The 144,179-nt window shown below is 42.1% G+C and overlaps 3 protein-coding genes across 7 annotated transcripts in view; all 3 read right to left on the bottom strand.

Annotated features, from left to right (window-relative positions):
- The window catches only part of LOC140550301 (copine-8), a 168,308-nt gene extending 117,947 nt beyond the window's left edge, over nt 1-50,361 (bottom strand). The window contains exons 1-2 of one of the 2 annotated variants that reach the window (XM_072674217.1): nt 50,065-50,361; nt 3,454-3,494 (exon numbers count right to left, since the gene is read on the bottom strand). In XM_072674217.1, coding sequence (XP_072530318.1) covers nt 3,454-3,494; nt 50,065-50,165 — 142 coding nt within the window. In that variant the 5' untranslated portion in view covers nt 50,166-50,361. The remainder of the gene's footprint in view (nt 1-3,453; nt 3,495-50,064) is intronic. The other variant, XM_072674218.1, reaches the window with a different exon arrangement.
- Nucleotides 50,362-59,142: 8,781 nt separating this feature from the next.
- On the bottom strand, nt 59,143-111,767 carry LOC140550299 (kinesin-like protein KIF21A). Of its 4 annotated transcripts, XM_072674213.1 has the most exons (36): nt 111,409-111,767; nt 89,813-90,035; nt 87,880-88,062; nt 86,676-86,825; nt 85,881-86,012; nt 85,091-85,258; nt 84,692-84,807; nt 83,605-83,800; nt 82,781-82,970; nt 81,290-81,353; nt 80,929-81,132; nt 79,330-79,377; nt 77,803-77,869; nt 77,521-77,629; nt 77,226-77,417; nt 75,717-75,916; nt 75,266-75,373; nt 75,104-75,172; nt 74,106-74,260; nt 73,758-73,899; nt 73,364-73,558; nt 72,826-72,927; nt 72,238-72,403; nt 71,234-71,254; nt 70,407-70,464; nt 69,013-69,067; nt 68,640-68,800; nt 66,617-66,742; nt 65,863-65,895; nt 65,262-65,398; nt 64,379-64,553; nt 64,072-64,236; nt 63,017-63,134; nt 62,510-62,680; nt 61,874-62,073; nt 59,143-60,286 (listed from the first exon to the last, which is right to left on the bottom strand). In XM_072674213.1, the coding sequence occupies exons 1-36, from the start codon at nt 111,450-111,452 to the stop codon at nt 60,229-60,231; spliced, it is 4,701 nt and encodes a 1,566-aa protein (XP_072530314.1). In that variant the 5' UTR covers nt 111,453-111,767; the 3' UTR covers nt 59,143-60,228. The 4 variants fall into 4 exon arrangements, with proteins under 4 accessions (XP_072530314.1, XP_072530316.1, XP_072530315.1 ...); XM_072674215.1 differs by lacking the exon at nt 65,863-65,895; XM_072674214.1 differs by lacking the exon at nt 71,234-71,254.
- Nucleotides 111,768-114,855: 3,088 nt separating this feature from the next.
- Nucleotides 114,856-142,965, bottom strand: abcd2 (ATP-binding cassette, sub-family D (ALD), member 2). The gene is made up of 10 exons (XM_072674212.1): nt 141,926-142,965; nt 139,485-139,665; nt 137,384-137,505; nt 131,551-131,722; nt 128,780-128,874; nt 127,717-127,862; nt 124,318-124,463; nt 122,792-122,876; nt 122,588-122,713; nt 114,856-122,319 (listed from the first exon to the last, which is right to left on the bottom strand). The coding sequence occupies exons 1-10, from the start codon at nt 142,820-142,822 to the stop codon at nt 122,091-122,093; spliced, it is 2,199 nt and encodes a 732-aa protein (XP_072530313.1). The 5' UTR covers nt 142,823-142,965; the 3' UTR covers nt 114,856-122,090.
- Nucleotides 142,966-144,179: the final 1,214 nt, after the last annotated feature.

The following is a 144,179-nucleotide window of genomic DNA, read 5'->3' as shown; positions in this document are numbered from 1 at the left end:
GAAGACTTGGAAGACTAAACAACCTTCACGAAATGTAATGGTCCCAGATCCAGTTAAGGGTTCTGTCTAAGGAACTTTCATATTGTCTGCAGGTTATTTAATAGTTCTCTGAGTGATGCCATAGAAAACCTTTTTACCCCAAAGTTTGAGAAAGAGATCTGTGATTAAAGAAAAAGATTAGATTTACAGAACCTTTCCATAAAGTTCTACATCGATTTAAGGGTTCTTTAATTCATATATTTGGGCTCACTTAAATGTAAAATGGTTCTCAGAAGCACACCATAGAATAATCATCTTTTGTTGTAAAAAAAAATGTCTGGAAAACAGATCTGTCTAGAAGTCTAGAACCTTGAAGTCTAGAACCTTGAGATAATGTAACTTTTACATTAATTTAATTTTTTTAGTTTAAGAGGTATTTAGGTTCTCTGAATGATGCCATAGGACCCCCCCGAGAACCAAGTTTGAGAACCAGACAGAGATCTGTAAATAAAAAGTCCTTTTTAAAGATGTAAAGAACCTTCACATAATGGTTCTACATACAGTTTAAGGGTTCTTTAATTAATATTTGCAGGTTATATAACATTTTTAAATGTTCTCTAAAGCACACTATAAAAGAACCACTTTTGTTCCAAAAGAACCAAGCTTGGAAAAGAAGAACCCTGACATCATGTAAATGTTTTACCTAGAACCTTCACATTATTTTAAGGTTTTTTAGTTTAAGAGGTCTTTAGGTTCTCTGAATGATGCCATAGAAAACCTCCCCCCAGAGAACCAAGGGTTCTACCAAAGTTTGAGAATGAGATCTGTGAGTGAAGAACATTATTAGAATATTGAAAGTACCTTCACATAATGCAATGATTCTACATCAATTTAAGGGTTCTTCACTTAATATACTGAGGTTCTTTAAAATGTAAAACGTTCTCTGAAGCACACCTTCAACCATTTTTTGCTCCAAAAGAACCATGTTTGGAAAAGAGCTTTGTAAGTGAAGAACCTTGACCTAAGGTAACAATTTTACATTGAATTTTATTTCCTAGAACGTTCACACTATTTATTACTGAGTAATAAAAGAGATCTGTGAGTGAAGAACATTTTAAGAAGATTTAAAGAACCTTTACATAATGTAATGGTTCCACATCAATTCAAGGGTTCTTCTTAGAACCTTCACATTATGTGGAGGATATTTAAAAGTCAAAAAAGATTTTGCGAGTGATGCCATAGAAGAACCACTATAGTTCCTAATGTACTATGCTTGAAAACGAGATTTGTGAGTGAAGAACCTTGTAATAGAACGTCCACAATTTAGGTAGAACTTAGAGGTTCTTTAAAAGTTAAAAGGCATAGAAGAACTATTTTTGCTTCCATAGAACCATGCTTGGAAAAGAGGTTGGTGCGTGTAAAGAGCCTTTTTAAAGCAGTTTAAGGTTTCTATCAAGGGTTCTATAACAATTTAAGGGTTCCTCCTCCTAGAACGGTCATATAATTTGGAGGGTTTTTTTTAACAGTACCAAAAGTTCTCTGAAAAAGAGATTTGTAAATGTGAAGAACCTTTCTTACGTAACTTATTGTAAAAAAAAGTTTCTTCCAGTATATTGAGGTTCTTTAAACATCAGCATTAAAAACTTCCTCTGGGAAGGGAACCAGTGTAGGGAACCCTGGAAGTGGTTCTTCTTTCATGGCACTGAATAAAGACACCTTTCAGGCTTAGTTTTTCTATACACACGAGTGCACAGTACAGCTGTAGGAACCTCTGGGACAAGACCCTCGAGCGTTAACAGAGCAGAGCTTGGTAAAGCGAAGGCTGTGAATGTGAGCAGAAAGAGCCGTGTGAGCTGCATGCCCACAGTGTGGAGTGACAAGGAGAATAAAGGAAGAATTATCAACTAATAATACCCAATATTATGGTTCTGTGACAGCCATTCTTTCTATGAACACTCCGATATGGACCAATTCTCCTGTTAGAGGCTACACGCTTGTCTCCGAGCGCGGCAAATATTGCAATAAACCGGCCGCCCACCGTGTTTCTATATCTGAAGCTGCACCACATGCAGATCAAGATTAGTCACTGTAGCCCGAAGCACTCTTCACACGATCAGTGTAAGAATGCACAAAGGAGCTCGTGACTCACGGAGCGATTGTGTAAGGTTTGTTTATAATGAAATTCTACCTTAATAAGGGCAAAGTCAGGTGATCTGCAGCCAACATCAGATAATGCCGGGATCATAGCTGTCAGCTAACACCGGGATCCGAAAATAAGGGACATTTTCCAGCGTCCCCAGCTGCGAGGGTACGCACAGTGCTACCTAATGTCACCCCCAGGAGACCATCCCAAGTAGGGACGTCCTGATCAGGTTACTGTGCCCCTCTGATCTGATCCGAGTCTCTTAATGCTGAGTATCAGACAGCACTGACAGGTGACGTGACGGTATTCTGGTATTCTGAGGTCAAGGCTGGTCTGTAGTCGCCTCTGAAGACCTGCTTCCTTCTACAGGTGAAATGTGGTGAGGTGTGATGAGTGATGTGCTGGTTTCCTGTCTGCTACAGTAGCTAATGCTAATGCTAAATACATCGAAAGAGTCCTCAAAGTCAATTTTTAGGTAATTTTGATCCAATCCAATCCAATCCGAGTCTCTTAATGCTGAGTATCAGCCGATACTGATCCGATCGGGTATCGATTTTCAGTATCAGTTTCTATAATCAGACAATCCCTCTATCCCATACCTGGCATTAGTCAGCTGCATTAGTGCCAACAGGCTTATGTTTGTTTATCTGCTCCAGAAGGTCCTATTCTATTGGCAGTACATCTCTACAGGGACTAGACAAGCTTTGTGTGTGCACTTGCACATCTATGTCAGCAATGGGTGCAGCTTAAAGTAGCTGACTGCGTTCATTAGAAGGGGTGTCCACAAACATTTGGCGTATAACACTTACTGCAAATACTGAAACAGGCTTTCGCCTTCTACTGGCGAAATTCCCAATCACAGCTAATGTACTACGTACTGCCACCTGCTGTCCTGGAGGAGGATGCAGTAAACAAACGGCAACTTTTTTTCCCCCCGAAAATTATACGTGAGGACAGCAGGAGAAAAGGGTCAAATACGAGAGAATCCTGAGGGGAAACTGGGAAGGTTGGCATGTCTGGCTGGGATACTGGAGCCAGCATCATCTCTACCCTGAACCCAGAACCAGCAGAGCGAGGCTGACTTTGTTCCCCATGCCTCACTTTTTAAAGCGGAATTCCTCTCTGGTTGTGATGGGAGAGACGAGCAGCGCACAGCGGGGAGGTATATTAAACGTGATAGATGAAGTCCCATTTAGCAGAGAGCTCTTTCATGGCTTCTTGGTTCAGCAGATATCAAATCAGCTCAGTGTGCAATCTGAAATGATACAGCGATCAGAGCAGCCGCCGCGGCGCAAGCAGAGAAGAGAGGAAGGCAGTAAATATGATCTTACTTGGATCTGATTTGGAGAACGTGTCCCTGTCGAGGAGATTCCTGCAAAAGAAAGAAAACAGATCAGTGATATTTTAAAATGTCCATCAATGAAGACATTAGTTTAATACGTGCAGCTGTGTGAGAAACAGAGGGCATGCGCTGGCGTCCCCGTCCTGCTGGAACGCTCCTACTTCAGTACTAAAACATTCAGCAGCACGGCTGCAGCAGCGTTTATTAGGGAAAACGGCCAAACCGGGAATGAAACAGCGATTATCTGCTCAAGTTAAAGACAGCTGGACTCGACAGCGATCCGTCCCCATTACTAATGAACCAACGGTGAGACAGCGATGTGTAGCCAGGAACCTCCAGCTAACTGAGGCTCAAATCCCACCTGTTTAGAGGATAAAGCCTCAAATCTGAGAGCACAATGTTTCCCAGTGTTATGGTGCATTTCCTCAGGACAGTTGCACAGCTTAAGTGGTCTCCACCTGCTACCTGATCAGTAGGGTGTTTATGCAAGGTGGTTGCTATGGTATATCAGGTGGTTGCTTTGTGGTTAGTAGGTAGTTGCTGGATTATTGCTATAATGTTGCTAGATGATTGCTATTTTCAAACTTTCATGTTTATGTATAGGCATCTGCAGTTGCTATGGTATCCTGGGTGGTTGCTATGGGGTTGATAGGTAGATGCTAGATGGTTGCTATGGTATCCCAGGTGATTGATAGGGGTTTGCTAGGTTGTTGCTATTATGTTGCTAGGTTGTTGCTATGATGTTGCTAGGTGGTTGCTATGGTATCCCAGAAGATTGCTATGCTGTTGCTAAATAGTTGCTAGATGGGTGCTATAGTGTTGTAAAGTGGTTTCTTTGGCATGGATTAGTTGTTTTTAGGTGTTTGTTAGGCAGTTGCTATGATGTTGTTAGGTGTTTGCTATGGTGACACTCAATTGTTGCTATGTGGCTGCTCAGTGGTTACTATGGTGTTACTTATTAGTTGGCAGGATGTTGCTAGAAGGTTGCTAGGCAAATCCTCATTCCAGGAGAGCATTCTCCATTCTGTAAAGCACATCCAGGAAAATCTAGACCCAATTTCCAAACTTTCATGTTTATGTATAGGCATCTGTAGTTGCTATGGTATCCCGGGTGGTTGCTATGGGGTTGGTAAGTACATGCTAGATGGTTGCAATTGTATCCCAGGTGATTGATAGGGGTTTGCTAGGTTGTTGCTATGATGTTGCTAGGTAGTTGCTATAGTATCCCAGAAGATTGCTATGCTGTTGCTAGATAGTTGCTAGATGGGTGCTATAGTGTTGTAAGGTGGTTGCTTTGGCATGGCTTAGTTGTTTCTAAATGTTTGCTAGGCAGTTGCTACAGTGTTGTTAGGTGTTTGCTATGGTGCCCCTCAGATGTTGCTATGATGTTACTTAGTGGTTGCTGGGCTGTTGCTAAGTGGTTGCTAGGGAAATCTTCATTCCAGGAGAGCATTCTGTAATGCTGATCCAGTGATTTCTAAACTATATATATGTATATGTATAGAAATCTGCTGTTGCTATGGTCTACTGGGTGGTTGCTATGGGATTGTTAGGTAGATGCTAGATGGTTGATATGGTCTTGCTAAGTGAAAAAAAAAGATAAATGCTTATGTATCGGCATCAGCAGTTGCTATAGTATCCCAGGTGGTTGATAGGGGGGTTGTTAGGTGTAAAGGTTTATTTATTTGTGTCTTTATTTGACATCACTGTCGTAAAGATCAATATCACAATAGTGATTAACTAAAACAATCAATCGCGCAGCCCTGTAACGTGTGTGTGGACAGTGGGACGGTCATCTGACTGATGAAGACAGGCACTGAGAGAGAGTCCGACTGTAATCATCATTAAACCCCGTCTCCTGGCCTTCACAATCTAATTACCAGAGCCAGGGAGAGAGAGAGGGCAGCCATGAAACACGACATGACAGACTCAGGGGCAAACACACACACACACACACACACACACACACACACACCTCAGCAGTGTTATCAACACCAACTCGTCCCTGATAACATCTCCCCCTTTACATCTCCCCGCACATTTACTCCATAACACACTCGACTTCAACTGATCCCTGCACTATTTCTCTCCCTCTCTCTCTCTCTCTCTCTCTCTCTCTCTCTCTCTCACACACACACACACACACACACACACACACACACACATTATCTGAAAAGAAGAAACTGCACATTTGGCACACAGCACCGGGGAACAGCACCCGAGCCTGATGAGTGCACACACCTCCATGGTGAGTGACATGCATAAACTCACTGTACGGCAAAAGTGTGAGGATCACCTCGTCTTCTTGCCTTTTACTATATGTCCAAATATTTCTGGACACCTCTTCTAATGGATGCATTCAGCAACTTCAAGTTGCACCCATTACTCACACAGATAGTGTTTTGGTTACAGTGTTAAAACTATGTTACACAATATTGACAAAAGTATTGGGACACCTGCTTATTCGTTGCTTCTTCTGAGGGTATCAAGGGTATTAAAAAGAGTTTATCCTGCTTTTGTTGGAGTAACTACTGGAGTCTCTACTGTCCAGAGATGAAGGCTTTCTACTAGATTTTGAAGCAGCATTGCTGTGAGGATTTGATTGCATTCAGTGACGAGTGAGGCATTAGTGAGACCAGGAATGTTGGATTATCACCACCCCACCTCATCACCTCACCAACTCTCCAACTCATCCAAACATCCAAAAGTACTGGATGAAGCACCAACCATCATTCCAGAGAACACAGTTCTTCCACTGCTCCACAGCTCAATGCTGGGGGGCTTTAGACCCCTCTAGCCCATGCATGACATTAGGCAGCATGGTGCCAATAGCTTCATCTAGGTCTGTCTGCTCCAGGGAGTCCTAATTCTTCGGCCGTTATTCTCTACTAGACAAGCTGTGTGTGTGTGTGTGTGTGTGTGTGTGTCCATTTGTACTTCTGTGTCAGCAATGGGTGCAACTTAAAGTAGCTAAATGCATTCATTAGTAGGTGTGTCCACAAACATTTGGACATATATTGTCTGTAATAATGGTAGTTTAGATGATCAGTCTGGTGTGTTAGCGTACGAGGCGTTTACGCTCACAGACATGGGGATGTTTGTGGGGAAAGTGCTGCAGGAGCAGAGGATGACTAATGGAACAGAGAAGAAAGAGAGAGAGAGAGAGAGAGAGAGAGAGAGATACTGAGAGAGAGAGAGAGAGAAAGAGAGATCTCCATCATGAGTCAGCTCCAGCCAGAGAGCAGCGCCATTACGAGAATCAACATTTACTCCACTCGTCAATACGCCGCCAATTCACTGAGGATGAGAATGTAAACGTCTGAGAACAGCAATCGTTTTAAATTCCTGTTCAGAGCTGATTCTTCATTTGATATTTGAGAAGAAGAGCAGTTTCCCATTTCATCAACCCCACTTACATGAATCTCCACTGTCAAAACAGGCCACGACTGCACTGTGCCGTGCCTGCTTTCTGTTTAGCCCTCTTTTAGAGCTATTGGAGGACTTGCAGAACTAGAAAGGAGACCTTCGTACCCTTCAATGGGAGTCAATGTAGAAAGATTTTATCCCAAATCAGTGTGGAGCATTTCTATTGGTCCATTCATCATATCATTTTGACACACTGGCCGCTTTTCCACTGCAGGGTCGAACAGTTCTGAGCACAGAGGGTATCCGTTCTGGTGGCTTTTCCACACGGACACGGTTCAGCACTGTTAGCTAATGGTATTTGGAGCCACAGACTGTTCGGAGGAAGGGCTTAATGTCATAGGGATCTGCTGATTGGCTCCATAGTTGCATCTCGCTATTGTGACGTTAGCACGGCCCGTCTGCTGGACTCAACCAACATCGCTACTGAAGCATTAGCACAAACTGCCTGCCAGACTTGCCCTACATCGTTACTGCAGCATTAGCATGGCCCGCCTGCTGGGCTCGTCCAACATCACTACTGCAGCGTTAGCATGGCCCTGCAGCCAGGCTCGTCCTACATCGTTACTGCAGCATTAGCATGGCCCGCCTGCTGGGCTCGTCCAACATCACTACTGCAGTGTTAGTATGGCCTGCCTGCCGGACCCACCCAACATCGCTACTGCAGCATTAGCATGTCCCGCCTGCCGGGCTCGTCCTACATCGCTACTGCAGCATTACCATGGCCCGGCAGCCAGGCTCGTTCTACTTTGCTACTGCAGCGTTAGAATGGCCCACCTGCTGGGCTCGTCCAACATCACTACTGCAGTGTTAGTATGGCCTGCCTGCCGGACCCACCCAACATCACTACTGCAGCTTTAGCATGGCCTGCCTGCCGGACCCACCCAACATCGCTACTGCAGCTTTAGCATGGCCCGCCTGCCTGACTCATCCAACATCGCTACTGCAGCTTTAGCATGGCCCGCCTACCGGGCGCATCCAACATCACTACTAAAGTGTTAGCATGGCCTGCCTGCTTCATTAGAAAGGGGTGTCCACGAATATTTGGACATGTAGTGTGTACCGCAGCTGTAATCCATGGTGGGTTACATAACACTGTATACCATTGAAGCAGGTCACTGTGACTGTGCTGATGGCCCTGGCCCTTGGTGGTCCATGTCTCTTGAGGCCCTTTTTTGTGCCTCTCCATATGGAATCCAAGAAAACTTGATGTCCCAATTCTCACAAGCAGTCTTAATGCACACTTCAGCAAAGGCTCAATCTATGACTACTCCACCAACATGGCAAAGAGGATCATTAATTAAAGCATTTCTTTATTAATTTAGCCTGTAATTCAGCCTGTAATTTATATTAAGATGCAGTAGATAAACAAATTAGCCCTTTTCTCTCGCTCACTAAGTAAATAATCACATAGCAGTTTCACTGCTGTTACTGAACAACAAGTCTCACAATGAATTAGTGTAAAAAAAAGACCTGCAGGTCAAGAGCTTGACTTTTTCAACATCTAATATCAGTGTAAAAAATGAGAATATCTTTATTTACTCGATTTCTTGATGTTTTGATAATTTCCGTGCATCATAAGGCAGTTGGCTCATTTATCAGCTCAAGGACTACAGCTTGAGCTAGGAGACATCACCATCAAGTGCTGACTTGAAGGAGAACTGTAAGGCCTAGGGCTCCAATTGGGAGAGACCCCCTGATGATAGCAGCTGCCATTCCTGGGCTAAGGATCTACTGAACTGCTGGTGAGAAGCTACCCATCGGGTCTGTGGGAGCCTTAATGCGTCCTTTGGGCAAACTGAATAGCGATGAATCCCACCGAACTACAGCTCAGCTCACGCAGAGCCATGGGCCATTAGCACAAGATGCTTCCACATCCCCTGATATCCCAGACAAATCCCTGGGACTGCTGAAAGCTTCTAGCTTGGTTGTGTGCGTAATGTGTGTGTGTGTGTTTATCTTCCTTCATAGCAAAACAGTGGTCGCTTTTTTATATCATATAAACTATATGGACATAAGTATTGGGACACCTGCTCATTCTTTGCTTCTTCTGAAATAAATGGTATTAAAACGAGTGTATCTAGCCTTTGTTGGAGTAACTGTCTCTACTGTCCAGAGACAAAGACTTTCTACTAGATTTTGGAGGAGCATTGCTGTGAGGATTTCACTGCATCCGTCAGTTTAGCTAAAAAAAAAAAGTCCATAAGTCGACCTTGTTAGCTACAGAAAACCCTAAAGCTGGCCTACAAAGCCAAGAATGGACCAGCCCCTCCATACTTGATGGCAATGGTCAAAAGCTGATCAGTACCAAGAGCCCTTCCAGCTTCAAGTACAGCTCGGCTTGACCCACCATCCTTTAAGATCCACTGAAGACAAGCGTCCAGGCTTTTTTCTGTCCTGGCACCGAAGTGGTCTGCTAAATGCCGTAAATGTACAGAAGCCATCACTGATAGTTAAAACATCTCAAATTAGCCTATGTATCGCTATCTGATGATTTTCAGCCAAAATATTGGATTGGCCACAGTCAATATTTCTCTAACGTTTTCGATTCTGAGAGCTGATCATAGATCATATTCACAAGTTAAGGATTACAGCAGCTCTGCACTAGGCTCCTCAGTCACAGGAAGCTGCAGCTCCTTGTTTAACCCATTAAAGCCAGTGCTGTACTCTGAATCTAGATTTTATTGGGTTTTTTACTGTATCTGACTCAAACTCACATAGTTGTGGAATGTGTAAATCTACAGACCTCATGGGGGAAGCAAAGTAAAGGCCTTTAACACCACTACATGAATCCCATTCTCGAGAGCCCATAACTCAACCCAGTACAATGAGTATCAGGAAACAGCAGCGTTCAAAGTGAAGGAGCTTTTAGTCCCAGAAAAGCAACCCTGTCCTGTCCAATAGCTGATCGGCTATATTCTGAGGAGAAAGGGGGGAAGATTTGATATACACTTGACTCTGCACCAAACTATCGCTGTAATTTGCCTGACTGATTACAACCCAGGCTACTGTAAACACCACTTAACCGCTTTAGTCATGGTCAGCGGCCTCACGCATTGTGCCTTAATCACTGAGGAATCGAGTGGTCAGATAGGATCAGAGCAAAGGAGGAATATTCAAAGATGGCTGTTAGAGGGTTTGACCAATCTATTAGGTGGGGGATAATATTGGCCGATATTGACGCCCTACAGTAATAAAGACTGAACAGGTCATATCTATCACACTGTTTAACCCTTAATAAGTAGAATAAAATATAGATTACAAGATATCTGCTATTAAATGTCGCTATAAGAGCATATTATCAGTTATCAGGAGAATTTAGCCTTTTATTTGTCATCAATAACGGTCAAAAATCACATCAGTCACATCAGACAGAGAAAGATGGGGAGGGTTAGGATCTTACTGGCTGAACCCAAACAGCTGTTCAGTTTCTAGACTGTCCTGCTCATCGTCTTCACTTCTGCACTATTCCAAAGCATCTGCTAACCTCTTATATACTGTCTGTTCTCCCTCCCTCACTATTTCTGAGAGAGAGAGAGAGAGAGAGTGGGAGAGAGCGGCAGGATCACCCGTATGAACAGAATCAGGGTGTTTAATTAAATCCCTCTCAGACAGCGGCCGACGACCAGCTCCTGATGGGGAAGAAAAGCCGAGCAAAGAAATGTGACTAATAATAATATAATAAACAAACCTGGAGAATTCTGCTGAGACCTGCCCACAGTCAAACAGCTACATTCAGAGGGGTGTGTGTGTGTGTGTGTGTGTGTGTGTGCTGTATAAAGAGGTACAGACGATACTCAGTGTGTTGTCAACATGTTTCCACAAAAACACACAGGAGAACGAATGCAGCGCTTGTTTAAAGCACTTGGACCGACTGGACCAGCGCTGGCTTCACAGAGGAGCTTTAGATTCAGCCAATGACTGAAGCCGATTCACTTCACAGTTCTTACTGTCAGACTGTAAAAAAACTTCACACTGCAGATTCATACTGGAGTAAAATCACTCCCCAGTTCTTACTGTCAGACTGTAAAAACTGCAGATTCATACAGGAGTAAAATCACTCCCCAGTTCTTACTGTCAGACTGTAAAAAAAACTTCACACTGCAGATTCATACCGGAGTAAAATCACTCCACAGTTCTTACTGTCAGACTGTAAAAACCTTTACACTGCAGATTCATACCGGAGTAAAATCACTCCACAGTTCTTACTGTCAGACTGTAAAAAAAACTTCACACTGCAGATTCATACTGGAGTAAAATCACTCCCCAGTTCTTACTGTCAGACTGTAAAAACTGCAGATTCATACAGGAGTAAAATCACTCCCCAGTTCTTACTGTCAGACTGTAAAAAAAACTTCACACTGCAGATTCATACCGGAGTAAAATCACTCCCCAGTTCTTACTGTCAGACTGTAAAAAAAACTTCACACTGCAGATTCATACCGGAGTAAAATCACTCCCCAGTTCTTACTGTCAGACTGTAAAAAAAACTTCACACTGCAGATTCATACCGGAGTAAAATCACTCCCCAGTTCTTACTGTCAGACTGTAAAAAAAACTTCACACTGCAGATTCATACCGGAGTAAAATCACTCCCCAGTTCTTACTGTCAGACTGTAAAAAAAACTTCACACTGCAGATTCATACCGGAGTAAAATCACTCCACAGTTCTTACTGTCAGACTGTAAAAAACTTCACACTGCAGATTCATACCGGAGTAAAATCACTCCCCAGTTCTTACTGTCAGACTGTAAAAAACTTCACACTGCAGATTCATACCGGAGTAAAATCACTCCACAGTTCTTACTGTCAGACTGTAAAAAACTTCACACTGCAGATTCATACCGGAGTAAAATCACTCCACACGCTACGCTTTTATTACAACGATGCTTCCGTTTAAATTTACAGTACATGTGACTGCAGCTCGTTTGCCCGTGGGAAGCCAATGCCATAATCGACCTGACATGTTTATCTGCTGATCATACAAATCATTTAATAATTCAACCAAGCGTGACAAGCTCCAAAAATGGGGAATGCAGAGACGGTAACAAGAATGCTTTATGCCAATGCTGTTATTAACGCCAGTAACATCCCTGCCAGTGAGGAAGAGACACAGAGTGAAGAAGAGCATGTCCAAATGTTTGTGGACACCCCTTCTAATGAATGCGTTCAGCTACTTTAATTTGCACCCATTGCTGACACAGATGTGCAACTGCACACACACGCACATACAGACCCTGTAGAGAAGTACTGCCAATAGAATAGAACTATTGGCACCATGCTGCCTAATGCCAGGCGTGGACTACAGAGGGGTATAGAGCCCCCCAGCATTGAGCTGTGGAGCAGTGGAACTGAAATGATGGTTGGTGTTACATCCAATACTTGCTAATACGGCCTTGTTCCCTGGACAGTAGAGACAGTCGCTCCAACAAAAGCAGGATTTTTTTTTAATACCCTTGATTTAAGAAAAAAACAATGAATGAGCAGGTGTCCCAATACTTTTGTCCACATAGTGTATAGTCCAGTTGTTATTTAGTCTATCATGCCAGAAAGAGGGACATAGTGAAATAGTGAGAGAGAGAGAGAGAGAGAGAGAGAGAGAGAGGGAGAGTGTCAGGAAACACAGTGAGTGAACGTATGTGTGGGTGTAAGAGCCTCTAGGCAGGTGTGTGTCTCTCTTCGTGCCACAGAGTGGACGTTCCCAGTGGGACCACATCCAGTCCGCCTCAGTGGGCTGGCAATCGTTACCCTGACAACCAGCAGCCAATTGAGATCCCTTCCTCCCTGATTGACACTTGCTCTTTCTCTTCTCTGAGCGATAAGAAAACCACTGGAGGATGAAGAGGGTGATCCAGCTTCCTGACACAAGTCTTTGTGTGTGTGTGTGTGTGTGTGTGTGTGCGCATGTGGAGGGGTTGGGGGGTGGGGGGTGGAAGAATGCCATGGTGGAAGAATTAAAACATGCATAAAGAGATGAGTGATGAAAGGGTGGAGGGATGGAGTGATTAAGGAGTGGAAAGATAAAGATATGATGTGATAAGATGGAAAGTTGGAGATATGAAAGGGTGGAGGGAGAGTGACAGAGGAACGAAAGGATGGAGATATGGTGTGATAAGATGGAAAGTTGGAGGTATGAAAGGGTGGAGGGAGAGTGACAGAGGAATGGAAAGATGGAGATATGGTGTGTAAGATGGAAAGTTGGAGGTATGAAAGGGTGGAGGGAGAGTGACAAAGGAACGAAAGGATGGAGAAATGGTGTGTAAGATGGAAAGTTGGAGGTATGAAAGGGTGGAGGGAGAGTGACAGAGGAATGGAAAGATGGAGATATGGTGTGTAAGATGGAAAGTTGGAGGTATGAAAGGGTGGAGGGATAGAGTGATAGAGGAGTGTAAAGATGGAGGGATGATGTGATAAGATGGAAAGTTGGAGGTATGAAAGGGTGGAGGGATAGAGTAATAGAGGAGTGGAAGGATGGAGATGTGATGTGATAAGATGAAAAGGTGGAGGTATGAAAGGGTGGAGGGATGGAGTAATAGAGCAGTGGAAGGATGGAGATATGATGTGTTTCTGCAGCCGTCCTGCGTTGGGTGATCAGACCTGTTCTTGGCCAGATGTGACTTTAATAAGCATGCAAAGCTGCCACTCTGATTGGTCAGCCGGCGGCAATGACGGATCATGACTGGCTACTTATGACAGCGTTACCGTGGCGACACTCAGAGTCTGTGACGGCCCCTGGGGACCTCACCTCCTCACAGAGAGACCAACACTGAGAAATAAATTGAGAGAGGAGATTTCTCCAATTACACAAGAGCGGAAACTACAGATTTACAGTGTTTCTGAACGTCAGGAAGAGAAAAGAAGAGGAGAGGAGATAAGATAAAAGAAGAGAAGAGTGGAGAAGAGTGAAAAGAGATTAGACGCGTGAAGAAGAGAGGAGAAGAGAAGAGATGAGAAGAGAAAAGAGAAAGGGAAAGAGTAGAAAATTGTGGAGAAGAGAAGAGAAAGGAAAGAACTGAAGATGAGAAGAAGAGAGAAGAGAAGAGAAGAGAAGAGAGAAGAGAAGAGAAGAGAAGAGAGAAAGGGGAGGAATAGAAAAAAGTGGAGGAGAAGAGATAAGTGAAGATGAGAAGAGGAGAGAAGAAATGAGTGGAGACAAGAAGAGAAGAGAAGAGAAGAGAAGAGAGGAGAAGAGATAAGTGGAGATGAGAAGAGGAGAGAAGAGATGAGAAAGAAATATAGATGAGAAGAGAGAAGAGAAGAGAAGAGAAGAGAAGAGAAGAGCAGAGAAGAGAAGAAGAGAGGAAAAGGAGGGAAGAGAACAGATGAGTGGAGAGACAAAGAAAGAGGAGATGAGAGAAAGAAAGAGAAGAGGGGAGACGAGTTGAGAAGAGAAAGAAAGAGTGAAGGAGAGAAAAGAAGAGATACGATGAGTGGAGAAAAGAAGAGAAGAGAGTAGAAGAGAAGAGTGGATAAGAGAAGAGGAGAGAAGAGAGGAGAAGAGAAGAGAAGAGTGGAGAAGAGAAGTGAAGAGAATAGAGGAGAAGAGAGGAGAAGAGAAGAGAAGAGAAGAAGACAAGAGAAGAGAAGAGAAGAGAAGAGAAGAGAAGAGAAGAGAAGAGAGGAAAGGAGAAGAGAAGAGAAGAGAAGAGAGAAGAGGAGAAAAGAGAACAGGAGAAGAGAAGAGAAGAGAAGAGAGAAGAAGAAAAGAGAAGAGAGAACAAGAGAAGAGAAGAGAAGAAAAGAGAAGAGAAGAGAAGAGAAGAGAAGAGAAGAAGAGAAGAGAAGAGAAGAGAAGAGAAGAGAAGAGAGGAAAGGAGAAGAGAAGAGAAGAGAAGAGAAGAGAAGAGAGGAAAGGAGAAGAGAAGAGAAGAGAAGAGAGAAGAGGAGAAAAGAGAACAGGAGAAGAGAAGAGAAGAGAAGAGAGAAGAAGAGAAGAGAAGAGAAGAAAAGAGAAGAGAGAAGAAGAGAAGAGAAGAGAAGAAAAGAGAAGAGAAGAGAAGAGAAGAGAAGAGAAGAGAGGAGAAGAGAAGAGAAGAGAAGAGAAGAGAAGAGAAGAGAGAAGAGGAGAAAAGAGAACAGGAGAAGAGAAAAGAAGAGAAGAGAGAAGAAGAGAAGAGAAGAGAAGAAAAGAGAAGAGAAGAGGAGAAGAAAGAAGGACAGAAGAGAAGCACTGGTCTGGTAGAGAAGTGCTGAGAGAGAGCAGAGAGTATATATGGTTTAGCAGAAGCTTTGGAAGAGTAAAGACATGATGATACAAACAGATCCAGGAGAGACAGAAGATCTGTGTGTGTCCTGTCTGTGATCAGCCAGTAATGGGGCTGGGCTGAGTGGGTGAGATCCCAACCCCTTTCCCGCTCCCTTTCTCTCTCTCTCTCTCTCTCTTCCTGCAGCCTGACCTGAATAATGCCTCCTCGGAGAATACGGCATCTCACTGAACTAGATTCAGCCCACTTCACGCTCGCAGCCCGGCCAGAGCAACACTACTGTGTATGTGATACATTGCAGGGCAGGTCACTATTGCAATATGCAGCAATATTGTCACCATGTCCTACCATGCAGTAGGACTGTCTCATTAGAGCTGGCACGATACCACCTTAACTATTCCGGTCCTGAGTTTGTATCAGACTTCAGTCTGAAAAGCTTTCACTGATACACTGAGGCGAATTATACGCATCATACAAGTCAGAGTCTGAGACGTGTAAGCTTCAGCACGACCACATTTACAATTAGAGTAAATCCAAATCTGGAGAAAAACAAGCCATAGTGTAGATTCCCAACCTGGCTGTAAATGATGGGCTCTGATGCCTCACGTGCTCCATGCTGGTAGTAACTGTAAAACCAGTTGTTTTTTTAAGGGCAGACTCAAAACCAAGACACTTGATTGGATAGCTTCCAACTGTTCCCCTTGTGAGAGGTTAACCAATCAATCAATCAATTACGCAATCAATCAACGTTTGTTGGGCACATACATAACCATACACGGTACAACTAGCAGCGATCACTGATCGCTGTATGTTTACATTAACAACAGCTACAATAATAATAATAATAATAATAATAATAACAAAGTAATAAATATATAATGTATAAGACAAGTAAAAACTAAAACATATAGAGAAGTGAAAATAGGATAATGTAGATCATCAATGTCCAATAAAAAACATGTGAAAAACATTTATTCCAAGAAATTTGGAGCATTTCTATTGGTCCATTTATCCAGAATTATTCACACAGTGTGCAGAAGCAGCTACAGGGTTCAACCCATGGAGAAAATTAAGAAGAGGGCTCTTTAAAAATCCACATTAGACTATATGAGGGTTGAGGGAGGGGCCGTTTTCATTCCTTAAGAGGCCCAATTTCTTTTTAATCTTTTAATGTCAGTTCTTTTTAAAGAAGCATTACGTTAGAATTGATATTGTCTGCTCCTGGGCTCCCCCTACTGCTGGGGAGTGTAAAATACAAATGACGCTTAGTGCTCCCCCCTCATGGACACATGTGCACATGCATTTGTTGACAAGCTGAGAGATACAGAAGCGGCATCTGAAGGTAAAGAAGCATGTGGACTGAGGCGGTGGAGTAATACTACAGGAGTTTACACTAATATGACTCGGGTTACGCAGCGCTACACTGGTAATTATCAATTACTATCATTCAGGGCAAAGCGGTTTTGGACTTTCTTTCAAAACCTGCCAAAATCACAGACCTTCAATACTGACACTCACTGATACCGATATGTCATCTCTGCGCGAACGCTGTATCTCAGAATTGGCCACTGCAGTGTGTAACAGAGCTTACTAACCCTTCTGATCTATCACAGGTGATCAGGATGACACAGACGAGCTCCTGGTCATCCTGATGTAACAGCACTTGGATATGTAATGGGATGATTCAGCATTATTATTATTACTGTTGCTTAGAATATCAATGACCATGTCAGTACACCCGTGCATGACAGTGGACGTCTGTGGTGTCAAAGTGACTTTATACCCTGAATTAGTCAATTACAGGTAGTTCTGAGCAGAGGAGGCTGGGTCATTCCACTGTGAATCTCCCGAGGTTCATCGGTTGTTCTTTGTCGGACCACTTTTGGTAGATACTGACCACTGCATACCAGAAAAAACCCACAAGACCTGCCTGATGTTTTGGAGATGTTCCGGCACAGTCGTCTAGCCGTCCTGGTTTCATTCTTGTCAAAGTGTCTCAGATCCTTAAGCTTGAGCTTTTTCTGCTTTTAACACCTTCATCACCTTCAAGAAGTGACTGATCACTCGCTGCCTAATATGTAGGACCCACCCCTGACAGATGCCGCCATAGATGAAGATAATCAATGTTTTTTTCCAATTTGCATGTCAGTGGTACTAATGTTATGGCTGATTGCTGTATATATATATATATATACACACACACACACACACACTGTAGTGCTACAGATACCCATTCTTCAGTAAAGCCAGTGTAACGAACAAAAGAACCAGTCCTCAGTCTGGTGAATATAGACCCAAACACATTTAGCAACAGGTCAGTGGAGGCAGACGTACAGGTTACATGAACATACACATACAAACAGACACAGAAGCACACACACACACACACACACACACTCACGCAGAAGAGCATCAACAGCAGGGCGGTTTGAATATTCTCAGTGCCTCTCTCAAAGAGACCTGCCCTAATTTTTCCTGACAAGAGAATGTGAGCAGAGCAGAGAGGCTGCACACACACACACACACACACACACACACACACACACTCACACACACACACTCATACTCACATCCACACACTCACGTTTCCACCCACCCCTTGCTCTGGCCGGAACCGAGCAATATCATCCATCCAGCCTCACTAGGACTGTCATTATTGATCATATTGATCTGTGTGTATCTACTGATCATTGGGAAGTAATTGGGAGTTTTACTGCTTTAGCCTTTCTAAGACTTCTAAGGCCCATACTTCGAGTCTTTGCCCTCAAGTAATGTGTTAGACATTGGTTTCATAGCAGTTACTGAATACCGTATAGCAGCTACTAAATATAATGAAAAAGCAGTTACTGATTAATGGGTGCTAAGCCTACACTCTGGAGCTGGAACAGGAGGTGGTTGGGTTTTACCAGCCGGTAGTATTGCCAACCAGGGGAAGGGGTCTTCTGCGTTCACGTGGCTTCACTGCAATTTCATCCTGCCTTAATTTAAACCAAAATGATCAAATACAACGTTCAGTAAAACAAAGTGAACACTGCACAGGTTTCAATCAGTAATTGAATAAATGTAAAACCATCGATCTGACAGTTACACATGTTAAACAGCTCCGAATCAGGAGAGAATTAGCTTAGTTAGCAGGGCAGCAGTCTGATCTCCACAGAACAGATTCAAGTCATAAACGTTTAGACAAGAAAGACACCAGTGAACCTCAGAAAGTTGAATTTCACATTTTTCCTCCATGTTTTTTTGTATCTGTAGCCACTTGCTTATCTAGCCTTTGCTTAGGTAGCTCAGCTACATCACCACTGACTATCAGACAGGCCAGCTCAGGCAACTGCTGAGCACCGAGACAAGTGCTGACCATAAAAACTCGTATCTGAGGGAGTAAAGTCCAGCGACTGGTGTTGGGAGGAACAGTAAGGAGAAATGAGAGACCGGTTCTGCTGTGTTTGGACTTGTAGCCGGCTATCTAGGCCTAGATAAGGCTAAAAACACCACAGGATGGATCGTGTTCCAGCTAACTGAGGCCCAAATCACACAGGTTTAGAGGATAAGGCCTCGTATCTGAGAGCACAGAGTCGAGGGAATGGTCTCAGGAGTGTTTTCCACGGTTTTCAGGCTCATTTAGTGGACTGGCTCGTCCAGGTTTCCTTGCTCCGGCTTTCTGTCGAGGCACCGGGGGGAATGAGCTTATTTGGCCGTGTACTAGGCAGACACAGAACAGAAATCGGACACATCAGACACGTCATAATTTTGAGATAGCGTCCTCAATTTAAAGGACGTCAACATTTTCAAATACCGTGGTATACGCTATTACGGCCCGACTTCAGAACATAGTAATTAAAAAGGCCGTCCGTCTGTTTATCTGCAGACTCTGTTTTCCTCCTTCATGTTCAGCTTTGATCTGATGAGCTTTGAAAAGGGGTATGGGTATCGCAGTAGAATCATATCGCGGCTCAAATACTGTGCTGATATTGTATCCTGGGGTCTGTAAGAGTTCCCCACCCCCGTACGACTCTCTCTGTGTGTGGACATGTTCAGCCAGGGTTCACCTCGTATGGATTTTTGTGGACTTTAATTTAACGCAGTAATGGAGAGATGCCGACTGGCGCGCGGTGGCACTTAAATAAAGCGAACAGTGCTGGAGGTGCCTGAATGTCAGTGGTGTGTGCACGTCTTAATTAAAAACAACAGTTTGGAGGTTTTGGATGCTGCGCGAGATGTGTGTAGTGTGGTGCTGTGGTTTTAGCCCCTGCAAAAGGTTAACAGCAGACAGTAATCAGCATTAGAATATAATTATGTGTAAAATAAAGATGTATTGATTTCAGGTAGTTTAATAATAATTATTATTATTATTACTCTTTAGTTAGTTTACCATAATTTTTTGTTTCCTTATTTTATATATTTTGTATTAATTTGATAATTTTGTTTGTTTTTTTATAACACTTTTCTAATGTATTTAAAAGTCCATTATCATTTTTAAAGCTGACCTGTATTTACATATTTCCAGCCTTTCATATCCTAATCATGTTTTTTTTTTTATTGTGATTTATTAATTTATTAAATAATCTACCTCTGTTTATTTTACTTCAAGTTGATTAATTTATTTATATCAATCCCTTTTGATTGAAAAGCTGCACTGAGAAATAAGGCTTAGTGTACACAGTCATGTCAGAATACTGACCACGTATCTGATGGTGGAAATACCTGTATTGTAGTGGCATGTACTGTATTTGGTGAGGGAAGGTGTTCATTATAGAGGTTAGCTGGTCTACTGTGGCGGGCCGATTGCTCTGTACCACGCTCTGTAATACAGTCCATACCACGACGTCTCACTAGTGTCATTCAATCCAAGGGTGGGTACTCCCACTATTAGATAGGTGGTCGTAATATTCTGATATGACTGCTCGACGTATTTCACCTCGATGCATTTCAGCGTGACAATGAAGGCTGACTGAAGTTAGCAGCCAAGTCCCTGCTGTAAACAGTGCTGTTCTGTAAATGAGTGTTCTAACCGTTCTGGGAAATTTCCATGCTGGTCAGCCTGACGTGGCGCCGGAGTGTCCTGCGAGCGGTCTGGTGACTCAAAAAGAGAGAGGTGTGAGCCTATTTATCGAAATATGAACACTCCCCATTAATAAGAGTGAATTATTAGTGCGGGAGCAGTTCCAGTCACAGCAGCAGCCAAAATAACAACCCCAATCATTTCTGACATATTGTGTGTGCAGTTCTTAAAAAAAAAAACACACATACGCACACACGCCAATACAAACACACACGCATGACCGTACACACAAGCACAAACAGGATCACAGCATGTGGTCCAAATCATTGCCGCAGTCCAGCAACCTGCTGGAGTGAGGTTGTCAATAGTAACCCACATGACGGATCTGACACGCAGGCCAGAAATGCCAGTTCCTCCAGTTCCGGCATTCGGATCAGATCTGACTTTCTGAAGTCCGAGCTAAGCCAGAAAACACCTATTGATTTTCTCTGAGATTAAAGAATAACAGCTTTTCTTTGAGGCAGAAAAGGATGAGACATCTCTGTTTGCCTGGTGTTTCCATTCGAAAAGCAGGAAGAGGTCATCAGAATCATCGGTTAGACATTACCCCTCTCTCTGACCTACTCCTGGTGTAATCTGTTGGCGTCTAGGGGAATGCACAGATGCCTTTTTGCCTATAAGTGTTTTCTCTTAAATGTCACTGGATTCTCTGATACTAGGATCTAATATCGGTCCCCTTACTGACTGATATCCGAAAATTAGCTGAATTGAGGATCAGATAATGTGGCGATGCTTCGACAAACACTGTGAGGTTGTGACTGAAGGGACAGGTGGGCTGTAGTTGCAGGCTGAAGACGGGACGACTCTGAACAATCTTTGTAAACGATTTATTTTCCATACTGAAAAGACAAAAGAAAAACTGTACCGGGGTTAAAATGCTGACCTGATTTGACAGTTAAGTGCAGGTAAGTATAAGTAGTCTTAGGCCGCAAGGCCATAGCACTATACTTATTAGCTTGGCTCTACTCCCTTCTTCCGCATTCTTCTCACAGTCTGAGGTGCGTATCCTTGAGCTAGCCCCCCCAAGACCTTTCCCCTACCTCTTATCGGGTTAGCCCCACCCCTGCATGACCAGGATGTTTTCAACAGACCTAGGTTAAAAGACATCACCCCACTCAAGAGCTGAGCCTTCCTGGCACGCTCATGAGTGAACTCTGTCTGCTCTGCTTTCCTTTTGCTGAGTAGCAGACAACAGGTGAGTATTACAGGTAGGTGTCTAGGTATGTATTACAAACACACACACACACACACACACATCCACACACACCTAGACCTCTGGTGATGGGCAATACACTTCATCACAGATAACTAGCTATCCAATCCATTCACTAAACCCGATTCCAGAGATCAGAGTAACTGCTCCTCTTAATACTACAGGCTTTTACTTATTGGCACATTAACATTCACCATCTTCACAATAGGTGATGGTTTAATGCTGCAATAGCGCATGAGTGGACACTGGCATGCAGAATGCAGGGAAAGGGGTAACTTGCTCTGGACTTGCTCTTACAACCATCAACACTGAGGCCAAGCAGATACACTAAAATACAGAGTACATATGAGCACCCATGAGGAGGTAGATGGTAGATAGTGTTTGGTATTGGAGCTTTAGCTAAATCTTCGGTTTTGGTTTTGGCCGGAAATGTTCATTTTGGTGCATCCCTAGCATTAAAATGGTACACGTGGTTAGAGCTGGGCAATATGACGATATTCTATTATATAGTGATGAATGTTTTATCAATATGCTTTAATAAGTGTATCGTGAATATCGCCAGTGCTTAAAGAGCACTGATTAACGGCATGTTTCATTACAAAGAGTGTAATCAGCCAATTTAATTGCATGGAGTGCAGCATATCTTGAGTGAAAATCAAGGTACTCAGTATGGGAGAGTATTTGGATAGCAGTTTCTTTTTTATTTTATGCATTTTTTTGTCTATATGACGTAATGTTGTGATAAATGTTGTATCTCGTAAAAAATGTCTTTAAATATTGTGATATAAAATGATTCCATATCGCCCAGCTCTACACGTAGTGCACTCAATTTTGCCTAGAATTTAGTACTGAGCACTTTAGTTTCATACTGTCTAATCATTTGACCAGGGAAAGAGGTGTAGTTTGATGCCGCTCCGAGATCATAAGGATGCCTGGCCTAAATTTACAAAACAACCAGCAATAATTTATTTTACAGAATTTACTTAAATTAACGATAACAATATTTTTAAGGCTTTTGCTGATGAAAAGTACAATTTGTTGTGGCTTAAGCTTCTGAAAACTAAAGAGTGAATTGAATACCAAACTACTAGAGTACTGAAATTATTCAAATTATTTGGTCCAGCCTTAGTTACTATTCCAAGCTCTTCTATTGGTGCATGTGTGCCTTCTCCCAATTGCAATGCACTAAACAGAAAGAACCCCTAATACATCCAAGGCAACTTGGTGCATAAATCTCACATACTGGTGCCACATGAATCCAAAGGGGATTGAAAAGGGGAGGCCGATTAAGCTCTGCTTTAACCCTGCAGTATAAAAAAAACCTAGAAGGACCGTAACTGCAGGCCATGTGAGGCACATGTGAACATACAATGCTGCTAAACCGTAGGAAGTACAGCAAACAGAGCCTGATGAAGCAGCCCAGCCTGCATTAGCCATAAACAGCAGAAAAAAAGCTCTGCTAAAAGGGAAATGCCTGTAGTGCTCAGCGCCACTCTTTATTCCAGAGTGGCAGGCTGGCAGATCCACAGGCATTCAATATTCATGAGAGGAAGCAATAACTCAAATGGATTTGAAACGACGCGTCCAATCGCTCCTCACGGCTGTCAGCAATTTAGAAAGCCAGCGAGTCCGCTGACAAACGTGGAAGAAAAAAAAAATAAAAGCCCTGTATGCTTCATTGTGTCAGTCACGGATGCTTGATCCTCCTTCTATGGCCATAAAACCTCTCAGCCTCAGCCCAGATTTCCACACACAAGGCAGAAAAAAAGCAAGGGACATCAGTCGGAATCAGCCTCAACCCGTGCTTGACCTTATCTGGCATGGTGGCTATTTTTAGCCCCGAATTACCTTTATTTTGAAGGCAGTGTCACTGGCGGTAATGAGAAAGGCACAAGCCATTCATAACCACTATATTTCAGGGGTTATTATGGATTAATACACTTACATGGACTTTACAGTCTGACTAATGCAGCTCAACGAGTGATTTGTCATGCAGTAACACTATTTTACATGCGCTCCCGATGGGATCAGAGAGGGCTGTACAGCGGCTTCTGAAGGATCTTAACATAGCATGACAAATGAGGAGTTATACCCAGCACACACACACACACACACACACACACACAGTAGGGCAAGCCAATAATATATAGTACTGTTTGTGGACACCCTTTCTAACGAACGGTTTTGGCTTATCTAGTTCCTGACCAGAGGTACTGTCTGGAGCTTATACATGAACATGAATCTATTGGCACCATGCTGCCTAATGCCAGGCGTGGGCTAGAGGGGTCTAAAGCCCCCCAGCATTGAGCTGTGGAGCAGTGGAAGAACTGTGTTCTCTGGAATGATGGCCGGTGCTCCATCCAGTCCAATCTTTGGGATGGGTTGGGGAGTTGGGGATGAGGTGCTCTTGTCGTCGAATGCAATCAAATCCTCACAGCAATGCTGCTCCAAAATCTAGTGGAAAGCCTTCTTCTCTTACTCCAACAAAAGCAGGATCAACTCTTTTTTAATACCCTTGACTTTAGAAGAAGCAATGCACGAGCAGGTGTCCCAGTACTTTTGTCAATATAGTGTTTTTAACTAAATCTAATCTGGTTTAGAATTTAGTGACCCCCCCCCCCCCCCATTACCTTTATTACTACCTCCACTCTTAGAAAAGGAAGAAATAGGAATCGTAAGAAGGCGGAGTTACACTTAGGAAGTGATTGACAGCCTTGGCTGGAAGAGGGCATTCGTCTGCATGACCTGCATCACACCCTTTCTGTTCATTTCATGGAGTAGCTGATTTGTAGTGGAACTTACATGAGCTGCACTTTTACTGCTGGAGCGTCCACTTTCCGGACAAACTGGGAATTCAGGGGGGAATCCCCTCAGTGAAGGCGGTCTGAGACACGCTTGGTCTGGGAGAAGGGGGCGGGTCTACCCAATAAGCAGGCGAGTGTGGCTCTGCGTCTGGTCTCTACTGTGCAGACCCTGGTTGCAAACTGGACAACATGGCAGCCATTGTCTCTGTTTGTCTCTCATGGAACCATGATCCATGTTTTCTACAGTCAGTGATATTATTGGTATTTCTGAATCAGGGTTTTCATCCAGTCCAACAAAAGTAGCCTGTTTCGGTCATGATAATGCAGTCCGATCTTTAACTACATCACATAAAGGCTTTCCTGATGCACTGAAACACAGTGCAAGGCGTACCGCATTCACAGTGCTGCACTCGAAACACTACACTGGTATTTAGCCTGTATTGATCAGCCATAATACAGACATATACACACCGCCAGCTTACCACTCCACCCCCGCCCTCCTAAACCCCCTCTCTCCTGCTTGCCTCTGAGTTTTTTGTCAATGCCGGTGGTGGAGCGTTTGAGGGGAAGACCCAGGGGAGCATAGCAGACAGAAAGCAGGAGATCCCTAAGCTCAGGGCCATAGGCATGCCCACCAGAATACTGACGAGGCCAGGGATGTGACCCGCATGGGGATGACTTCATCAGCAGACACTCGCCCTCTCAATTTCTCGATGACTCAACTGTGAAGTGTACTAGAGAGCACATTAGACGATGTGGACATCTGATTACTGCTCTGCAAGCCTCGTCTTCCTGAACACAAGGGAAAGCACAGCGTCCCAGAGCTAGAGAGAGAGAGAGGGGTTACACACACAAGGGCTGCGGATGATGATTAATAATAATAATGGTCAAATACATCGGCTGGAATTGAGCACCTATATTTAATATGTTTATGTATATGACGATACGGATGCAGATGAATGAGGTTTATATTGTGAAATGAGAAAAAACAATGTGGACATTCTGACTAAATCCATGTAAGCTTTATTGGTAGAGATGTTGAGTAAATCACAGGTACTGTAGTGCAGTAGCTGTGCCCAGATTTACAGGTGGGCTGTATGAACGTTTTTTGGTCAAAAGGACCAAGGATGGGAAGCAGCTATTGAGCCCTTGAGCAAGGCCCTTCACCCTCTCTGCTGACGGGTGCTGTAGCAATGGCTGCACACTGCTCTAGGAAGGTGGGCTCAGTGTCACTGGGTGTGTTTGATGACTAGTAAGTGTGTGTGTGTGTGGAAGAGTCCAAATTCCATCTGTGTCCAACACTAATGGTTGTCTGGTCTTGTTTACACTGCTTCCTGCCATCTCACCTGGTTCAAGACCAGAAATCGATCAGTTCAGTGTGTTTCCAGGGTCACAAACTAAGTTCATCACTCATGATTTATTAATTGTTAAACCATCAATCTGACGACAAAGCTAAATGCTAAAACCGTGAATCAGAGAAGCTAGATAGCAGAACACACTCACGCTCAAGAAACCCCAATAATAAACCCTTAAGATAATCATGACATGAATGCTGAGTGACAGAAAGTTCGTAGCCGGACTCATAGGCCGGCTAGCTCGGCTTAGACAGCTTAGCTAGCAGACTAAAGACCACTGCACAGACCCTCAGCACAAACCGAGGGTATTAAAAAGAGCTTCTCCTGCTTTTGTTGGAGTAACTGTCTCTACTGTCCAGGCAAGAAGACTTTCTACTAGATTTTGAAGCAGCATTGCTGTGAGGATTTGATTGCATTCAGAGATAAGAGCGTTAGTGAGGTCAGGATGTCTCATCCTCAACTCCCAACCATCACAGCAGACAACACAGTTCTTCCACTGCTCCACAGCTCAATGCTGGGGGGCTTTATACCCCTCTAGTCCAAGCCCTGGGATTGGGCATGGTGCCAATTGGTTCATGTCTATCTGCTGAGGAGAGTTTGTTCATTTTCTCTGTCAGCAGCAACAGGTGCAACTTAAAGTAGCTGAATGCATTCATAAGAAGGGGTGTCCACAAATATTTGGACATCTAAATGATAATAATGCAGACGGACCCGCTTCTGTAAAGATGGTCAGTCCTGGTTTATGCAGTGTTAGTACAGTACAGTAGAATCTCTGAAAGGCTCGACATGCTTGGTTATTAATAATTATCCTGGACGGAATGAGCATGCAGTGGAAGTGTGTTTACGTCGCTACAAGTACACACACACGCAATAGGGGGAGTCAATAGGGGGGCGATAAACAGATGTGGACGTGGCCGTTTACCTCCCAAGCAGCCTGTCACAAAGCATGACAGTGACGGACGCTGACGGACACGCGTCCCTCCTCCTCCTCACTTCCTGTTCAAAGTCTTCCATGCTAATTCACAGAACACACACTGATAACACCAAACCCCTCCCTGACAGCAGTAGTGACCCCCACAATGAACAGTTCACCCACAGTTCAGTCAGTCAGTTCAATCTGCTACGTTAGCTGCGCATGTACCTACAGTATGCGGCTGTGCAGTACATGGTTTCAGCATCATCACCCATTGAGATTGTGGGCAATAGTCACACCGCAGGATGCGCAACGACACGCAAGCCGATTTAAATTAACTTAAAGCTGCTTGTTCCAAAAGTTACATCTGCCCAATATCAGTTATTTTACTCCAGTATCGGATTCAAGGAATTTATTCATTTTAATTAGTTTTAGATCAGATTTTTAACCATTTTCTCCTCAATTTGAATCACCATTTACCCACCCCCTACATATTGTCCCCCATCACATGCAATGCTCCTGACACTGGGAGGGTGAAGACCCACACACAACATCAATCTAGTGCCATCTACCCACCCTGGATAGAGCAAGGCCAGTGCCTTAGTAAAAGTGCTCCAAGGAAGGACAACCAGTAAACCAGCAGCAGGGTTATGGGCACCTAAGGCTCATTGATGTAATCCACAGGACACCTTCAGAGTTCGTCTTGTGCCTCGTATGTGTTGGGGGGACAAGGGGGACCTACTCAATATTAGGCAGGTGGTTTTAATGTCTATATCCCATTTGCTTGTTGTGATGTTGGTTCACTCTTCCCGTGTCAGACTGTGGTTAGTGTGTGGTTAGTGTGTGGTTAGTGTGTTAGGTGACTGTTACTGCTGAGTGTTTCTTTGCTGCTGGGAAAGCAGTCTGACTGGTTCAGGCAGAAGCTCACACTGCTGCTGACCGCTCTGATAAACCGAAAGCAAGAGTAAACATAATAACACCAGATCTACAGCAGAACTACAGGAGTCCTATCTGTCTATCCACCTGTCTATCTATCTATCTATCTACCTGTCAGTCTGTCTATCTATCTAGCTGTCTATCTATCTATCTATCTATCTATCTATCTATCTAGCTGTCTGTCTGTCTGTCTATCTATCTATCTATCTATCTATCTATCTATCTACCTGTCTGTCTGTCTGTCTGTCTATCTACCTGTCTGTCTGTCTATCTATCTATCTACCTATCTACCTGTCTCTCTGTCTGTCTGTCTGTCTGTCTATCTACCTGTCTGTCTGTCTATCTATCTATCTACCTATCTACCTGTCTCTCTGTCCGTCTGTCTGTCTATCTATCTATCTGTCTGTCTGTCTATCTATCTATCTACCTATCTACCGGTCTCTCTGTCCATCTGTCTGTCTATCTATCTATCTGTCTGTCTGTCTATCTTTCTGTCCGTCTGTCTATCTATCTATCTATTCATCTATCTATCTACCTGTCTCTCTGTCTGTCTGTCTATCTATCTATCTATCTATCTATCTATCTATCTATCTATCTATCTACCTGTCTCTCTGTCTGTCTGTCTATCTATCTATCTATCTATCTACCTGTCTGTCTGTCTGTCTGTCTAATCAATGTAATTAGGAGTGGTGTGTATGTGTCTAGGAGATATATATATATATATATCAGAATCAGAATCAGAATCTCTTTATTTCACCAAGTATGTTACACATACAAGGAATTTGTCTTGGTGAGAGCAACACGTATGACAAGTAACAAAAAAACACAGAACACAATCTTAAACTAAAGGAAAATGACACTAAACAATAAATAGGGTAGGGGATATATTAAAAAAGTAAAAAGTACTAAAGGTAATAAAGAGCTGAAAATATATTTACAGAAGAGAACATCTGTACAGGTGTGCAAATAGTCATAGTGCATATATATATAGAACTATATCAACCCCTTCAACATAAGTGATCTACCCTGACTACACTGATCTACCCTGACTACACTGATCTACCCTGACTACACTGATCTACCCTGACTAACGCCGTATGTTATTTAACAGATTTTGTGCGTTCACTTCATCTTAAATGCAGACAACAGTAAACACAGACTCGACCCTTCTGTAAGCAGCTTCAAATGCTCGACTGTTGCTGCACCTGCACTCAAATGGCCACATTTTTAGGTTAGTTATAACAGAGAGAAAAAAGCTCATATCTGCGTTCACCATATCCTATTCATAGAGACATCTGACTTCCACCCACGTCCGAATGGCGCTTTACCAGCTTAAAAAAACAACAGTAAAGCAGACAGTGTGAAAGATGAGTGGGTGTTAATTTGAGGGGGACCCTGTCTCTGAAGGAGAGAAAGAGCGTGCGAGTGCGAGCGAGAGAGCGCGCGCGCGAGAGAGAGAGAGAGAGAGAGAGAGATAGAGGAGGAAATCAGCAGTGGAGTTGCTGAGGGAGAGGGGCCAGGCTGGCAGGAGTGTGTGGAGCGCTGTTTGGAGTGTGCGCTGCTGACAAGGCTGGCCGTGAGGAATGTAATTATCGTCAGGGGCGCATTGAGGAGTGGCGCACACTTCAGCTGCCACATGCTCGGAGAGGCTCTTTGTATGGATGTCAGTGAAGTTTAGAGCTGAGGATGAGCTTTACGTTAGGAGCGCTTTGGCACGTATCCAGAGAGCTCTTAAAGGTCATAGAGATGACAGTACCTGGTGTGTATCTTATCTAAGGGAACGTACACAGGAGAGATTCAGAGTACACAAAGATCACTCACACACACACACACACACACACACACACACACACAGCACTGTAATGCACTGTAGTACACTTAGCATGACATGTTCAATAGCATCTAAGCTAATTACTCAATTCAGCTGCATTTAACTGAACACACTGCTGACACTGATGTTCAGGTGTGCACACACCCCTAGTATAATCACTAGGAGTGGGAGAAAATATCGATATATTGACTAAATCAGCGACCAAATTAGCTGCAACTAATTCAACAGTCGATTAGTCGATGACGTCACCACTCGTGGTTCAGGACGAACGTGAACCGCTAATTAATCGCCAAAGTTTATTCACAGTTTTACAGTGTGGGATACAGTTTACAGTCAGCTTGCTGATTACAGATAAAAGCCTAGTCTATAACAAAAAGAGCCAGTCAGCTTGCTGATTACAGATAAAAGCCTAGTCTATAACAAAAAGAGCCAGTCAGCTTGCTTGTTATAGTTAAAGCCCCGCCCTCCTACCAAAAGAGCAAATCAGCTTGCTGATTACAGACAAAGGGCCAGCCTTTAACAAAAAGAGCCAGTCAGCTTGCTGGTTACAGTTAAAACCCCTTAAGACTCCAAGGCTCCTTACGCACTAAGGTCTATTACTTATTAACTACAGTGACTTCTGGACAAACTGGTGGGGCTCTTCTTTGGTAACAGAAGTATGGCGGGCCACAGCGTTTTAAGGGCCTTCTGCAAATCTTTTAGGTAAAATTGAGTAAAAGAAGATTTTCTTTCTGTTAATCTGCTTCTAAAGAGTGGAACTTAATTCCAGCTTAAAGTTCCAGCAGTCAAGCTCGAACTTGTCTTTGAAAGGTGTCTGTTTACCTTAGCTTTTAATTAACCCCCCCCCCCTTTTTTCTCTTAAATTGATCTTTTTCATTTTTAATATTCCATAATCACCCTCCTTTACCTTTATTACTGTTCCTTCACCTTAAAGCCTGTCTGTAAAGCACACTGAGATGCTCCCTCAATGAAAAGTGCTCCAAAAATACAGTTCACCTACTAAGTAAGTAATAAGTGCACTCAGAATCTCACATAATAAACACTGAGCTTTCATATGGTACGATACAAAATTCCCATTCCCACATGTTATCCTCGCTTTATTGGAGGGATTTTTGCTGATGCCATTCGCTCTTCGCTCTTTAAATCTGATGTGTGATGCGAACTTCGGATGGTGAGAAGCTGCAGTTAAGCAGGCCCTCACTTTACACACGTCTTATTTCCCAGATGACAACCGATTGGACGTTAACAACAACATGGAAACTGGATTTCTGCCCATGTCGTTTAACCAGGCAACCTTAACAGCCACCGCTTTTTAGGCCGTAGTCCACCTGGTCCATTTTTCTCTTGACAAATACTACAAAACCTCAGTGTCTACCACAGCAGCTCTGTCTGGCTTCAGCTCAGTCCTGGTGCTGGTACTTGTGATCTGGCACAGTTCCACCAAACTCCAGATCTACCTAGCTTACACAAGAGACTGAAAGAGAAAGCAAGTGAATCACACCTTTCCAGTCGAACCTAATCTTCTAATCTGGTATGTGAAGAGTTTCCAGTCAGCTTGCTCGTTAAAGTTAAAGCCCCGCCCTCCTACCAAAAGAGCCAATCAGCTTGCTGGTTACAGTTAAAGTCCCACCCTCCAACAAAAAGAGCAAATGACATTGCTGGTTACAGTTAATGTCCCGCCCTCCTACAAAAAGAGCCAGTCAGCTTGCTGGTTACAGTTAAAACCCCACCCTCCTACAAAAAGAGCCAGTCAGCTTGCTGGTTACAGTTAAAGCCCCACCCTCCTACAAAAAGAGCCAGTCAGCTTGCTGGTTACAGATAAAGTCCTGCCCTCCTACAAAAAGAGCCAGTCAGCTTGCTGGTTACAGTTAAAGCCCCACCCTCCTACAAAAAGAGCCAGTCAGCTTGCTGGTTACAGATAAAGTCCCGCCCTCCTACAAAAAGAGTCAGTCAGCTTGCTGGTTACAGATAAAGTCCCGCCCTCCTACAAAAAGAGCCAGTCAGCTTGCTGGTTACAGATAAAGTCCCGCCCTCCTACAAAAAGAGTCAGTCAGCTTGCTGGTTACAGTTAAAGCCCCACCCTCCTACAAAAAGAGCCAGTCAGCTTGCTGGTTACAGATAAAGTCCCGCCCTCCTACAAAAAGAGCCAGTCAGCTTGCTGGTTACAGATAAAGTCCCGCCCTCCTACAAAAAGAGCCAGTCAGCTTGCTGGTTACAGATAAAGTCCCGCCCTCCTACAAAAAGAGTCAGTCAGCTTGCTGGTTACAGTTAAAGCCCCACCCTCCTACAAAAAGAGCCAGTCAGCTTGCTGGTTACAGTTAAGGCCTCGCCCTCCTACAAAAAGAGCAAATCAGCTTGCTGATTACAGATAAAGGCCCGGCCTTTAACAAAAAGAGCCAATCAGCTTGCTGGTTACAGTTAAAGTCCCGCCCTCCTACAAAAACAGCCATAATAATAAGTTTATCCAGTTTTTCCACCCATTTCCCAAGCCCTGTTCATGTGAACTCCTCCTATCACTAGCAATGCCCCAAAACCAATAAAGACCAGCACCTGTAAAACTAACAGGGTGGTAAATAGGCTTGTAAAGTCAAATCTGAGCATTATTCACCTCAACCAAAGGCACGTACTTACTAATTATACATCAAACAGCTGCTTAAATGCTCAGTAAATACATCATTTGGGACCTTTAACAACTGCAAATGTGTAGAAACCAGATTTCTGACGACGGCCTTCATCCATGGACCCGTAACATCAACCTCCTCTATCCTATATACAGTAAATCAGCCATGCCTTGGTTCACATGGTCTGTTCTTTTTCTACTGGGAAATGTTACAGCAGGTGTGTGTGTGTGTGTGTGTGTCTGTGCACACACATCTAGGTATATTTCCTTCTGTGTCGTTTGGCACTCCATCAAGAAGTCTGTCAGTTTCCTTCAGGCATGAGTGTATAATGACAAACGACCACATTTTGGAAATAGTTGTGGCAAGAGTTACGGTAAGTATCGAGAGGGAACTGCGGCAATGAGAGTGTGCCATACCGCAGTGTCTCCTTTAGCAACTCTATCTAGCTTCATTTCTGCCCTGGCGCTGGTATTTAATCTCTGGTACATTTCCGCCAAACTGCAGATCTATCTACAATAAATGGACAAAAGTATTGGGACACCTGTTTCTGTCACTGTTTCTTCTTGAATCAAAGGTATTAAAGATAGTGTATCCTGTATTTGTTGGAGTAACTGTCTCTACTGTCCAGGGAAGAAGGCTTTCTACTAGATTCTGGAGGAGTATTGCTGTGAGGATGTGATTGTATTCAGGGACAAGAGTATTAGTGAGAGCAAGCTGTTGGATGACCACCAACCCACCTCATCATCCCCAACTCCCCGAAGTATCTCCATCCCCAAAGTATTGGATGGAGCTCCACCATCATTCCAGAGAACACAGTTCAATGCTGGGGGGCTTTATACTCCTTTAGACCACGCCTGGCATTAGGCAGCATGGTGCCAATAGGTTCATGTTTATCTGCTCCACTAAGTCCTATTTTACAGGCAATATGTGCAACTAAATGGAGCTGAATGCATTCATTAGAAGGGGTGTCCACAAACATTCGGACATATAGCGTAGCCTTGTTGGCCCCGTCAAGCCTGTTCTTTAAATCTGGCATCAGATGAGTACTTCAGATGGTAGAAAGCTGGAGTTAAGGAGGCTCTAACTTAATTAGCAGCTGATGGCTGTTTTGGCGGTAAGGACAGCAACAGCCCAGAAACCCATCATTTGAAATTCCAGCAGTTGCCAGTCCCTTCTGCCTTATTTGTGCCAACATACCACGATGGCACTGTGTTTATTCTATATGACTGTGCAAAAGTACTACTTGCGGGGCCACGGTGCCCCATGGTGGCAATCAAAGCTTTTTAAAAGCACCCCCCCCCCTTCACCTCCAGCCCTGTAGTCTAGTTGCACTTCCGAGACAGTCTCTCAGCTGCTTCTCAATGAGGCAAATGTACATTGATTGAGTATTGTCACTCTTCGCATGGCAGCGTTTCTGCTCTCTGCATAGCCAGGCCTGCTTTTGTCTTCCTCATGGAGCCATTGAGCATGGGCCCAGCAGGCGGCTTGTCATTGCTCAATACACTCAGACGCACTTGTCATTTTTTCTCAACACCAGCCATTATGTTATCTTTATGGGCCTAAAGGTCAATACAGAGGCTTTCTCTTGTCATGACGGATCACGGTGCCAAAAATATCACTCCAGGACCAGCTCAGAGCAGCTTTGCTTCACCGCACGTCTGCAAAGTAGAGTGGCACTGAGGCTTAACTGGCTACGTCCCTCTGAGGTGAGCCTAAAATCGGGAGAATCCAGCCTAATCCAGTGTTTCATGCAATTGAGTCATGTTCAGTCTCACCTAATAGCTAGGCACCAATTAGCATGTGATCCGTAGGCGTCCTATTAAGGTAATTGTCCTATTAAGGTAAAGGACAAAAGTATTGGGACACATTTGGGACGCTCTGAACACTGTGGGTAAATCAAAGACTTGGAACTGGATCCTGATTAAAATAGCCAATACCCAATCTATGCCTGGATTGGCCCCAACCCTGATCCACTGGATCGGATTGGGATCGGATTGGGACATGCCTAATTCCCAAATAATAGTTGAAATGTAAAGATTGGTAGATAGCAGTGTTTCAGAGCCTGCTGTTCTGATTGGATTAAAAAAAGCTTATATTAAACTCAGATTTTACACATATGATGGTGTGTTTTAATACTATGACGGTTTTCCTTAAACGTACATCTGTGCAGTATCCGTACAGTATCGTCAGGCTCTTGCCGATACACAGCCCCAGTTCAGACTGATGTACAGTAGCCTTAGATAACTAGTCTAGCTGGAAAGAGCAGCCCTGTCATGATCATCAGCTCCAACGGAGTCCAGCTCACTCTCCTCCTACCGGCTGCATGTATTTCAGTTTGACCCTTGACCTCTGCTATGACTCGTCCCGCTCGGTGCGGCTGAGCGGTGCAGTAATGTCTAGTCCAGCACCGTATAAAAGCTCCCATCATGCCCAGGGAGCTGCAGCCCAGAGGAGGTTCACCGCCACGGTGAGTCACATAGCAACCGGAATTTGCCGCTTCGCCAGGCCCCTGGTAACCCGGCGAGCGGAGTGAAGCCGCGGCCAATCAGACGCTGCGCTCCGGCAGGTCATTATCTTCTGCTTCACACAAAACAGTGTTTGTTCTACAGAGGACCAAAAACACACACACAGATTAGGTCTCTCAGTGTGAGCCCTGCGCTCATCAGGGTGGGAGGAGCTTCTGGTGTGTGAGTACAGCCACACACACACACACACACACTCACACACATACTTTTTATCCCTTCTGTGTCTCAATTCATCTCCCACTCGTCTCAGTGTGGGCACTCACACACTCTCACACACACACACACACTCTCTGACAGACCTCGGCCTCAAACATGCAGTCAGACTTGAAGAGGCTGTCCACTGCACTGGCATTCACAAGCCTTGTCTAGCCATTAATCCCACAGCTGGCACCTGAACCCTGTGGTCAGACTGACCCCGACCAATATTTTCTATCTGGCTCCCCGTTCCTCAACACTGAGCACTGAAGCTGCTGTACATCCTCTCGCAGATTCCTGTATGTCCATTATTGCTGCTTTTGACGTAATGTGAATCTGCCAGCTGTTCTTAACATTGAGTCAGACGTTCATGATGAATGGACCAATAGAAATGCTCCAAAAAGACCAAACCTGAATACACTGACTTCCACAGAGAGTTCATTTCCTTCTTCTGTAAAGATGCCGCTTTGGAGATACAAGGTTTTTGTGTGACAGGGATGACTCGTCATCATTTTGAGATACGGGCAACTATTTTTAATACTGTTATACCGCCAACCCTAGTTCTCTTTGGTATCACTCGAAGAACCTTTTGTAGCACTATTATTTTTAAGGGTCTACATTGTATGATGACGAATGGACCAGAATGACCTGGTAAATTTGCAGTTCTATAGTGGTTGGTGTGTTGCAACAGATAACACCACTATTTGCCAGTGAGCTACCACACCATGTGGGAGACTGGGTTTCGATTCCCAGTCTGGGTGACTGTGCTGCGCTACACCAATAAGAGTCCCTGGGCAAGACTCCTAACACTACACTGGCCCGTCTCTGTAATACGAGTAACCTTGTAAGTCGCTCTGGATAAGAGCCTCAGCTAAATGCCATAAATGAAGATATGAGGTTTTTCAGAGACAGTGAAGATATTCCTCAGCCAGGTCTGACTGGCTCAGCAAAAAAAAAAAAAAAAAAAAGCTTACAAGCACATTTGGGGTTTGAAATGAGTGGGAACTCAGCTCTAAATGCCACAGGATCATGAGGGATTCCAATAAAGGCGCTCCACAGCCGTATTTAGCATTTAAGACTGGACAAATAAATACTGGTTAAGTCATGTGACAGCGTCCTGTTTATTCTCTGACGGTGGTTCCACTCCGTCAACACTGGTGAAACTGGAAAACTGGTGGCTGAAAAGCAAATAAGCACAAATAGCCATGTAGTTCCCATTACGGAGGGGGAAATAATGACCATGTCTATTAACCCCTTCAATTTCAAGGTTCATTATTAAGTTATTAATGTTAAATTTACTCTCAACCACGAAAAATAAAGGAGTAGAAAGGCTTCATTCATCAAGTGGACAAGAAGGACATTTCCAGAAACTGCAGACAGACAGCTCCCACCAAACCCTCACCTTTTCCTATACATACCTAACAGTGTGCAGTGTTCAGGATAGGGCAGCCCAGTGTACTAGAGATGGACTAGAATGTTGGGTTTTGTGTGACTTGTGTGACTTTGATTTACAACCTAAATGTAACATTTGTCTAATGTCTGAGTTTGAAGTCAACTCAATGTTGGGTTTCGATGAACACTTTGATTGATTTTATTTTTTTTGTCTAATAACGTTAAAAAAATTAACGGTAATAACGTATACAGCAATATTTAAAAATGTTGACGTCCTTCAAAACGAGGACGGTAGATAAAAATGACGACGTGTCTGATTGATGGTTCCGATTACTGTCTAATGTCAGTGCCCTTTGTCTAATGTCTGAGCTTGAAGTCAACTCAATGTTGGGTTTCGATGAACATGTGACTTTAATTTACAAAAAAAAAGTAAGTAAGCGTTTTGATGTCAAAATAGTTTTAATATTTTTAGCTAACATTTAGAGACCAACATCTTTCTGATGTGAATTTGAGTTCGGTGAAATTCAACATCTGTCTAATGTCTGATCTTGACGTCAACTCAACGTCAAGTCAAGTCAAGTCAGATTTATTTGTATAGCGCTTTTTACAACTGTTGTCGTCACAAAGCAGCTTTACATAAACATCAATGTTGGGTTTTGATAGACATGTGACTTTGATTTCTTAATGAAATTCAACATCTGTCTAATGTCTGATCTTGACGTCAACTCAATGTTGGGTTTTTAATGGATGTGTGACTTTGATTTACAGCCAAAATTCAACGTCCGTCTAACGTTGGATCTTGACGTCAACTCCGGTTGGGCGGTGTTGACGTCCTTCAAAACGGTAGTAAGGACGGTAGTTAAAAATGACGACGTGTCTGATTGATGGTCTGATTACTGAAGGCTAGTCTTTAACCTCATTAGATCACAGTCCTAATATGTCGCCATGTAATCATGCAGCCCTGTTTCAGACTCATTAGACCAGATTTATGACTGGAACTGAAGCTCCTTTGCCCCAATCTGACACAGCAGAGACTTGCACACCCAAAAACACACACACACACACACACACACCTGCATGCTCAGGGCCGTCGCATTGACTTCCAGCTTTAAAAAGCGTTTAACAGAGCCTCCGTCAGCCAAAGTGACTCAGTCACGCTTCCCCTGATGTGGAGATATTTCCAGCCCCGCCCGTGGACGGTGGGCACCACACAGAAGATGGCGATTCCCCAAGAGACACACTGGCCCCAGCTGGGGCTCAGGAAGCCTTACTGAACATGCGACTCCATTACACAGCCAGTGAGACCCCAGAGACCCAAACACCTGAGAGAGAGATGATTAGATGTGTCTCTGAACAAGCGTGGCTGGAACCAGCAGCCAGAAGCTGATGTTTAATATGGATGATACACAGCAGGGCTTAGAGCAGGAGGAGGGTGTCCGGCAAAGTGGAGATGCAGTGAGCTCGAAAGGCCTAAACAAAAAGCATGAGAGAACTGCTCACAGTTTAACAATTCACTCCTCATTTTTTTAGTTTGTAGACGTGGACCATGTTGGTGCGGTCACTGTGGAAAGGGTACTCTGCTGGCTGCACTATGGCAGAACAATGCTGTTCTGTAGTATTGCTCTATCGCCTCGGTCCACATGCTTCTCTACCATTCAGTGACGGTTCTGCCTTTCTCAGCTTGTCCAGAAAAGTGTGTTCATTGGAGGTGGTTTAAAGCACAAATTACACGTCCCATCTGTAGGGGGAACCCAGGAGCAAGAAATACCAATCCTCAGGTAAAGAACTCAATCAGAATCAATGACTGCCTGAAGACTGGAACCCTTGGACATCATCAAATACTGGGTTTCCTCCCTTGAGATGCTTTGCCAGGCCTTTGCTGTAGCCAACTTCAGTTGCTGCATGTTTGCGGGTCTTTCTGCCTTCTGTTCAGCCTTTAATTAGTTAAATATTGCTCAACTGGGTTGAGGTCAGGTTAGGAAATTCCACTCATTTGCCTTCATTAGCTCTTGGATCGCTTTCACATTATGTTTTGGGTCATTGTCCATCTGTACTGTGAAGCGGCGGCCTATCGGTTTAGCAGCATTTAGCTGAATCAAAAAGTAAAGTTCTATAGACTCACAAATTCATCCTGCAACCTCTATTAGCAGCCATATTATCAATAAGCACCTTTTATCTCATCTATCTTTTTATGAAATAATGAGGGAACAGGCCATACCTGACCATGAAACTGCTTACCAGCCCCTTGTCCAATTACTTTTGTCAAAATTGAGGCACTATGTAAAAAATAGACATGTATATGAAAAATAGCAGATATCCACATCGGCCTACAGTTCCCATATCGCTGCACCCCTACCCTCAGCTCAGACAGAAAGCCAGTCAGACAGATGACCAGTCGGGTTATTACGCTGACCGTTCCCAACAGACTGTCCACTGTCCACAGAGTCCATTTACTGTACACTGCCGGGTTTAACACTGAGGGTGTGGACCTCAGTGGGGCAGGAGGGTGCACACAGGAACTTCACACACACTCTAAATCCAGTAAACACACACACACACACACACACACACTCTCCTGAGTTGAACTCTAACACACACACAAACACAAGCTGCCTTTGCTATATTTGTGAGGACCTTCCATTGACCTAATGATTACTCTAGACAATTAACACTACGCCCACACCTACCCCTACCCCTAACCCTACCCCTAACCCTAGCCCTACCCCTAACCCTACCCCTAACCCTAGCCCTACCCCTAACCTCAGCAACCAAAAGCAAAGCAAAAATTCCCCTCTTTTAGTTTCTAAAATAAAACACCAGTTTTTGTCATAAAAAAGCATCTGGACGTGTGAGGAACACAGAAAGGTCCTCACAAGACAACACGACATCTGGTCCTCACAAATATAGAAATACACACGCACACACATACACATACTCCCTTTCCTGAGTAAGGAAATGCACACATACACACATTTTCATCCCTTTGCTCAGTGAGGAAATGCACACACACACACACTGCTGAATATTTAAACCCCTAGCTGCAGGAGGCGCGAAGGCAGAAACAATTAAATGAATCTTTAACACTTTTTTTTGTTTTCACCCTAAAATGCAGTCCTGAATAATTAAGGAGGAATTTTGGAAAACCACTTCCCGCTGGTTTCTGGTTGTGTAATGAAAGTTCCCATGCAGGAAAAGGCCTTATCACAGCCTCAGGATGTGAGATAAACATTACAAAGGAGGAAGTTCAGACATGGTTCTACAAGCTCCAACAAACGGAGGATGTTTGAAGATCAACATCTCAACATTTTCAACATTGGAGAACTTTTAGAGATCAGCAACACAAAAACTGAATTCTGAAAGATCTCCACCTCCTGAGAGGTCCGACCAGCGGAGAATCTTATGCCTGGTTCACAATTTTAGCCCCGATTTTCAAATCCCCAACTGTTTTTGGAGATCTCAGGTTGGAGGCAAATCAGCGTTTGCTCCACGCTGGCTCGGTCACTACGTGTGAACGGCTGATAGACATGTTCTGAGAGCTAATCTTAGAGCTTATCGTAGAGCTGTAAATATTACAGAATGTTTAAAGACCAACATCTTAAAGGGCCGACAAGAAGAAAATGCTGAGAGATCAACAACTCAGGAGGTCCAACATAAAGAGAGCATTTAGAGACCTGTCCATTCCTCAAAGGTCCAACAAACAGAGAACATTAAGAGATCAACAACGTAGAGGTCTAACCATTACAGAATGCTCAGAGACCAACATCTTACAGATCCAAGAAGTAGAGAACATCAAGGATCCACAACTCAAGAGGTCCAACAAATAGAGAGCATTTAGAGATCTACGCCTTAAAGGTCCAACAAATAGAGAACATTTAGAGATCTACACCTTACAGGTCCAACAAATAGAGAACATTTAGAGATTAAAGGTCCAACAAATGGAGAACATTTAGAGATTAAAGGTCCAACAAATAGAGAGCATTTAGAGATCTACACCTTAAAGGTCCAACAAATAGAGAGCATTTAGAGATCTACACCTTAAAGGTCCAACAAATAGAGAACATTTAAAGATCTACACCTTAAAGGTCCAACAAATAGAGAGCATTTAGAGATTAAAGGTCCAACAAATGGAGAACATTTAGAGATTAAAGGTCCAACAAATGGAGAACATTTAGAGATTAAAGGTCCAACAAATGGGGAACATTTAGAGATTAAAGGTCCAACAAATAGAGAACATTTAGAGATTAAAGGTCCAACAAATAGAGAACATTTAGAGATTAAAGGTCCAACAAATAGAGAACATTTAGAGATCTACACCTTACAGGTCCAACAAATAGAGAGCATTTAGAGATTAAAGGTCCAACAAATAGAGAACATTTAGAGATTAAAGGTCCAACAAATAGAGAACATTTAGAGATTAAAGGTCCAACAAATAGAGAACATTTAGAGATCTACACCTTACAGGTCCAACAAATAGAGAGCATTTAGAGATTAAAGGTCCAACAAATGGAGAACATTTAGAGATTAAAGGTCCAACAAATAGAGAACATTTAGAGATTAAAGGTCCAACAAATGGAGAACATTTAGAGATCTACACCTTACAGGTCCAACAAATAGAGAGCATTTAGAGATTAAAGGTCCAACAAATGGGGAACATTTAGAGATTAAAGGTCCAACAAATAGAGAACATTTAGAGATTAAAGGTCCAACAAATGGAGAACATTTAGAGATCTACACCTTACAGGTCCAACAAATAGAGAGCATTTAGAGATTAAAGGTCCAACAAATAGAGAACATTTAGAGATTAAAGGTCCAACAAATGGAGAACATTTAGAGATCTACACCTTACAGGTCCAACAAATAGAGAGCATTTAGAGATTAAAGGTCCAACAAATGGAGAACATTTAGAGATCTACACCTTACAGGTCCAACAAATGGAGAACATTTAGAGATTAAAGGTCCAACAAATAGAGAACATTTAGAGATTAAAGGTCCAACAAATAGAGAACATTTAGAGATTAAAGGTCCAACAAATAGAGAACATTTAGAGATCTACACCTTAAAGGTCCAACAAATAGAGAACATTTTCAGATGAACATCTTAAAGGTCCCACAAGAGGAAAATGGTTGCTAAGGGTGTTATTGTTTAAGGGTTATTGTTTAAGGGTGTTATCGGCATAGCAACAGATTGAATTACATAGTGAGTTATGTAACGTCTAACCACACCATGCCTGGGCTATCACTGACTATAGCAGGGACTGAGTCTTAACACACTTAACAACTCAAAAAAACGAGAGAAGGTCTAGATCCCCTGTGCTGAAGTATCGGCCGAGCTGTTTCTCTCCACCTTGTGATACGGTCAGGTGTCTACAGGCCAAAGCACTTAAGATGAAAGACTACTGTAGGATGTGGACGCTGAACCCTGGTTATGAGACTGCTATTACAGCTCATATAAGTGTCTTCCTGCACGTTCAGTGTAAGCATTGACCAGCTACACGTGGGAGCTAATGGAAAGCAGCCTGCTGTATACACAGGAGCTGCAGGATCGATTCAGGGCCAGGACCGTCTTTCCAATCAATCGCAAGTCCAAAGGACACCATTAACTTAGTGGGACACCAGAGCCTCCAAAGCCGCGGCTTTAGAAAAAGTTTTAATTCGCACACAAAAGGGAAGCTAAAAGAGCGGGCTATTTTGGAGCTCTATGGATTAGTTCCATCCTGAGCTTAGACAGTACTGCTACATCGATTCTACAGATTGCTCAATACCAAAAGAGGTGTTCACTATTATGGCCACTTTACTGTACATGCTGCAGAAAATGGGGATAAATAGGTTATGTATTTACAGCTACTGGTCATTCATGCACCTTCTACTCTACCAAAGCTGTCAGACCTACCTAGTCTTACCTAGAGTCTGATGGTCAAGGTGACTGAAAAGCTGGCCATCCAGGTAACAACAGACAAGCCAAGCTGGTTTAGCTCTCAACCAGGACCAGCATCCCAGCCAACATGCTGGAACATGGGCTAGGTGGGTTATAGGTGGGCCTGGGCTCTGAGTGGGTCTGTGCATGTGTTGTCACGGGGACCAGGTTGGACTTCCAAATGGACCCCACTGTCACAGCCCACCTCCAGCCAATACTTTCGGGATGATTTAGGTAAGAGCTGGCGATGAGCGGTGGTGGTGGTGGTTGGGTTGTGACAATCCAACATCCTGACCTCACTTGTCACCGAATGCAATCAAAATCCACACAGCAATGCTCAAAGAACTAGTAGAAAGCCTTCTTTCCTGGACAGTAGAGACGGTTACTCCAACAAAAGCAGGATCAACTCTTATTTGGTACCCCTGATTTCCAAAGAAACAATGCATGAGCAGGTGTCCCAATACTTTTGTCAATACAGTGTGCATACGAATGGCTTTAAAAAACCCTTTCTGGACACTCTGCAGGACAGAGCTACACCAGCTTTGCACGGCCTTCCTTTCTATTATATGTCAGCAGTCAGAACAGAGCATAAATACATATAATATAATATTTTAATACTGAATTTATATAATCTTACAGTGTGAGGTGTGAGTACAGTGAGTGTGCTCACCCTGTACTCATTTAACCAAGCTGTTAATATATATTGGCATATTTTGGGCACCACATTCAGCTTTATTTAGAATGATGGAAAACACCTGGATGCCCACAGCACTGGCTGACTGACAGGCCGCACCACATACATCAACCTGTGCACATCCACACAGCAGCTCTGGCTTCCTCCTGGCCGGTGCTCTGTTCTCCGCTGCTGCCAGCGCACAACACCCCTGCAGTAATTGCACTTTTGATAAGTACATGGGCAAGGAGCTGCTCATGCTGAAAATTGAACTCCTCTAAAATCTGGTTGCACAGGAACACGGTCAGGGCCTAAAATAACCCTGTCCACGGCGTCTTACAGGAAACCTAATCCTCAGGCCATGGTCATGATATCCACAACCAACGGGATCTCGGTTTGTGAAAAATTACCAATACACACAGAATTAGATACGAAAACATGAGAAACATGTAGAAATCAGGAACCCAGCCACCTACATTAGCCATAACATTAAAACCACTGCCTAATGCGGAATAGGCATGGGCTCCACAAGACCTCTCAAGGCACCAGATAGAGGTGAGTGTAATCAGCACTGCTTAGCATTTTCTCTCTCTCTGACTCTCTCTCTCTCTCTCTCTGAGTCTCTCTGAGTCTCTCTCTCTCTCTCTCTCTCTGACTCTCTCTCTTTCTCTCTCTCTGACTCTCTCTCTCTCTCTCTGTCTTTATTTTTTTTCCCGTTTTCTTGCAGATCCAGATAACGATAACCATGGTGACGACGTGCCCCTCGCTTACAGTAAAGGCATGCACCTGGCGGTAACCATGGCATCACCACTGTCCCTGCATGTGTGAGTATGTAAGTGTGTGTGTGTGTGTGTGTGTGCAGAAGCACAGAGTTCAGCGAGCTTCCCCAAGGGGATGCAGAGCAGAGCGATTTACCATCCACATTTCCCAGCGCTTCGTAACACACACACACACACACACACACACACACACACACACACACACACACACACTCCTCCATGCCCACTCTGATTTTGCTGTGTTAGCAGGGTCGCTGCACCCTGGCCTGTGTTTTGCACGTGAACGTAAAATAATTGACCTATCCATGCTCTGCCCACATGCTCTCTTCTCATAGCAACTGTTGCTATGTTGAACACTTTTTTGTGGAGTTTGGAGTCACAGAAATTGTTGGGCTGGACTGTAGCTGCTGCAGCCAATCAGAACCACCCATTTGGGTCTACTGAGAGTATGTCAGCCATTTCTCTCGGAGTGTTGGATGTATGAAGTTGAACTGCAGTGTCATGGTTTTGGGGGCGCGTCAATCTCCCACAATGCACTAGTAATATCTAGTAAACAGCATAGCTCACTGCATGGGCTGAATGTGGACCACAATGCATTGCAAGTCTCTTTGTTTCTAAGCAAAACAGACTGCGGGAACGAAACTGAGCCGATGACATTTGCTTATATAAGCAAGTGATATTTACAAGCAACTGGACGCGTTACCAGTAGATTAAGGTTGCTAAGCAACCTAGGAGATCAGTGCATGAACGGCACAGTGCTTTACTAACTCAGCGTCCAGTTCACGAGTGGAGGGAGTGGAGATCTGGAGCTGGGGTTTGTGCAGGCGTCTGAATCCGTGATTCCACCAGCAGACACTCAGCAGACTAAATAGCCCCTCCCACCCCAGCACAGTACTAATGAGGGAGCAGGGAGCCACTTCGCTCACAGCCTGGCTCTGCAAGTGTTCTGTAAAGCTTGTCCAACCTAGCAACAGTTGGCATGAAAAGGCACGATTGTGGGCGGAGCATGGATAAGTAATTTGGTAATTAGGAAATTACTTTAATTATTAATTGCAATCATTATTAGTGCTATTATTAACAAAAAAGATTAAAATTAAATAAATAAATAATATATATAATATATAATATAATAACACTAATAAAGTGTAAAATAAAAGTTAAAGGATTAAAGCAAAACATCCAACAAGTAAAAACAAATAATTGTAATAAAAATAATTAAAAATGAAAATGCATCAAATCCACAGTAACTGACATGACAGACCATCCTGTTCAATAAGAACAAGGGGAAAAAATCATATAAATAAAAATAATAATCAATTTATACTTAAAAAGTATATAAAGTGCATAAAAAGACGATAATAACTTAATAATTAAAATTATTAAAGAGCAAATAATAAAAATGTTCTGTTACTAATAAACCCGATTAAAGAGGAATGTTTTAGTGGCTGTTTAAAAATGTCCGCTTCTCTAGTTCTTTTTGGTGCCGTCTTCCACAGTTGTGAGAGAGTGTAAGAGATCCTACTGTAAAGCCCACTTTACAGAAAGCACACTTATACAGAAAGCCCACTTATACAGAAAGCACAACTTTACAGAAGGCCCACTTATACAGAAAGCCCACTTATACAGAAAGCACAACTTTACAGAAAGCCCACTTTACAGAAAGCCCACTTTACAGAAAGCCCACTTTACAGAAAGCACACTTATACAGAAAGCCCACTTATACAGAAAGCACACTTTACAGAAAGCCCACTTTACAGAAAGCACACTTATACAGAAAGCACACTTATACAGAAAGCCCACTTATACAGAAAGCACAACTTTACAGAAAGCACAACTTTACAGAAAGCCCACTTTACAGAAAGCACACTTATACAGAAAGCCCACTTATACAGAAAGCACAACTTTACAGAAAGCACACTTTTACAGAAAGCACAACTTTACAGAAAGCACAACTTTACAGAAAGCCCACTTATACAGAAAGCACACTTTACAGAAAGCCCACTTATACAGAAAGCACAACTTTACAGAAAGCACACTTTACAGAAAGCCCACTTTTACAGAAAGCCCACTTTTACACATTTAAATGCACGTTTCTTTATTTGCTTAATTTAACCTCTTAAAATCTGCAGAACCACAATTGGTCATTGTTTTGCATGTAGTCACTGAACAGTAATCCTAGGGTGTGATAAAAGTCACAGAGTATAAGAGGTTTACATATTGGAAGAAAATTAAACATAAACTGCTGATATATTAGTTAAATTGAGTTAAATATGGGCGATATGATATTTTCATATGGTGATAAATTGTGTTGCATGATATAAAGCATGTATATATGTTTTAATAATGAGGAAATTTAATAAACACAATAATTAACTGCACATTTCCTTATAAAGAGTGTAATTAGTGGCGTATATCTGATCGCAATGCAGCAGATTTTTAATATAAAACACACCTTTAAGCATGGGATAGTAACAGGACAGCTTCTCTGCTGTTATTGCTGCATTTTATCTGCATGTCAAAATATTGCAGTAGATACTGTGTGTCGTGAAACTGTCCTTACATTAGAGTTGGGCAATATGACGATATTTTATCATATCGTAATACATTTTGTTATCGTGATTATATGTTTTTTAAAGAATTTAGAGGATACTGTGCTTAATAAACACTGATCATACAGTATTTTTACCATATCACCATATCATATTTATATTTATACAATACAGTACTTTTACCATATTGACCTAGTTCTATGCTATACTTTATTGTATTTCAATATGTTACATTTAACAAACAAATGGTAGAAGTGGGCTTTAATATTTGGGGGAAATGCCAGATTTCAGTCCTGTAAAGGATTTTTCCCACTTATTTTTACTTTAAAAAATCAACAAAACATGTCACTTGAACAGTGGTTGGTGTGGCGCAGCAGATAACACCACTACCAGGGTTCGATTCCCGGTCTGGGTGACTATGCTGCGCTACACCAATAAGAGTCCTTGGGCCAGACTTCTAACACTACACTGACCCACATCTGTGATATGAATAACCTTTTAAGTCGCTCTGGATAAGAGCGTCAGCTGAATGCCGTGAATGTAAATGTAGGGGCAGTGGTGGCTCAGCGGTTAGAGCGCCGGGATATCGATAACAGGGTTGTGGGTTCGATTCCCGGGCTCGGCAAGCTGCCACTGTTGGGTCCTTGAACAAGGCCCTTTACCCTCTCTGCTCCCCGGGCGCTGGAGTTGGCTGCCCACCGCTCTGGGTGTGTGTGTGTACTCACTGCCCCTAACACGTGTGTGTGTGAGTGTGTGTTCACTACCAGATGGGTTAAATGCCGAGGACACATTTCGCTGTACGGTGTACAGTGACAAATACGTGCACCTTTACCTTTAATGTAAAATGTAAACAGGGGTGCCCAAACATTTGCAGATGAAAAATACTAAACACATTATCATGATACGTAGTACTACAATTTTACCATATCACCCATCCTGAGAATGTTATGAGTATGTAGATTGTAAGTATGTATTTAATTACTTATTTATATATTATTTCTTTTTTGAAATCTGATATATTTAATCATATTTAAATATATCATGTTGCGTAACTTTTACCTTTAACAGTTTAATAATTTTTTATGTTTTTTATGTTTTGTTTTTATTAAACTGATTTTACATAAACTGGTCTACTTGACAATTTTACATTCACTAATGTTATCTAAACTGGTTTTATTTAAATTGATTTTACTTACAACAGTTTTATCAAAATTGGTTTAAAGCGATTTTATCTACACTGGTTTTCCTTCAACTGGATCTATTTAAACTGATTTGAGTTAAACTAATTTGACGTAAACCGATTTGACTTGACCAATTTGACTGGTCTATTGAAACTGATTTAACATAAACCAGTTTTATCTAAACTGGTTTTACTGAAACAGGTTTTACCTAAACAAAACTTTTTTATCTAAATTGACAAATTAGTTTTAAGTTACAATCCAAGCCAAAAGGGTTGTCTGATCAAATTCTGCATTTTGCAATTCCCTACATCAACAATATCACAATGCTCTTATCATGGGGATGATATCATTTTGCCATATCGCCCAATACATGAGCTTAAATGTAATAATAATTAAGTTTATTTTAAATATTTATTTTAGAAATGTTCATGATACACAATATTACATATTACCTTATCTTATATCCTGAGGTTTGAAAACACATAAAAACCCAATAGTCTCAAATTTAAAATCAGATTTTTAAATATATTTATATAATATAATAATATTTTCCAATATTTTTGCTCGAAATTCAGTTAAAATTCTGAATTTACTAATAAAATTTAGTCTAATTCAGCTCCCTTTCCTCTGTAACATGCAGTTGTTCCGTGTTTTAAGTTTATGATCAGGAAACAATGCTGAGGTGTAATTTCTCACAACAGCCATAAATACCACCACACTGCCCACTCCCCACACACACACACACATACACACACACATCCATCCCACAGCAGCGTGCAACACCATCCAGAGCTGCCTTATATCTGTTCTCTCCACAATCCACACAAACAGCCTTTCTTCTTCCAGCTGGACGTGCAACAGTGGAGGGGGGAGTGACCGGACCGGCAGAGAATCTGACTCAAAGTCATGCTTCTCACGAGGGGAGCTGCTGAAGAGCCAGGCTGAATCACCAGCAGCGATATCACACCACTCAGCCACTCTAGATGAACATGAGGGTTACTAATTAACGGCTGCTCATGGCTGAAGCAAATCACCCCGAAAAAAACACACAGCCTGACCAGCTCAAACTGGTCAAACTGGTCTAGATGGTTGACCAGTTCAGCTCAGCTGGTTTGAATTTAACGATTTAGCTGGTCTACTAGCATGACGAGCATGCACACGCTGGTCAACCAGCATAGCCAGGCTGACCAAGCTGGCCCACCAGTATAGTCAACCAGTACAACCAAGCTTGCTGACCAGCATGACCACTCTAGTACACCAGTATGACCTTCTCAAACAAACTAGTCAACCAGTACGACCAGCCTGACCATGCTGGTCCACCAGTATGACCTTCTTGACCAAACTAGTCAACCAGTACGACCAGCCTGACCATGCTGGCCCACCAGTATGACCTTCTCGACCAACCTAGTCAACCAGTACGACCAGCCTGACCATGCTGGCCCACCAGTATGACCTTCTCAAACAAACTAGTCAACCAGTACGACCAGCCTGACCATGCTGGCCCACCAGTATGACCTTCTCAACCAAACTAGTCAACCAGTACGACCAGCCTGACCATGCTGGCCCACCAGTATAACCTTCTCAAACAAACTAGTCAACCAGTACGACCAGCCTGACCATGCTGGCCCACCAGTATGACCTTCTCAAACAAACTAGTCAACCAGTACGACCAGCCTGACCATGCTGGCCCACTAGTATGACCTTCTCAAACAAACTAGTCAACCAGTACGACCAGCCTGACCATGCTGGCCCACCAGTATGACCTTCTCAACCAAACTAGTCAACCAGTACGACCAGCCTGACCATGCTGGCCCACCAGTATGACCTTCTCAAACAAACTAGTCAACCATTAAGACCAGCCTGACCATGCTGGCCCACCAGTATGACCTTCTCAAACAAACTAGTCAACCAGTACGACCAGCCTGACCATGCTGGCCCACCAGTATGACCTTCTCAACCAAACTAGTCAACCAGTACGACCAGCCTGACCATGCTGGCCCACCAGTATAACCTTCTCAAACAAACTAGTCAACCATTAAGACCAGCCTGACCATGCTGGCCCACCAGTATGACCTTCTCAAACAAACTAGTCAACCAGTACGACCAGCCTGACCATGCTGGCCCACCAGTATGACCTTCTCAAACAAACTAGTCAACCAGTACGACCAGCCTGACCATGCTGGCCCACCAGTATGACCTTCTCAAACAAACTAGTCAACCAGTACGACCAGCCTGACCATGCTGGTCCACCAGTATGACCTTCTTGACCAAACTAGTCAACCAGTACGACCAGCCTGACCATGCTGGCCCACCAGTATGACCTTCTTGACCAAACTAGTCAACCAGTACGACCAGCCTGACCATGCTGGCCCACCAGTATGACCTTCTTGACCAAACTAGTCAACCAGTATGACCAGCCTGACCATGCTGGCCCACCAGTATGACCTTCTTGACCAAACTAGTCAACCAGTACGACCAGCCTGACCATGCTGGCCCACTAGTATGACCTTCTCGACCAAACCAGTCATCCAGCTTGGTCAGGTCGAATGTCCACCAAGTCCACCAAGCTCTAATGAAAACATACACTACACCGATTAACCAGTTCAACCAGCTTAAACATCCAGGATCTTCAGCTTTCCAACCACCCTGACCGGGTGAGACCCCCTGGAACCACCTAAACACGGACAGGCTGGTAACACTACACTTCTCCTGCCCACAGTATTTTTAGGACTGCTGTCTGAGAGCAACCACCACACAAGCAGAGCTGTCTGTGAGACCCTGCCCTCAACAGCCCACCCAGAGAACCCCCCCAGAGAACCCCCCCAGAGGTCTGGAGAAAGTGTGAAGTTCTGAGAAGTGCTCAGCCCAGGTCCTGCCTGCAGACACACAGAGAGCTCCGCCACTCTGCTGCTGGTGTTTCCCGGCTGCGCCAACTTTCAGCAGAAGCGGTTCTAGCTCGGGTGGTCTTCTCAGCTCCAGCCCCCGAAGCCGGAGGAGAGCAGAGAGGAGCAGAGCAGAGTGCCGCTCTTACCTGCACGAAACTGTGATCTCAACTTTGGTGGCGGGGATGGCGGCGCTGAGCGGGTCGAAGTCTCCTATCGCCGCCATGTTCAGGAAGCTGCTGCTGTTCATCGTGGCTGAGGCGCGCGGATAAACACACCCCGTGGCTGCTGGAGTCCGAGCCCTTCCAGGAACCGCAGCGCGAGCAGCTCCCGCGCCCTGCCCAGAGCATGTGCGTGTGCGTGTACGAGTGAGTGAGGGAGTGTGTGAGCTGCTGGTGTGCGCGCGCGCGTGTGTATGCGCGCGTGTGTGTGTGTGTGTGTGTGTGTGTGTGTGTGGATGTTATGGATAGAGAGGATCTGCTCGGAGGAGGGGTGATGTCACTCCACAACCACACGGGCAGCTCGAGCGTCTTCCAGAGTGGAGGAGCTCCTCCAGCGCGAGGGACCCTGTGTGAGCGCGAGACAGACATACCACAACAACAACAACAATGACAACCATGACAACCATAACAACGATAATAATAAGAAGAAGAAGAAGAAGAATATCGGTTATTATACTTATTATTATTAATAATATTATTAACAATAATAATAATAACTGTTACTATACTTATTATTTTTATTATTAATAATAACTGTTATTATACTCATTATTTTTATTAATAATAATAACTGTTACTATACTTATTATTTGTATTATTAATAATAATAACTGTTATTATACTCAGTATTGTTATTATTACTATTATTGATAACAACAACAATAATAACTGTTATTATTATTATTATTATTATTATTGTCGTTGTTTTACTTCCAAAGACAAGCCAATAAAAGCTAATGTTGTCATAATTATTGTTATCACAAGAAAATATATTGTAATATGTGTATATATATATATATATATATATATATATATATATATATATGTGTGTGTGTATGTGTGTGTGTGTGTGTGTGTGTGTGTGTGTGTAATTGTTATGTATGGAGGCGTATTGCTGCCAAGCAAAAATAACATCTATACACATCTATAACCTGTCATTATCGCGAGCCCTTCTGTCATAAATATGAGATAAAGATTTTTTATAGCTTGTTGATACAAAAAAGTATGGGTTAGTAATACAGAAGAGATTAACAGGTCTGAGTGATCTTTTACTTCACAGTGTTCAAATACTCATGAAAATACCATCCGCCTGTATGAGCACTGAGATTCCTTCACAGTGTTCCAATATTTGTCATAGTGAAAATGCCACATCCCTCAGTGACATTAGGGTAAGACTCTGACTTAAGCCATAAGACACTTATTTGTAGTTTTTTACCACATAATCTTATAATAATCAGAGTTTCTCAAAATAACAGGATGTTTATGGTAATATATGAAGATGCTGAAGACAGTTTTTCCATAATTTTATTTTTTTTCTTCCGTAATGAATGTGTATTGAGTCTTGACTAAGCACTCTTATTGGTGCAGTGTTGTCTGATTACCCGGCCGGGGGATATACAAGTATATAGAATTTTTTTTTTTAAAGCACAATCAGTCATACATCTTCACTGTCACACAACAACCTGGTATCTACAAAACATCAACTTTACAGGAGTAAAAAATATAAACTTTTAATGGTCAAAAAGTCGAAGATGTAGTTCTATGTCATTTTGGAGCATTTCTATTGGTCTATACATCATGGAATTTGTAAGATACTCCTTTATTAGTCCCACAGTGGGAAAATCTCAACTCTCAGATTCACATTATGTAAAAAAAAGGTAAAAGTGGCGGAGATGCAAGATTTTTGCGTAACATTGACAAAATTTATGATGAGAAAATACATTTCTGAATTGCTGCAGATTGCTCTAAGGAGTCAGGCTACAAAGGAGGCACAGGTGGGAACACTAATGACTAGGTGGGGCTGGTGCGGAGACAAGGGAGGAGACTAACTAGAACGCTAACAAAACAGAGGTATGTCCAACAATGCCAGACCAGGAGGGGACACGAGCAAGGGCAAGACAGAGACACATTCAAGACAGTACCTGCGAACCAGGGACGCACAATCATACCACAATCATATCAGTGTCAATCATATCACCCAAGATATTCTGTTTCTTAGTGACGACATGTCGTTTTTACATCATGGTATAATAACGAGATATTTTCTCATGATAATGAGATGTTAATTATACATATTTATGCAGCGGTAGCTCATAATAACAACATGCTGAAGGCTTTTTCAATATTTTTATGTAGGTCTCCCTACATAACAAGATTATGACAGGCCTCGTAAAATGTGATAAGATAAGATATGATACTTCTTTATTAGCCCCACAGTGGGGGAATTCTCAGTGTCACAGCAGAAAGGGATAGCAAGACACTCAGATACAAAAACATAGATAAATGACACTATATACACAATATAAATAATAGAAGTAAAAAAGCAATAACAATATTATTAACAGATTATTTACAGGTTACTGCAAATGACTCTTAATTACATTAAATGTCGGGGCGGGGGGGTATTGCACATTGTATTTTTATGATCTCGATTTTTGTGATTTAAAATGTTTTTAAATGAATCTTACATTTGTTTAAAATGATTTATATTTATTGTATTATTTAATATTTATTTAAATGTATTATTTATTTATTTATTTATTTATTTATTTATTTATTTCTCTTGACATCAATATGCCTCATATGTGTTATGTTGTATGGAGGCGTGTTGCTGCCAAGCAGATATAAATAAATCAATCAATCAATCTCAGTCTTGGTTCCTCTCAAGGTTTTCGTCCTCCAGCTTCCAGAGGTTTTCTTGCCACTGTAGTCTTTGGTTTGATTGGCGGCGAATCAGTTACTGAATCAGGTAGTAAAAGCGCTAATAAATAACAAATAAAATAAATAAATAATTAAATCTGACTTGACAAATAAACTTGACCCTCTTTGCTGATAATGAGGCTAGGAGAGCACTAGTAAGTTTGTGTAGAAGGTGCACTATCCCTTAACCCCTTAACACTTAACAAGGCTTATCACACACTGAGGTCTATTACTCAGTAACTACAGGGACCTCTGTACAAACTGGTGAGGCTGTTATCTGGTAATAGAAGCTTGTAGGCCTGCCGGCGGACCAGAGGCCTCTAAAGGGCTTAAACAGCATCCTTGGAGGCCTACCACCCACATTATTATCATGCTTTGTATGCAACTATTATAAATGATTTGTCCATGTTAATCAGTGGCAAATATGAGTGTCTTATCCCACTCATAATCTTACAAGTGACCAGCCATATTCCCCTGTCTCCTGCTCTGGGGGTGTCTATTCAGAAGCAGTACACCAACAACAGTAGGCCGTACTGATTACTGTGAGCCAGATTTAGTGTTGTAATATTGTTATGTCTGTCCACACATCACAAACATCTGATGATTAAAGCTTCAGAGGCGATTAGGCCTGGAACCTGGGCTGTTAGTAGTGAGTTACCGACTGGCTGGAGGTTCGACTGCGGTACAGAATTGGGGAATGGGATTTGTCAGGTAAATTGGCCAGTTTTTTTAGTAGAGGATCCTGATTCAGTCAGTACCTCACATCTTACAGGCACTCTGGGCAGAGCAGTCCTCCCAGGAAGCAATGATCTTGACCACCACCAGACCCGAGCTCACCAACCTCTGCATGTGCTTCTGTGGTCCTACTTATTACCTATCATCTTGCCTTACCTATATATGGTGATTCAGATTGTTAGGTTTTTCCTGAAGGGGTCGGTAATAACCTTCTCCAGACTGCAGGAGGAGTGTAGGAGCCACTGGGGAACTACACTGGCGAGTCCTCAGTTCTTCACACATCCTGGGCCGGACCAGGGTAAACCCGTTTGACTTGCCATGCGGGAAAGGACTGCCGATGCAGGTACAGATAAGTCATGCTGTTAAAGCCTCCGCAGGGTGATCAGCATGTGGCTCAACCCCTTTCCGAGGCCATTGTGTTGTAGGTACAGGGGTATTGTGTGGGTTTAGGTGCTCACAGACTTCTGTAAGCAGGTTGAACTCAACATTGGTTGGATATCCCCCACATCCTGAAGCTGGAGAGTGTTGCCTTTGGCTTTTAGCACCATCTCTGCCTTGGGAAACACCTGCCTCACCAACAGTCCTCGCATTCATGTAAGGCAGCAGTGGTGTGTGAGTGCTGCTTGGACGCAGAATGACAACTCCTTGCTTTCCTATGGGAGTTTTGAGATGGATGCCAAGTTGCCATAGAGCTGGTCTTCAAAGGACTTGCGGAAGAGCTCTTGGCGGGTAAAGTGTCTTTGAGCATTTTTACTTACAGTGTCTAAAGAATCTGACGGTATCCAAAAACTGCAGCACAATGGTGGGCAAGGCAGGTCTGGATCTAGAGTCTTGAAAGGCTACATCACTCATCACTTAAGTAGATGCAGAGGGGCTGCGATTTTATAAACCCCAGGACAAACTGTCTGGTTTAGGAGGCTATAGGTCCCACTGATACACTTGGGTCCTCCCAGTCCTCCCAAGTAGCTTGTTCAGGTCCACTGCAACTCTATCTAATATCACCACTGCCCAGGAAAATGGCCAGGCATCATGGCAGCTGGCCTTTGCAGAAACACAACATCTGGATCCTGATCCTGTCTTTCAAAGCTGAAAAGTGAATGCCCAGAGGTCAACCTTGCCAAGGTTGAATGCAGTCTTGGATCATGCCTCAGGAGCTTGTTGAACCCCTCGAACTGTACCAGGGCATCAAGGGCATCTACAGTGTGGGCAGATGACTGCTGTCTTTGTGAGGGACCTTGCTGAACTTGCAGTAATCCACAGAGCATCGCAGTGACACATCACTTTTCCAAGCCAATCCAAGAGGCGATGCCCAGGAACTGGAGGAAGACTGGCTGCATTCCAGCTGCCTCCTCTCCCACCTCTCTCGTAACCTCTTTACAGACTTCTGGGAGATGGGAGGTGGTTGATCGTAAGAGGGAGATTTTGATAGGCTCAGCTAGAAATCTAGCTACTGCTGCCAGATTTGAATGGCCCTGGGAAGGTGGTGGGCAAGTCAATGAGCGCTGTCACTGGCTCACCCTCCGTCTGGCAGGTGGCTCTTAGTAGTACTCCAGCAACATGTTGGCTCACGTTTGCTGTGTGTAAGCCTCTGTATTCAGCCACTCAATGTCAGGTTCCAGTGTGCCCAGAGTCTTACCTCTAGGACATTGTCTGTGGTTAGGCAGTTTCTTAAGGAAAGGTAGGAGAAAGCTAGACATTCCAAATCTTCACTGTTTGCTTAAGGTGGCATGGAGGCCTTGTAGGGGTCGGGATTTGCTTGAACCAGAATGAGGTGTGCAAGGAAGCAGCTGGCTGTTCAGTGCCCTCCTGCCTCAACAGAAAGCTGCACCTCTTCTTCTGGATAAAGGTCACTCAGAAGGTTTGAGTCAGAAGACGCCGGCTGGTTTTGTGCATATTGTCTTCACAGAAAAGAATACATACTAACGGGTAGTGCCAAAGCCAAGAGAATGGGAAAGCTGGGTAGAACAAGCTCCTTCAGAGTGTCCCAACAGCAGAACCACTGGTCTTTCAACACCAACTGACCTCAAAGAGCACTAAAATCTCATCTCAGGTTTTTGCACAGTCATCTCGACAGATTCAGGTTCTAGGATTTTTTTATACCTTGAAGTTTGGAGTCTATCAATACTAGCTTTGGACATTCTACATTATTACAAAACACTATTGTTTCCTCCAAAATCAAGAATTCATTGGAGTAACTGTCTCTACTGTCCAGGGAAGATGGTTTTCTACTAGATTTTGGAGAAGAATTGCTGTGAAGATTTGATCGATTGCATTCAACAATAAGAGAGTTAGTGAGGTCAGGATGTTAGATGATGATCACCACCCTACCTCATCATCCCCAACTCCACAACTCATCCCAAAAATTCTGGATGGAGCTCCACCACCATCATTCCAGAGAACACAGTACTTCCACTGCTCCACAGCTCAATACTGCGGGGCTTTATACCCCTCTAGCCCACGCCTGGCATTAGAGAGTCCTATTCTATTGGCAGTACTTTTCTACATGGACTAGACAAGCTGTGTCGGCACTGGGTGCATAGACATGTGAAGAAGGTATTTAAGGGATGCTAGATTGGGAGGAGGGGCTTTAGGTCCTTTTGTTTCGCCTCCCAAAATGTCGTTATTTCGTAACAGCACATGGAGGCGCTGTTATTGATGCATTGGTCATTGCGGGTCCTGGAGGCATCCTGTCCTGCACATGCACTGCTTTCCCATATCCCAACAAGCCTGAATCAACTAATCAGTCATTTAACAAGCCAGGGGTGTGTTAAGGCAGAGAAACCATTCGTATACACAGGGCTGGGTGAGCACCAGGACCAGGGTTGAGAAACACTGGGCTGAAATATTGGTGACATTCATTCTTATGTAAACAAACACGCAAGTAAACACAATGGTCGATATTGACGTGAGCACAAAGGATTGAGAATGTGTGGATGTATTATACAAGGAGACAGTAACAGACTTATCGGACAGGCTTTTCAGAAGTCACTCTGGATGAGACCGTCTGCTAAATGCCGTAAATGTTAACTTACTGATGGGGACTGGTTGCTGGCAGTGGGGCAAGCTTGGGTATCCTGTCTCAAGCTACAGAAGCACACCTCAAATAAAGGCCTACCTCTCTAACGTACATACAGAAACACACACACACACACACACACTGCAAGCAAGGCTGCTGTGAGAGAGTGAAGTACCAGCAATCTAACTGTTAATGAGAGAGCCTGACTAACAAATCAAAGCTTTTTGTTCTCCCTGGTGAGACATCCTGATTGATTTAAAAGCCATGCCTGATTAAGCAATCCACTCTGCACCTGAGAGATACAGACAGACAAAGACAGAGGGAGAGAGAGAGGGGAAAGAAAGAGAGAGAGACAGAGACAGAGAGAGAGAGAGAGAGAGAGAAAAAGAGGGAAAGAAAGGAAGGTGGGTGAGTGGGTGAGCTCTTCACTATTCACTCAGAATCGCAGGTCCCCTGCAGAGCTGAAAAGGTTGCATATTTCCTAATCAGATCCAAACTCAAGTGCTGTTAAAAAAACAAGGTCAGGTTATTTTAAGGGGTTGGACCGAGCCTTGATGGGATACTCGCTGAAACCAAATCTTAACCCCGTCTAGATGTAGACGAGCGGCTCTTTGGCTTACAGGATATCTATAACAGCAGAAAAGCAGCAGCAGCAGCAGCCTTGCTTTCTGTTTTCGGCATAATCAAAACGAAACAACCACAGGCAGCTGCAGCCTTTGGTAGGCGACAGGTTTTCGAGTATGTGGTTTACATTGGGCTGTGGTAGTTAGGCCGGCTTGTGCTGCACAGTAAACGTACAGGGAAATTCCACATCGCCCAGGCTTGTTACGTTTATCTTCCCAACCCAAAAAACTCACTCCCACACTTTGTAATGAGGAAGTCATGAATTCTCCAGCAACAGTAAGAGGATCATGCTTTAGGATAGGAGGGTATACTTATAGAAATTACACCCCTTAAGGTCAATCCATATAATAGATTTTTTGAAACCTTAGCATTAGTACCATGTGAAGTGAAAAACCTTGATTTTCTACTATCCCCAGATAACATGCCCATGTGGGACCTGTAGAGTTCGCCCAACTGGGAACTAGAACGTTTTGTCCATGGGGTCCATGTTGGCCCCACATATGGATACCCTCACCAGGGTATTACCAGGGTCAGTGATGGGACCAGGAAAGGTTGTACACTGCACACAGGGCCTAGATGGCATCCATGTGAGATTATGGTGGGCTGTAACTATAGGGCCGACCACAAAATCTACAACCCCAATCAGAGCCAGTGCTCACATGAACCCACCTGGAATTTCATGTTCCACCCAGGTGAGCCCTACATGATCATGTTGGCTGGGGTGGCATCTGCCAAGGGTGGATATATTAGGCATATTAGGAAAAATAGACAAGCATAAGAAATTGAGACATATTGTGATGGTTAGATGGTCAGAACATCTCCAAAACATCAGGCACGTCTTGTGAGGTGTTCCTGGTTTGCAGTGGTCAGTACCTACCAAACGTGCTCCAGCGACAAGGTTATGGACGCCTAAAGCTCATTAATCTCAGTGATCCATGGAGGCCCCACCTCACAACTTACAGGACTTAAAGGATCTTGGTGCCAGATATAACAGGACACGTTCAGAAGTCTTGTGGAGTCCATGCTACAAAAGGTCAGATCTGTTGTGACAGCACAAGGAGGACCAGTTCAATATTAGGCAGGTGGTGTTAATGTTATGGCTGATGAGTGTATTGTAATATATCAGTGTCAGTGTCACTCAAAAATCTTGTATCTCCCTTTTTACTGTTGTGAATCTGGCAGCTGTTCGGTACATTATGTCAGAGGATCATTATGAATAGACCAATAGAAATGCTCCAAAATGATCTGGAATAAAATCTTTTAAATTTAACTTCCATTGAAAGTTATAAAGTTCCTCCTCCGGTAAAGTTGCAATTTTTGAACTTTTGAGTGGTACTGTATTAATAACTACAGTACATTTGTTCATATTTCATTTTCTAGTGGATATAAAGGCCAACTGCTCGGCTAACTATCGGTTATTAATATATAAGTTCTAGATTTTAATACTAATTTAATCCATCCATCTGACTTTAATCATATTTCCAGTCATAAAATATACAGTATATATATCACATTCATAAAGATTGTGTCCAAAGGTTAAGAGAATTCATTCAATCTGTTTGTCTTGATTTAACGGCTCCTCATATTGCAGGAACTAAACTTTCAGCCCACGTCTCTCTAATGAGCACACACACGATGCCCTCAGACCTGTAGAATGTGAGCCTGAACACCGTCTTCATTCAGTGACTCACATTTCTGCAGTGCCCCCAACTGGTGATGTGCAGCACTGCATTTGTGGTATCATGACCGGCCTCGCCAGTCTATTTTAATGGAAGGGTTATGACAGATTACATGTATTCAGCCCTGCAACTGATGCTGATTGGATGTTTGTATGTGTTTAGAAGACTTCCACCAGTAAATGCTTCTGTGTGCTGCTGTGCATTTAGTAAACCACCCAGAAGGTCTCAAAGACAAACTCTCAGAAGCAAATGATCAATTCAGAGAAGAAATGTATTGACCTGGAATGGTGTACAGCACTGAACAGGCATGGTTAAGACAGTGTTCCAGTTTCCAGTGAATTAGCCTGCCAACACTCTACAAATGATTGCTACAAATGATTCTTTGAGTGGTGCCATAGGAAAGGAACCATAAAGAACCATGTTTGTAACAGAGGTTGAAGATCCTTAAAGATGCATTTCTTTTTTAATGGTTCTTCAAACTGATCAAACACATCTCTAATAGCAGCACACTTCCTAACAGAACCAAAAGTGGGTCTTCTAGGGCATCACTCAAAGAACCATTAGTAGGACCTTCATTTTTAAGCAAATAGCCCAAACCTGTCCAAGAAAAGAGATGTAGTGTGTGTTTGTGTATTAAACATCAGCACTTCAGAAATCAGAAACAGTCATACTAACATACATCACAAATACTGAAGATGACACTGATTTTAAAAAGACAGCAGAACAGGTGAACATGTGTTTGTACCAGTGAGAAGGACGTTCATCGACGCACTGTGGAAAAGCTTCTTTGATTTTGCTGTTTGCTGTTGAGAGCTCTCGCAGCTGAGACTAACACAAACGTTGCACTGGTGCACTTTGGTCACCAACCACTGCAGAGTACTGACATCAACGACACTTGTATAATTTAAGAGTATGTTGGTCCCGTCCTGTCCCGTCCTGTCCCGTCACGGTGAGGAGGTTATACTGTTGCCAGTTTTACAGTGCTTTCAAAACCAAAAGCCCAGCTTTGGTTTCAAGCCTTGTTTGGCTATAAGCACATGACCTAGCACATCTGCCACTGACTACACTCCAGGAGGCGCTCCCAAGCAGGGCACTTTTAGACGTACGCTGATCATCATGGACGCCTCATCTCTCTTCTTCTCTTCGGAGTGGACTCTGAAGAAGCACATAGGTGGTGCTGTGTGGTGGTGGTGGAGACAATAGCCAGAGCAGAAAATCAAACACTCCTGAGTGAAGAAACTAGAAAACTCAAAATAATGGTAGAGAAGGAGGGCTTTAAAGATCTCTCGACCTCTCTACCACACACACGCCATGTCCATCAACAGTCCTGTTCTTGTTTTAGTAAAGCCCGTCGTCCAGAGAACCCTTAACCTGCCAGATCCGCACTGTTCGATCTCTGTAAAAGAGCAACAGGAACAGTATTTAGAGCCTTTATTGACCTTGAGGGGTATGTGAACGCAGTAGTCTATTTGAGACTGTCGTTAGGAAATACACTGTGTTGCTTCTTGATCTGTGTGAATGAGTGCAAAATGGGCATAGAACAATGTGATGCCCTTCTAAATCAGTGTAAATTTGTGCAGGAAAGGCATTCTACAACAGTCTAAAATAGTACAGGGTGGGCATTTTAGAACAATGTGATGCGTGTGGGCATTTTAGAACAATGTGATGAATGTGGGCATTCTAGAACGAAGTGATGCGTGTGGGCATTCTAGAACAGTGTGATGCATGTAAGCATTCTAGAACGAAGTGATGCGTGTGGGCATTCTAGAACAGTGTGATGAATGTGGGCATTTTAGAACAATGTGATGAATGTGGGCATTCTAGAACGAAGTGATGTGTGTGGGCATTCTAGAACAGTGTGATGCGTGTGGGCATTCTAGAACAGTGTGATGCGTGTGGGCATTCTAGAACAGTGTGATGCATGTAAGCATTCTAGAACGAAGTGATGTGTGTGGGCATTCTAGAACAGTGTGATGAATGTGGGCATTTTAGAACAATGTGATGAATGTGGGCATTCTAGAACGAAGTGATGTGTGTGGGCATTCTAGAACAGTGTGATGCATGTGGGCATTCTAGAACAGTGTGATGCGTGTGGGCATTCTAGAACAGTGTGATGCGTGTGGGCATTCTAGAACAGTGTGATGCATGTGGGCATTCTAGAACAATGTGATGCGTGTGGGCATTCTAGAACAGTGTGATGCATGTAAGCATTCTAGAACGAAGTGATGTGTGTGGGCATTCTAGAACAGTGTGATGAATGTGGGCATTTTAGAACAATGTGATGAATGTGGGCATTCTAGAATGAAGTGATGTGTGTGGGCATTCTAGAACAGTGTGATGCGTGTGGGCATTCTAGAACAGTGTGATGCGTGTGGGCATTCTAGAACAGTGTGATGCATGTGGGCATTCTAGAACAGTGTGATGAATGTGGGCATTTTAGAACAATGTGATGAATGTGGGCATTCTAGAACAGTGTGATGAATATGGGCATTCTAGAACAGTGTGATGTGTGTGGGCATTCTAGAACAGTGTGATGAATATGGGCATTCTAGAACAGTGTGATGCGTGTGGGCATTCTAGAACAGTGTGATGCATGTGGGCATTCTAGAACAGTGTGATGAATGTGGGCATTTTAGAACAATGTGATGAATGTGGGCATTCTAGAACAGTGTGATGAATATGGGCATTCTAGAACAGTGTGATGTGTGTGGGCACTCTAGAACAATGTGATGCATGTGAGCACTCCAGAACAAGTGTGAATGGGTGCAGGTGTTCTAGAACAGTGTGGATATCTGGCAGGGTGGTCGTTCTAGAACAGAGTGAATTGCAAAAAGCGTGGGGTGTATAATCTAGAACAGTGTGTGCAGTCTAGAACAGTGTGCTGGATGTGGCCTACTCTGAGCAGAGTGAATGAGTGTGGGGTGGGTACTCTACAACAATGTGAAAGGGAGTGTATGGGGTGATCAGCGTATGTAGGACTCACTCTGAGGCAGTAAAGAGATGAGTGCTGTTGGTGGAGATGCTATTGACAGCACTGTCGTGTCCTCTCAGCTCCCCTAGAGGTCTGAGAGTGTCTGAACGCCACAACTTCAGCAGTCCTCCTCTGCACGCACTCATTAGCACCCTGGAACCTGGAACCATCGCCAAAGTGCTCATCCAGTCAGAATGTGCTCTGTCTACATGCTGCTTGGGGCAAAACACAAGTGTGTGAGTTATTTAAAATACATTGGAAAAGGCAGGTGCCCAATAAACACTGTTCTTTCAATTTTCTGATAACAAGGATTCAAACACAAACACAAAGAGGTCTGTTTACAATACACTGTGTACCCATTACGAGTTAATAGATAGAGCATTTATCTAAGAATAAACCAGCAGGCACTTATTTACTGACTGAGCATAAAGATGGTGCTCCAGGTTAGCTGAGTCCAGCTATACTGCAGTAAGATAAAGCACTGAATACTGAGATATTGGCTCACTTGACTGTTTTCATTATCGTAAAAGCAAGTTTTATAGCTTTGACATGGCCTTGTATATCCCTCAATGCAAAGAACAGCATATTCAACCACTGCTCTTTATGGTAAATCTGTCTTGCTCTTTCATTTTCTCTCTCCTCTTTTACCTGCTGGAGCTGTTTTCTTGACAAGTCCCATTTCTTGATGCAGTGGTCTCTGCCAGCACTGTATAATGAGTCTCCTTGTATACTCAGGGCTTCCATGCCATCCTGATGAGCAGGCTCAAAGTTATGAGTCGAGGGAATGCTCCCCTGAGCCCCCTCTATCACATCAAACATCTGAAAGAAAGCATGCAAAACACACACACAGTTGTCAGGGCTATTCCACAGCCACACTCTCCCCCTAGGATGCAGTAATTGGACAGAGCTGATAATGAAGGGGTGCACAAGTACATATTTGGAGACTGCTGTGTATAATAATATTTGTCGAACCTTGAGAGCTTGATTAATATTTTAAAGCTATTGTTTCGGTTCAGCAAACTGCAAATTAGATGCAGTAGATTGTGTAGTTGGGAATGAGCTATGGCTGAAAGGTAGTCATTAAATACAACCCACACAGGAAGCCTAAAGAAGACACATTCTCAGCCCAATGAATGTTTTGGTCTGTTTGTGTACCTTCATGTTGTGGTCCTTGGAGCCTGTGATGACAACATCTTGAGTGCTTCCCAACTGATCCACTGCCAAACACATCACTGGCCCCAGATGACCTGTCAGTTTCCCTGTAGAAACAAACCTGACGGAAACAGAAGAGAAGATAGGTCTGGCTGTGATGCTGGTTTTAGGATTAAACACAGTTTTATATAAACATTTAAAGAACTGAACAGAGCAGAGCAATCCTGGTCCTAGTGGTCCTAGTGATCCACAGAGTTTAGCTCCTACTCATCCTCTAACACACCTGCACAATCTAACGGAGTACTTCAGGAGCATCTGAATATTAGAGCTAGATGTGTTACAGGGTGGTCACTGGGCACCCCAGAGGTAGATATTATAGCTCACCCCCTTTTTAACCACAATTTGACTTAGTCATCCTCTAGCCCTTCATTAGTGGTCAGTTCCAGACCACAGTACTACTGTTAGCTGAATGTTTTTGGTTACTGAACTACTCCCAACTCTGAGCTGACACCTAAGTGTGTAAAATCCTCAGTACTTTAGCTGAGCCTTACAGTATTGTAATAGCGCTCAACATATTACTACCATGCTGATGTCACTGTCACTGAGAACGATAACACACTCGTAACACCTTCATAACACACTCTTGAAAACAATGATGCTTCAGATGGTTCATTGAGAGATGCCATAAAAGAACCACCTTTGTTTCCATAAAGAAGCACATTTGTAGTGGAGATCTGTGAGAGTGAAGAACCTTTTAGAGCTCTAAAGAACCTCACACTCACAAATATTAAAAATACAGGGCCTTATTCACCAAGCATTCCTAAAAAATATTTAAAATCCACTTGCACAGACATTCACTGGTGTTTTCTTACTTGCAATTTGTTCTGATTTATGAGGACAACAAGATCAATCATTAGAGAGAACAAGAGCAGAGCTGTAAACAATTCTGTGGTTTAGAAACACAAGATTAATCTGATGTAGACTTGTGCTAGGACTGTTCTCAAGAACAAATGTAAGGAAAATTGGGAAGATATTTGTGCTCAGTCCTTCATCCATACCTCCTCAGATCCCACATCCTGACTGAGTTGCCTGCTGCAGCATACATGAAAGTTCCTGAAGGATTCAGAGCAATCTGGTTGATCTGATTCTCACCAGGGGGGATGGCAACCGCTCGGTTGCCCATAGCAGCGCAGCTATCACCCTGAGACACCTGACCAGAAGATCTGACACAAGGAAACATACAAGTAAAATTAAGCTAGTTATATTCACAAAAAAAGGCAATCAGAAAGAGACCTTGTTTTAAAATCTAGTAAACATCCCTACAAACCGTTAAAGAAGGGAAGCATGTTGCAGCGTGTAACTCACGTGAGTGTTCGGATGCACTTGGCTGAATCACGGATGTCCCACACTTTGATGTAGGCAGTAGAAACAGTGAAGACGAGGCTGGAGCAGTATTTGACGGAGACCACACTGCTAGGGTGCTCGCCCAGGGACATGATTTCTTGCCCAGTTACCAGGTTCCATACCTTACATGTGCGGTCTGGCACCCAACACAGACAAAGACAAGCACTGAGCATAACGTACACATACCTTGTATTCAAGGACAGGCCTTTAGCTGAGTCCTAGCCTTTTGTGGGACATTTTTGCATTGGGATGCTGTCTGTTTGAAGATTTCTCCACCTTAAGTCTGGACATTTGAGACGTCATGTGATGCAATTTTGATTACATGCCATCACAGTTTGTATTGACTTTTATTTATTTGAGGAAGACCTACATTAAACAGAGCTTATGTGTCCCACATTAGGGCACTTCGGGCAATTAGCAGGGGTGTCAACCTTATCCACAAAAAGCAGATGTAGCTGCAGGTTTTCACATGTGATCAGTTGTTTGAAGACTGACCAATTGAAACAAGTGGAATCGGATTTTGCTGCTGGTTGTTTAGAATGAAAACCTGCAGCCACACCATCTCTTTGTAAATAAGGTTTGGCCCTATATGCATTATTCTGCCCAATAATACTGTACTGTACTCTAAGTGATGTGCTGAATTTACTAACACATTCAAATTAATACAATTGAATACATTTTTGCTTTACATTTCTTTCTATTTACTAATTATGGCAGTTTAAATAATCAGGTGAAGTAATTGGAACCAATTAAATTCAGTGCATCATGTTTTTCCAGCACAGTTTGATTAATATGTAAGCAAAACTTGTCCAATAAGGGAAGTTGCAGAGTTGCAAAGTCGTACCCTTTGATCCTGTAAATAGTAGATCATCAGTGGAGTCCACACACATCAGTGCTTTAGTGTGCCCCTCTGCTGTGTACACACACTGCAGCTTTGGTGTTCGACTGCCTTTTGAGGATGCCACTGGGTTGATGACTCCCCTGAAGAGAAAATACATCAAAAAACACATGCTTAAAATCTAACTGACAAATTAAACAATTAAATGCTGAGATTTACAAGTTCACAAGTACAGCCCTTTGCTAAAACAGGCGTACAAGATGTTAGACTGCTGGCGGAAGATGAATTAAATGCTACTCAATTACAAAATAAAGTGCTACATTAATTAGTAATGGTGAGTGCTCTGAGCCACAGCTTCACACATGAAAGAGTAATGGGTTGGAAACAAAACGTGTTATAATAACACAGTATAATTAAATGGTATCAGCTGAATGTATTAGAAAATGACACCGTGTACATGCACATCCGTAATGGCTGCAGGCAGCATGCGGCTAACAGAACAAAAGGCTTTGCGCTCAGACTAATGTAGAGACAAGCGGAGGATTAGAGGATCAAAGACAGGCATGTTAGAGGGGGAGGAGAGCGAGGGGCTCTAAGAAACAGCTACCTTTGAGCCTCTAACACAAAAGAGTCATCAGACCTGGAAGAAAACAGCAGAACTGAAACACACACTGCAGACAGTAATCTCAAAAATGATCAGGACTGTATGTGAGTCTTGTTGTTTTTTGGTTGTTTGGTGGAAAAGCCATTGTTTTAGTAAGGGATTACATTGCCAGTGTTTGGCTATCAATTACCTAGCCTGTACATATTCTCCCCCTGTCACATGAAATGTTCCGAGACTAGTGAAGGTGAAGACCAACACAAGCCCCCTTCACCAATGCAACATCACCAGGCAACCAATGCACCTGGAGGGAAGCACATACCTATCCTGGCTCCGATGCATTGGCCAGCAGACGCCAGTGATGACCACACTGGAGTCATGAGGGGAGAGAACGCCATCTACCCACCCAGTAGAAAGCTAGGCCAATCGTGCTCTCTTTTGGGCCAGGGGGGCAATGGCTTGAAGCATGACCGGGACCAGCGATCCTCTGATAATAGCACCTTATTCCGCTGGACCACTCGGGCCATGTCTATGATTTTTGTACTTTTAACCCATTATAAACTAATAGAAATTATAAAAACTTAATCAGTCAAATAAGTGATTCTAGTTGCGTAAAGACATTAATTAAGGCATAATTATCCTTTATAATTATCATTTACAGAGAAAAATTGACTGATTAGATTAAGAGAAAATTGAGAGGATTAAGTCACTTCTCAATGTCTAGCTAATTTGTGTGGAAGTAATGTAGGGGAACTCGTACTGTTTGGTGTCCTGGCTGTTGGGCTTGTCTGTGGGGGTCTGACTCCTTTCCTGCATTCTCCTTCGGGTCAGTGGAGAACGCTCTGCTGACATCCTTTCAGTTGCTGTTGGAGACCTGAGACCAGACCTGCATGAGACAAATCAGTCACCTGATATCAACTAGAGATTGAATATTATGAGCAAAACAGCAGCGAAAGCTTTGATAGTGTGGGTGTGCAGTCATGGTGGGTGTGGTTACTAGAAAAATGCAATCAGGTGTATTTCGTCACTGTCACACAAATGCCTTGTATCTCCACAATAGCAGCTTTACAAGAGAAGGAAAATTCCTTATAAACTTCCAATGAAAGTGAATGTAAAAATATTTTATTCCAAGTCATTTTGGAGCATTTCTATTGGTCCATCCATCATAATTGTGATACAATATAAAAAACAGATTCACATTATTTCAGTAACACAGAGATTGGGGGTACGCTACCATATTTTGTCTTACATCAGGAAAAATGAAAATACTTAATATTAAAATATTTATGCAGTATAAATTATGCAAGTTGTTGTTTAGGTCAAACAGGTATTATGCTAAATAATAAGCACTTAAAACGCAAAAAGATAAATTACTAAATCAGCCAAACAATCAGGTACGTATTGTGTTAGCTGCTGCAATAAATGAATGATAGATCTTCTGGGCTTTCTTTGTTTATTCGTAAGAGTATATATATATTTTTTTTTTGTTAGCTGAATGTGTGAATAGCAGAAACATTTAAAGTGCTTATCTCTAGTCTTCTCATTCATGGTAATTTTCCACCCATTTCTCTACCACCAAAACTAGGCCTGTATATGGACATGTATATGTACAATATATGGACATGATCTCAATCATCCAATCAACCTCCATATAGCCTATTGTGTTAACTTGCGTGTATTTTAGCTGGCCTTAGTATTCTGTTCTCTCGTCTGCTCTCTGTTAGAGGTGAGCTTGAGACTATGAGCAGACAGCGACATCTATCGTGTAGGAAAAGAGTGCAGTGCGCGCAGTAACCAATACATCAATACAGGGGGCAGTGGTGGCTCAGCGGTTAGAGCGCCGGGATATCGATAACAGGGTTGTGGGTTCGATTCCCGGGCTCGGCAAGCTGCCACTGTTGGGCCCTTGAGCAAGGCCCTTTACCCTCTCTGCTCCCCGGGCGCTGGAGTTGGCTGCCCACCGCTCTGGGTGTGTGTGTGTACTCACTGCCCCTAACACGTGTGTGTGTGTGAGTGTGTGTTCACTACCAGATGGGTTAAATGCGGAGGACACATTTCGCTGTACAGTGTATACTGTACAGTGACGAATACGTGCACCTTTATCCTTTTTTTTATCCTTTTATCAACAATGGTGCCTCCATACACACTAATGTAATGGATGCTATCTTCAAATAACAATGGTAACACATTGAGCATGGTCACACATCTGAAGTGACATCACTCTGGTGTTTCCCTTGGACAGCAAAGTCTGTCTCCCTTTGTTTTCGTTCTTGCTGATCCAGCAAAAACGTGATCCGTTCTGAATGGTGAGTTTTGTGTAGGGGTTACACCCCTAGCGACAGGTGAAGATGTGTTACTCTAAGTTTTCCCCTAAAGACCTATAAAGAGAACTGACCATTTAATTCCAGTGAGAACATTTAAAAAGTAGGTCCAAGTGGTGTAAATGTGGTGTAAATATTACATTCCAAAGCTTTGCAGCATGAGCGAGCTTCACATGCCTATTCACGTAAATGAGCCAGTATGTTTACTTTGTTTAAAGAGTGCTTGTATTTTATTTATAATATATTATTATTACGTTTTTTATATATTTCAGTGTCAATGTCTGAATATTATTAATGATCAAAAGTTAATTAAAAAAAGTTAAAATGGTGTGATTGCACTATAATGATATTATACTTTTTTATTATATCAGTGGAATAAAACATCTTAATAACATACTGTGCACATAAATAGTTATTTTGTCAGGCCTAACCAAAATATAAACAGATACAGCAAAAACATACATGGTCCTGGAAGTCAAACTGGAGGGAGACAACCGGTCCCCACTGCCCTCTTGGCTCTCAAGCACAGGCAGGAGAGGGGAGGAGAAATCATCTGGAGGAGCATCAGGGTCAGCACTGCTGGCATACAGCAACTCCATCTGGGTAGTTGTTCTTCTGCGGGCCTGGAGAGGAATTCAAATTTCAGAACTCATGGTACTGCTTGGATAACATGCATGGTCCCGTTGTTAGCATAATGACTCATTGCATTCTTAATTAGAAATTAACAGCATGTAAATGTGTAAACAAATTTACTACTGGAAGCATTTTTAATTATTATATTTTTCTGCAAATATTAGAGAACTGTATTTCACATTACACGTTAGAAGTGTCATACCTTACTCCTGGGTCTGGACTCTCCACACAGCTTCATCAGGTCTGACGCTAGAGAGCTGCAACAATCCACAAAAGATCCACTGAGATTTTATACATAACTGCACAGCTTTAACCAGAACATGCTGGTAGACAAGTTGCAAACTGATCACTGGCACTGATCATTTGCTGTCACTCATAAACGCATGGCAATGAGTAGGAGAATGCAAGCTGCAGTGAATATGTGGATTAAATCAATTTACAAATTATATTGTTTTAACTTTCACAACTTTAACTTTCCTGCAGCTCTGTGTTGCGATATTTTTATACTGCATTTAATTGTTGTTTTTTGTTTCATATCTGTATCACTGTCCTGTTTGTACCTGTTCTTATAGTTTACTACTGTGTTATGCTACTGGCTGCTAAATTTACTTAGGGATCAATAAAGTATCTATCTATCTATATGTCTACATGTCTATCTGTCTATTATGACAATAGCAGTAATTATAATTAAAGATGCACTGATCCGATACTAGGATTGGATATCGGCCCTATTACTGACAGGTATGTGCAGGACTGATCCATTCACTGAATCTGATTCCCGCATCAATGGTATTCTAGGTTTCAGACCTCCGGATCAGAATAACGTACAGACATGTGTCTGCAATAAAAGACAGCCGAGAGTGAGGGAGACGGGGTTATGACTGCCACAGCTGGTCTTCAATATAAGGAAAACTGAGCAGGGTTTATTCTGCTGCCTTGAGTCTCTCCCACGTGGTGAGGTATCTGGTTTATTCATTTAACAGTGGTATTGGATCTGTATCTGGTATCGGCTGATATGCAAAGGTTATGTATTGGTATTGGTATCGAAACAGAAGAAGTAGGATCGGTGCATCCCTAATTATAATACATGCATATATTTAACACAAGTAAATCTGTTTACAAATCATAACCTACAATTTAATGTGGCCCAATATTCAAATTATATTATATTGAAATTATAATAGTAGTTAATAGCTGTGGTGAGGGTGTACATTAGGAGATTTGTCTACCAGAACAGTTACGTGTGCAGTAAAAAAAAATCAGCATGTTTTCATCACTGTATAAAGGAAGTACCATGTTTCATTTATTGTTGGATACACTGTGATTCATTATTAAGCAAACAGAAATGAGTCTATAGTAAGTTACTATTGCTATTATTATTATTATTATTATTATAATTATTAAAATGTTATAGCTTTTTCAATTGATCATACTTTTTTACAAATCAATAACATACAAATAAAATACCATTAAGAAGCTACATCATAAAAAAACAGCACACTAAACTAGAACTGAAAAATTAGAAAAAAAAGCTTAGCCTTTGCACTGTATTTACTGCTCCAAGCTGCAGTGAGCTGTGGAGACTGTGTGACTCACCCCCCCTCAGTGGCTGGACTCCGATCAGATTCATCACTGCTGCTTTCATCACCATTCTCTGAGCAAGCACAGAAAATACAGGCCACAACACTGTTAGTCTAAACACAAACAAGCACGCACAGATTCATAAAAAGGCACATCAACTGGTAACTGATGCATTTTGTAGGATTTCAAACCTGCAAAAACATCCCTCCCTCCCATCCATGGGTATATAAATATAAGATGTTAGCTGGGACATAAACTCCAGTGCTCAGTTTCAGAGAAAGCACCTGTATGACGTGCAATTTTCATGTACATAATATCTGTATATGTAAATATAAAGCATGACTGAAGACTGTTATTGAATTGACATGCATTGTAGTGTGTGAATTTGAAAGAACTCTGGGTTAAGAGACTGCGGCACTGACACCAAAGCATCACAGCACAACAAGGCTGGGGTTACAAAACTATTGGTAACAGTGGTGACACTTCTGCATTATAAATTTTAATCATGTAAAAACAGTGAAGTTAAGACAGGTCAGTATCGTGTGATTGATTACAACAGACAATTTGAACACATTTCCCTGTACTTAGAAACACCTGCTTCAACACCTGTCCATTGCCTTCTACTATAACGGTGTCTCTTCTTTTCCAAAGTACAGAAATGACTGTCTGTTGAAATCAAACGTAACTACAGATTAAAGCACTCCTTTAAGTTTATGAGAGGTTGTTTATGGAGAAGGTGGACCTCATGCACACTGAGGCTACTGTTATGTCTCTGGTTAGTCTGAGGGAGACACATGCACTCACATACTGCTGTGAGGAAGAACATGGGGACCTCTACTTACCGACTGGTGTGTTACCTAGCTCTGTTTGAGTTCAGGTGACAAAGAGACAAAAGCAAATCAGGATCAAACTCAAAAAGAGCCGGCTGGAATGAAGAAAACGAGACCCATGCTGCACTGAAAAAAGGCGATGGACTGATTTACTTCATTCGCAATGTGAAAGTCATTTCCACATACATCATTTCAGACCATGCCATCAGCATGTAATTGTTGTATGGGAAGAGCATGCATGTATAGAAGGAAGGAACATAGACAAGTTCAGTTGGCCTCTGCATTGAGCTTGAAGGTCACAGCCCCCTTTTGATAAATGGGGTAAGAATTAGAGATATAACGCGTATATAGTTGGTAATTAATTTAATAGTTGATTAGTTGTTGGCGACATCTCGTGTGTTTCTCACGCTAACTAGGAACGGTTCTGGACGTACGTGGACCATGGATTAAAACCATACTGTTTAACCATAACAGTACTGAACACAGTTTTACTGTCGCTGCTCCTGTTTACATTAATAATTCCCTCAATCTGGAAGCAGAGCTGCAGTGAGAACACCATGACTAAGCAGCTGTCTGTGACGTGAACGGAGTGCGTAGACAAATGCTGTACAGAGCCAGAAGACAACACGGTCACACATCCGCAGCTCCATCACTCTGGTGTGTGATTGGAGAGCAGAGTTCTATTGGTGTGAGGCGTAGAAGTCTCGTATGGACACGGGCTGAGTGGGAAAATGAGAACTCCTCGAGTAAGTCGACCGTATAGACGTAAAAAATGAGGAGGCTGGTCACCGACTGAAATACGAATGGGAGTTCTCATAACGCTTAACATGGCAACATGACTGAATTTCAAAGGAGCTTCAGGCATGTTCCTCCTTCCAAACTTCAGCTACTCCACTTATTTATGTAGAAATGATGCACACAGTTGAATGAAGTGAATAAAATCCAGTTACTGTTTTTCAGTGTGGGTGCAGGACTGTGTGAGTGTGTTTATGTGTGTGTGTGTAAGAGGCTAATACCTTGAAGAGCATTCCCCAGAAGTGCATCCAGCTCTGGGTTGACTTCTGCTTTCTCCTTCAGCATGTGGAAGAGCAGCTGGTTCTGTGTGGCGCTGTTTATCTCCGTCTGCTTCAGACGGCCCTCCATCACTTTGATCTGAGACTCCTTCTGTGCCGCCTGCAGGCCCTGGCAGTGGAAGAGATACTTTCAAAACGGAAACTGATACCTTCCTAGGGCGTCTCTGCAGTTAGTGGTCTGACACTGACTGCTGAAAAGGCTTTGCTCTGTCTCATGCTCTGAACCCGGCTCTGAGTTACTGATCCTGTCTAGCAGGGGTGTAAATGTCTTAATTTTCTTCACGTCTGTTTTTATTCAATTACAATTCTTCAGGCAATTATTTGATGCATGACATTTGATATGAATGTCCTTTTGGCCAATAAATGAGTGCTCAGTTTTTTGAAAATTATAACATAATATTTTTATAACGTATAATAGAATCGATTGCAATTTGTGAACCATGAATTTTACATTGAATATGTATTTTTGCTGAACGATACGTTTGTAAGATAACACACTGATTACGTGTATGTAATAAGAGACTCCTGTACCTTATTGATTGCCATAGAGAGGAAATGGTCAAGCAGGAAGCGAGCCTCTGTCAGAGTACATGAGCTGATCACTGCAGAGACGTCCACTGCATCACCCTCCTCCTGCAAAATGCACACAAATAAGGGACATTAATATATATTCTAGGGGCACAGATGAAGGCTACTTCTCAATACAGAATCCCAGACAGACTGTATTTTAATTCTAAGGCTAGAATGTTAATGGCATGTAAATGTACATGGTCAAATTTACATGCCATATATCCAACATGACTTAAAAGAGTGTTTTTCTGTCCACTCAGAAAATATCCCCAGCTAATGTAAATAAGGACAAAAGTATTGGGACACTTGGTCATTCATTTAGAGTCGATCCTGCTTTACTTGAAATAACTGTTGGACGTAGAGTGTTGGAGTGTCCCTACTATCAAGAGAAGGCTCTACACTTAGTTATTGATTTCAGAGACATCAAAGTATGTAGAGTTAGTGCTGAGAAAGTGTTATTTTGGTAACAACCGCACCCTGTCTCTCACCCCCCACATACCTTAGCTTCTTCCATCTGCATGATGTTTGCCTGGCAATCAGCAATGCTGTCGTTGATGTAGTCAATGTTGGCAATGAGAGATTCCATCTCCTCGCTCAGAGACAGGACGGTCCTATCTGCATCTGCCCCCTCCACCGCAATTTTATCCCTTTTTCTCAAAACCTTCTCCCTGCGTTTGGTCAAGTCCTCTCGTTGCTGTGCACATACAACAAACATAAGGTCATTCAACCCTAATCTACAGATTTAGATGGCATGCTCAAATGGTAATTTATATAACTGTATAAATGTACATCATTAAACTCATCACTATTGAGAAATGGCCATTCGTTGCATTATTTGGCTACAGTGCTATGCACTGAGCACGACAGTATAACCATGCCACTGCAATCCAAACCTTGAGGAGACGGTTCATATCGGCCTCCATGTTGGAGATGGTCATTCTCTGCATGATGATGTCACTAATACGTCTCTCTAGTGACTGCCATTTGGCCCGTGCTGTCTTGGTGGACACGCCCCCTGTTCTCATTTGGTATTTCCTATGACACACAATTCATTACGACAAAGTTTAAAGAACTCAGCTGCACTTCAGTGTCTGCTGCACACTCCTGGATCTTTTCATTTACATTACCGTAGGTTTGTTCATTGTACACTGCTTCTATCTTCCATATATGCACACTAAACAAGCCTCACACAATCCAACATTAAAAAGTATGAGGCCATAGCAGATGGTGGTGAACAGTACCTGGTTCCGTTAGGTGCGCTAGGTGCAGCAGCCCCAGTGGCGTGTGGCCTGGTGGAAGCTGTGCGGGAGGAAGGCTCGTGCAGCGGCTCTGGCAAACTGACCTTACGACTGACCTTCCCGGAGGTGGGCCGTACCTGCCGCCTCAAAGCTGTTACCTGCAGTGAAGATGGCAAAACTCTGTTAGACAATTCTTTATCATTTCAAATCTTTATCATTTTTTGTTTCACTTTTAAATTAACAATTAAATTTCCTTATTTGTCTGAAAATGTCCTTGTGGTGTCCCCTTATGCTTGGTAATTGTATATATTTTACAGCTGCATCTTAATGTAAATAAATATAATTAAGAGGTGTGCAATTGAAAGAAAATGTTGCTATAACAGAAACACCCTTCAGTTGTTTTCACACTGTGACACGGTGTGCGCTACACTCGTCACTCTGGTCGGCACAAGTTGCTGTCCACACCACTTGGACTACACACAGTGCTTGCTGGATGGGCGCAAAAGTAGGAGGTGCCCTCAGTAGCGAGGGAGGGTCAGTAAATGTGTACTGACTAGTAGGATGAAAGCATGTTAGCTTGCAAGTTTATTTCAGAGGCTACCTCATGCTTAGCTAGTTTCAACGCTGGTAACTACAAACCTGAAAGGTCAGCTTGAGCCGACACCTGCTTCCATGCTAAACCTAGGATTTTACAGCTTGTTTTCAGAAACAGACAAAACTACCCTTTGAGGGTTGGAGGGAACTACCAGACACACCCACTGCTCTCCTATTGGTCGCGCAAAGCTTGAAAACATTTGATCTTTATATGACCCTGTATCTGTGCTGTGGCAGACTCCACATCTGCCCCATGGATCTTATTAAAAATGATGTGTGAAAGTGCAGTGGTGAATTTTCCGCTTTCAGTGTAAAAGCAGCTTTACACTCCACTGTTACTCTCCACTCCACGACCATATGGATAATCAATCTTTAAGAAGCCCAAAAGTCCCCATTGTTTTCTTCACCTCCTCTGTTCTCCTGCGCAGGACAAGCTCCTGTTGTCTCTTCTGTGCTTCCAGCTGCCGCAGCTGGTGCTGTAAAAGAGACGAGAAATGGACAGAGCTGAATGAGAAGCAGTAAAATGGCGTGTAGGCTATGTTCCTACGTCTAGGGTTTAAATATGTCACCTCCTGTCGGCGCTGGTCTTTCTTGAGAGTGGCAATCTCACGGTTGCGGCGAGTTTCTGAGACACGGTTCTTTTCCTGCTGCTCCTTCATTTGTTTCATCAGTCCCACCTGAGCATGATACCATTAACATGAGTAATAATTATACAGCAGGGCTGCACGATATATGGTTTGTGGGCATGTGCAATAGTGATACTGACACTGGATCATAAACTTCTGGTGAAATCTGGTAAAAAATCCTGGGTTTTTAATATAACAATAGATATCATAGAAAAAAATACTGCGATGGCCTTTTTCTACCAGTATCATGTAGTCCTAATATATATGCTTTAATGAACACAGTGATGGAAAGTGTAGGAATGTTATTAGTATTTATTCAAATATCAGTGTTTTTCTAAGGAAAAAAAATTACTGTCCAGAAAAGGAGCTTTAGTAATGACACACACACACACACCTTTGTTTTCTTCATCTCAGAGACCTCCTGTTGTAGTTTCTTCAGTTGTTTCTCATACTGGGACTGGTTCTTGAGCAGGCGGGCATGCTCTTTCTGGGCCGACTGCAGTTTCTGCAGCTCTTTATTCATAGAGCTCAGTTTCCTCTCATACTCTGCCTTGATCTTCTTCGCCTTCTCCTCCGTACATGATTCCACTGAGCCTGCAGGCAGAGCAGCTTCAGTATCAACCCTCAAAGGGAGAGGCAGTTCATCCACAACATGCTAATCTGGCTTAAATGAAAGGTGCAAGCAGGATCTAAAAATTTCAGTGTGTTTAGTCAGATCTTGGGCTGGTGCTTAAAATCAAGCTATTACAGAAGTAACCACCAGGTGGAGCCATCAGCAAACAAGTGAAACAAGGTAAAATATTTTGAGACGTGCATTCAGTACCATCCACCACAGCTCTTAATTTTCTGTTAACATTTAAATAGTTCAAATCTCTACTCTGTGTTGTTAGTCCTAACAGTTTTTAATGTGTATTTGACACTGAAATTGGGAGGAACTAGTCTGATTAGCACTATAATGAGCTATTTATAGGCATTATTTGGCTTATTGCTGCCACCTAACATTAAACATTAAAAACAATATTTCTTTATATTTTATTTATATTAATTATATAGAATTATCTTCTGTGAGGAAGAGATGAAGAAGTCCATAATCTCCCATTACTGAATCAAAAAATCAAAAACACCAAAATGTTGGTGTGCTTGGTTATTGCTTGAGAAAACAAGTGTATCTTTTCCTTCTAAAGGTATTTTCCAACACATTTAACTCTCATTTAATAAAATGATACATATTAAATAGAACCAGTCCTGACCCCATTTCATGGTATAAAATTGCTGATGTGACGTACATGTTACCTCTAGATTAAACCTTCAAATATTTACAAATGTTGCATGACCTCGTTATTGCAATAAGAAAAACACTTAATGAGCTTTTTAATTAATTTAACTGATTTAATTATTTTTATATTTTACTTTATAATAATATAATATAATACATTATATAATTAATATAATAAAATGTATAATTATTTAATATTCAAAACTTATGGTTTAAGAAAGAAATATAGCCCAAATTACCCCAAATCTTTTCTCATGATTAATGTATTGATGGGAAGTGGTAGCAACAAGCAAAACACTGCCTATAAAGCTGTTATTCCTTCAGATGGCTATTGTAGTTACATTAACGGAACCATACCACATCTAAAAATTATTATTCTAACCACTATACAGGTACATCCCTGTAGTTACTAAAAACATCTTAGTATTTAATAAGCTTTTCTCCAGGGGTCAAAACTTAAAAATCTGGCATCCCAAAGTGAAATTTGATTGCTGTGATCCTGCTTGTCTGGACAGTAATCTGTCTCAATGACCCAAAATCACCACAGACAACTTCACTCTACAACACATGAAGACCACATCTGAAATCTTATGGTCATCTGAGATCTGTTCTGGAGAGAAGGCATACCCATGTTGTGCAGCACGCGGTCTCTCTCCAGCTGTGTGTCTCGGATCTTGCTCTGCAGCATCATGAGTTTCTGCTCATACTGCTGCTTTAGTGTGTGTAGACGCCGCTGGCTGTTCTCCAGCTCATCAATCAGCTTCTGCTTAATGGCAATCTCACAAGTAATATTGGCCAGGTCTGCCTGGAAGTCCTCCGCTAGAGGCAGACACACAAGCACAAGCACAAACACACGCAGTCATGATTAAAATGTTGTAAGCAGTAATTAATAAGGTGCAAATGTCTTGAAGTTAAGGCTTACCTTTCTCTTCCTGTTCGGAGTCAGACTCTTCTGAGCTGTCATCTCCCTCCATCTCGTCCTCCTCCACCTCTCCCTCACCATCATCTCCCTCCTCGTGATCACTTCCATCCTACAGAATCAGGCACAGGTGGGCAGTAACATTAACTTCATTTATTTCCTATTGTCATTTAAATGTAATCTATAAATATAATATAATACAGTATAGAGTGAAGGTATACAGCCATACTGAACGTAAAGCTGAAAAAATGATCCATATAAACAACAGCTTCAGCATAAACATACCGCCTCTGCTTCCTCACTGGTTCTGTCTGATGGCTGGTCGTTGTCAGGGCCTTCTTCTTTGATAACACTGTAAGATAAACACCGAGTAAAAATGACAGGAAATCAAAACCCAACACCCAACAACTAGGTCAATGCTGATTAAGTGCAGTCTTGATCTTGCCAATAAAGAGAGGTGGTTAGTGTTTGGATCAGCAAAATCACTCCCAAGCATTTCAGTTCATCATCTATATGATGTTAGTGAATGTGTTACAGCACTTTTCCTGTTACATGGAGAGAAAACAATCACTCAGTAATTAAAAAAGAGAAAAAACAAGTCTTAATGGGGGTGCAGTGATACACAAAATGCACAATACAGTACTGAGTGTATTGTGTTGTTTTCAGCACTATTGACTTTAACACAGAAAAGTATTGAACAGTAAAAGAAATCATATAAACAAAATAATCAGTAGATTTTCTTTTTTTTGAAATGTGGTTTCTGTCTGATTTACATCTACATCAATGTGTAAAGAATGGGGACACTAACTGCATTAATGTTTATTGGGAAAAAATACTGATTTTACACTGAAATATACTGATTTTATTAACAGCGGCAGTTTTATTTTTTTTTATTGGGAAAAAATACTGATTTTACACTGAAATATACTGATTTTATTAACAGCGCCAGTCTTACAATTAAAGCTGACTATTTTAGGAATACTATTGAAAACATTTAATAGAAACATCAGATTTAATTTCTGTCAATATGTCTAATATCTTATTATACATCACAAAATACCACTATATTGGATTTACAGCGTGTATCACATTGCAACCCCCTTCTTAGAAAATACAACATAAATACACTTTATGGACAAAAGTATTGGGACACCCGCTCATTCATTGTTTCTTCTGAAATCAAGGTTTATCCTGCTTTTATTGGAGTAACTGTCTCCACTGTCCAGGTTAGAAGGCTTTCTACTAGATTTTGGAGGAGCACTGCTGTACAAATCTGATTGCATTCAGGTCCATCAATCATTCCAGAGGACAGCTCAATGCTGGGTGGCTTTACACTCCTCTAGCCCACACCTGGCATTAGGCAGCATGGTACCAATAGGTACATGTTGATCTGCTCCAGAGAGTCCTATTCTATTAGTAATACTTCTCTACTGGGACTAGATAGCCTTTGTGTGTGCATTTGCACATCTGTATTAGCAATGGGTGCAACTTAAAGTAGCTAAATGCATTCATTAGAAGAGGTGTCCACAAACTTTTAAACATGTAGTGTATGTATATTGTGACATCCCTAGATCTTTAAACAGAATCTACAGTTTCTGCTCCCCCACAAATGATTGCATATATCAAGGCGTCTCCATGTGAAGAGCCTTTTTCTTCAGGTACAGATGGTTTATTGACTCTAAATGGGCATGAGTAAAATGTAAGAGAAGAAGAGATGACGAGAAGCTATTCCACCAGGGATTGCAGCTACCTGAATATCTAAGAGTGGCATTAATGTGTCAAAGGCAGGACGGCGGAGCAGTTTGATCAAACCTGTCATTTTCAGGGTCCTCATGGGCACATTCTGCCATCTGTTGGAGTCTTCAATGTGAGTGGGAGTGAGAGAGTGCAATAGGGAACAGCAGGTGAGTGAAAAGGGTTTCCCTGCTTTGACAAGTACATTAATATCATTGTTTATCTGGAGTGGTTCTTTATAGCTGATTAATAAACTCTTAACAGAGTATCAGTAATACATCCACATCACATCAGTGTAGCAGGAGCAGTGGGCAATCTGAATACACTAAGGTAAATATTTTGAAGATGATCTGTTGATGCTTTATTGACATTCAGGAGATTTACTGTTCATCTGTTACATCAAGTAGACTTAATACATATACCTACACTTCCATTAAACCAAACCTAACCCAGCCTTACCTAAAACCTGACCTCAACCCTGGTCCTAATCCTAATCTCATCCTGGCCCCTTAATTTCAGCTAATCCAGTTAGTCTTCAGTTCCAGACTGGTGTCAGCAGCAAATCTACAGCAGCTGGTTGGGGATGTTGAGCTGGTCTGTAGCAGACCTGTAGCAGTTAGATAATCAGTGATTTCTCAGGTAAACATCTACAGATCTGAACTTATACTCTCCAGAGTATAATTATGAACAAATTGTGCAGGTAATTAACAGTATCTTCATAAGACACTGAATGTATTCAGATGCGTCACTGCTGCTACATCATTGATATGATGTTGATCTGTTACTGAGAGTCTGAGAGTGTTTACATAATCTATAATGGGCCGTGAAGTGTCACCCTCTGTACTTATAACAAAAGGGGAAAAGAGGGAAAATAGGGAAACATGTCTTAGCTTTAATATCCAGTACATGTTCATGTTCAGGGAATACTATGTGCAATATCCCACCCCCATGTGCAATTAAGAGTCTTTTACTGTAAATAATATTGTTTATTGCTTTTTTAATTCTTATCTATATTGTGTGTATATAGTGTAAATTATTTATTTATCTAAATTTTTGTAACTGAGTGTCCTGCTATCCCTTTCTGCTGTTACACTGTGAATTTCCCCACTGCGGGACTAATAAAGGACTATCTTATCTTATCTTATGATTGCAGTAAAAAAATGAATGCTGTGAAAAATAGAAAATAAATAAATGATAAGGATGACTGCAGGTTTTGTGCCAGTTCTGTGGTACAAAATTCATTCCTGAAACATGGTAGACATGCTTCCATACATGGTAATACTGTGGCTACTAAAAAGCAAGTTAATATAATGTGTTTTATTAAATTTAAGACATTTAAGAAAATCCATTGTTGATCATACAAATGTAGGATAACTCAAGACCATTTAGATTATTGTGTGCCTGAAACCAGAGTGCATGACAACTTTGTAGGACTTGCTGGAAATGCTTTCCATGGGGAAAATAATCCGGTCTGTGGTTATAATCATAGCTGTCATTCTCAGTAATGAAGCAACTCCAGAAAGTATGCACAGAGCCCAAACAGTAGATGGGCGGGGCACAGAGCCTGTGGGTAATTACCCAAAACATACCTGGACACGCTCCCCTCACCCTACAGACTGCAAAAGTCCCATTGTGTTCCTCCTACCCCACAGTGCTATAGGTATTTGAGGAGCTCACCTCTTCTTTTTCTTCTTCTCTTTCTTCTTCAGCTTTTCCAGGTCCTTCTTGGCGATCTCAATTATGTCACTGGCTCCCTTCTCTGGGGCAAGAAGCGCAGGGGAGAAAGACGTGGGTCCTCCATATAGCGAAGAGCGTGTGGAGGCGCGAGAGAGGTTCTTTCGTAGGTTCTCATTCACAGCCTCACTCTCTAGTAGCTTGGCCCTGGAGCCCAGAGCAACACACACAAAAACAAACATGAGAACACAGCCAGAGGTGAGACATATACACATGCAAATAGTGCAGAAACAGAGTAAGCAGTAATATTTTTAGTAACATTTTAAGGCTCACAGAGAAATTATAAGAAATCACTGTACTCTACCTGAGTTCCTCAATCTCTTTGATGTAGTTCTGGATCATGTTACCAATCTCCTCATTCCCTTCACCTACAGAACAACAGAAGAGAAATCCACTTTAAACCACAAACACCAGGATGTAATTAGCCCCGTGAAATTTAATCCTCACGAATAACAGCTTATACGTTGTGCAGGATGATCCCATAATGTGCATGTATTATCAAGCAGATTAATGTGGTGAACTACAGGACGCAGTTCAGAACGTATTTCTGAACAATATCTCTAGTCTACGCCATTACGAGTGACTATCACGGCATAAAATAAGAGTAAAAACATTGCATGTGTATCTATATTGTATTTCGTCAATAATTTAAACATGTGTAAGTATATTAGAACATCAGAAATGAATGATCATCACAGCCAGATCTCACAGTGGAAACATCCATATTTGCTTGTTGGTTTCGTCTTGTAAAACAACCCATTTTTATGTTTTGAGGAAACACGACCTCGTTACCGACGAAGAAAACACTGCTGTCAGAGTCGAGTCACAATTAAGAATCGACTCACAAAAGAGAGTCGACTCTTCAAATCTAACGTTACTGTAACCAAGCAAAAACTACAAAATTGTACCATGTAATTTTATTACTACATCAATTATTAATTAATAATTATTATCTAACCTTAACCCAATTTTAACCTACACCTTAATCTACACCTACATCTAATCTTTTAGATCACCTAATCATTTCTGGCATATAGCTGATGATGTTATCCAGAGCGACTTACAAGGTTACTTGTATTACAGACGTAGGCCAATGACTCAGCACAGCACAGTAACCAGCACCTAAATCTCCACCTACATCTTATCTTAACATAACCTACATCTTAATCTACACCTAAACCTAATCTTATTCCAATCTTAATCAGTACCTTAATCTACACCTAAACTTAATCTAATCCCAATCTTAATCTACACCTAAACCTAACCCACACATTATTCTTCACCTAAACCTAATCTGAACCCAACCTTAACCAGCACCTTAATCTTCACCCACATCTAATCTTAACCTAACCTAAATCTTAATCTTCACCTAAACCTAATCTGGACCTACACTTTAACCTAATCTTATCCCAATCGTAATCTATACCTTAATCTACACCTTATTTTAACCTAAACCACACATTAATATTCACCTAAACAATCAACCTATATGGTTTTTATGTGAGATGCTGTTGGATCTTTAATACAGCAATACAGAGAGCCAGTAATCCCAGTATTGCTGTGCTTCAGCTGTATGGCATCCTGGTATCTAAAAAGAGCTAAAGAGCTTAAGTTCAGACCCAAAACAAATCTAATATCACTGCTGGCCAGCTACATGTGGAGTAATGGCAAAGCTCAATTTTTGTCCAATCATCTGCTTTACATCCAGAAGAGGCATTGCTGTGTTAATCTGTGCCTGGGCTTGTCTGTTTTTGATCGACATTTTCACAAACCATATTTGAGGTAAACACAGTACCTGCTTTGGCGAGGACCTGGTTGGCCTGATCGCTCAGCAGCTGGGTGAGCCGAGCTCTTTGTGCATCGATGGTCTCCTGCATGGCCTTGACTCGCACACGCAGGTTATTATTCTCCGTTTGCAGCATGGAGTTCTCATGGACCATGTCGTTTATGCTCTCCAAGCCATCCTCTCCAACCATACGCTTACCCTATCCGCATACACACACACACACAACACAAGATGGTGAGATTTCTTCACTGATTATTGAATACACATAAATTTCTGTATCTTTGTTAAATAAAGATCTCAATATCTGTATTGAGCCGTATTTGTCCATGTGCTTTAGTAAGGGTGTAGACAAAATGCGAGTGGCTGTGTTTGGCAATGAGACTTTTTTGCAGACTTATTATTGCATTATTTTAGCATTTACCCAGCAACCACCTGAGATACCATAGCATCCACCCAGTAAATCCATAGCAACCATCTATAACATCATAGCACATTTCATAGCCCTAGCAACACCATAGCTACCACCTGTGATACCAGAGCAACTCTACAGCAACCACCCAGCTCTTAGCCCAACACTCAAGCAAAGGCCATAGCACCTACTTAGCAAGACATTAGTGCCAATATTTTTGTCCATATTGTATATTATGTAATACATATAAAAATTATGTAAACTTATTAAAAGCAAGGACATCAAATGTGAGTACACAAACAGGACTTTAAGGTTTAGGGGGTTATGGTTAAAGTTTAGATCCTTAAATAACTTCTAATGTGTATTACTGTATTTAGGCTACAGTGAACTGACTTGACAGCCCTCATCATCCTGTCTCTCTCACCGTCCTGTACTCCATGAGCTCCATTTGCAGTCGAGCTATCTCTGTCCTGAGGGCGCTGATCTGCTGGCTGGCCCGGTCCTGGTTCACCATCACTTTGTTCTTGATGTTACGAGCCCGGTTAGCATACTTCAGAGTGTTTAAGGTCTCCATGAAGTCCCGGTCCGAGGGGCTGGTGCAAGCTATCATCACTGTCTGACTGGAGGTTGGGAGAGAGAAAGAAAGAGCGAGAGAGTTTCAAACACCTACAGAAAAGAGATGATTTGAGTTACACTCATTCTAAACTTTAAAGCACTATTTTTCTTTTACCCAAAATACAGCAATTCACCCAAGATATGTCAGGCCATGCTCTGCGTCTTTAAACTGCATAAATGACAAGCGGTTATCTAAACAAAATGGACAAGGCACAGCTAAAACAGCAGCAGCAGCTGCCCTGAACCCCGGAATATCCCTATGTTTGCCCAGTTTTATTAAAAAGAGTGTGTCAGAACTGTTATGAAAAACAGCTATTCCATTGTACAAATGGGGGGGGGGGGGGGGGGGGGGCAGTAGCAAAGGACTCTGGAAAGGAGGATCTACCTGTTGTAAATTCTGATATTGTAATTTGTAAGGTGCTGTAATGTGTGCTGCAAGTTTTTATTTCTGTCCTTTTTCAGAAGACATGTGGTGTGTAGTAATGAGCACATGCTACATAGAGGGTAGAAGTCAGGTTGATATAAGAGTTGTTGACTTCTTAAGTCCTTTATTTTACTTAAAAAATTCATTTTTGAAACATTTGTCCAGTGTTTTTATCATCTGTGACTGAAGAAATATTACAATACTATAATACTAAGTATTGTACTGCATTATACAGTATAAATGTGGAGGTATTTCCTATCTGTAGGAGGCACAATTGGTACACAGCAGTATTGAGGAAAATGTCATTTAACAGCATAATACTGTAAAAGTACAGTTTTTACCCATATATTTTAAACAGTTAGTTCCTGGCAACCCTGCTGCCAGTTATGTACCATTGTTTTTACAGTGGATTGTTTTACAGTGAGCCATCACTTAAAAGATTGGAATGGTTGGACAGTGCAGAGGTTCAGACCTGTTTCCTCCCAAGGAGTCCTGCAGAAGGCGTGTGAGCTTTGAGTCACGGTAAGGCACATGGGTGGAGCGCTTGCTCTTGTCCCCCAGAGCGCTGATGACATTACCCAAAGCAAGCTTCAAAAAGACAAACAGACAACATAATCAAACACCTTCTCCATCAAGTTCTTGCAGAGGTTATGTGTTGCAGTTCCTCTAACCTCCAGCAGATGCTGCTTGTGTTGCCGGTTCTACAGAGCAGGCAGCATATCATGTCATGGCATTGCAAAAAATATCAATATTGATACATGACTGAGTAACTTCACAAACCTTTTTCAATATAAATAAAAAAATCATCTTTCAGGTTTGGCTCAAGAATTTAAATACAATTACAACACAATGCCCCTTATTTAAGGCCTACCAGTCCACAGTTGATGGAGATGCCCTCTTTAGCCCTGTCCCCCGTTGCGCCTGTTCTCTTCAGCCGCTCTGAACCAGCCAGGTCTACAAAGTGAAACTTGGCAGTGAGGGTTTCAAATTCGTTCATCTCAGAAGAGCCGTTGGCCAGTCTGTTGTCTGTCTCATTGTCCTAAGGGAGGACAAGGGAGAGAGGCATAATGAGGGAGAGATATTTGGGAGACATATTTATCACATTACATGTAATCAGACTAAATACATCAGTAGAGGCAGATTCTTAAAAGCTACTATTCAGATACTGTCCCGTACTGAATACAGTGATTATTATTCCAAATCTGCTGCTCTTTATCTTATGACTCCAGTCTAATTACACTGTTTGTAATTAAACATGCAGTTGATCAGTGTTTATTAAGCACTAAAAATATCCTTGATATGCCTTAAAAAGCACAATGTCTATTACGATAAGACAACTGATGACAATATGATAAAATATTGTCATACTGCCCAGTCCTCAGTATATTCTCATTCCAATTTAAGGTGTCTTACTGTGGAAGAGCTTTAATAATTTATTGAATTGAAACCTATTAAAAACATATTAATACATTTATTTTAGTAATGTTTTACAAAGTTAATTTTATTTTCTTAATGTGAGAGAGATCTAAATAAGGTCTATAAGAAAACTGTTTGGTGTTCTGTTCTCAGACTGAGAAGGAGATGCTGTTCAGTCTCTGAAGCTGTGGCTTGGGAGATGTGAGTGGGAGGACTGGCTCTAATGTGTAAGTGGGGCTACCTACATTGTTGGAGGCGCAGACTCGGACTTGGCACAGGTGGATGGTGAAGATGGCATGTGAGCGTGAGCTCTGGACGTTCATCTGAGTGCTGGCAGTAGTGCGGGACAGGGCACCCAGCTTCAGGCACTGCATCATCTGGGACAACCGAGAGGAAAACATGACATCACTGCACTGGAGGAACAAAGTAATGCTCATACACACTTACATACACATGTCCTATAAGTATGATATAAATGCATGTATTGTCTATATGATCACATTAATACTAATGTAGAGTACCATGCACAAGTTTTAGACACATCTGCTCATTACTTAACAGCATGCCTCTAATCAATAAGAGAGCCGCTAGTGTAGAAACTCCAGATCCCATCAGAACAGATGCAGATGAACATAAATACAGTAAAAAGAAACAAGAAGAAGAAAGTAGGTGAGATCTTGTGAGCTAGTCTGAAGAACAGAGCTTGGGTCCAGGATTCTCCTGGACGCCCCCCAGTCCATCCAGCACAGCGTGGATGTGTTCAATTCCAGCAGCAACAGCAGCAGCAGCTCACCAGATTTACCATCATTAAGCCCTGATTTACCACCAAACCAGGTGTTGGATGATGACTATAAATAATACTAGACTCCATGAGGAGAACTTTGGTGATGTTTTAATGTACACAGTGATGGAAAACCACCACAACCTTCTGTAGGAATTAACGTTTTACTGAGCAAATAAACATTTACTGTCCAGATAAGCAGCTTTTAATTTGAATTCTGGCTAAACGTTTACATATAGACAATCAGACTAATTCTAACCTCAGCCTCAGAAGTGACTGTTCGTGTGGTGACTCCCACTGTGTAAATCCCTCCTGTGGCATCCTCATGGATCTTAACATTAGATTTCTGTTTCCTGGCTTCTACATCCCGCGTAGTGTCAAACAGGTCCAGCACCTCCTCGTTGTACAACTGCAACATATAAATAACAGAGGTTAAAAAAACTGTCAAAGCTAATGATATTTGATTCACCTTTATCTAACTGGGCGTGATGACAGCCAAGACCTGTTGGCTCTTCATAAGACCTGAGAAAGCTGGATAACTTTAGAAACTCAGAGACAGAGATAACTCATGAGGACAGCTTCATCTGCCATAATGTAATGTCTCTTCGTCTCCGAATGCCAAGATAACAGCGCAATCTATAACTATGTGTCAACATCATTCTTCGCATGCTGGGCCAGCAGCTGCTGTGCAGCACTATCCGGGGGTTAAATTTAAAGCTAAGTGCTGATACTGGGAGATAAGTGTACTGCCTCACTTTCACCCAGGCCAGAAATAACACCACTGTCAATCATCTGCAGCTCCATGCATTTACAATACCACTCTTCTCGCTTCTGAGATCCAGCTAAAAGGACCAGGTTTGACCAAATGTGTAATGTAAAAGTCATACAGAAGGAAACTTTTAACCCTGCTTAATTGTAACCTCACACTCTTGTCTCAACTTTAATCTGCGCATTTATGATGTAGTCGTTAATCTTAAAGCTTAAACTCAGTAGTTACTGTAAATTATACACATTTGCTTGAAATCAAGCAGTGTAAGTGTGGGCCAAATTGATGTCATTCTCCCTCCTCCAAATAGTAGCTCCTGAAAGAGACTTGACAGTTTGACAAGAACCAGGAGAGCACAGAATCTCAACTTTAAACTGCGTATTTATAACAAAGTAATTAATCTTACAGCTTATAACTGAGTAGTTACTGTAAATCACACAGTTATAACAGTAAGCAGTGTAAGTGTGGTTTCACATACAGGCTCTTGCAGTTTAAGGGGCTACATTTAGTAACGTAAAGACATTTTAGACCATTTCTGTTTCATTCATCATAAAAAAGCTCCTGAAATGTTCAGATAATGTTTAAATAAAGAACAACAACAACTGATTTAACAAACTGCTACGATAACAGTGATATGTAATTGATGACGGGCTGCAGGATCTGCAGGCTTGATGTAGTGTAAGGAGGATGCCCTCACCTCTAAGAACTGGGCGTTGATCTTAAACTCAGGTACAGGTCGGCCCTGCTCGACTGCAGCCTGACGCCTCTCTTCGATGCCCCTGAAGAGATGGCTGACGGCCCGGGGAATGATTCCAAGTTCATCCTCACTGATGCTCACATCAAATCCTGTGCCCATGGTGTAAGTTTTTCCTGAGCCAGTCTGAAAGAGAGTGAATAAGAGAGTTGTGACTGCAAGAACAACGACTTCAGTGTGAGCCATATATGTCAGAAGTTCAAAAATCTGCACTGCCATTAGGACAATGTAATGGGAGTGATTAAAATCTTAAATAAGCTTTTTTGTCTACTGATTGCCAATGCTATGATGATACCAAGGTATACTATCTATAAGGTCATTTTAGCACCAAGTTAACTGTTTGATCTTTTTTTAAATGGACATGTATAGCTCATCAAAGTAATTTGGTTTATGTCATAAAACCATTTACATATTTTCATCACCTCCTCTGTAGCAGTTTTACAGTGGCTCAGTAAGTAAAGAGCCCTGGCTCCGAGCTGTCTTCCATTTCTAACACTTATATTCTCAACCAGTGATATATCTAGAACGTCTATAGTCTATAGTAACTGTTTCTCTCAATATATTGTTTTGTCTACTGCTAAATAACAAGTGACAACCATCTACGTTGGTATTTTATTGGATGTGTAGAGCCTTTAGTCCAGTTCCTGAAGTCCTAACCATGGCTTGGCTATATCTACCTAGATCTTAAAGAAATAGAAAAAATCCTTTTCTTTTCATTTCCTTTCATTTCCAAACAATGTACAACAAAAAATATTCATTTCAAACATGCCACTTTAGTCCCCAGAAATGAAAGACTGTCTGGGTTTTATTTTGGAATTTTTTATATCAATATTAATACAGTATATATTGATATATCAAGCTCTGAAACGGTATTCTGTTGTGATTGAGCTCAAAGCATTTATATTAATTATAGGTTAATAATGTAGGCAATAGTTACAATTGTAGCTGCTGAAATTCCTATCTATACTACTGAATGCCACAGCAACACTCCACGATGCAACTGAAAGAGCAGTGGTTCAAAGTGCTGTAAATGTACTGAATATTTATTATTTATTATGTCCTTTAAATCAGACAACTTGGAAAACAAACAAGGCTCTCTGATAGCTTACTACATCTAAAGCCCATTAAATGCCCACACATCTCTGCTGGTTAGAAGGTGATTGATGGAGCCTACATTAGTTTTATTATAAAAAAAGAGCAAGGCAGGAAGGTTTCCTTTGTCTACAGTGATGGAGCGGAGAAACCAGGCAGACAAAAGGGGCTCGGGGGTCTCTGTTGTCATAGCCACAGAAAGAGGAATGCAATGCTGGGCCAAAATGCATGTCATTCCCCCTACTCCAAATGGTAGCCCCTGAAAGAGTCTTGACAGTGGCACAAGAACCGGGAGAGCACAGAATGAGAGTGTGGTGTTGAGAAGTAAGGAGTGAGCAGAGGGGTGAATCAGGCTTTTCCTGAGGAATTCTTGGGTGGTTTTGTAATTGTGCTTCAAAAGAGAAACAGGCTAAGTCTATCTGACATATAGCATACACGTGACTCCTGAGGAACAGCCCATTTGGTTAATTTATCAAGCCAATAAACCCCCCCACAGGTTCCTTGTTGAAACATGTCTGCCATCGCAGTGTTGACAGAGGTTTCACGGCTTGTTTGCTTTTTCTCGTGGCTGATATGAAGCGCGCTCCACAAAGACAAGCACAGCTGTAAGCACTTTTTGTTCAATTGTGCAATACTGCTGTATTCAAAGCACATCATTAAGAAAAAAAAACGGATCTAGGCTTGTAATCTCTGTGGTAATGCAGCATCTTAAAACTTTAACACTTACTTGACCCATCTTTTATGTAAGGCCTGTTTGCATTAGACAGTTCTTGGCATGGCTTACCTGGCCGTAAGCAAAGACAGTGGCATTGTAGCCTTCAAAGCAGCCTTCAATGAGCTTCTCAGTGCAGTTGCTGTAGATGGCATCCTGCTGAGAGTCCATGTCGAACACATAATCGTATGTGAAGGCCTTGTCCTTCCCCAGAACCACTTGGGGTTCTCCAGGGGTCACAAATGTGCAAATGTGACATCCTTCAATTTTCTCCTTCGCCAGCTGTGGACGAATCCTACAGAGAAAGACAGAGAGCGAGAGAGAGAGAGAGAGAGAGAGAGAGAGAGAGAGAGAGAGAGAGAGAAGGTCATGTAAGACATGTGATAGCTTTCTTAGTGAAATAACACACTCCAAAAACATCAGTGTGGGCCTGTCATTGAGCCTGATCGAATACATCTGATATGTTGACATTCTGAGGACTGGAGGAATGCAGGTATGGGGCTGGGCAAAGCCTGGCTTGCAGTATGCCAAGCAAGTGCCAGGATTGTACAGAGCACATTACTGCATGCAACACTGCTTTCTGAATAGGGGAGCTAACATCACTGATACATTGAGAACAATCCAGTCTGTAGGGCTTTATATATTGCGCTGTCATGTAAGACAATTAACTTTAAACGATTCATTTAAAAGGATTTATTCCAAGTCATTTTGGAGCATTTCTATTGGTCTACTCACACAATGTAAAGAACAACTGGCAGATTCACTTCTTGTCAAAATTCGAAGAATTTGCTACGATATGCAAGTCATGCTCAGGGGCAAGCTGTGACTATTGCATCAGCTGTGTGTACTGAAAGTGGGTGTGGCTGTATATAGCTGTTACGTGAGTGATAATGTAGGACACATGGTTTGTGAGCAACTGGAATTGTGCATATGCATGCATGTGTCTGGCTCAGATCCTTAATGTGTGTGTTAAAAGCCCATTCAAAAGAGCAATATAAGAAGCAAGAGTAGTAAATAATACATTTACTACTGAAATGTAGTGAGATCTAATCCACTAAAATGTGAAATAGTCAAAGTCATGATTAAAATGAATCAAGATGTTAATATTCATAACATTTAAGGTTGACGTCCGAACATGAGCAAAATGAGCAGTTTACAGTTTAATGTCACACTTTACTGTACTTTACTAATGCAAAAAATATATATATAATAATAAATACCCATATTATTATGACATTGATATGAATAAAAAATAAATATACAGGGTTTTTGTGTATACATATCTATCAAACCTTTAGTTTTGTATCATAGTGTATCTGCAGTGCATGTCCCAGAGCATGTTATAATACGACGTGCCTACTGCTGCACAGCTTGCTCCAACCAGCTGCAGCTACAGAGCTTTCTCTGTTCAGAGAGTGAGGGGGAAACTCAGCTTATTCACAAGGTACACAGTCACACCCTGCTTTTCATTAACTCATTTTTTCTGTTTGTTTTTACTCATCCGTTTCCTACCAAAGCACACTATGTCTATGTCTAACTAGCCCTACCACAGGTCATCCTGGAGCTTGTTTTCTGATGTTTCATTCATTGACTAACGTCCACTGCACGTACCAATTACCATAACATCTAATAATCTGCATGTGTGAAGCATCAGGCACTGCCTTAACCTGCCCACTAAACCTAAATGCACTTATATAGACAATGTATGATGTAATGGACAAAAATACAAAAGAAAAAAAATCAGAAAACACTTCTAGAGCTGCCACTGGTGGTGTGTTGCACAATGTCAGAAGCAGGTATATTTATTAATTACTATCCGAGTTGATCTGATTGTTTAGGTATGGTGAGTTATATTACTATTAGTATGAGCCTTTAATATTGAGCTACACTACCCTCGTAACTCCAGAGTGAAACTTGCCCTAAAGCACTGGCTTCAGCATTTCCGAAATATGTGCAATTCCCCAGTGATATACCTGAGGTATATATTTTATGTTTATATTTCACTGAGCTGCTATATATACTCCATATGTTATCATATTTTTGCCTTCCATTGAGCTTTCTGTTCCTATTGTTGTCTGTTATGTGTGAACACCACTGGGATTGCCACTTAATTCTATTGTACACTGTACAATGACAATTAAGGAATCTGTCTATCTATCTCTCTATCTATGTATCTATCTATCTATCTCTCAATCTGTATCTATCTGTCTATCTATCTGTATCTATCTGTATCTATCTCTCAATCTGTATCTATCTGTCTATCTATCTGTATCTATCTGTATCTATCTCTCAATCTGTATCTATCTGTCTATCTATCTCTCAATCTGTATCTATCTGTCTATCTGTATCTATCTGTCTATCTATCTCTCTATCTGTATCTATCTGTCTACCTATCTGTATCTATCTGTCTATCTGTATCTATCTGTCTATCTATCTCTCTATCTGTATCTATCTATCTATCTATCTATCTATCTCTCTATCTATCTATCTATCTCTCTATCTATCTCTCTATCTATCTCTCTATCTATCTATCTCTCTATCTCTATCTATCTATCTCTATCTATCTATCTATCTGTCTATCTCTCTATCTCTATCTGTCTATCTATCTCTCTATCTCTATCTATCTATCTGTCTATGTGTATCTATCTATCTATCTCTCTATCTATCTATCTGTCTGTCTATCTATCTCTCTATATATCTCTCTATCTATCTATCTCTATCTATCTATCTCTATCTATCTATCTATCTGTCTATCTCTATCTGTCTATCTATCTCTCTATCTCTATCTATCTATCTGTCTATGTGTATCTATCTATCTATCTATCTATCTCTCTATCTATCTATCTGTCTGTCTATCTATCTCTCTATCTGTATCTATCTATCTATCTATCTATCTGTCTATCTGTATCTATCTGTTTATCTATCTATCTGTCTATCTTTCTCTCTATTTGTCTATCTATCTATCTGTCTATCTATCCGTCTGTCAGTAAGAACAACTGACTGATGACTCATGATAGATAGATAGATAGATAGATAGACAGATAGATAGACAAGCAGATCTATCTATCTATCTATCTATCATGAATCTATCAGTTGATCGTATTACTGAATAGTAATTACATTGTAATTTCATGATGAATGGACCAATATAAATGCTATAAATTTACCTGGAATTTTTAAACAGTGGTATAGTGACAGTGGTATGGTTTGGTAGCATTTCAGCATGGTACTGAAAGTGGTTGGTAAAATGCATGATTAACAATACAGGGTCAAGTATTACATCTGTGATGGCTTGACGCTAACCGCTTATGTGGCAGGCTAGTGTTGCAGTCCCTGGCACTTCTGGGACAGAGGCTACAGTAGTAACAGTTCACAGATCCACAGAGCTGTTATTGTGTGCCCATGACATCAGACCCCAGCTATTTAGCATGTTGCTCTAAGAGTCCATCTTCAAGGACATGAATGCAAGGAGAAAAAGGAATAGAAAGAAGAGAGTAGTAACGGGAGGTACTGGAAGACAGACCCAACAACAAACAGTATGACTCAGTGATTAGTTTACACAACAAATACTAAAAGTCCAGGGCTAATCTGGGGTCAGGTCTTAATGACTACTCACAGAAGTGGCTCCACAGCATTGCTGAGCACCTAATGGTATTCAGAACTACTGTGCTCTGAAAGATGGCCATATCTGACCAGTCTGAGGAAGAAAGTGTCTGCACAGCCGAGCCATATTATACTGTGTCCTTTCAAGAAATTAAGGAGTTACAAACACCTCTGCCCTCATCAATTAACTGATGATAAGAAAGAGGTGATCTGTGTAAATCTATTAGGTTGTAACTTTACAATGTTGTTAACATATCAAAAATGAAGAGAGGTCAAAGAGGGGGCCACTACTATGCACCCCTTCCTTCATTTCTCCCTTCCTGTCTTGGCATTTCAGCCAATAAACAGTAATTATTCTGATGATTAAACAAGATTTTTAGAGAGTCTAAAGAGTTTTAGGACAAACAATAATAATGACTTACCAAATAGCTATAAACATTGCAATATATACATATAATATAATATATAATATATCAAACCACAAAGACATTAATATACACTGTATGGACAAAAGTATTGGGACATCTACAAATGACACCTACAGGAGCTTTTAAGACATTCCATTCTAAACCCATAGGCATTATTATGGGATTGGTCCCCCGTTTCAGCTCTAACAGCTGTAGGTCTGGAGCTCTGCAGTTATTGAGTCAGTTGGAGACTTTGCTGCACTATGCTCTGAGCTCAGCACTCAGCCCTGACCCCGCTCTGTAACTTTACGTGGTCTGACGTTCCTCCTAAACGCTTCCACTGTTCAATAATACCTCTCACAGCTGATGGAGGAAGGATGGAGGAAATTTCACCTGCTGACTTGTTGCAGCGGTGTCTCCTATTACATACAGAACCACGCTGGAGTTCAGTGAGCTCTTCAGAACCACCCACTCTTTCACTGATGTGTGGAAGAAAGGCAGACTGCATGACTAGCGGCTTGGTAAAAAAATTACCTAACTGAATGTGTCCAACATGCTAAGACAAATCAGCAAATGTCTGCTTTCGGTTATTGTTATTATTATAACTTTTTTTTTTGTTGCCATAATAATAATAATGTTAATACCAATAATAATAACTGCGACTGCTCTACATAGAAACGAAAAAAAAAACAAAAAAACTTTAGCACATAAGAAAAATGCCAGATGAAATCTCCAGAGGGCATCCAGTGTCTTTCCCCTCCCAGACTCACTGCTGGACCCTGTCTGAGGCCTGTCTGATCCTCTAACGATCCATCCTCAGACCCTCCCCACAGTGCTAATCCCTTCATTAGAGCTGGATCAGGAGTTAAGGTACACGCAAGGGTGAGATGTTCCATTTTCTTACAACAACTCTTAACCCTTATACCAAATGTTGGAACTGAGGGCCGGAGTCCAGCACAGTTAGCTGATTTCCCTGCTCAAAAACACCTATCACATTCAATGCAGCTTTAAGAAGATCCAAGCCTGTTTTGAACAAGCCAATGGCAACAGTAGCAAGAAAAATCTCCCTTAGATCTAGAGAGAAAAATCTCCTAGATCAAGAGGAACCAAGACTCAAAAGGGGGAACAAGCCCTCTCTGGTCAACAACAGATAACACAACAGATAACCAAAGTGTTCTGGCCCTCCAGGACTGGAGTTCCTAACGGCTGACTTAGACATAGCAGTTATCAGCTACAGTAAGCATGATCCAGTATTTACTATTTTTAGTTCATAGCGTAGCTCATTAACACAAGCAGACAAGTTATTTTAAATCAGTGCCGCATTTGTGTTTTGAATTATAAGAGGACAAATGTTTATTAAGACTAAAATTGTATAAAATTGTATTGTTTTTTATTGTCATTGTATGTACGTGTCATATTTTGGGGGAAAAGCCAGAATTGCAGACGTACAAGTATTTCAATTAACACAATGTAAACAACAACAATCAGCCATAACGTTGAAAAACAGGGAGTGTCAAAGGGCGGGTAGCGGATAGTGTCAAGGCAGCAAGTGAACGGTCAGTTCTTGAAGGTGATGTGTGTTAAAAGCAGGAAAATTAACAAGCATAAGAATCTGAGCTACTAGACGACTGAGGTCAGAACATCTCCAAAACATCAAGCAGGTCTTGTGTTTTTTTTCCTGGTAGGCAGTGGTCAGTACCTACCAAAAGTGGTCCAAGGAAAAACAACCGGTAACCCGACCAGAGGGTCATAAGCACTTCAAGCTCATTGATGTGAGTCATGGAGGCCTTACCTCGCAACTTACAGGTTTTAAAATGATCTGCTGCTAACTTATTGGTGCCAGATACCACAGGGCGTCTTCAGTTGCCTCGTGGAGTCCACGCCTTGAATGCTCAGATCTACTGTGGTGTAGGTGGTTTTAATGTAATGGCTGATCTGTGTATATGCAAATGAAATTCATTGCATTACTATGTGACAGAATTTAGAGAACAGCAAAACGAGAGAGGGTTAAAGTGCTAAACTTCCGTTCACTGGCCTGTGGTCATCACAGTCGTCATTTGCTATTTTTGAATGCAACTCTATTATTTATAAGATACTTCATTATTCTTTTATAAAAAATTTTACACAAGCACAAAATTCAAAGAAAAAAAGGGTTTGTGAGTAGCCAAGTCTGAGCTCCACTAAAGCGAAGTGGTCATAAAACTTGGTTGCAAGAGGGTTTTGACAGCCCACCAACTCCCATGAGGTCATCAAAAGGGGGCCACGCTTGGATGCTGTGTCTGCAATTATGAGCGTTATAAAAGATATTGTGAGAAGTTAACGAGACTGTAGCACGCTTCTTGCCTTCACTCTCCAAATTGTGGTCATGTGGCATGTGGTCCAGCTAAGTGGGCTGACTGACAGGTCTCAGTTTTAGGTCTGAATGTAAACACACTGCCTCCAGCACAGGCACAAGGGCTCCCTTCACAGGCTTTTCTATAAGCTGACGAGACATTTTCCTTTTAAAGTTAGCAAACCCAAAGCCAACAGAACTGGGTTCACTGAGGAGCATTGACATTTTTGTTACTGTCCTTTGGGTTTAGTTTTAAATGGCTGTCCTGTCCAGAGCTGTAAATGGGTGGAGCTAAACTGCTGTGGGCCGAATAGGTGGAGGTTTAGAAGACATTAAATGGTCTAATGGACAAAGACTGCAGAAAACACGGATGTCGTGTGTTCATTCTCTTTTGTTTTGATAGAAATGAAACCAAAACTGGACGCCATGTTGTCAAATTTGGAACCAGGGTCTGCGCAGTAGGGACTAGACTCATTTGGTAGTCCTGCCCCCTTCTCCCAGACCAAAACGTGTCTCAGACCGTCTTCATTGAGCTTCCAGCGCAGAAGCAGAGCAGATTTTAAACAGTAAAGTGCAGCTCATGCAAGTTTCACTACAACTCAGCTACTCCCTGTAATAAACAGAAAGGGACTCTCTTACAGCCAAGGCTGTCAATCACTTTATCACTAAGTGTAACTCCGCCTTCTTATGATATAGCAGAGCAGGACAAGACAGGAAGACAAGACAAAAGGTTTCAAAAGCTAATTTCTGGGCAAATAAAAACTTTTGCAAATATTTACGCAAGGAAAACGTAACTGTTGGAATTAGACCAGTGGTTGGTAACTCTGGTTCTGGAGATACGGAGTCAGGCACAGTGCAGTGCTTTTCCTGCTAAAGCAGGAAATCAGCAAACTGAGCTGCTGACTCTGTTGCTTTCCCCGAATTAGGAGAGATGGAAAAATGGATGGAAAATGGGCTGTTTTGTCATTGAAACGTATGGTGAAGGGCGGAGCTACACAGCATACTGCAACCAGCCAGCAATGGTGCTGGACCTGTAGTTCTTTTACGTTTCAGAGACGTGCTGTCCATGTTTTCAACAGTCATATACAGCTATTATACAGTTTCCATATGTAAAGTTTGGGCACTTCTTTAATTATTTTACTTACATTATACTTGTGTTAATGAGTGCTTAATGAGAAAATCCTTTTGAAAAAATGAATGGGGAATATACTGAGCAGAGGTGTGGTCGTCAGGGATCAGGACAAAGGAGAAGAAATCTGAGGGACCCCTAGCCATGTGACAACTCCACTTAGCCTCAAGCCACAGGCCTCATTACAGCGATTACAGTGACAGCGGCCCTCTCTGCAGTTCTCCTTTTCTCAAGAAAGGCTTTGTGGTCTGAGCTGAAGTTGAACCCTTTGCACTATTAAACCCCAAACCTCACGTATGAAACAATCCGTATCTCTGACTGTTGCTGGCCATTCTGACCCGTCCTGCTCTGTACACTGAAAAATAGGCTTCATGGGGACTTATCTAACAGCGTGAGGTTTATCCGTCAGACGTCAGAGTGAACTACCGGAATCTGCCCGGTGTAAATAAGGCACATAAACAAAAAGCTGATCTCCAGCAGCAGTGGCAGTATTAAGGAGTCTGAATCATGCAGATGAGTCAGATGAGACAGTGACCATTACCAATCCTAAATGGGCCCCCAGAGAGGATGTAGGCATTAGCGGTGATTTGATTTTCTGTTCCCGTTTATAGCTGACGCACTGTCTGTTCCGGAGATGGGAGCTCTTTTGGAGCTCACCTCATCTGGCATCACAGTGACTCTGCATTTTGTACATGATGGAAAAGCACTTAGGTCACATAATTCGGAAGAAAACTATATATGCATGTGTATACACACACACACACACACACACTGATCAGCCATTAACACCACCTCCTTGTTTCTACACTCACTGTCTATTATACCATATATGAGCACTGTGTCGTTCTATTATTACAGACTGTAGTCCATCTGTTTCTCTGCATACTTTGTTAGCCTCCTTTCAACCTGTTCTTCAATGCTTAGGACCCCACAGGACCATCACTGCAGTGTTGGTGAACTGCAGTGCTGGTATGAGTGGATCATACAGCAGTGCTGCTGGAACTACAATGTGCTACTATATGGTAAGTGGGGCTGATTAAATGGACAATGAGTGCAGAAACAAGGAGGTGGTAATAATTGTGTGGCTGAACTACATATATTATTTACTTACTACATACATAAATAAAAGAAAAAGAAAAAAGCACAGCAGTAAACATAAAGGACCGGGACTGGATCTGGCTTTATAAAGAGTTATTAAAGAACTAAAGTGTGGAAGAAGGACCATGTCTGACACCCCAATACCACCCCAGCTCTACCTTCTTTTCCAGCTTATGCTTGGTCTTTGCTTGGCAAGGGGGGATCTGGACTTTCCACATCCTACACTTTGCTAAATAGACGACACCTGATCCATTCAAATATGCCTATGACTGGGACATCCCTAGTATTGCTTGAGTATGTTTCAATAATGACTTACAATTCTGACTAGGGATGCACCAATATCACTTTTTCTTTTCCAATATCAATACCGATACCTGATTTTCAAGTATCCATCGATACCAACTCTGACTTAAATACTCCATATATGGCTATAAATTTGTAGTACATTTATATTTATAGTATTCTGCTTTTTATAGGTAGGACTTTTTATATTATCCTAAATAAGATATAATAAGTTTAAAAGAACAGCATTCGCTGGTTGAGTAACAGCACATTTGAAAAGTTTCGGCGCTATGAAAAAAAAATTGCCACAAGGCAGAAAACATGCAGGTAGGGAAACATAATCTTGCTTTTAATTCACATTTCAGTGAAAAAATGCCAGTTTAGAAACAAAATTTCTAATGTAAAAGTTCTATTAAATGTCTGTTTAATGGTAATAACTATTTATGACAGGCTTTTACTGGTTGTTTAAATGTTTGCTTTCATAAAACAAGCCTGCAAACTAAATTGTTCTATGGAGAAAAAAAACATGTAGGGCGTCAGCAGGCTTCATAGTATTGGTGCTCTCTATTGCTGATACAGATACTGTGTCTAATTCTGAGTATCACATGGAAATATTCAGTCCTAAAATCTAGGCAGCCCTCATTTTAAACTACAATTAGTTAAGAGTAGAGACTGAGATTTAATAACAATTAATTATGCAGGTCTAACAGGAAATCTGATCTAACGCATGGGGGAAAACAATCTGACATATTAGACAGGCACTCATCTCATATCTGAGAAAAAGTCATGAAAAAGGGTCAGCCATCTGGCAACCGAAAAGTCCATAGAAATGCCCAACTGATGTTTGGTGCATTATAGAAAAGCCATGCAATAAGAATCTCTGGAATTTTCAAAGGGCTTTACCACTCGTGATTGAACGGCTCATGCTATGTTGTTTTACAAGCAATATCAAGTGATTCAGAGTTCCAAAGCTCCCTTTTGGCGCATAATTTAGGCTCCCACAAATGATTTAATGTTGAGCAATTCAGTATCTCACATTGCTTCCTGGATTTTAACCATTGTTGACCCGCTTTTCTTATGCTGATCTTCAGTGGTCAACATAATGGCCAGTGGACAGCAGTGTGTACCAACTGGTGAGGTAACATTGTAAAGCAAATTTAATGCACAGCATCTGAACAGGATTATACATGCTCCCTATTCCAGTTGTGCAATGTCAGTAGCCTAAGGTCTGAAGCAGAAACTTTGGAAATGTCTAAAGAGTGAGATACATAGAGCACCTACTGTTTTGGCTCTTCAACAAACCTCTCAGTGTGCCTCAGAATGCCTCCAATGAAAAGGTGAAAAAAATCACCCTCTCATTCTTTAAACATAAACCCAAAGAAACATGATCACTGAGCTGTTCTCAGATCTGTGGCAGGGCACCTTCAGCCTAGAGACTGGGTCGCTTTCTTCCTCTGTGTAACTTCAGTCAGGGGATTCACAATAGCAGCCTGTCTAACCTGCTCCTGTGAACATGTCAGGATCACTGGGTAAACCAGTGGCCATATTAAAAGGAACAGGGGGGGAAGAAACGGAGGATTTCTCCTTTCAACATTATCTCCCAGAACATCATTCTCTGTCTGTCATCCCTCCTGCGACTTCTAAAATCTCTGCTGACATGAGCAAATCTCTATTATGCAGCCAGGACAAATGTATTCTGAGCTCTGTGGTGTTGTGTGCTGAGCCTAAGCCCCTGTTGACATCTTCTGCGGTTGGGGCTGAGGGCAGTTTACTGTTTTGAGTTGCTACTTTTAGTTCAAGGGTCTCTATTGTTGAGAGTTGGTGATGTAGAGGCAATTTCTGGCACAATGACATTCATGAGCAGGTATAAACAAGCCTTTTTGGACCCTAAAGGCTCAGGGGACAAAATCTCCAAACTACCCCTTTCCTAAAGAGATTTGCCTGAGCGCAGGTTTTAATCTTACTTCTTACTTCTTAAGTTAAATCACAGTAATGTGGGAAAAGGACTTCAGGCAGCAGGTTCTGACTTGGATGTAGAAATCACTCGATGTGAAAAGTCTGTGACTGATTACCGATACTGATTTTAGAATTATTAGATTGCAGAAATGAAAGTAAAGTTTTTAACATTTTCTGTTAATGACCTTTTATTCCTTTCCTTAACAAACATGGCGAGTCTACATTCACACCTGAGGCCAGATTGCAGTCTTAAAACACAGCACTGCAGGAAAAGGCCCTCACAGCTTTTAAAACCCTGCAGCTTTTTAAACCCTGGTCCCATTCACACCTCTGAAAATGCTCACAGGATGAAGCCACATCTCCAGCTGACATCTCTTATAATGGCAGAAGAGGATTTTTTGCAGAGTCAGCCTCCATGAAAGCTGCATTTGTCCATTCAGAAGAGAGTGTGAGTTAAGTGAGGTTCACTGACCCCAAAAGCCCTCCGCTTGGTTCACTTGGTGCCCCTTGATGGCTTCCTGGGTTGGAGGTCACAGCACACACATGAGCAACTGGAGGAAAAAGGGTCATAGGGCAACAGGGATCTGTCAGATTGCAGCATGACTTTGGTCAATGAGTGGAAAACGAGAGGAAAGCCAATGAAAACAACGGCGCACAAAACAGCCAGGCACCTCCCCCCCCTAAGGCTCAAACCACCGTTAGTTATTAATGGAAAGGAGCTGTTGATCCCAGAGTGATCTGATATTGGCTGACTATTCTTAGGGGAAATGCTGAAAACACAAGATAAGGAAAGATGTGGAATCCTGTTGTTCTTATGTGTGTATTGAAGGCTGAATTAGAACTGCATGTTTGCCATATTCACAAACACAGAGTTTAAAACGAAAGACTTATCCACGCTCCACCTACAAATGCATTCTTTCAAAGCAATTTTTCCAGGACAAGCTTTACAAAACATTGGCAAAAATCCCATTCAACCTAGTGAGTTGCGTCACAGACAGATATACAGTAGACAACTTGCTAAGTAACACGAGTTTCCAGTTTAAAATACTGCGATACAGATCTGGGCTGTGTTGTTGTAGCTAACTGAAACTAATTAGGGCTGGATTTCCTGAAAGATCTTAGTTTAAAGACTCTCTCTAACAGTTAAAATGATCATAACACTAAAAAGCTTTTGGGAAGCTGGACACAGGTTGGAAATGGCAACTAATTTGGCAACTAATGATAACATTAGCTTGATTACATGACAAAAACACCTGATCTACACCTGATCATAACAGTGTAACCATTCATGTACATACTAAAAAAATCTCTTTAGGTAATTCTCACCTCAAATTAATTACATGCAATCACATTCTGTAGTTTATCCAACTTTAAAATATAAGAATGGTGATTTGTTTCAAGCTTTGGAAATTCTGAAAGTGCTGTTTGTATTTCGATTACTCGATTAATAGTTATAATAATCAGTAGATTACTCATCTGTAGACATGACCTGAACCACATATCCCATGCTTTAAAGCTTTTAAGTATTTATTTGCAAAAAACACAGTTAATTGGACTTAATTGTCATCGTGGTAATGTTAGCATGATTACACTACAAAAAACAGCAACTTCTCCTGACCCTATTAGTGTAACCATCCAATCATTAAAATTACCTAAACATTACTTTCTGTAGTTTATCCAAACTTGAAACACAAGAATGCATGTGTTTCATGTTTGTGGGTGGAGCAAGTAAAAATATTATTTCAAGACTGATTTAATTTACATAGAGTAGCATAATGTTTCTTAGATATCCTAGTTGATCACATTCAAGTATTTTGGAACTTCTGAAAGACCATGTTTGTATTCTGATCACTTGATTAATCATTTATTTAATTGTTAAATACTTTAATAGTTAATAACAATTGGTAGATAATTGGTAGCTTGGTAGATACTCAACTTTCGGGATGGTCTGGCCCTGAACCGCACCCCTTAAAAGTTTCAAATGATCATTGGTGTTTCCAAAGTAGGGGACTCAAAAGTCAGGGCTCTGTTCCATCTAGTGCCGAAAAATCCCCCTGAGACAGTTCATATGGCCTGTAATGTGTTAATTAAGCAGCAAAGTTCGAATGTTAACACAGACACATCGTCCTTGTCCAATCCACCATGATTTTGTGGGTTGAAATAAGTATTAAATAATGTTAAAGCCAGAATAAAACAAAATACTTGTTTATTTTCAGTCATTTCAAATTCAGTAGTGAACAGAGAAAGATCAAGAATAAAGAGAGTTAAAAACAAGTGACTGAGTCTCTCTATATATGCAGTAGCAAGAGAGAAGTGGAGGAGGGGTGGAGGGACAAGATAAGACTATAGTTACCATTACAGTAAAACAACACCACAATATTATGCAAATCCAATGAGTTTCTTTGTGGAACACACGCTTGTGAAATTACCGTATTTACCCTAATAGCCTCGTACAGTGACAGTACAGTACAAGTACACATAGTTACATTTCTACTAAATATTAATGATAAAAATAATTTGCCAGCATGATAGCATCAGCATGAAAAACAAAACAACTACTACGATCCTACTGTTTGACCGTTCATTTAAATAATAAATAGGTAAATCTCATTTATCTAACGTTTGTCCAACTTTCCAACAAAAGAATGAATGTAAAAGAGAGCAGGAGAGAGGAGGCAGAAGGCTCGGCTCTCATGCTGAATTAGAGTCTGAAAGCTTTTTAGTGAGTTCCAGTGATTCGGTTGTCCTCTTTCCTTCCTCTGAGGCAACAGAGGATTCCACGCACTTCAGCCATGACACGAGGGCACCCAAAAGACCTTCACACAAGGACAAAACACACTACAGCCAGACACACTGCCAGCCAACAACGCAGCCTCAGGGCTCCCTGCTACGCATTGAGCTAAAGCAGGAAAGAGATAAGATAAGTCTCAAGAGTCAGAGTAAGCAAGTCATGGGCCTGCTGAGATTGCCAGCAACTTTGCGAAAATGTTGCAGGGTATTAGGCAGCCTTTTTGCAACACTTCAGTATTGACTGTATTTCCTGGATGACCTCACTTTATAAATGGGTCAGCGGCATCTTGTATACAGATAACAGATGGCTCCCAGAGAAGAGGTTCTCTGGAACCGACTCATAAATATTGATAAGAAGGTCTACATAATTAGTTCTGGGAGGAGATGGCAGGTGGATGTCTTAGGGTAATCCACCCATTGAGTAAGCGGTCTAGTAGCAAGCCCCAAGGATTCACAAGATCAAAACTAGGACTGTCTGATTTATCAATTCAATACACTTTTAAACCAATCATTAAGTCAAATTTGCCTTTGTTGGCAGGTTTCTTAATGACAATGTATATTTAAAACAGTAAAAACCTTGATTAATAGACCAATCCATTTACATTCACTTTTGTTTCCAACACAGCATTTTAATATAATATATAATATAATAATATTTTTAAGCCTTTTGAGTTTGTGTACTTTGGATTGTGCTTAAAATATCTCGATTCACTGTCAACTGTGATAATTTACTTGATTATTCATTAAATTGATAGAGAACACCCTAGAATAAGTAACAGAGGCTAATCTTAACCATGTCACATAAAGAGTTTAAGTATTTTACCAATTTAAGATCCATTGTGTGGCCCTCCTTAAAACACACTGCAGTTCAGAGAAGGTAAAAGAGCACTCAGAACCCTCTGCCTCATAAACGTGGTGAATTTGTAACATGGAGAAAGTTTATAAATCCACATGGTTTCAGACACATTGCTTAACAATAACTGCCCCACTGACCTTTGCCACATATCCTCTTCAAACAAAGGAAATCACTGGTCAAAACCAAACTAGACCAACCAAACACTAGACAGAAAATGAAAACAGCATTGTCTGCAACAGTAACTTGCAGTTAGTTCCACTGACTGAGAGATCGATATTACAAAGAACAGCATTGTTAGCCCCAGGGTCGTCCATTATTAATGGTTTTCTAGAAGACTGCTGGAGTACAGTGGCACTCGAGCAACCAGTATAAAGAGGGACAGACACTGTTCATCTCTTAAGCTGAGCTCTTCATCAACTACTCACACTCATAGATACGCTCATACGCTCGCTCACTGAAAGCTCAGCGCTGAATTATGGGATGTTGGTGAGTGTGGGGCAGTGAGCTCAGTGTAATTTAACATGAGACAACCATGAGAAGACCTGAACAACTACACATTATAATCAGGGATGTCATGATTACGTGATTACCTTCTCAGATAATTATTATTATTTTTTATTTATTATTAATGACAATATAGTACACTCTCATGGTAGTTTCTTTTACAGAAAAATCAAGAACAGGTTTTATTATAAAGTCTCTTTCAAAGGCTGATTGGATATGATACTGATATGCTTCTTTGAGCAACGCCATAGAGGAACCACTTTTGGGTCCAATGTGAGGAACCTTTAAAAGGTAACCTTTTATGGTATATTTTTGTATGTATTGTATTTTGCACATATTTTCTACTGCCTCGTGTCTTGTCTATTGCCCTTGCCTATTCTGCACTAGAGACTTAGCCTCACAGTGTTTAGTTGTACTGTGCAACCCAGTAATAGTATGATAGCAATAAAAATGGAATTGAATTGAACTGAACTGAAAAGTCTGAGAAATTTTCACATCTATACATCTCTAAGTCACACATCTCTATTACAAACGTTTTTATGGAATTTTGAAAGGCATTGTTTTTACTCTGACCCCTCGATTAATACTTATAACAACTGGGAGATTTCTCAGTCTGTAGGTATGGTCCGAACCACATTGCACAAGGTTAAAACCATGAACATATATGCTAACGGGCCAAGCGTAAAGTGTAAAGCGTGTAGCCCATGTGTTTCTTGGATAATGATCACTCACATTCGAGATGCTTTATCAATTCTGTCATGCCTAACTTGCCTTCCATCCTCTTACTGCAAATTTTGCTCTGAACATTTTTTTTAAATACTGTATAATAATTTTAACATTCAATGAACTACTGATTTCTTGAACTGGCAATGCACTGAAAAGGCTTATGACACACTGAAGTGTATTTCTCAGTACCTACAGGGATTTCGGTACAAACTGGTGGGACGATTCTTTGGTAATAAAGGCTGTAATAACACTTCTGGCCCATCCTTAGAAAGTTAAGGTAAAAGCATCCCTAAAGACATGCAGAAGGAGACCATCACAGATCTGTCTGCCGCATTAGGGAGACAATCAGATTAATACATCTGAATGTCTGCATTTGAGACCAAGATGAATGAGGTGTTGTCAACACATGGCATGTGTCCAACAGGCAGAGACAGGCACTGTATCTATAACAACCAACAGTGTGGATAAAACACAACCAAAACTCCTCTTATAGCCCAGTAAAACACCCACTGCTTGTTTAAAATGTAAACCCTACTGTCTGTCAGCACCAGTGCTAATTAGAAGGTTGCCATGCCTTTGCACTTGCAAACAGAAGCACACAAGATGGATTGAGAAGAGCGGATGTCTGAGATTTTGACTGTAATGCCAATTGACTGTAATAATAATACTGTTTAATCCCAATCGGAGCTGTCAAGAGTTAGCACGTTTTCAAAATGTGACTAATGGGACAGAACTGAACAAATGGAAGTGCGTGCTACTGTCCTCGGGGCATTGATTTAGACTGACGTCATTTCCCCAAGGAAAACTTTACTGATTAAAGAAACAACTACTAAAACAGCATGAGCTAGAACATCTACATACATAGAGCAATGTGCAGAGGTTTAAGCACCTAAGCACATTATTGAACAGCATGTCTCTCAGCAATAAGAGAGTTTTACTGCTGAAAGTCTGGATCCCATCAGAACAGATGCAGATAAACATAAATATAGTATTAGGAACAGGAATTTCTCATTTTGAAGAAAGTAGTTGAGATCTTATGAGCTAGTCTGAAGGATAAAGCTTGGTTCCAGGTTTCTTCTGGACGCCCCTATCAAACAGCACAGTGTGGATGTGTTCAATTCCATCAGCAGCTCACCTGATATACCCTCATTAAGCACTGATTTATCAAACCAGGTGTTAGATGATGACTATAAATACTAGACTCCATGAGAACTCCATGTAAATCACACAGTGATGGAAAACCACGACTTTCTGTAGGAATGTAATTAGTTTTTATTCTAATGTTAGTGTTTTACTGAGGAAATAAACACTGATCGCCCAGATAAGGAGCATCCTATTTTCATGTGCATCTGTTCTAATTTAATACAGTGTCTCTATAAGCAAAAACTACACTGTCTTAAATAAATAAAGTAAAAAATACCTTAAGCAGCATAAAAGCATGTTTTAAAAATGAGTTAACCTGCCACCTCAGACTGGGATAAAACCTCTGTTTGACTGAACTGAAGGTGAAGCATAATCACATGATACACAGTCAATTTGCATTACAATGTTGATTTAACACTGACAAATGTACTGTGTAGATATGATAGATTCATAACGTGGTCCTTTTCTGAGTGTTTGGTGATGTGTGTGGCTGCTTTCAGAAAAGGTTCTGTCTTCCTGTATATGTATATTTGGTGTATGCTGGTTCAGTACAGTGAGGTAGAGGATCACAGCAGGTCCCGAGCTCAGTGTGAGCGGCTTAGTCGTCTACCTGGAGCTGTGTGGATTAGAGGGTAGACACACAGGACGCAGACTAGCTACTCATTGATCCTGAATTGAACCATGTTAAAGCCAACACCCCTTCTAATGAATGTTTTCAGCCACTTTATGTTGCACCCATTGCTGACACTGATGTGCAAATGCACAACATCTAGTCCCCAAGTCCAATAGAATAGGACTCTCTGGAACAGATAAACATGAGCTAGAGGGGTATAAAGTCCCCCGCATTGAGCAGTGGAACTGTGTTCCCTGGAATGATAGATAGTGCTCCATCAAATACTTTCGGGATGAGTTGAGGATGAGTGGGAGTGGTGATCATCCAACATCTTGACCTCACTACTGCTCTTGTCGCTGAATGCAATCAAATCCTCACATCAATAATTCAAAATCTAGTAGAAAGCCAAATAAAGCAGGATTTTAGAAGAAACAATGAATGAGCAGGTGTCCCAATACTTCCATTGTCCATTTTGATTAGGTCACCATGCACCAGTGGGTGAGGCGAAAGAACATTAACCAATAATATCATGTTTCAACTGCCCCTTCCTCCATTTTCAACCATCATCATCATCAGTCCTAACCAAATGAATGTGCAGAGACACAGGATATTAACAGCGTTATGTGCCATCTGTGCAGAATATCAATATTATTCTTAAATATTCAGCAATATTAGAGACTGAGCAAGATGGTAATTATATGATACTTATACCTCGCAGCTCAGTTTTAGTCCTTTTTCTTTACATGTTAATAGTTTTTTTACACTTATATCATTATTTACGTCTCTAGTTTAATGATGTATGTAGTCTTTAATTTATAGTATATAGATTTTACTTATGTCTTAATAGCTTGTGTGTTAGTTGTGCATTAGCAAAGTAGGACTTTCAATGTAATGTACCTGCCTAACATGCAGTGGTGGCTCAGCGGTTAGAGCTCCGGGATATCGATAACAGGGTTGTGGGTTCGATTCCCGGGCTCGGCAAGCTGCCACTGTTGGGCCCTTGAGCAAGGCCCTTTACCCTCTCTGCTCCCCGGGCGCTGGAGTTGGCTGCCCACCGCTCTGGGTGTGTGTGTGTACTCACTGCCCCTAACACGTGTGTGTGTGTGTGAGTGTGTGTTCACTACCAGATGGGTTAAATGCGGAGGACACATTTCGCTGTACAGTCCACACTGTACAATGACAAATACGTGCACCTTTACCTTTAACATGCGAGATACTTGTTACTTTTTTGTTGAACAGCAGTGAAATGCATGATATAAAGATTCAGTTTCAAAACTGAATCTGGATTATTTAACCCAATAGTTTTACAAAGAATAATTAGAAGTTGTCTAAACTATGTCATTGTCCAAGATTACTGTATGCTAGTTAGAGCTGGACGATATAAAAATACTATATCGCGATATTTAAAGATATTTTTCACGATACATGTAAGCGCTGACTAATGTAGCCACAGATTCTTAAAAACTACTATTCAGATACTCTCTACTGAATACAGTGATTTTGATTTCACATCTGCTGGAACATATTCATCTAATTAAACCAGTCTAATTACCCTGTTGGTAATAAAACATTTATCGCAATACAAGGAAATATCATCATATTGCCCAGCACTAATGCTTGTCTTATGCAAAGTGTGGTATATAGTGATTCTGGAAGATTATCAAAGTAAATATTGACATATTGCACAGTTTTGTGACTTGAGGGAAATACTATCTTCTATATACCTAAAAAAAAACATTTTGAACTTTGTTGGATCAATAAAAGCCTATTGGTAAAAAAAATGTCCCACTTGTTAGACAGGTTTCATGTACTTTTCTAATCAATAAAACTTATGAAAAAGAAAGTCAGACCCTACTCCCGACAGTGCTGAGTGCACCTGACTCTACTGTACGCCCTGCTCTTAATCTCTCTTTCATTTACATTTATGACATTTAGCACACACTTACACAAGCGCTTAGTTGTCCAATAGCTAGTGTGACTAGGCCTCCACAGGCCGTGGTGTTTGCTATGCAAAACGGATGTTTCCATATGAAATCCACAGCATTTACTAAACACAGAGGTGGGGTGGGTGACTCGGCCTAAGTCCAAACGTTCAGCCAACTGCACGCTGGGTCAAAGTCTGACTTTGGTAACTCAAGCCGAACGGTCAGGACGGAATAATGCAACCCGAGCAGGGCTACGGTGCTTTTGTCCTGAACAGAGCCTTCTTCAATGACAAAACCCTATCAGTGCACAATACAGGCCCCTATCTGCTTCCTGTGCTGCCCCCCTGCATTATTCAGCTGTCTTCAAAGCTCAACCTTTTCTTTTTACATCACAGGTGTTTTAAGAAAGGTGCTTCCATTTCTTTCCTTGTCTGTCCTGAGTTTCTTTCCCTTACTTTGTAGAGCAGAAAGAACAGGTGTGTACACCTGAATGTGCTCTTTTGCAGTGGCTGATGTCTTACAGTTGAATGATGTTACTCAGGTAGGTAAATATGGTGCCCCAGGACTCATATTTCTGGTGTAGTATGATGTATTTATCTGTCTGGAGAAGCGAATCCTAGTTTGCCATGAGGAAAGCAAATGAATCTGCACTTTCTACTGACGAGTGCAAACCACACAAACTAGTGTTTATTACCATGGACTATGGAGTCAAAATGTACCGGTTGCCTTATTCCCCCCAGTGTAAGCATGGTCAGTCTGCACTGCTGTAGGTAGCTGCCCTGCTCAGTACTGGCCTCAGTGCTGTTATTCATTCATAGAGTGCTTCAGGCCTTCTTACTGGTCACTTCATTCAATTTAGACTGCATTGTTTACACAGGCCTCTGCCACTGTGGCTGTATCGTACTTTACCCTATATAAATGTCTGGGCTGCAGTGTTAATAATCCAGTTGTTTTCTAGGACAGCTTAGACAGTGCTGGGCAAGTATTGCCAGAATTTATCCTCACAACATTTTCTCAGGATAGATCATATTTAAGTCAGTGTTAATTCACTCTATAAAGGCTTGCTTCCAGCATAGCGCTACACCCAGTGCATCCAAGGTGTGGAGATAGTATTGTAAATATTTACCAGATATAAACAGGAGATGGAAGTGGACCCAGAAATAGAGATATTCTCAGTTTCGAGGGGACGCTTTAGTTAAACTTAGAGAACAATGTGTTAATTTGAGGGAAGGGATTTTAAATGGGACTGAGGGAAGGGGTTGTACATCCATTAAATTGAGGAAATGATTTATTAAGATATATATATAAATATAACAAATTATGCAATAAAGGGAACAATGTATTAAACTGAGGGAACAGATTTTAAAGCTGATGGGACTATTTAGTGCTTTGAGGGAAGGGGTTGTACATCCATTACACTGAGTTGATTTATTAAACTTTAGTGAGAGATATTACCTTGATTTAACAAAATATTTTATAATCTGATCCCTAAACGTTATATAGCTCATTTCCTCAGTTTCGAGGGGACGCTTTAGTTAAACTTAGAGAACAATGTATTAAATTGAGGGAAGGGATTTTAAAGCTGATGGGACTGAGGGAAGGGGTTGTACATCCATTAAATTGAGGGAAATATTTATTACATTATATATATATATATATATATATATATATATATATAACAAATTATGCAATAAAGGGAACAATGTATTAAATTGAGGGAACAGATTTTAAAGCTGATGGGACTATTTAGTGCTTTGAGGGAAGGGGTTGTACATCCATTAAACTGAGTTGATTATTTAGGGAACTGGTTGCTAATATTATATAATAATAATAATAATAATAATAATAATAATAATAATAATTTCTAACATGGCCTGGCATACACACTTGTAGTCATCAGCCATCTATCACCATGGGCAATAACATCACCTGTTATCACCCCTACAGCAGCAGGGCATTGTCCCCAGGGTGTGATGAAGGAGCCCCCTGCAGCCCCCCTGGACTACTCAGCTTATCTCGCCTCAAAGACACAAAGAAACACTGAGACGTCATGAGGGCCTTAAGCTGCACAGCTACTCTCTCAGCCAGCGCGAGCTATTAGCTATTCAGCTAATTTACCTTAGTCACGTTTCCTCCATCCTCTAATATTATCATTATTATTATTTTAGCCCACTTTCTGGCCTAAATAGGGGTCGCTAGTGTCCTCACAGTGGATAGCTATAGCTAGGTGGCTGCCCCGGCAGGTTCATCCCAGAGAGGCGGGACCCAGACGAGCATCATTTCGGACAGAAGAGGAGAAATTACCTCAAAGCCACTCGCACGGAGCTCTCGTCCTGCCCAGTCGACATTTCTCCGGCGTTTTGGGGTCGTTAAATGTGAAAAACACGGAAACCCCCCGGGCATGTGTCCAGCCGTGCGCCGCCGTCGGTTGGCCAGCAGAGCCGTTAACGTCCGTTAGAGCGTCAAAGCGCGTCTCGCGCCGCTCGGGTTCAGCTTCACATCGTGAAATTGAGCGATTTTAATGGAAATAATCGACTCGGGGGGGTCACACGCCTCTGGAAAGGGTTCAGTCCGCCGTCCGAAGGGGTTAACGTTACATTGCCACCGGCCACCGGCCACCGTCCACCGTCCACCCCGCCTGTGAAGCGGCTGCTGAAGCCTCAGCTCAGCGGCGCTCGTTTGTCCTTGCGTGACGTCGGCACGGCTGGCGCGTCACCAGACCACGCCCCTGGCCGCGCGTAGCCCCGCCCACCTGCTCCACGCTGTAAACACAGCATGTCCAGAAGTTTGTGGATGCCTGCTCGCTCACTCGGGGGTCTTAATGGGGAGGTTTTTTTTGTTTTTTTTTGTGCAGTACCAGTCTCAGCTCTTAGACAAGATGGTGGAACATTTGCTGCGTGGTTTTGATTGCATTCACCCACACTTAAAGGAGCTTTTCTGCTTTAGTGAGTCAGATTTTCATGTTCTGGATCAAAGGTAAAGGTGCACGTGTTTGTCACTGTATAGTGTGCACTGTACAGCGAAATGGGTCCTCTGCATTTAACCCATCTGTGGTAGTGAACACACACACACACACACACACACACACACACACACACACACGGGGGCAGTGGTGGCTCAGCGGTTAGAGCGCCGAGATATCGATAACAGGGTTGTGGGTTCGATTCCCGGGCTCGGCAAGCTGCCACTGTTGGGCCCTTGAGCAAGGCCCTTTACCCTCTCTGCTCCCCGGGCGCTGGAGTTGGCTGCCCACCGCTCTGGGTGTGTGTGTGTACTCACTGCCCCTAACACATGTGTGTGTGTGTGTGTGAGTGTGTTTATTACCAGATGGGTTAAATGCGGAGGACACATTTCGCTGTACAGTGACAAATACGTGCACCTTTACACACACACACACACACTAGTGAGCTAGGGGCAGTGAGTACACACACACGCACCCAGAGCGGTGGGCAGCCAACTCCAGCGCCCGGGGAGCAGAGAGGGTAAAGGGCCTTGCTCAAGGGCCCAACAGTGGCAGCTTGCCAAGCCCGGGAATCGAACCCACAACCCTGTTATCGATAACCCGGCTGAGCTCCCAACTCTGGTCCTGGAGGGATGCTGCCTTGCACATTTTTAGTGGATTACAGCTCTAACACTAAACCTTCAACTATTTAGCTGGATCAGGTGCGTTGAAGGCCGGGCAGGGGCGCTGAATAGGAGGGTCATAGATGGGGTGATGCTAAGGGCCTGTGACTGTTAGGGGCCCTAAAAAATGTTAACTGAGTATTCTGACAGTTGTGGGACCCAGTGTGATATCTTGACATGGGCCTATGTAAAAACACTAAAATGTGCAGGGCGAGGGGTCCCAGGGCGAGAACCAGGTTTGGGACCACCATTCTGGATCACAAATGCCACTCCAGCTTATCCCAGATATCGGATGGGCCTCCAGCACTTGAGAGAACACCATTCCACTGATCCACAGCTACATTCTGGGAGGGCCTGAAACCCCTGTGGTGCATATTTAGGCATGGAGACCTTAGACCTCCACCATTTAGCATTACAAAAGCACCTGTAGAGTAGGTTTTAACGTAGAAAACAGCGCCACTGTGTGACTGTCCTCAGTACTGCAGGAGCACACTCAATTCTCCTGAATTAGAACCACTGTGCTTGTCATCTGTTTCTGAGAGGACAATAAAATGCAAAGCAGAAGAGCTTAGTCAGACCTCACTTCAATAAATACACTATATGTCCAAATATTTGTGGACATCCCTTCTAATGAATGCATTCAGCTACTTTAAGTTGCTTAAGATATGCAAATACACAGACACACACACAGCTAATGCCATGTGTGGGCTAGAGGGGTATAAAGCCCCCCAGCATTGAGCTGTGGAGCAGTGGAAGAACTGTGTTCTCTGGAATGATGGATGGTGGTGCTCCATCCAGTACTTTTGGGGATGAGCTGGGGAGTTGGAGATGAGGTAAGGATGGTCATTATTTGACATCTTGACTTTACTAGCGCTCTTGTTGCTGAATGCAATCAAATTCACACAGCAATTCTCCTTCAACATCTAGTAGAAAGCTTGATTTCAGAAGAAAACAATGAATGAGCAGGTGTCCCAATACTTTTGTCTATTTATTTTATAAACAAGTAAAAGGTGTGCTTTGCTTTTCCTGCCTGTAGATGGCACCATGCGTCCAGTAATTGATTGTATTATTGGTGTGAAAGCTGCAGTAGCTCTATTCAGTTCTAGTTCTGTATAAGGGCCTAGAAGTTGAAGCTGAATGAAATACATTGGTTGTCTGCTATGTTTTGCATTCTATTGTGGGATTGTTACAGTGCACTGAAAATTAAGCACAATGTTTCTGGTGAATGATGAAACCCCAAAGTAGTGCACTATACAGCGAATAGGGCAATTTCAGACACAGCTTCTCGGCTTGTCAACAAAAGCATGTGTACAGCTGTCCATCAGGGGTCTCTCAAAGCATTCAAAAAACCATTTGTATTTATGACAGTGGAGTAAAGGTAAATTACACTCCATAGCTGTAGGGGGAGCCCAGGAGTAAAAGCTGTGTCTGAAAGGATCTGAATTTCTTTATTTTATAGATGTTCATGTGGCGACTTCTGCAGATATGTACATGAAAAATACCCCCACAATTTCCACAATCAGTGCATCTCATGCCTTTTTTTTATCCACAGTTGTTGTTCTACAAACGACAGCATCTGCATCCTGGTCAGGTGCTCGGTAGTACAGCCGTGTTTACTCCACTGCTGCGTTCTCTCTTCACTGGCTTCCTGTAGCTGCTGCCTGCATCAGATTCAACCCCCTGACTCCGGCCTACAAAGCCAAGAATGGCCCAGCCCCTCTGTACTTGATGGTAAAGGTCAAAACCAGATCTGTAGAAAGAGCCCTTCCAGCTTCAAGTACGGCTCGGCTCGACCCGCCATCCTTCAAAATCCACGGAAGACGAGCGTCCAGGCTTTTTTCTGTCCTGGCACCAAAGTGGTGGACCGAGCTTCCCCTGGGTGTCTGAACGGCAGAGTCGCTTGCAGTCCTCACACGCAGACTGAAGACCCACCTCTTCCGAGAGTGCTTAGGCAGAGTGTAGTGTATAGTGAGTATGGTGGTCTCCATACTGACTGTCTATGGAGTCTCAGCTCCAGTGTAAACATGTCATGGTGGAACGTCTACCTTCATGTGTACTGTGTAACACTGTCTAATTTGATTCCTTAGACGTCCAATTAATGAGACAAAGTGCACAGGCTGATGGTTATTGTTTTATTTACTGGGCAGCTCAACATTTCTGCTCATGGTTCACATACTCAGGCAGATTTCAACCCTTAGAATTGAGGCATATTTGTAAAATGGCATTTCTGTATAGATACTGTTTGGAAAACAGTACATCCTTATGTCATGCAAAAGAGACATTGTCCATTCAATAGCAAAGGCAGGACTTCCATACTTCCATACATTACATTTCTGTATAGCTCACCTATAAAGGTCAGACCACGCCCCCCCCCCCAAAAAAAAACACAAAAAAAAACAAACAAAAACAAAACCCCTCCGCTCCCCACATTGTCTATCATTACAGGGCCCCAGAAAAGGGCACGGGTTGTCTTCATAAAATTACAGTCATTGGAAATCCATTACATCAGCAGCATGTCCCTGAATCTCGCGTGTAGACAAAATATGAGCAAGGACCTCTTGTTAAAATATAGGCCGTCTTACAGTGAGTTCCAGACATACAAAATCGTTCTATTTACACTGCTGGCAATACATGTCTGAACTATCCATGCGGTCTCAGTGATCAGGAGCTAGATTACTATACTTACAGGAGAATGAAACAGGCCCTATAGCCCACTAGCACTTGTTCATTCCTGACCTGATCATCTGGACGTTTAAAAATGGTCTATTTCTGATTAAAAACAGGTAAATAAGCAAAGAACATAATGCTATATAACGCTAATGTTTCTGGCATCCAACATTTGCTTCATACACCAGAAATGCACAAGAGCGCAAGGTCATGGGCTCGGTTGCACCAGCTGTGCGTACGCTCAAACGTAGGCTAGTTGTAACGTAGGTGTTTACTAAGTGGAGGTTTACGCATTACTAAATCAGAACCAGTTGCACCTAACACACTAACTAGTAAGTATGTAGGAGCCTGTAGCTGCTAAACTGACGGCAACCAATATATATATGTCTCGTCTGAAGCGCTTCGAGTCGGCAATACTATTGACATTTTTTTTCATGATAATTCTGTTTTTCACGGCTGCATCATACAGTCTGAGCTTGCTGTTAATATTTAATTGAGTGTAACAAAATGTATTAAATATTTATAAATATAATATATATATAAATATTTATAAAACAAATGAATAATTTGAAAAATAAATGTGACCTAAATGAATAGACTGGTTTGTTTCCTCAGCTATAGTGTATATAAATACACACTACGGTAGCATGTCTCGACCAGGTAACACAATTCGGCAAAACACAGAATGACAGAAATCAAGAATCACTTTTGCTGCCAGTTGTTAAGAGACAGGCTACATCCTTTAGACAACTATGCTGGATTTCAGTTTAGGCGACATCAAATTATGATAATAACTGATCTACTTTCTACCAACTTGGAGCACCAGTTAGCATTAAACAGTCATTTTCCGTTATTTCCCCACTGGCTCAGTGCAAATTACTGTAGGGGACACAATTCTGGTTTTATTACATTTTATTTATTTCAGTGAAATTTGAAAATATATGTATCCTTATATTTTCACATTTTACTGAACACTAAAATTTATGTATATATATATATTTTATATATATATATACTGCTCAAAAAATAAAGGGAACACTTAAACAACACAATATAACTCCAAGTAAATCAAACTTCTGTGAAATCATACTGTCCAACTAGGAAGCAACACTGATTGACAATCAATTTCACATGCTGTTGTGCAAATGGAATAGACAACAGGTGGAAATTACTGGCAATTAGCCAAAGTTGGATCAGCCTGTAGTGTGTTTTTCCACTTTAATTTTGTGTGTGACTCTAAATCCAGACCTCCATTGGTTAATAAATTTGATTTCCATTGATGATTTTTGTGTGATTTTGTTGTCAGCACATTCAACTTTGTACAGAACAAAGTATTCAATGAGAATATTTCATTCATTCAGATCTACGATGTGTTATTTGAGTGTTCCCTTTATTTTTTGAGCAGTGTATATATATATATATATATAAAATTACTTGAGTATTTTTTTCCATGGAATATAAATAATTCCTTGCTTCCATGACAGCGTGTTGATTGACAAGTCATACATTACATTTATGGTATTAAGCTGACACTCTTGTCCAGAGCGACTTACAAGGTTACTCATATAACAGAGGTGGGCCAATGTAGTGTTTTCGGAGTCTGAGCCAAGGACTCTTACTGGTGTAGCGCAGCACAGTCACCTAGACTGGGAATCGCACCTAAGTAGTGTGGTAGCTCACAAGCAGGTAGTGGTGTTATCTGTAGCACCACACCAACCACAGTGTGTACCTCGGTCGTAGAGAGCGGATTTGTTAGTTAGGGTTTGTAGTGCAGCCGGCTTTTCGTAAAAAGCACAGTGTCATACTAACGAGCCTGACTAAGGACTTAGTAAAGACTTTACACACAAACCTAAGGCTGAACGAACGCAAACCCGGTGCGACCCAGTCCTGGTGATCTCCTTGCCTTCATTCTCTAGCTATTGCAGGTAAGGTAGTCGAATGTGCAGATGTAAGAGACCTAGCTATCCAAGCTAAGTCCACCACATGTAATGCCTCGGGTTCAGAAATCCCATAGTAAAATGCATTTGCTCAGAAGTTACTGGGAGGTATCCTGATTTGTCCACACGTTTTCAGCATTGTGTTTCATCACATGAAATAATAACAATAAATGTGATTTTCACAAATCAAAGGTAAGAAAGACAACAAAAGAAAGTCTACAGTCCATAATAACAGGACCATACAGGACACCACTACAGCCAAAGTGCTCTTGCATTCAACTACTATACACAGAGTTACCAGTTTATTTAAGGCAACATCCAACATGTACCCATTTTCATTGGCCATTTTATCAGAAACATCTGTCATAGGTTATGAACAACGAAGAATTAAGGTTCTACAAAGGGTGTTTTGGTTGATACCGCAGAAGAAGCACTTCTGTTTCCATAAGAAACCTCGGTCATAAAAGAGATGGACCTCTTCTTTATGGATCCAAAAGTGGTTCTTCATGGATGTCTCTCAAAGAACCCTTTGTAGTACCTGTATTTCTAAGAGTGCACAGCACTGTGGGTTTACAGTGATACTGACTGTAGCCCATCTGCCGTCACCCATCAATGGAAAGAACTCCACTGATGAGATACTCTATACGGACAAAAGTATTGGGACACCTGCTCACTCACTGTTTATTACTGTCCAGGGAAGAAGGCTTTCTACTAGATTTTAGAGCACTGCTGAGGATTTGATTGCATTCAGTGACTAGAGCATTAATGAGGGCTGGATGTTGGGTTATCCAACCTGGTAGTAGCAAGGTAGTGTGTGTGTGTGTGTGGCACAGAAGCAGTATTGCTGGGGGTTTTACACTTTTTACACCTTCTAGCCACTTAATATCAACACCTCTGCGATAATGTAGGTGTCCATTTATAGACTGTGGGCACCTCCTAGACCCTCACACGTGTATTTAGCAAGCTAAAGATTTTTCTCAAGGCTTTTGATGCTTCATAAGAATAGCTCTTCGCATCAGTGACACTGTGTGTGTCCATGTCCTGTTTACAATATGCCTTTGGTTATCCTCTAACTCTCAGATTCTGCCTTATTTTGCTGGTATACTGTCATACGAGCACCACCAACACACACACTATCACTCCTACTGTCCACCTGTTGAATAGTATATAGTCAGAGGTGGTCCAGAAGTGGTCCCCTTCCAGTGATCAATGGATAGATGGGCTGATAAATTGTGTGGCAACAGACAGAATCGAGTCTGTAATTGTAAACCTACAAACTGAACCTATGTGATAGTATGTGTTTCTAATAAATTGGCCATTAACTGTAGGTACAAGGCAGGTATACCTAATAAACAGACACCCCTGAGCATATTTCACAGCTTTTTTCTGTATAGATTATATTCATTTTGTTCAGAGTGTTTGAGCCAGGGATGGCCATGAGGCCGGGGGGAAGATACTAGAACATCAGAGCCATACTGTCCTGTAGACGGGACAGGATCAGACTGGTAGCTCAAGTATCTGTTACTCTTAGAATAAGGGTGCTACACGGGGTTCCTGACGAGATATTTTTGTTCCAATAAAGAACCTTTGAACTGGTAAGGAAACTTTATATATATAACGTCTTTTACAAAAATGGTTCTTTATGGAACCAAAGACATTTTTTCTATGGCATAGCTGGAAGAACCCCTCGTAGCACCCTTTGTGGTACATTTTTAAGAGTGTCCCGTGATTTTGGAAATGTAGAACCAAGCTCAATCTAAAACCAAGCTCAAATGACCTGTAAGAGACCTCAAAGCATGGGCCTCATTCACCAACAGTTCTTAATGTTGTGGATGTCTGATCAGGGTTTTGCCATCCGACCCGAGTGCGGTCCATACTGATCCAGTCCGATCTTCGTGTTCATACAAATAATACAGCTCTACAACTTAAGCAAACTAAAGAAACGCAAGCGCCAAGGAGGAAAACAACCCCCCTACCAAACCTGGGAGAGGAAACCGTCTGAAACTAGGCTAAACAGGCTAGGGGAAGAGATCCCCTCGGCTACAATGCCAAAGGCGAAAACCTTGAGGGTACTGGTACCCAAACAAGGTCAGGAAGCAGAGAGAACAGCTTTGAGGGTACTGGTGCCTGAGCGAGGTCAGGAAGCAGAGAGAACAGCTTTGAGGGTACTGGTGCCTGAGCGAGGTCAGGAAACAGAGAGAACAGCTTTGAGGGTACTGGTGCCTGAGCGAGGTCAGGAAGCAGAGAGAACAGCTTTGAGGGTACTGGTACCTAAGCGAGGTCAGGAAGCAGAGAGAACAGCTTTGAGGGTACTGGTGCCTGAGCGAGGTCAGGAAGCAGAGAGAACAGCTTTGAGGGTACTGGTGCCTAAGCGAGGTCAGGAAGCAGAGAGAACAGCTTTGAGGGTACTGGTGCCTAAGCGAGGTCAGGAAGCAGAGAGAACAGCTTTGAGGGTACTGGTGCCTAAGCGAGGTCAGGAAGCAGAGAGAACAGCTTTGAGGGTACTGGTGCCTAAGCGAGGTCAGGAAGCAGAGAGAACAGCTTTGAGGGTACTGGTGCCTAAGCGAGGTCAGGAAACAGAGAGAACAGCTTTGAGGGTACTGGTGCCTAAGCGAGGTCAGGAAGCAGAGAGAACAGCTTTGAGGGTACTGGTGCCTAAGCGAGGTCAGGAAGCAGAGAGAACAGCTTTGAGGGTACTGGTGCCTAAGCGAGGTCAGGAAGCAGAGAGAACAGCTTTGAGGGTACTGGTGCCTGAGCGAGGTCAGGAAGCAGAGAGAACAGCTTTGAGGGTACTGGTGCCTGAGCGAGGTCAGGAAGCAGAGAGAACAGCTTTGAGGGTACTGGTGCCTGAGCTAGGTTGAAATGGGAAACAGCAGAAGACAGCAAAGAGCTCGTACCAGCGAGGCCAGCTGTCAGAGTGAAAAAACATGTCCCTGCCAAATGAGCCATGGGCAGTCCTTATTAGGGGGCACCCAGCTAGCTTCAATCAACTTGATTGTCACTAGGGGTACAGCACTCTGGTGGGCTCTCCCGCGGCCCCTATCCATTATTGAGCTTTGTAGCAACTATGTAATATCTTAAAGTCCAGTCTGACTGACCTCCCTGACCATTCAGCTACCATATATTGCATATATATGTGTGCGTGAGTGTGTGTTTAGTGGTACACACTTTAAACTGATAGCTGTTGCTGTTTGTCGACTACTGATGTGTAATTCTTGTTTTATAGCGTGGCGATTCATTTAACCAGGGTCAGCTCTGACCAAGACTGAAGGAGCTGAAGGAGCTTACGCATACTTTCCGTTCCATCTCGCCGCCTGATGCTGGTTTATCAAAAACTACCCTTCATTTGTGAGCTTATTACAGTGAACAGAACAAAAAGAGCTTCATTTGAACTGATAAGTGTGCTGACGTTAGCAGTAAGCAGCCGAAACAAGGCTGAAGGTGGCTCCTAATTCTAACTCTCCATTCCACCTTAAATAGCGCAGCTGTTACTGTGTACACTTCAACAGCAGAGCGTAACTGCAGGGTCATTTAAGGTGGAACGAGGTTTGAGTAAAAGGACAACATCAGCCTTGTTTTGGCTCAGCGCACTTATCTGTTCTAATTAAGGTACTTTTTGCTGTGTTCACTGTAGTAAGGTCACAAATCAGCACTGATTAGGGTAGATTAGGAGTTCCTCACTACAGCAGGCGGCAGCTGAAAACAAAATCTGTTAATGGCGCCTAGAAGACACCAGAGGGCGCTCTGCTACAATAAAATTGGGACATTCCTAGTTCTTCCACTAAATGCAGTTTTCACCAAGATTCTGACACTCACCAGTGTTTTCTTATTTGGGATTTGTTAAGTTTACGAGGACAATAGAGGATCCATCATAAAAAAAGAGCAGAGCTGTAACCAATTATGCGGTTTAAATAGACCTTATGTTTGTATTTTCTTATTTAAGGTTTTTAAGGTAAGGTGCACGTATTTGTCACTGCACAGCGAAATGGGTCCTCCGCATTTAACCCATCTGTGGTAGTGAACACACACTCACACACACACACTAGTGAACTAGGGGCAGTGAGTACACACACACAACCAGAGCGGTGGGCAGCCAACTCCAGCGCCCAGGGAGCAGAGAGGGTAAAGGGCCTTGCTCAAGGGCCCAACCGTGGCAGCTTGCTGAACCCGGGAATCGAACCCACAACCCTGTTATCGATAGCCAGACGCTCTAACCGCTAAGCCACCACTGCCATTTAAGGAAATGTAAAGAATTTCTTAGAAGGATATTGGTGAATGAGACCCATTGTCACAAGTTAGGGGCAAAAATAGATAAATCAATATTAACCACAGTTTAAACTACCAGATTTTAGAATGGGTTCAGTGGTTAGGGTTCAAGTATTATTGTAAAAATACCATTGGTAAGGACCCACAAATCTGTAGTGTCAAGTAAGAAATCAATATTTTCTATACTAGAAATACATCTAAAAAAGTAACACTAACAGCTGTTACTGTCACTAAATAAGACATACATCAGTAAAAACATAAACGCCACTGAAACGTTCTGAACTAGTGGTTTGCTAAAGTACCAAAATACTCAGGATTACAAAAATGGAACTAAAATGACCAGATCAAACCGCCGTAAAAATCTGAGACAATCTCGAAAAAAGCAAAAACAAATAAAGTGACTATAAAAAAAAGTGACGACATTAAAAAAATGAACGTTTAACACTGCAATAGTACCGGAGGATGTGCAGGGTAACACTGCGGCTCTGACGCTCACTCTTCCTCCTCCTCCTCCTCTTCTGGTTCGTCCGTTTTTAGCACAGAATCCTCTCCCAGGATCTTGCACAGCTCGTTCAGACGCTGCTGCATCTTGGGAATTCCAGCAAGCTGAGACTCCAGGCGCTGCTTCTCCTCGGTCAGAGAGAGACGAGTGGCCGTGTCCAGCTGCTCAAACCGCCAACCCCCCTCTCCATCAAACTGCAGGAGGTGAGTGTGGTACTTCCTGTAGGCAAGAATAGACATGTGAGGTGAAGATAAGATGAAGTGTGTGAATTAACGATCGCAATTAATGAGTGTTAATGAATGTTTACTGTTCTTTTCCTGGGGCAGAATGAGTGCAGCTATAATATAAATAGAGAATTAAAATGTGGACCCCTAATTCCTGTTTGTTTTCTATTATAATGTGTTCACAGAAATCTCTAAAAGACCAACACTGCCATTTTCCGTGTCTCCAAATCTGCTTCTACAACTGTGACGTGCTTAAGCCTCACCACAGAGAGGGTCTATGGGTAATAGACAGCAGGGAGATCCCAGCATCTTTCGCAGCCTGGAAGATTTTCCCCTCCACGTCAATACTGACGGCACTTGTGCACTCATCCAGCAGAGCGTACTTGGGCCTAAAGAGAGGTTCCAAATTTAGACATGGAGATTTTACAGAGACATACAAAGCCACTTAATGACGTGAGATGCGTTACCTCTGGTAGAACATCCGAGCCATTCCCATCCGCTGCTTCTCTCCTCCAGACAGCACGTCCTTCCAGTCCACCTCGGCCTCCCAGCCTGCAAACAAGACACACAGCTAGGTCAGCTAGGTCAACTTAGGTCAACTGAAAACTTTAGTGTACACTGGCTGTCTGTGGTTTAGCCCCTCCAGGTCTTTGCTAGATGTTTTTGGAATTCTACAGATTTTAAGGTATGGTGCTGGAGCTCTTACATAAAGATTAAAGGGTTCCTATCGTGAAAACCCAACTGTCCTCGCTTACGATGCGGTCATATTAGTGCAGCCTGCTTATTCCCACTACACTTTTTGACATCCACTGTAAGGACAAATGTATTGGGACACCTTCTCATATGTTGTTTCTTCTAAAATCAAGGGTATAAATGTCTCTACTGTCCAGGGAAGAAGGCTTTCTATTACATTTTGGAGGAGGTCATTCTGTGAGGGGTCATTCCAGAGAACACAATGCTGGGGGGCTTTATACCCATTCCTGGTATTCGGCACAATGCCAATAGGTTGATGTTTAACTGCTCCAGAGAGTAATATTCTATTGGCAGTACTTCTCTACAGCGACTAGACAAGCTGTGTGTGTGTGTGTGTGTGTGCACATCTGTGTCAGCAATGGGTGCAACTTAATGTAGCTGAATACATTCATTAGAAAGGCTGTCCACAAACAATACAAGCTTTTTAAACTGAAAGTTGAGAAGGTTTAGCCTTCTCCTCTGAAGCTGCTCTTATCATTTTGGAGATAAGAGGTTTTTGTGTGAAAGCAGCCATATACACTACCAGCCTTAAAGGCACAGCAACAAAAAACAACAGATAAATATATAATTAAAATGAAAAAATAATAATTAGGAGAGGTTTCCTGTATATAAAGCCACACAGATGTTGTATGTGGCCCTTCATGCTCTTTGACACAGCTAATAAACTGGACAGTATCTCCCCTACCAGTCTACATACAGTCCAGAAGGTCAAATCTCATATAACAGATTTTATTCCATTCACATGCCTTCCACAAGGGCCTGCTGGTTTCATGAGGCCCCTTAGGTGTGCAAAAGTGAGACACGTGATTTCTTACATGCAGTAAAACCCATAACCTGTAACTCACAAGTACTTTAATCACATTAGGAGGTCATGTAATACACTCTGCATGCTTCTAATCCACAGTAAGACGCTGTGACAATCCGTGACGCTGTGGCATTCAGAGGTATTTTTCTGCAACAGTTCCCAATATCTGAAAACCAGGATTATGAAGATTACTTTAGTTGAATTACCCTCAGCTAGAAAGCACTCAGCCATTCCCACACGCAGCGCATTCATAGACTTTCACCCCGAACAACCTCATTAAGCCTCAGTGTCATTATAAAAGGCTTGATTGTGCCACAATAACAAAGGTCTTGTTTCCAATTACCAGCACACAAGCCTCCTTTTATAGATCAGAAGGCTTTTACAAGTGGAGAGGTGTTGAGTAAACACTGGTCAGCCACGCCGCAGTGGACGTACCTCCTTCTCGGGCTACGATGTGGTTGAGGTTGACAATGTCCAAGATGCTTTCCAGATCCTTGTCTCTGAAGCCTTTCTCATGCATGTCCTCTAATGAGTCGGGGTAGATGACCTGGTCCCGCAAGGTCCCGACTGACATGTAAGGCCTAAACACACACACACACACACACACACACAAGCAAGCAATGACCAAATAATATAAATAAATAAATAAATAAATAATCATATCATAAATTTAAAACAGTTATGTACCGATACATATTATTCTGCTCCGCTACAGATATAGACACATGAACTTTGCATATCGGCCAATACCTGATAACTGATGTCAATCTAATACCATTTAATATTAATAAACCATATTTCTGACCATCAGAATTGACGGAATTACTACTTTACTAACTTTACTAAACAAACTATAATAAATGAACACAGATAGAAATGAACCCAATTTAAATTCATTTACTAAATAAAAAATATATAATAACTGTGCTGGAGCTCGGCACAGTGTTGTCTATTCTGTTGGCTATTCTGAAATTCGAAGTCTGTGAGACTAAAGAGGAGCGAGCAGCTCCTCCCTTCTCAGTTCTTCTCATATGACAACCTGGATTACTCGCTGATAGCTGATGACAGGTCGAGGGCAGATGCTGGTTATATAGGGTTTGCTATGATCTGTGTATCATGTCTGTAGATTTCTCTGATCCTGAGTTATGAAGCCTAGAATACTGTCGGGTTCCGTGAATGCATCAGTCTCTTGGATCAGGCTAATTATCTGATACCCGATCCAGCTAATTTTGTTAGTATCGGGGCCAATATCCGATCCTGGTATCAGATCGGTGCATCTCTAATTTAAACGATGAATTAAAATCACCATTTGGGACCAAATAGCAGATTTATTAAGACTTTTATACTGTATAACGGGGTTCAGTTAGGAAGGGTCAGTATAAATACTATAGGTAAGGATTAGGGCTGAATATCCTTCCAAACCTTTCGAAACAAAACCGATACCTTGATTTGAAGACCTTTAATTCTTTTGCATTTTAAATTACAATCTGAAAGGGGGTGTGGCCTAACAAAAAAATGAGTGGGAGCTGTTTGAAATGGGGTATTTAATGATCAACTAGCATGGGGATCGTCAATTAGACAGTCAAGCTAAAACCTTGTATTAATTTTTTTTGCATGTTGTTTTTACTTTTGACATTATTTGAATCTTCACCAGTTCATGATAAATGGACCAATAGAAATGCTCCAAAATGACTTCTAATAAAATCTTTTAACACTGAGGTTTGTGTGACAGAAACACGATTATATTAATAGTTTTATAGGGTCCTACACTTCAGACCCTTTGAATTGGAAATATTATGTTTGTTAGGTTGAGGCCTTGTGCTAAAATAAAAAAATGGTTCAAGTGTTTCCCATGAACCTGCACTCAAGGTTAGATTTGTTTTGCCAATTTATTAGAAAAGAAAAACTAAACTTTCGCATGAACACAGTAAGTATTCAGACCCTTTACTATGACACTTCAAATGTATCTCTGTGGGTTTCCCATTCCTCTTTTAGATATGTCTACACCTTGATTGGAGTCCACCTGTGGTAAATTGTGGGACATAATTTAGAAAGACACACATCTGTCTATATATGGTCTCACAGCTGACAATGCATAGCAGAGCAAAAACCAAGCCATGAGGAGAAAAGATCTGCCTGCAGAGCTCAGAGACAGGATTCTGTGGAGAATTAGGAAGGCACATTGGCCTCCATAATTTACAAATTTTAAAAAAGTCTGGAACAACCTGGACTCTTCCTAGAGCTGGCCACCCCACCAAACCATGTAACCAGTGAGAAGGGCATTGATAAGAGAGGTTATCAAGAACCCAATGGTCACTCTGACTGAGCCTCAAAGAGCCTGTGTGCAGAAGCATATCCTCAGTAAAAGACACATGAAAGCCCCTAAAGGACTCATTACCTGCCCAATAGCATCCCCACAGTGAAGCATGGTGGTGGCAGCATCATGCTTTGGGGTGTTTCTTTCAGAGTCTGGGACAGTAAGACTGGTCAGGGTTGAGGGAAAGGTGAATGGAGAAAAGTAAAGAGATATTCTTCATTAAAACCTGATCGCCAGAGCCCTCTGGACCTCAGACTGGGCTGAAGGGTCACCTGCCAACAATACAATGACCCAAAGCACACAGCCAAGACAACACAGGAGTGGCCTAGGGACCACTCTGTGACTGTTCTTGAGTGGCCCAGCAAGAGCCATGACATGAACCTAATTAAAAATCTCTGGAGAGACCTGATTATGGCTGTGCACCGACAGTCCCCACCCCACTTATCAGAGCTTGAGAAGATCTGCAGAGAAGAATGGCAGAAAATCCAAGAATCTAGTCCTATTCCTATTCTATTGGCAATAGACAAGTAATATGCCATCTAATATGACATCATTAACTCCTCACTATTGAGCTGTGACAGCAGTAAAGCTGGAGCATGTAAGAGCTACAAAGGCATAAAGACATGTGCTCCCTCATTCTCTTCCTGACTCTTATCAAATATTCACTGCTCTCCAGGGCCTGGTGTGTGAGCCTGGTGTGTGAGCCTGTGTGTGAGCCTGCAGGATGTGGTAAATATTTCACGAGTGACGGGTCTAGTTTCCTGCTTTCAGTTACTGCTCTGTACAGTTACCTCCATGTGGGCCGTTAGGGTGACTCGCACAGCATGCGTGCCTGTGCATCGCCGCAGCAGCCATGTAGAGGTCTACTTCTATAAGCTGAATGAATGCATATTTAGTTTGTTTGGGATTGAGCTGTTTGTGGTTACTCACAAGATATTCACTAAGTGTCCAAATATTTGCGGACACCCCTTATAATGCAGGCGTTCAGCTACTTTAAGCTGCACCCATTGCTGACAGCTTGCCGAGTCCCTGTAGAGAAGTACTGCCAATAGAACAGGACTCTGGAGAAGCAGGCCTAAAGCCAGGCGTGGGCTAGTGGGGTATAAAGCCCCCCAGCATTGAGCTGTGGAGCAGTGGACCGGGGAGTGTTCTCTGGAGTGATAGCTGGTGCTCCATCAATACTTTTGGGATGTGGTGGGGAGTTGGGGATGATGAGGGTGGTGGGGTGGTGATCACTGAATGCAATCAAATCCACACAGCAATGCTCCTTCAAAATCTAGCAGAAAGCCTTTATCCCTGGACAATAGAGACAGCAACTCCTCAATGTAATTCAGTCAATGGTTCTCCTAACTCACACTTTTACTTCTGCAACTCATCACCAACGCATCATGAGTTGAGCCTCAAAAGGTATTAATATAATTAATGAAATATGATTAATAACTGAATAATAAGCTCTGGGGTAAAAGGAGGGTCATGAACATGTGTGTGTGTGTGTGTGTGTGTGTGTGTGTGCTCACCTTTGTGGGATGTAGAACATGTGCTGTGGGGCGGGTTTGTAGAGCAGGCCACCGTACACAGGCCACAGGCCGCTGAGGATACGGAACAGAGAGCTTTTCCCACAGCCGTTGGGTCCTGTGATGAGTAAGTGCATGCTCTCCTCTACCTGCACACAATACAGCAAAACACACATACACACACATGCAGGGGACAGACGTTAGTGTGCTAGTGTACTGTATTTTTCTACTGTTTTGCTTAAAATAAATACCATCCTTTTTTTTATTCTGACCATGTGTTTGCAATTTCTGGACATTGCCATAAACAGGAGTAAAAGTAGTGTTGCAATGTCCACTTCGACCTGGTAATATAGATTATACAAAGAATTGTAATAAACTAGTTACATATCCACACACACACATAACATATGACAGTAATATAGTACACCGATCAGCCATTACATTAACACCAATACACTAATATTGAGTAGGTCCCCCTCGTGCCACCACAACAGATCTCGAAGCATGGGCTCTACAAGACAGACAAGTTAGCAGCAGATCCTTTAAGTCCTGTGGGTCACATCAATGAGCCTTAGGTGACCCTGCCACTAGTTCACAGATGTTTCCTTGCTTCCTTGAACCATTTTTGGTAGGTACTGTCCACCGCATACCAGGAACACCCCACAAGACCTGTCTGACGTGTTGGGATGTGTTCTGATCCAGTCATCTAGCCACCACAGTTTATGGCTCTTTAGGGTCATTACTGCTTTTATCACATGACCTTTAAGGATTGACTGTTCACCTGCTGCCTCATGTGTAGATCCCACCTCTTGACAGATGAAGCCACTGCAGATTCACCTTCACCTGTCAGTGGTGGTAATGTTATGGCTGATTGGTGTATAGTAAAATGGCAATGACTAAAATCACAATAAAGGTTAAAGTAGATCATGTCTGAGGTAACAATAACAGGGTGGTAAACAGCATTGTGGTAAAAAAAGCAGGGTGGTAAACACGCACTGTCTACGCACCCTTAAATAGCACAGGTTGTGTGAAACCAACCAGAGGTTACAATGAAAGTTGGTCTCACCTTGAAGTTCAGACTGGACACGACCACATCCCCATTTGGAGTGATGATGGGCACGTTCTCACAGACTATACCTTTATCCACATCGATAACTTTCCCTAAAGGGAACAGCAACACAATGAGACACTGTTATTTACAGTACTGTGCAAAAGTCTTAAGACACCTAATCACATTATTTAAAGTCAAGTCTCTCAGTTTTTACTGTAGAAACTCCAGATCCCATCAGAACAAATGCAGGTAAACATAAATCCAGTGAAAAGGAACGAGAGCTTCTCATTCTGAAGAAGGTAATTGAGCTCAGTTCCATCACCAGCTCATCTGATTCACCATTATTAGGCACTGGTTTACTAAACCAGGTGTTGGATGAGGGCTAGTGGCACTGCTGCTGTGATCTGAGGGTCGCTGGTTCAAATTCCAGGTCATGTTGCGGTCAGAGAGAGCACAACTGGCCCTGCTCTCTCAGGGGTGGGTTGATGACACTTTCTTCCCACATCACTCCTAGTGTGAAGTTGGTCAGCACAGGCGTCTGGCTAGCGTTGCTGTATCAGCAGCAGTTAGAAAAGAGGCGGTGGCTGTTTTACATGTCGAAGAAGACTTCCTGTGTCGAAGGGTCTTCATCCTCCATCCTCCTTGCTAGTGATAGGGGGAGTTCACATGAATGGGTAATTGGCCTTCCAATTTGTGTGGGAAATTTGATTTTAGATTAATAATTAGACTGCCCTGAGGAGCGCTTTGGAGATTTTTTAATGAACACAGAGATGGAAAAACACAACTTTTTGTAGGAATGTTATTGGTGTTTATTCTAATATCAGTGTTTTACTGAGGAAATATACACTTATTGACCAGATAAGCAGTCCAGATACTCTGAACTTTCACTCAATATTGTAAATAAAAAAAATACTGTTAATATTTCCTAAAATTTTTCTCAAAAAACTCACAAAACATCAAATTCTCCGTTCTCAGAGCATCAGGATGAGGTTTGCATACCTTCAATAATTCTAAGGTAAATGACCGTTAAGGACCCCCCCCCTCCCTTAATTCTGAATCGCCAGTTACCCAACCCATGCATATTCTCCCCTATCACACGCAATGTTCCCGACACTGGAAGGCTGAAGACCCACACACGCCTCCTCTAACACGTTCACAGCCAGCGCCTCTTTTTTCCGAACCGCCACTGATGAAATGCCACCTGGCTACCAAGGCGCTCGGAGGAAAGCGCTGTGCACCCAGCTCTGATGCATTGGCCAGCAGACATCACTGCCCATTGGCCAGCACTGTACTGTAAAGTGATGTGGGGAGAAAGCACCATCTACCCACCCCAGAGAGAGCCAGGTCTCAGGGCCCAGGCTGCTGATGGCTAGCAGCATGCCCGGGATTCAAATTAGCGCTTCTCTGACAGCGCCTTATTCTGCTGGACCTCTCATGGTCCAACACAACAGTTTTTAAGCGATTAATTAAGCGATATTTAATACTGAAGTGAACATTAAGGGTTTATGATATTTTCCCTTAAGAAAACCATTGGGATTTGTTCACACTTAACTTTATGGGATGTTTAAGGGTAATCTTAAGGTAAATGATCACTTAAAGTGTTCTATTTATATTAGCGTAGGTTAAAAAAATTCACAAATGTGAAACTAAAGAGTGGGAAGGGGAAGAGGGACTTCGGATGAAACCACAAAGACAGATACAGTTACTGTCTCTAAAGGCCCAGTCTAAATAATGCAGTTCCTGTAAAGCTCAGAGCTATAGTCACATCAGAGCGACTGTGTATTTCTGAAAAGCCAATCGTGACCTTCATTTGAGAAAATTCAGCGTTAAGTCTCAAAGATGCTCAGTGATTCAGTCCCTCAGACCACCACATACTGTTACAGTTCAGTTAAGTCTGAACGCCTGAACTGTCTGAAGGTCCCATCGTAATCATCAACAGCTTGGTCATCACAGAAGAGACTAAAGCAGATGTGCCGCTTCTCTCTTCATCTCCTCTCCCATTGACTAGAAGTTGTATTAGCAATCTATTATCAATTATATGGACAAAAGTATTGGGACACCTGCTCATTCATTGTTTCTTCTGAATTCAAGGGAGTAACTGTCTCTACTGTCCAGGGAAGAAGGCTTTCTGCTAGATTTTGGAAGAGCATTGTTGTGAGCATTCGATTGCATTAATTGATTGCATGCATGCTAGTGAGGTCAGGATGTTGGACGATCAACACCCCACTTCATCCTCAACTCCCCAACCTACCCCTAGAAGTACTGGAGGGAGCAGCATCATCATTCCACAGAATACAGTTATACCCCTCTAGCCCACACCTGGCATTAGGCATGGTGCCTATAAGTTCATTTTTATCTGCTCCAGGCAGTCCTATTCTATTGGCAGTACTTCTCCACAGGGACTAGACAAGCTGTGTTGTGTGTGTATGCATGACTTTGCCCATCTGTGTCAGCAGTGGGACCAACCTAAAGTAGCTGAATGCATTCATCTGAAAGGGTGTCCGTAAACATTTGGACATATAGAGTATCCTATTCGCTTAGCTGTACTGTAACAGAAATATGGAGCAGGAGTGGCCGACCTTTTGCATTGCAGTGTGTACGTCAACTCAAATCAGACAGGCGTCACGAAATCCGATCACGAGTGGTCACCGGAGACGACTCTGAGAAATGGACGACTCTGGAAATGCCAGCCATGGTTATACGTCTCACTGTCCACCTGTGATCGGATCACTTGAGCAAGTGAAACACAGGGCCTGTGTTTGCTCATAGCTCCAACAACAGTGTACCTTTGATCTCCAGAGGCCCATCAATGTGCAGCTCGTGTCGTCCCCCACTCTTCTTCTCCCCAGCCACTGTTGTCGTGGAAACGGACGCACGCTTGTACACACCCCTCTGCACCTCGTCAAACACCAGGAACATGTTGTGTACTCGAGCCGTGTACCCGGCCAGTTCTGTGACCTGTAGAGAACAAGAAAAGGTCCAGAGGTAAGGATGGAAAATACACTACAGGGACAAAAGTATTGGGACATCTGCTCATTCATTCATTCGTTTTTTCTGAAACCAAGGGTCTTAAAAAGAGTTTACCCAGCTTTTGCTGGAGTGACTGTCTCTGCTGTCCAGGGAAGATGGCTTTCTACTAGATTTTGGAGCACCATTGCTGTGAGGATTTGATTGCATTCAGCGACAAGAGCGTTAGTGAGGTCAGGATGTTGGATGATGATCACCACCCCACCTCATCATCTTCATCTCCCCAACTCATCTCAAAAGTATTGGATGAAGCACCACCCATCATTCCAGAGAACACAGTCCTTCCACTGCTTCACAGCTCAATGCTGTACCCCAAGAGACCTGAGCTCTCAGATCATTTTCACCAAGGTCTGAGCTCTCAGATCATTTTCTCAGACCTTGTCCCAGCAATAAGCAGCCATGGGCTCCTCTAAGCAGCTGCCTGTCTGAAGATTAATAAAATATATGCCCTCAAAGCAGGAGAAGGCTAAAAGAAGGACCTTACAGGACCTGTTTAAGACTTGCAGGACTAAGAAAAGACCATGAGACCTGCTTATACACTGTAGAAAATTAGTAGTCCCTTGAAGAGGCTCTAGGTTCCTTCAAGAACTCGTATGTTCCTCTATGCTCTTAGAGGTCTCTGGTTACTGACAGCTGTTGTTTACAGGATGTTTATAACTGGTCTAACCCACTACTAGACATGCAGGTAATGCCATAGTTAATACGCCCATCATTTACAGTTTACAGTAAAGCATCATCATGCTACCCACTTGCAGGGTCAGGTCAGCCCCTGTCTGTTGACCAGAGCTTGGCTTAGAACAACATTGCCCAACACCTGCTATTCTAAGCAGCACAAGCAAGCTTTGGAGTAAACTGACATAACGTGTGTAGTGAAATGTGTACGAACAGCAGTGCCGTTTAAATACCCCAAACGATCATCAGCTTTGGTTCAGTCCACTGTTTGAAAGACAATGATGATCCAGGAGCCTCTGCTGCGATGGCTTCATAGAATTGGCGAAGGCTTCCAGAGGGTTGCTACAGCTGCTTTTATCAAAGTGACGTACTGACTGTGTGCCACATGAGCAGGTCTACTAGAGATCACATAACAATTCAGCATGGTTCGAGGCCAGTGTGTGAAGACTTAGCACAATGCAAGTGGATAAGATAAGCTTTGTGGTTACAGTGGTGGCATAACACCAGTGCAAGGATGCAAAGAACCTCAGACAACAAAGATGGGTGTGTTTATACCTGATTCTGGACCAAGCAAGAAAATGTTAGATTTTAGTCCTTTTAGTCCATTACAGTCGAACCAAAGGGAGAAAAAGGTGGCGTATGATGCCGGTATGACAGCAAGCAGATGCAAGCAGAGGTCTGCATTAGAGCTGGGCAATATGATAATATTTTATTGTATCGTGATCAATTTTGTTAGCGTGGTAACAATATTCTCTCCTAAGCATTTAGAGGATACTGTTAGTGCTTAATAGCCACTGATTAGCTGCAGCTTTCATTACTAACAGTGTAATTGGACTGGTTTAATTAGATGAAGAGCAGCAGATGTTGAATAAAAATCACTGTACTCAATAAGGGAGAGTCTCTGAACAGTAGTTTATAAGAATCTGTCGCTAACTTTTATTCTATGATTACATGTATTGTGATAAAAGTCTTTAAATAGTCTTTAAATATCATGATATAGTATTTTTACCATATCGCCCAGCCCTAGCCTGCATAAGGCCAACCCAGGACCTTTAAACCTGTCTTAAACCACGTTGTCTGGAGACCTGCATAAAACCATGATTTTAATAATGTAAACATGCTCATTTATTCACGGAACGACGTACGCTAAAGCTGTAAAATTCTACATTACTGTGGCTGCGTCCCAAATCTCACACGCCTTTACTTCACTGAGGCAGCTACACTAATGAATGCAGTTCTAATGGTAGCTAGTGATTGAAACACTGTGTAGTAGTGTGGTAGTGTGTGGTTTGGGACACAGCCCCGCTAAACTACAGCGTCAGACTGAAGAAGCTAAAGCACAGGAATGTGGGCAGGTCTGCACGGAGACTCACCCTCATGGAGCGAGTGGGCAGGGTTGGTACTAGATTTTGGGGGCTGGAGTGACCCTGTGCCCCGTACACAACTCTGTGATTGGTTTGTTTAGGTGGCTTTGGTTCATATTGTGTTTAATCAAAGGGTAACCAGCGTTAGAAAGGCAATCACACCACCAAAGATGTAGTAGAAGTATAAACACACCCCTTTAGCAGACGTTCTTCTCAAGATAGACTTAAAAAAAAGTGCTTCACTGTTTACTCAGAAAATACCCGTAGCTGGTTTGTAAAGGCTGGGATCCAAAAGATCCCACTAAGCTTAGATACTACTAAATACACAAGCCAGTGTGGAGGCCACGGTACTCACCATACACCTCACCCAAGTACTCTTGGATAAGGTGGGTCATCAGTCGGTGTCTGAAGATAGCAAGCGACTCTGGCGTTTGGGCACCCAGGGGAAGTTCGTTCCACATCATTTGTGTTTGGAAGTTTATAAAATTCAGTGAGCATTACGTTGCATTTTAGGGAAACAGCAGAGACACACACAGCTTCCCTCAAGGCTCCTGAATTCAATGGGGGGATAATTTGGTATCTTCAGGGGCAGCAAGGGTCAACAAACAAGGATGCTGCTTCCATGCAGCCATGGAGATGAGCACTGTGTACCCACAAGGCAAATAAGCACTTGGGGATGTGAACTAAGGAAGTCCTACAGCTCACTTGCCTGCTATTTCTACAGGTTTACAGCAGAGCAGAAAAACATCCCTGAACAGATCTGATTATGTCCTCATTTACACAGATACAATCACAATGCTAGATTAGACAATGCTGAAAAAGCAGGAAAAGTGTAATGCTAATTTTCACAGGCCTGTAATTACACTTAAATATGGCTGACAATAAGGCTGGTGGGAAGGTGGGTGTGTATGTGGGTTTGCACATTATCTCTGTCCTGGCAAAAAGGTCTGAATTGACTTCGGGTTGATGTTAAAACCATATATATATATATATATATATATATATATATATATATATATATACATACTTCACTGTTATATATATATACTTCACTGTTATATATATAATTCACTGTTTTATATATATACATATATAAATATATCTACATATATAAATATATATATATAAACACACTCACTATTGCACATTCTGCACTTTATACATATACATATATATGTTTTTAATGTCTCTATATATTTTACCCTCTATGTTTGTGTTTATATCTCATTTTAATATTTCCATATATACATCTTTTATTTTCCATGCCATGTTTATCTAATTTAATTAGGTTTCTTTTATTGTTGTTGTTATTATTATTAATAATCATAACAACAATAAGAATCTTAATATACTAACTTGCAAGTTAAGGTTCAATTTAATACACACTATATGGACAAAAGTATTGGGAAACCTGCTCATTTATTGTTCTTTCCAAAATCAAGGGTATTTAAAAAGAGTTCATCCTTCTTTTGTTGGAGTAACTCTCTCTATTGTCCAGGGAAGGCTTTCTAGAATGTTCTGGAGCATTGCTATGAGGGTGATCACCACCCCACCTCATCCCCAACACCCCAACATCAGCATCAACCATCATTTCAGAGAACACAATTAGTTCCAATTCTCCACAGCTCAATGCCGAGGGCCTTAATACCACTTCTCCCCATGGGGCCCACAGGTTCATGTTTAGCCGCTTTAGAGTCATGTTCTATTGGCAGTATTTCTCTACAGGGACTAGAAAGGCTGTGTGTGTGCATTTGCACATCTGCGTCAGCAATGGGTGACACATGTTTTTCTGGACAAGCTGAGAGATACAGAGCTGTCACTGAAAGCAGCATGTAGACTGATGTGGTACAGTAATACTACATGGTTTTCCACAAATAGCTGCTGTTTTAAGGTAAAAATGCTACACATTTGGACATATAATGTATATAACAGTGTGCTACACCACTAGTTGTTACTGAGTAGTTCATAGAAATGACTGAATAACAAGTCCTAAGATCAACAACTGGATGATATTCCAGCGATTAAAGGATTTAACAGTTGCAGTTTATGGGCAGTTAATGGACTCTCTATAATGGCCTGTAGTTCAGTGCGACATTTGAGGATGAGCATCTGTGACACAGGCCTGACTTCTGCTCCCTTCTCAACAGATGGCCGCTTAAATCACCCAATAAGGCTAAGCCATCGGAGAGGAGGGCCTAGAGCCAGAACACAGCTCTAAAGTCATCGATTACAGGCCAGCACTTAGACATCCAGCTTTCACTGCCTTGGGGCTCGGTGCCAAGATTACAGAGAAAAAGACAGGGGTGTGACCTAGGGGCTGTGATGTCACATCCTCCACTGCTTGTGATCCTGTGAAGTTTGTACAGGCCTGATGATCAGCTGGGCTGTAATCTTGGAGTGTTAGCTCAGAAACAGGAATGCGCCTGGGCTTCTGTAAGCACCTCTGGCGAAGTGATAACCAAACATGCAAGTAAGGGCCCGTTCAGGACTTCACTGAATTACATTACATTCGTTCATTTGTTTTTATTTATAACTCCAGACATGTCGGGAGCGTGTACGGGGCCGTTGCAAGGAAATACCACAGAATTCAACCTCAGCCGATCTATGGCAGTGAAAACACACACTTCTTTGGGGAGACCAAAAGCCATGAAGGAGCAGGGGTTTAGGTGGGGTTCTCAAGAGCCCAAGAGCAAGGATAAGAGCCATGTTTAAGGCCATGAATGTCTAGAAGAGACCCCACCCCCTCTTTCTGACGGTCAAAGGGATTAAACTGACAACCTTCTGGTCCAAATCCACTCCTCTAACTTTTAGGCCAGAGCAGACTGTGGTCTAATAACAGTATAACTGGACAAAGTCACACGGTTCCATACCACTTCCTGCCAGCTTAGGGGATTGAACCAACCACCTTCTGGTCCAAATCTCACTTCACTCAGCTTTAGGCCACAACTAGCAATTCACTCAGCTTTTTAGCTGCATATAAGCTTAAGATCACCATGCTCAATGCTGAGCATCAGCTCGAGGGGTCTACCATCCCATCAGCACTGGGCTGTAGAGTGATGGAGCTCCATTCAATACCTCTGGGATGGACTTAAGAGATGTTTGTGATCCAAAACCAATCATCCAACATCGGAACCTTACTTCACTAATGTTCTTGTGACTAAATACAAGCAAATCCTCACAGTAATGTTCCAGCATCTAGTGTAGACCATTCCCAGAAGAGTAGAGGCTGTTGCAAGGGGCTATCAGGGAGGGGTAAACCCTTGATAGCCTCAGATTAAAGCTTTAGGGAGCCTTGTTAGCTGCGGTGGCCTCATCCAATAGTACTGATACTAGTAGATTGTACAGTCTTAAAGACTATCCATTAATAATAAGAAGTCTTTTGCCTGCCAGATTAGGACAAGGCAGAGGTTTTACTCCCTGTAAAAATATCAGGTGAACCACTGACCTACATACAAGGACACGAACAGAAGCCACAGTGGTTCTGCAGCTTGCTTTTCTACGCTGGCCTTCACTCCATCACCACTGAGCAGGAGAGGTCTGTGTATCTGTGCTTTACCTCTTTATAGGAAGACATGATTCTCTCGATGGCATCAGCTCCAGAGGCCAGGAGGTTGCGGGCAGTCGTGAAGGCTTCGGTCCTCTCGCTCACCAACACTTGAGTTTGACCATCAGCAAGTTCTGTGAGGGAGGAGTCGGGTTTCACATACCAGTCAGCATTTTACAGATGCAGAACCTTTAGTGTCTGGGTTGCTCTTAGACAAGCTGCTGTTTACCTGCATCCGTTCTAATGGGATGTGGAGCTTTTACAGTAAAGACTCTTACAGCTGAGAGGGATGGTTTTAAATAGGGATGTCCAGACTTTTTTAATGGATCGGGTATTGGCTATTTTAATCCCAATCCAGTACAGGGTCTTTGTTTTAATCATGGTGTTCAGAGAATGATATGGCGTCCTCGAGGCACCATTAACGGACATTACTACCTAGCCGGCTGCAGCAGTGTGGATGTTCTTTATAAGGTAAATAAAGAGTTTAGAGTGGAGCAGTGTGGAGCTATTTTACAGAGGAACATGAAAACAGACCATAATATCTGACCCTTTATAAAACTCTCACTGAAACGGCCTGTTTTACCAGCGGGAGAACCGCAGAACTGCTCGCCTTCCTTTGTTTTTAAACCAGCACTGAAGAGCCTATTCAGAACCGAGTGGAGGCTAACGCTAATGCTAACACACACACACACACTACAGAAACCCACATCACACACAGCACAGTCCCCCACTATAAACCAGTTATTACACACCAGTAGACCAACAACAACAGATATCAGTCCTGAGTGTGTAGCAGTGATTAGACTGCAGTGTTGTAAAGGAGCTGAGAGCTGATTGGTCAGGGAGGAGAGTCAGACTGGATTATAAGATATTAAACATTATAATAAATTAAACATATTAATCAGCAGCTCATCTGATCTAAGAAATCGGCATGATCTAAAGTATACCCAGCACGAGGAGACTTTAGCCAGCATCAGCAAATGTGGTCCAGCTTCCCAACAGTAGCTATGAATGAGCACAGCTAGGGGTGGAGCATGGCCACTTCCTTCATTTGTATCTGACTAACCAGGCTATTTGTGAGGACCCCATGTGGGGTCACTCCTTTTAAGCTTTCTGAGAAGGTAAAATGCAAAAAGGGGGTTTTGCTGGTCTGTTGCCTGGAACAACAATGACATTGATGGAGTCTATGGAGGAAATCTAGGTGTGATCGGTGCAAGTGGCTTCCTTTCATTTGAAATTCAAATGAAATCCAAGCACACTAAACCTTAACTGCCCTGTGGCCTGAATACCACGTACGGCCTGACGCATGTTTTTACTCAGGCTAGTATTTGTGAATCACTTTTACTTCAATCTCAGTAATTACTTAATTAAAATAAATGATTTAAGGCCTACTTTCGAATGTTTAGACTGCCATGTACTCAAGCATGCAGGTATATGGTGAAGAGGTGACACTGATAAGTTACACAATTTGGACAAAAGTATTGGGACACACCTCAAGTAATCAATGAATTCATGTTTGAATTAACACCTCTTAAAACCTCTATGCCATGCCAGTGAGCTGAAAGTGTTATTACAAACTTCTATTACCAGAGAACTGCCCCGCCAGATTGTACAGAAGCCCCTGTAGTTAGGAGTAATACACCTTAGTGTGTGATAAGGTTTGGAGTGTTAAGGGGTTAATGCAGTCTTATTGCTTCAGGTGTATAAAATCAAGCCCCTAGCCATGCAGTCTGCCTTTTCACACATTAGTGAGGGAAGCGTGGTTCTGTGTATAATAGGAGACACTGCTGCAGCAACAACAAGTCAGCAAACCACAGAGAGCAGCTCAGCCACCGATTGTCTGTCAGACCACGTAAAGTTACAGAGCGGGGTCAGGGCCGAGTGCTGAGCTCAGAGCAGAGTGCAGAAAAGACTCAATAACTGCAGAGCTCCAGACCTGCTGCTGCTCGAACTGTAAAGGGGGACCAAACCCTTATTAATGCCTATGGGTTTAGAATGGGAAGTAATAAAAGCTAAAGGTGTCCCAATACTTTTGTCCATCTAGTGTAGCTATCTATATATCGATAAGCCTGTTTGACTATGTAGATCAATTTGCACACACTGAACTCTTTACCATTGTCAGCAAAGCCTGTGGCGGTGATGATGGGCACAGCGACCATGACGAGGCCACATCCACTCCACACGTACTTCATGAGGAACTGTTCGACCATGATGTACCACAAGCGCTTGGACAGGATGAGGTTCATCTGCTCAGCCAGGGCCTTGTAGCACTTCTGCAGCTGCCTCATCTCCACCTGCCCTCCACCAAAATTAACAAGAACAGAGCCCAGAAAACAGTAAGTTACACTACGTGATACAGACACAAGGCCGAAAACGAACTCAGTGAGTGTTGGGTTATTGATCACAGGGTTGTGGGTTTGATTAAATGTGTCAGAATCTGAATCAGAATTCTGCTTACTCTTAAATGACTCTTAAATGAATCAGAATTCATGGTCACTCTTAAATGATTTGAATGAACCTGATTCAAATGTGTTAGAATCTGAATCAAAATGTAGAACTGTACCTACCGTTAAATGACTCTTAAAAGCATCAGATTCAGAATTCTGATTTATGCTTTCTCTTAAATGAATTGAATGTCCATGATTCAAATGTGTCAGAATCAGAATTCAGAACTGTGTTAACTATTAAATGATTCTTAAATGAATCTGAATTCATGGTCACTGTTAAATGATTTGAAATTTACATTATTCAAATGTGTCTGAATCAGAATCAAAATGTAGAACTGTACTTGCTATTAAATTACTCTTAAATGCATCAGATTCAGAATTCAGGCCGTCTTATGATTTGAATGAACATGATTAAAATTTGTCAGATTCAGAATTCAGAACTGTTTACTAAATGAATCAGAATTCAGCTTTATGCTTGGTCTTATATGATTTGAATGTGTCTCTTAAATGAATCAGAATTCATATGTGACTTATGGTCACTATTAAATGATTTGTATGAACATGCTTCAAATGTGTAAGAATCCAAATTCAGAACTGCGTTTTACTATTAAATGACTCTTGAATGAATCAGAATTCAGAACTTTGCTCACTCTTAAATGCTTTGAATGTGTCTCTTAAATGAATCAGAATTATGCTCCCTCTAAATGATTCAAATATGTGACTTATGGTCACTCTTAAATGATTTCAATGAACATGATCCAGATGTGTCCGAATCAGAATTCAGATTTGTGCCTACTATTAAATGACTCGTACATGTATCCAAATCAGAATTCAGGATCATGCTTAAATGATTTGAACGAACATGATTCCTAAATGAATCAGAATTCAGAATCATGTTCAATCTTAAATGTCTGTAAAATGAATGTCTCTTAATCAGAATTATGTTCTCTTTTGAATCATTTAAAGTTTACATGATTCAAATGTGTCTGAATCAGAATCAAAATGTAGAACTGTACATACTGTTAAATGGCTCTAAAATGTATCAAAATTAGAATTCAGATTTATCCTCAGTCTTAAATGATTTGGATGTATCTCTTAAATGACTCTTAAATTAATCAGAATTATGCTCTCTCTTAAATGATACGAATGAACATGATTCAGATGTGTCAGAATCCAAACTCAGAACTGCGTTTACTCCTAAATGACTCTTAAATGTATCAGAATCAGAATTCATAATCATGCTTAAATGATTTGAATGAACATGATTCAGATGTGTCAGAATCCAAACTCAGAACTGTGTTTACTCCTTAATGACTCTTAATTGTATCAGAATCAGAATCATGCTTAAATGATTTGAATGAACATGATTCAAATGTGTCAGAATCAGAATTCAGAACTGTGCCTACTCTTAAATGACTCTTAAATGAATCAGAATTCTGAATGATGCTCTCTCTGAAATGATACGAATGAACCTGATTCTGAATCCAATTTCAGAACTGTGTTTGATCTTAAATGACTCTTGTATCAGAATTCAGAATCATGCTTAAATTATTTGAATGAACATGATTCAAATGTGTCCGAATCAGAATTAAGAACTGTGCCTACTCTTAAATGACTCTTAAATGAATCAGAATTCTAAATGATATGAATGAACCTGATTCTGAATCCAAATTCAGAACTGTGTTTAATCTTAAATGACTCTTGTATCAGAATTCAGAATCATGCTTAAATGATTTGAATGAACATGATTCAGATGTGTCCGAATCAGAATTCAGAACTGTGCCTACTCTCAAATGACTCATAAATGAATCACAATTCTGAATGATGCTCTCTCTGAAATGATACGAATGAACCTGATTCAGATGTGTCAGAATCCAAACTCTTAAATGACTCTTAGATGTGTCACAATCAGAATTCAGAACTGTGCCGACTCTCAAATGACTCTTACATGAATCAGATTCAGACACTTTTAGTACTTTGGCTGCAAATGACTCACGAATCACGAATCAACACAATTCCTGCCCAAAGCATCAAACAACAAAGGGAGCGCTGGTGAGAAAGGGTGCCTGTGAGACTTTGAGGACCACCACCGCTCCTCTGCACCCACCTTGTGCCCTCTGTAGAAGGCGATCTCCTCCGCGTTGGTGATTATCCTGGAGTGCACGTAACGCAGGTAGCCCTTTCTGTGCGCCTCCTCGGCCACGAGCTTCCCAAATTTAGGGGAGCATGCCCTCAGCACTTTGGCCGTGACGAAGACTACAAGCCCGGCCAGCAGCGTGGGGCCCGTGGCGTTGGCCCCCCGGGACCGGGCGGTCTGGATGAGGGTGTAGGAGGTGAGGATGACGTCGAGGATGGGCTTGGTGAGGTTGGAGTACAGGTGTGCCACCGACTGGGAGAACATCATCACGTCCTCGGTGAGGGACTGGTCCGGGTTGGCCAGCCTGCCGTCCATGTTGCTGACCCTGTAGTACGTCTGCTCGGTGAAGTAGGTCCTGTACGCGTGCTCGACGAGGCGCGTGCGGAAGGCCAGGGCCAGCTTCCCCTCCAGGTGGCGGATCGCGCTGTTGACGAAGGTGGCCGGGATGGCGACCAGGAGCCATTTGATCAGCTTGACGGCGAAGCTGCGGGGCTTCTTCTCCACGATGGTCTTCACGATCTGCCCGTCCAGGCCGGCCACGTAGATGGAGAGGAAGGTGCGCGAGACGAGAGCCGCGGAGTGCAGGCACAGCAGCGCGAGCTCGCGGGTCAGCAGCCGTGGGAAGACGATCTTCACCAGCGCGAGGATCTGCTGCACGAACTCCGCGTTCACGCCGGGCGCCGGGGGCTTGTGCGCGCCCCCGAGCCCGTTGGCCTCCGCTTTGCCGGCTCGCCGCCCGACGTGCCGGAGGATGAGCGGGTAGAGGCTTTTAGCTCCGTACGCTGCAGCGACCACCAGCACGGCCCGCTTCGCCGCGGTGCCCCTATCCCACCTCACCCGGGACGCCGCGTGCAGGATGTTCGTCATTTCTGCGCCTGTTGTTGTTGTTTATTCTCAGCCAGACCGTCGCTATTCCGCGTCCATCAGGGTCCCTACATCAGGCCCATATCTGCACTGCAACCCACCGGCGGCACCGTTAGCATCAGACCTGTCCGTCATCACCGTTTTGCGTTGGCCACGCCCACCCGAACCGCGATTCGCGGTTGCTTGAACAAAGGACACGCCCACCAGCTCGGTTGCAGCGCTGAACGAGGTTTAAATCAGCACATAAACACAAAAATCACAGTTTTTTTAGGTTTATTATTATTATTATACTTTTTTACGTTTTTATTCTGCACGCAGGAATGTTGGCCACGCCCACCTGAACAGCGATTCGTCGTAACTTTAGCAAAATAACACGCCCACTGCATTGTAACTGCCCTGTACTTGGCTTAAATCAGCTCATAAATAAAATAAAAATATTATATAATATATATAACAGCTTTATATATATTAAATATAATAGTGCTTGCGACGACCACGCCCACCTGAACAGCGATTCGTGGTTGCTTCAACAGTAACCACGCCCACTGCCTTGGTTGCCGCACTCTACTTGGTTTAAATCAGCGCTTAAATAGTTTGATTATTAGCTATAAATACACATTATCATAATTATAGATAGTTTGTTGTATTATATTATAATATTTTAAGAAGGTTTGGCCGTCAGATCTGTCATTTTCACCGCTGTTTTGCCGGGCCACGCCCACCTGCACCGTGATTCGTGGTTGCTTCAACCGTAACCACGCCCACTGCCTTGGTTGCTGCCCTGTACTTGGTTTAAATCAGCGCATAAATAGTTTTATTATTACCTATAATTATACATTATTATACTTATAGATAGTTTGTTGTATATATTATAATATTTTAAGAAGGTTTGGCCGTCAGATCTGTCATTTTCACCGCTGTTTTGCCGGGCCACGCCCACCTGCCCCGTGATTCGTCGTTGCTTCAATAGACTTGGTTCATCTGCTGCACTGTGCTCGGTTTAATCACGTTCTCACTCAAATATGAGCATTAATAAAGTAAATCAATTAAATTATTACATAAATTATGCCGCATATATTTTACGCATAGCTCACACATAGTTGTGTTGATGTAAAACATTTAATTCACACCAATTTACCCAGTTAAATCTAAGAAATTCAAGGTATTGCAAAGTATTTTTAGTGCCTTGTTTATTTTAGTGTCTTTGCAGTCAAGAAGAATTAACCAATGGAAAGACGGCTGTGTTGATTCATGCAAATTCAAAGCAGTGCCACAAACGGGCGTGGCCAATGCAAATAAGCGGGCTTCCCGTTGGCCACGCCCCCCGCCAAGGCGATTGGCTGCTGAGGTGACATGATGG

Source organism: Salminus brasiliensis, chromosome 2 (assembly GCF_030463535.1).
Source record: "Salminus brasiliensis chromosome 2, fSalBra1.hap2, whole genome shotgun sequence".
Lineage (NCBI taxonomy): Eukaryota > Metazoa > Chordata > Actinopteri > Characiformes > Bryconidae > Salminus > Salminus brasiliensis.
This window is presented reverse-complemented; position numbering and strand designations above follow the sequence as displayed.

What these genes read in the sequence shown, in the direction of transcription:
- LOC140550299 (XM_072674213.1), bottom strand. Translation starts at nt 111,452, where the DNA reads ATGTCGACTGGGCAGGACGAGAGCTCCGTGCGAGTGGCTTTGAG. An exon ending in CTGAGATGAAGAAAACAAAG is followed by an intron (nt 75,374 to 75,716) that starts GTGTGTGTGTGT and finishes TATCATGCTCAG; the next exon opens with GTGGGACTGATGAAACAAAT. An exon ending in CCAAGGACCACAACATGAAG is followed by an intron (nt 62,681 to 63,016) that starts GTACACAAACAG and finishes GCTTTCTTTCAG; the next exon opens with ATGTTTGATGTGATAGAGGG.
- abcd2 (XM_072674212.1), bottom strand. Translation starts at nt 142,822, where the DNA reads ATGACGAACATCCTGCACGCGGCGTCCCGGGTGAGGTGGGATAGGGGC. An exon ending in CCTTCTACAGAGGGCACAAG is followed by an intron (nt 139,666 to 141,925) that starts GTGGGTGCAGAG and finishes GGTGGAGGGCAG; the next exon opens with GTGGAGATGAGGCAGCTGCA. An exon ending in TGTCCAGTCTGAACTTCAAG is followed by an intron (nt 127,863 to 128,779) that starts GTGAGACCAACT and finishes TATTGTGTGCAG; the next exon opens with GTAGAGGAGAGCATGCACTT.